At 32.6% G+C, this 144179-nt stretch overlaps 3 protein-coding genes across 9 annotated transcripts in view; 2 read left to right on the top strand and 1 right to left on the bottom strand.

Moving 5' to 3' along the window:
• The first annotated feature begins 45150 nt into the window (after positions 1-45150).
• Positions 45151-51267, top strand: LOC134713208 (apolipoprotein(a)-like). Its single transcript, XM_063574927.1, has 3 exons — positions 45151-45463; positions 49856-49900; positions 51020-51267. Exons 1-3 carry the CDS (start codon positions 45160-45162, stop codon positions 51265-51267), a joined length of 597 nt encoding a protein of 198 aa, XP_063430997.1. The 5' UTR covers positions 45151-45159.
• A 19784-nt stretch (positions 51268-71051) lies between these two features.
• On the top strand, positions 71052-133558 carry LOC134722143 (epidermal growth factor receptor substrate 15-like 1). 7 transcript variants are annotated; one of them, XR_010107975.1, is made up of 22 exons: positions 71052-71134; positions 72759-72803; positions 73265-73354; positions 74055-74198; positions 74754-74825; positions 79186-79269; positions 93143-93244; positions 95593-95808; positions 96069-96226; positions 97214-97385; positions 97929-98023; positions 113654-113825; positions 118591-118701; positions 119248-119397; positions 124553-124684; positions 125868-126018; positions 127691-127785; positions 128557-128673; positions 129544-129822; positions 130934-131532; positions 131569-131604; positions 131641-133558. XR_010107975.1 is itself a non-coding variant. In XM_063585734.1 (21 exons), the coding sequence occupies exons 1-20, from the start codon at positions 71108-71110 to the stop codon at positions 130191-130193; spliced, it is 2424 nt and encodes an 807-aa protein (XP_063441804.1). In that variant the 5' UTR covers positions 71052-71107; the 3' UTR covers positions 130194-130225; positions 130934-133558. The 7 variants fall into 7 exon arrangements, 2 of the variants coding, with proteins under 2 accessions (XP_063441804.1, XP_063441777.1); XR_010107973.1 differs by lacking the exon at positions 131569-131604 and having other exon boundaries at positions 131623-133558; XR_010107971.1 differs by having other exon boundaries at positions 131587-133558.
• Positions 133559-138514: 4956 nt separating this feature from the next.
• The window catches only part of LOC134713050 (multiple epidermal growth factor-like domains protein 10), a 13034-nt gene continuing 7369 nt past the window's right edge, over positions 138515-144179 (bottom strand). The window contains exons 6-11 of the mRNA XM_063574915.1: positions 144178-144179; positions 142142-142279; positions 141627-141761; positions 140824-140958; positions 139249-139395; positions 138515-138735 (exon numbers count right to left, since the gene is read on the bottom strand). The exon at positions 144178-144179 is cut by the window's right edge and continues 136 nt beyond it. Of these exons, the coding sequence (XP_063430985.1) occupies positions 138515-138735; positions 139249-139395; positions 140824-140958; positions 141627-141761; positions 142142-142279; positions 144178-144179 (778 nt within the window). The remainder of the gene's footprint in view (positions 138736-139248; positions 139396-140823; positions 140959-141626; positions 141762-142141; positions 142280-144177) is intronic.

Raw genomic sequence — 144179 nt, 5'->3', positions numbered from 1 at the left:
TATTTGTGGGAACGGAAAATATTTACCTTCACTTAGAATGCTTTGATCCAACAGAATTTTCGTATTTGTCCTTTTAGAATAGAAATCATTCATGGGGACTTGAATTTATTTTAATTCAACCACGGGTTTGGCCTTTATGCCAATACTCGTCCCCTCGCTGTCACATGCCATTCCCTTATTTACACTAATGACATTGTAAAAAATGTTCTAAATTTTCACGTTTTTTTTTTTGGTGATTTTTAATTGTTTAACAATTCAAGTGGAGAACAAAATATAACACAATCAAACTATACAGTCCATCCACATGGGATATCTATTTGATCTTGGAGAAAATAAATAAATAAATTAAAGCTTTTCATTTGACTTAATTTTCTATGGCTAAAACATTATTATGTTATTATATGTATTAATTTCCTTTCTTGATATAAAATATATTTAACACTTGAAAAAACATAACGACTATATTTCATTTTTCGTTATTTCACATAAAATTCAATATACTCAGGTATCAAACATTTTTTTAAATAATCGGACAAAGTCAATCGAGGTCATCATTATTTTGCGTTATACTTTTAAGAATAAAACGAAATCATCTATTTTATCCAATATTTGGTTTTTCTTCTAATCGACTGATAATATATTTGAACTATGATAATTGATATGATATTCTTATTATTTTCAGAATTACATGTTAATGTGTTTATTGACAGCTGGATGAAGCATGGAGGTATAATAACGTGAAAAGAATTTTTTATAATGTTTGTTGATGATTGTGAAAGAGCCTATCATCAATAATGTTATCTTTATTGTGAATACACACGTTATAGATTCAAGGATTGCGTACGCCAGACGCATGTTTCGTTTACTCATCACTGAGGCTCGAATAAAAAGAAAAAGAAAATGCCAAATAAAGTACGAAGTTGATGTGAAATGAGAACATTACGCACAGTGATATGCTTTAATAGATATTAGCTCTCAATACGATATCAATTCATATGAATTATTTTTGAAGTTACCTTATTGAACACTACAATTGATTTAAAAAAAATTAAATGATGATTTTTTAATATATTTATGAGATATCTTATCTTTATTCAAAAGAGAACCCTGTTTTCTTTTTTCCTTTAGCATCATATTGTTATATTGGGAGTAGTCATGACTACACAGGAACACACAGCAAAACCGTTTCTAATAGAGAATGTCAAAAATGGAACGCAGATAAACCACATACTGTCATCGATAAGCCAATAAATCCAGATGACCACTCCACAAATTACTGTCGTGCCTCGTCATTCGATGGCCTGTTATGGTGTTACACAACATACCCAAAACCGCAAGATAAATGGGAATACTGTCCGATTATTCCATGTGAGTAGTTTGAATATACATGTGTTAATATGCTTTACGATTATAAATGACTTTTTTTTTAATATCTAATGAAGTCAAATATAAACAGTATCTTATGTCTCACACAAATGATGACATTGTATGATTGCCAAAAAAATAACTAACAATTGGATAAATGTCCTGAAAGAGATCCTACCCATTTCTGAGTGACTATTCATCTTTGAATTATTGCAAAAAAAGGTAGACGATGATCGATTCTTATCCATCGATTAAAATGGCCAAATCAGGGTAACACAAAAAGATATAGGCGTTCCATTGAAATCCAAAAGTAAATAGACCAGATGCATTAACCAAGTTCAGCATTTCCTACTATGCACCACCAAACACGATAATCCATAGTCTACCAGAGTGTCACAATCCAGACCAGAACATAAATAAAATGGTAGACCACGCGATTTTACTGGTACCCAACGATCAAAGACATCAAACGCATGTCGGTTGTGAGTTGAGAAATTGACACATCCTATTCGTCAAATGTTTCGTTATGGTGACCATAGAACTATATACATGAATTATATACCAAAGTAAAACTAAACTGAAAGTACATGTAGAACATTTAAAGTCGAAGTTGAATATTAACTAACGAAATGGGAATACTGTCCGATTATTCCATGTGAGTAGTTTGAATATACATGTGTTAATATGCTTTACGATTATAAATGACTTTTTTTTAATATCTAATGAAGTCAAATATAAACAGTATCTTATGTCTCACACAAATGATGACATTGTATGATTGCCAAAAAAATAACTAACAATTGGATAAATGTCCTGAAAGAGATCCTACCCATTTCTGAGTGACTATTCATCTTTGAATTATTGCAAAAAAAGGTAGACGATGATCGATTCTTATCCATCGATTAAAATGGCCAAATCAGGGTAACACAAAAAGATATAGGCGTTCCATTGAAATCCAAAAGTAAATAGACCAGATGCATTAACCAAGTTCAGCATTTCCTACTATGCACCACCAAACACGATAATCCATAGTCTACCAGAGTGTCACAATCCAGACCAGAACATAAATTAAATGGTAGACCACGCGATTTTACTGGTACCCAACGATCAAAGACATCAAACGCATGTCGGTTGTGAGTTGAGAAATTGACACATCCTATTCGTCAAATGTTTCGTTATGGTGACCATAGAACTATATACATGAATTATATACCAAAGTAAAACTAAACTGAAAGTACATGTAGAACATTTAAAGTCGAAGTTGAATATTAACTAACGAGCAAGGCTTGAAATCATAGAAATACAACGTCACAAGTAAATCCTATCAAAATGACTTCAGCAGATAAATTAAGAATTGTGAACGGCGTAAACACGACGACGCCGCTGTAAAAGCCACAGTTTATTCTTGCCCTCCCCCATCCCCCGCGACGTTCAACGCAGGTGAAACAAAATATGAAAGGTATTGATGATGATGCAAAATTGAATAGATTGTGTCGCAGTTTTAAATAATCCACATCTGATGGACAACGCTGGGAGAATATATCACAATATTTCCAAAATGCCATCTTTTACTCTCGAAGATTGTTGGAAAGAACTTAAATCAACAGTCTTTGTGTGAGGTTGATACAGGATGTATTGACTCAAAGAAGTATATCAACCTCGGCAGCCGATATACTTCTTTCAGGTCAATATATTATTGTATTGACCTCATACAGGCAATTATTGTATCTGGAACACACGATAAGTAACAGTACCACTCACTGACAGGTATTCGGTTTTATAACATTGGCATGCCTGTTTACTAAACACAGGTTAGAGTTATGATTAAGCCATAAGTTTAACTGTTCTACGAAGTAGAGTGATGTCCCTTGTTGCTAAGGCTCGCTGAGATAGCACTCCGTTAATTTTTTTTAAATTATTAATAAAATAGAGGTAAGACGGATCGACAACTTGAAGCAATATGTAAGCGTATGAATGCTGATCGTATGAAACGCCTCCTGAGTGTTCTATAAAACGAAGGAAGTGAATCTGACCGAGATAAAGTGAATGAAAATATTCAAAACAAAGAAAAAATGGCGTCTTTTCCTGAAGTAGTTACTGGTAAAACTCAAAACAAACGAACTGAAAACAATCAATCTGAGACACCTCAAAGTAATAATACCGAAAACTTTGTAAAACCCATCTTTCTTAAATACAAAGATGTGCATGGCTCAGTAAAACCCCCAAGAACTCTCTGGCTCACAAATGTAGAGATATACCATGCCATAGGTACCAAAGTCTCTGTAGAATATATTAAAGGTATTCAACGGATCAGAGAATTGTGGCGCCTTTATATGGACAACGAGGAGGACAGACTGTCTTTGTTAGTGACAGGACTTAACCTGCGTGGCAGGCAGGTGCCACTGTACTCGCAAAATCCTCGCAATCCTGGTAGGCTTTAAGAAAATACTATTTGCATAAAGGTGAAGAATGTCCCTCTGTCCGCTGACGATGGACAAATCCACAGAGCTCTACCTCTACAAGGTTGTGACATTCAAGACCTTTTCCGAGAATATTTGAGAGTCAATGGCGAATTAACTGCTTGCCAGACTGGTGATAGAGTGGTAATTAGCAAGGTACTAGAAAAGACCATACCAAGAAATCTGCAGATAGGCAAATACATGGCTAGGGTTTTCGATGCTGGACAACCTGAGTTCAACAGAAGTATCAATTATGAAAACAATGTAAAAGCTTGTCATAAATGCTTGCAATCTGGTCAATTGATATATGAAAGTCCAAATGACTGGGTTTGTAGAACGTGCAAAGAAAGTGGGCATAAAATGATAGACTGCCCAACTGACCTTCAACGTGAACGTAAACTATGAAGACAACTCAGAGGTTGATGTTACTGAAAGTGCAGTGGTAAATCTACAGTCCATTGAAGCTCAGACAAAAGAACAAATGTCCGAAACAACGGACAAAACATCTAACATATCAAAACTTAAACCATCACAAAATAGCAATGGATCTACCAAACACAGTGATACAAGAACAGGTTAAACAAGAATTGTGCAAATATCAAATGTCAGTAACTCAGGAAATGATAAGTCACAACATTCAATTGATAAACTACAAAAAATGCAAAAAGAACAACAGCAAGAAATCATACCCACCAACACCTACTGAAAACATTGCACATAAGAAATAAAAAAAAAATAGACTATTTCATCACTTTATAGTCAAAACAACTGTTGTAACATATTTTAAAATATTGTATTTTAATGATTTACCACTGAAATGTACATTTAAAAAAAAATGTACTATAAACACGCTATTATTTGAACTTGGAATTATTTTTAATTTTGAAATTTGCTTGATTTCTTGTTATGGAGGTTTTTTTTAATAAATTCCTTGTTTATTCTGTACTGAAATGTTCTGTGCTGCGCACAACACTTTCTTTTACAAAGAAAATAGTATATTTTCAATAGAATGTACTGTGCCGCGCACAACACTATCTAACCAAAATACATTGTATGGAAAGTGTTATTAACCGCTCAAAAGTTTATAATACCAAATAAACATGGAATTTATCAAAAACATTTAAACACAAGAAATTATGCAAATTTCATAATTAAAAATAATTCCAAGTTCAAATAATAGTCTGTTTATAATGAACTGAAAATGTACATATAAGTTTACATTATTTAGAAAAGAAAAAAATAATAATAATATAAATGAAACAAAATCAAGCTCAAATACAGAGTTTAATCGAAGTAAAGATGAAATATTTAAAAATGTTGGAATGTTATTAAACAAGATATGGTGTTGAAAACGCTATTGATAAGAATAAAGTTATGCATTACTATACAAATGTTTGTATTTATAAAATGTCAATTAAAAATTTAAGAATCAAAGTTATGGTGTTACATAAATGATTTAACAGGTCAAGAATCATGATCAACCAGATTTTGCATAATCATTTGTTTAAGTATTATCATTGTATAGGAAAAAAGTCAACCAAAACTGGGTTTTCCCTATGCTATATTTAGAAACATCAAATCAGTGTGAATAAAAATCTATCGGATAACAAAAGTTATGTCATTGACCAAAAAAATAGTTTATATTTTACACTTTTTTGTTGCTTTATAAATTTCAATCAACTACATTTGGCTGTTAGTACTGCACCGATATTATTATGGACATGAGTATGTAGTTCTATTATTTTGTTATCCGCCAAATGAATATTGATTAAATTTGAAATATTCATATCTGAAATGGAAACGATAATGTACAACATTTAAGGTTTTAAAGCACGAAAATCAACATGTGAAGTTGGGATTTTATACAATTACTATAAGATTGTAGACGAGGACATACTCAAATTATATTATAAACAGATGATAACATGTACACTGTCGAGGATGTTATATATCAAGAAATTTTGTGCTTACTTGCAATACTGGTTTTTCCCAAAGCTATTTTTAGAAATATGTTATAGCAAAAAAAAAACGAAAAATACCTTTTCAACAAGAACAAGGTAGATTACATAATGTCATTTTTAAAACCTGTAACTGTATGTATGTGAAGCAGTTATTTCTTATAATGATTCTACAATGTATTTGAATATTGTTATTGTGCGTAAATATGATTTAAATATGCATGTACATCCTAAAGGCGACACTTTTTTGGACTCACTATTAGTTGATAACAAACACTAACTATATTGATAATTAAATCTTTAATATAACCAAAATTTACATTTTTTGCTACTTCGTGCAAAGTTCCAAATATTAACTTGAAAGAAATTGAAAGCTGCTGTTTCAAACATATTTGGGAAGGAAAAATGACAAAGTAAAAAGAAATACACTTATTGCCGAATACCAAAAAGGGGGGTTAAGAATGATTGATTTTGACAGTGATTTTACAGCACGGAAAGCCTCCTGGGTCTCTAAATTAACAACAACCAATATGCCGAACTAGAAGATTATTCCTAATAAATATTTTAACAATATAAGTAAAATCTTTCTTGTTTTTCACATAAATTTAGATAATATTAAATCAAAAGTTGGACTTGCAAAATTACCCGATTTTTATTTACAAGTAATTTCAAGTTGGGTTAAAACAGGAGGAGGTTCATCAACATTTTCTAATCACTTTTCTAATATTGCAAAACAGATTATTTGGGGAAATAAATATATTAAATATCGCAACAAATGCTTGTTTTTCCCCCGAGCTGGATTAAAAGTGGATTTGTTTATGTTAACGATATATTCGATCGTGAAGGAAATTTATCCGAAAGTTTTATTTAAAAAAAGTTAATTAATAAAATAAACTGGATTGCAGAGTTTAAGATGTTGAAATCCTGCATCCCAAAGAATTGGATGCATGTTTAAAAAAAAAAAACTCCTTTAAGAGTATAATCAATATACTAGTATGTAAGGTTAAATTAAGATGGCAAAATAAACAAACTGAAACAAAAGATATCAACAATAAAATACTATAAAACTTTAGTAGATAAAAAAATATACAAAGCCAATCGGTATCAACATTTGGACAAGATATTTAAAATTAGAATACATACCACAGATGTCATTTGTATACGATTTTATATTTAATATGTTAAAGGAAAATAAGCTAAAAAATTTCAGAAGGAAACTGCTTCAAATTATTATTCCTAGATGCAGCTACTATTAAAGTGGAAAATATCTGAGAACGATAAATGCATTTTTTGTACAACAAAAGAAGAAGATTATTTGCATTTCTTAATTACATGTTCATTTTTGAAAGATTTTCGAAAGAAAGTACATTATCTTTTAGCAAAAATGAATTTTCAAAACAAGATATTAGCAAAACATATAGTATTTGCATACAAAATATCAGATCAAGGGTATAACGGTTTTAATTATTTAAAATAATTTCTTGACAATTATAGGTTTTTGTATTTACAAGTCGTACTATGTATCTGAACAAAAACTGAAATTTTAAGATGTGTATGCTTGTTTATAAAGGTTTTACGAAGGTTTATGAATGAGAACAAAACGGTATCTCACAATGTATTTTTCATAAAGTTAAAAAGATTATATAAATGATGGGAAAAAATAATGTTTATGTTTTATTATATTCTGTGTATTTTCCTTGATACTCAGAAACTATTTCACAGGGATACTTTATTGAAGCTTGGACAATGAAGTAAAGTTGTAACAAGCAATTTGAAGAATAAAGAATATTTATTTGTTGTTAAAAAAAAGTTTAACTGTTTTACGATCACATCTAGAAATGGAGCAATGCTGCAAGTTGGCGCCGATATCTAATTTATCTGAAAGTTGTACGGTACTGAACCGAATATTAGTAAACATTTTTTGACTTTGCAGTTTGTATCTATATCAAGATTTCCGTTTCATTTGTATAGATTTATTTGAAAATACAATGTATGTATAATTCAAATACGGACACTGCAATTATTAATGTTAAATATGTTCATTTCAATAGGTTTTGCATGTGGAGTTTATGAGTCGCTGCCTCCTGAGCTTCCAAATACAAGATGGAATGTTTCTTTTACCCATGTTGTAGTGGTGACATTTCAGTGTTTGAATTTTACACATGGAAAGTCTGTTGAACACTGTCCAGTGTCCTCATGTGGAAGCGATGACCAGTGGTCTTCAATGTATAATACCTCCTGTACAAGTAAGAATCCGTATATTAAAGAACCTCTAGTTATCAATTCTATAAAGTAATCAAATTGATAAAGCATCGATAAAATATGATTGCGAAATATCATGTCAATATTCATCATATACATACTACCGTGAATTAGAGCTGCATCAATTTATGATGTCAAATTGAAGTGGCTTTGGTCAGGTTACACCATGTTCATCAGGTCATATACTAGTTGATTAATACATGTGCTTATATGAAATACGTCAGATTATCAACTTTAACATTTAGGGAATAAATATTCTAGCAATTTTAAATCTTCAAATTATTTCTATCAAATAAAATGAATTTTCAAGATATATGATCAGCTCATTTTACTATGAACACAAAATAAATATTATGATCTTGTTTTTATTAGGTGAAGACTGTTACACAAATAGCATTGACTACGCTGGTAAAGTACACTGCACTGTGTCTGGTATAACGTGTCAACATTGGAACACGCATTCACCTCATTCGCGTACCTACACTCCAACAGATCCGACAGATCAGGCATCTAACTATTGCAGAGATCCAGAGTCAGACAAACATGGGGTTCCATGGTGCTATACAACAGACTCAAAAGTGAGATGGGAAGAATGCCCCGTTCCAAAATGCCCAACATGAGGAATAATTTTATACAACGGGAGGTGGGGTAATAAAGATGAAAGTTGTTACTTCAGGTCTAGATTGGAGTTGTTAGGGATGCCATTTTGGAGTAATTTTTGTTGGTTTTGTGTGAGGAACGATTGACTTATTAATATCTCAATTTTGTCATATTTTTTAAAAGTAATGTAACAGTACACTTTGAACATGTCTGGAGTACAATTTTAAATATACGGTTTCTTTGATGAGTTTCTATGTAATAAGTTAATCATAACGACTCTTTTGAAAGAGATAAATAATACCAAAGCAGCGTCTTTTTAAAAAAAGAAGCGCAAAATGATTTAAAAAAGAGACAGTTTAAACTTAAAAAGTAAAAACATTAGTAAACTCTATGTACATTCTTGTAAACATACAATACATTGATTCCTAAGGGAAACAGCAAGAAATAGTTTTGCATGAGAGAGACTGCTATGAGTTTCTTATTGTATTTACTTAGAAAGTGTTTTTTTTATAGATATTTATAATGTTATACGGATTAATATTTATATCATTAGATCTTAATTTTTTTAAATGTATTTTATAGATAATTATGACATTTGTAAATAGGCTACAAAAGTACCTGTACTTATCCCGTCCTGGTTAAACATTAGAAATATATTAAAATTTAATTTGATTTGGTTAAAAATAAAATATCAACGCAATGGCTAAAAACAGACAAATAAAAGAACAAGTATAAAGTGTACTTTTATTTGTCTCAAATTTATTTTTATCATTTATCTTCATAGTTAAGTATAGTGCCATCTTTGACAAGCCTTCAACTTTTTTCGTATAAGCGAAAAATTACGATTCTGCATTCCTTCGTCGGCGTCGTCTTCGTCGTTGGCGTCGTCTTTATCGTTGTTGTCGTCTTCATCGTCGTTGTTGTCGTCGTCGGCGGTGTACACAAATATCACTCTGTGGTTAATATTTTAGAAATTTTAATAACTTTATTAAATTAACCTGATCACAAGATAGTATCCAGAAGTTAATTTTGTAAAAAAGAATTCAGGTTTTTCCGTATTTTACTTATGAATGTACTTAGTTTTCCTGCCAAGAAACATTACATTCACTTTGTGGGTAAAGTTTTTGAAATTCTAATAATTTTCTTGAGTAGCACTACAGTCAGAATTTTCTGACTCCAATCAACAGTCTTTAAAGATTAATTTCTCCAAAACTGCTCAATAAATTTTTAAAATCTTTAACTCATTTTAAAGCTGAAATATAACTCTTTCTTAGTCTATATATAAATTTATGTTTGGTTTGATTAATCTCAAAGTATAGCTCATTAATTGCCAAAAAAGTGGTCTTCCCACTTGAATGAAAATGGTAGTAAAAATTTGTTTTCATCCCTTTAATCAACCATATACAATCTCCAAAGCCGTGTCTTAGATTTTTGATAAATGCCTCCAGTAAGAAGATATATTGATTTAACTGCTGGGTGCCAAACCTCATTTCACCTTTCATCTTTGGAGACCTATAAATTCATTTAGAAACAAATTATCCAAAAACTGAGACACGGTATTGTAGAAAATACAACCTTTAATCATATATACCAAAGTCAAGCTAAAGGGGGTACCAATAAAGTTTCTATTTTAATTTTTTCCTTACAATTCTCATGAAAAATTGTTCTGAGAAATGACCTAAAAACTGAAATTCCCCCTTAGAACCCCTATAAAGTCAATATAAATACAAACATTCCACTTGGAACACCACAGGAGTGTTCTGGTACCATTACTATATCAATAGAACTACACACTTTGTGTCTTTGATGCTATAATACTGTAAATTTTGAATTATATGTGCACTGACCAACACTTACTTAGCATTTGGCGGGAGTTTGACGTCACAGATTTGACCAACATCTGTGATGTAGTAATTAAATATAGACAAAACTCCGCCTCTTTCCAGACAGTCTAAGATAAGAGAATAACATAATTGACCAGCTGCATTATTAATGTTTAACATCATTATTCTATATATATAAAGAATAATTTGAATTTGAATTTTAAAAGAGAAATAAACTTTGTCTGAAATTAGCTAGAACATTAAAAGTGTGTATCAAAAATATGTTCATAAAAAGATCAAGACCACCCTCTTCTTGAAAATACACTTTCCCACATGATTTTTTAATTAAATGGAACTGAAAATGACACTTAAACTGAAAATAAGTTAAAATGCATTAAACTGTACATGAAGAAAACCAAAGAGAAGAAATTTTTACAGTCAGAGATTTCCAAAATACTTTCCCACTCTTTTCCAGTGTTTTTTTTCATTTTTTGGTAGTTTTTTTCCCTTTAGATTTTTTCTTTTTCTCTGTTCACTTCCATGTTATATGAATATTTTTTGTTGCAAAACTATGAGATAAGACTACAATACTTATCTTGTGGTCAGGGATTAACAGCTGGACACTGGTATCAACAGATGATTGACATATTAGCCCCTCCCAATTGCCTATATATTTAGATCAATTACCATGTGCTTTTATTTACATAAGTTCATTATCAATTTACTCCCTGTTGTGATATGATTATGATTTTGGGATTTTTACAAACTGTGCAGAATAATACTTACTTCCAAATTATGTGATAAAAAAAATATCTGCAAAAAATCATTGTTAGACAGTAGTGCTACCTTAAACTATCCGGGATTTCTAATAAATTTGGACAGAATCATGTTTATGATCATTAAATAGTATCTAGAGTAAATTTCGTAAAACAATTATCCAGTTTTTCGGTATTTTACTCATTAATGGACTTGTTTTTCTGCCAGGAAACAAGACATTCACTTTATGCCTAAAGTTTTTGAAATCTTAAGAACTTACTTAAACTATCCTGGATTTCTTTGACAAAAGCTTGTTTATGATCAAACGCTAGTAACTACAAGGAAGTTTTGTTAAAATTTTGATTTTTTCCGTAATTAACTTATAAATGGACTAAGTTTTTCTTCCAGTTAACATTGCATACAGTCTGCAGTTTATTCATAAATTTGGACAGAAATTTATTTCAATCCAAAAGATAATATTTTTTTCCTTCGTTTTCGTTGAGCCAACGATTAACAGCTAAAGAAGGCGAGACAATGGGTTCCGATGAACCCTTACGATTTTTTTTCTAATCAAACATTGTGCATATCTTTTGAGCGTTTTTTTGACCAAAAAAATGTTTTTATATTTTTTGAAGAATTGGTTCATGAATTTTGCAAAAATTATCTCTCGGATATTATTTTTGAGATATTTTGTATATAAATGTATTGCTAGAATTACCCCATTGTATTCAAGAGAGTTTTTATAATATTTTCACATTGTCCAAAAGACATAAGTTTAACCAATGCATTTAAGTGCAGGAATATTTTTTAAGAACTATGTTTATTATATGTAGTCTGAAACTCAAAAACTGTATAATATATAACTGATATTTCTGACGTTTGTTATATATGTGTATGTTAACGCTATACAATTTGTAAACTGTATATTTATGCATATTATGCTAGTAAACTGTATTGTTTAAAGTTAATACAGAATAGAAACCCGTTTTATTTCTCAGGCTATGTATCAACAAGGGATTTTGATAACATAAATGGTCATTAAGATTGGACAAAATATTTGAAAAATATAATATAATAATAATTCATGGACCATTTTTTGCAAACAAATCTTCACCACCTAGACTTTAAAGGACATAAATGTCTCACTTTCATTATTCCAAAGTGAGTATGTTTCAAATTTATTCTTTTCGATTTTGGTATAAGTTTATTTTGTAATTATGTTCTTTAGATAAAAATGTCTTTCCGACAGGAGATTTTACATTTTTTTTTATGGCCTTAAAACACTTGGTTTTCAATATGTTTTCGATAAGTTTTGATTGATTATATTATAAATTAACAACCATCGAACTCATGTTAGTTTTAGCCCGTTAATACACTTTGCAATATCTACATGTAGCATTAATGCCCCCTTTTACCAACACACACACACACACACACACCTACACACACACACCAACACACACACACACACACACACACACACTTTGTTAATGATTCAGACATGATATTTCTATTTTGATAATGTTAGGCTTTTTTCCTTCAGCAGATCAATAAATTGTTCTTAAAAGTAGTTAGTGTCTTGATTGTTGTTATCTTTTCAACTGGAGTAAGCGTTTGTGTAACCATATTTCAATTATACTTTCAATTCTATAATTTTTTCTTATAGGTTTTGCCAAATAACTTATACATTTGTACCTAATAGTGTAAACCTATGTGAACCCAATTCAAATCTCCACGTTAAACAAAGGTTCATATGAAGATCTGGCTTTCAGCATATTTAGAGATGCAACCAAATATTCTGATGTATAGTCAAGTATCATCGGAGTGTCATCTGCTTATTGAAACGTCAAATGTTCTGTAGTTTAATTTTGCTCGGTGCGTTGTCTATTCCTTTTTATGTTTCTTTGTTACTCATATGACGTGGCTCTGTACTTCATCTGTACATTTTTTCATTGTGTTATTAAGCTATAGTAGATGTTTGTGTTCTTGTCTTATTTTGTTGTTAACATGTTCTAATGTTTGGTTTATATATCGTTTTGTGCTTCTTTGTTACATTTTTGTATGTTTTAATGTGATTTTACTTTTTAATGATTAAAATTATAACACAAGTTTGATTATTGTATTTTGAACATTTAAACCTATTATAAAATTGAGAAAGGAAATGGTGCATGTGTCAACAACCCAACCACAGAGTAGACAACAGCCGAAGGACACAAATGGGTCTTCAATGCAGCGAAAACTCCCGCACCCGCAGGCGCCCATCAGCCGGCCCCTATAAAATATGTATACTAGTACAGTGATAATAGACGTACTAAACTCCGAATTATACACAAGAAACTAAAATAAAAAATCACATAAGACTAACAAAGGCCAGAGGCTCCTGACTTGGGACAGGCGCAAAATTGCGACGGGGTTAAACATGTTTATGAGATCTCAACCCTCCCCCGTTACCTCTAGCCAATGTAGAAAAGTAAACGCATAACAATACGCACGTTAAAATTCAGTTCAACAGAAGTCCGAGTCTGATGTCAAAAGATGTAACAAAAGAAAATAAATAAAATGACAATAATACATAAATAACAACAGATTTCTAGCAGTTAACTGACATGCCAGTTCCAGACCTCAATTACACTGATTGAAAGATTATGTCTTCATCACATGATTATCAGGCACAATCCCTCCCGTTAAGGGCTTAGTATCATAGTATCATAAAATATATGAGAATAACATAACCCGTGTCATGCCAACAACTGCATTTTAGAAATAAATGTGTTAAGTTCCGATGCAAAGACCCTATAGAGAATTCTCGATATCTCACTTTACTAACGTCTAACATAAAGTATACGTAAGAAATCAAAATAAAGACTATATTTGAGATTGAATTATCTCCCTTTTTCCGAAATGCATTCAGCCATAATTTCGCCTTTATCTCCATATTTTCCCTTAATCTAATTAGGATATTTGAATTGAGACAACTTTAGTGGACAACGTTTATTTTCAGTTAGGGAATCATAAATACATTGGACAATTAAACAATCTTTTGTTGGTTGATACTGCACGTGTAAGTCTTTTGTGTTTGATAGAAACAAAGCGATCAAAAATCCCGGGCTTTAATATCTCAGATCGTTAAAGAGTTATTTGTTGTGAATTGTTGCAACTGTCTTTTCAAACTGATTTTACCGACTGCTGTTGCATCGCTTTGTAAACTTAGGAGAGAATTTTGAGTCGGTCAACATGTTTGTCCATCGCCATAATTTATGCTCGGTCATATTCTACTCAGTGCTTCACTGAGTTGCTGCTTATAATATTTGTGTTTGGTTTGCGCCTGTTTGCTTTCTCGTTTTAATTCCCTTTCCAAAAAAGAGATTGATTCTGGTAACTTTAAATTATTGACCATTAAATCGCAAGAAAAATAATCGTAATTAATGGAAGCAAAGGAAGGTATAAAGAGCTGATATCCAGTTTAGGATTCAATAACTGGAGACCCTGCTATACATCTGTTATACTTTGTTTAAAATGTCAAGGGTTAATGATTAAGTCAAAGTATATTATTATTATAATATTATAATTGATATAAAAAAATCTCAAAATACAAATATCATCTCACTTTGTTGACGATATCCACGATATCCACACCAGAACAAGTTGTATCTTTAATTTAAAGTTGTGTTTGACGTAAAGTTTTGTTTGGCGTATAGTTATCATAACTAGTATTTTGGTCAGATAGACCTTATAGTGAAGTCAGAATCACCATGTGTGAAATCATAAAAAAAATTAAAGATGAATATTTAAGGTTGATACAAAACTTCACGCCAACATATACATGTGTCGTATATCTTATATCAAGATAGTTCTTGTTTGTTTATTGTCGTCAGTACATAATTAAGGCAATCTGAAATTGAGCCCTGGGTCTGGACTAAAGCTCAATAATGAAGGTCATACGGTAACCAATATTTGCTTAAAAACAACATTACTCCCCCTCGTAGTTAGCTATCTGATTGTTTATACTGTTAGATATCGACCATTTATCTTTTGTGGTTAAACAAAGGATTTTTTAAAAGTTTTATTCCTTATTGCTTCATATATACTTCATCATATTGTCTGTACTAAATACAATGCCCCTCCGCACCAAATTTTTGAACAAATAAAAAGATTGTGCGTCCCTTCTATGATGTCAACATTAGAAAGAAAATTAACGGAAGATCTGAGTGGCAATCTCCTGGTTATAGTGTACCAAACATCTCTTTAAACAAGTATCTACAGTAAGGTTGAACACATAAATAACGAAGTTTTTTTGGGGGAAGAACTTCTTGCAAACACGTTTATGAAATATCGAATGAAACAAGTGTGGACACAGGCTAGCGTGGATTGTATCCAGCATATAAAGAATACCACGGTCAAACTCATAAGACCCAAACATATTCGAACTTGATCTGGATTTAATCATGGACATTTGCCAGCCAGACAATACCACCAGAAAGACAGATATACAGACAGATAAGACCATCAGACCGACAAGAACATCAGAAAGACAGACCGACATAAAAAAAAACCACCACCAGACAGACACACAAACAAGACCACCAAAGAGACACAGACAGCCAGACAAGTTAACCCTTCAGCCAGCCAGCCAGACCATACCAACAGATAGACAGAGAAGACCACTAAACAGACAGACAAACAGACAGACAGACAGACAGACAGACAGACAGACAGACAGACAGACAGACAGACAGACAGACAGACAGACAGACAGACAGACAGACAGACAGACAGACAGACAGACAGACAGACAGACGGACAAGAACACCAGATAAACTGAAAGATAGACAAGATCACCAAACATACAGACATACAAGACCACCAGACAGACAGACATGACCACCAGACAGACAGACAGACAGACAGACAGACAGACAGACAGACAGACAGACAGACAGTACTTAATATTTTATTGTTAATCTTTAAAAAATGAGTCTATCACAACTATTGGTCTCTTCACAACTGAGTCGATCCAGAGCTTTACATTTTGTGTAGAAAATGCATAATACTATATTGCAGATGGCGTAGACTACAATTCATTGACGGTTCATGTAATTATCGTCTTAACTTATATAGCTACGACTGGATTACGAACTTGACAGATAAGAATTTATTGGAAACTAGTGATACGAAGCAAGATTGTAATTTGTTTTTAAACTACAATTTCCTATAAGAAATAGTTTTCTATATGACTTTTTGTTTTATTTATATCCCCCTTTTGACGCTTTTATACCCATTTGTTGACACAATGTAAACGGATTTGATCAATGAGATTAAAACATTTGTTTCATTAAAGAGCTTAAAACATTTGTTTCATCATTAGATTTTTTTAGATAAGGTTGTACAAGTTCCGGTGAGATGAAATTAAAAAAAAAAGGCAGGACAGAAATTTTGATTTAAAAAATACAGGACATGAGTTTCGATTGAAAAAAGGCAGGATGAGCAACTGGGCAAAAAAAAACTAGGACCAAATAAAATAAAAATGCAGGACTGAAATACAACTTTAAAAAAAATGCAGGACACAATTTTTTTTTTATAGTAACCACCCCTCTAAAATCAAATGATAGCTTCCTAAAATATCAGATGTATGACATTAAGTGATGTGAATATGCCCCTTACATTGTGATGCGGCAACTGGTCTACCATGTTAGAAATACTAACCGCATCATTTAATTTCAAAAAGTTTTTCGAGAAATCATGCATTGAATTTGCGCTTCAGAATTGTGCAACATTTCGCGAAACTAAATTGAATCTGTAAGAAAAAAATACTTCATCTTATCTGTGAGAAGATATATTTAAACTTCAATGTTGGATTACGTTATACAGCCGAGGTTAGTTTCTTTATCGTCCCCGGAGTGCCGATTGGGAGTCCCAACATCTTTCTGCCTTTTTGGTTCTGAACTTCTCGGGTGGGTAGATTTGTATAGAAATAGTTCTAGGTGTTTTTTTGCTTTTTTTTTTATCTTGGGTTACAATGCAATATCACTGTCAGTTCCAGCTCAGGCCAACTCTTCACTAGAAGATGGAGTAAATTAAAGTAGTTCCGGAACAGAATCGATCAATGTTGGGAGTTATAACATTGCGAATACGAGACAGGGCTTTACGGGTTGGGTGCTTTCTATTCTGTAAAGTCCTCGTTCTCAAATTCATATATGGACTTGACTAGGATGTAAAATTGCTCATTGGCACTCACACCACATCTTTTTATTTATATTGATAGGTTAAAATTCTAATTTGGGTGCTTTCTGTGACGTTTTCAAGTTGTTTATTAAATATCGGCCTAGTGTAGTAGTGCTCATTTCACACTTTAAAGTATTGCCGCTGCTGCTGTTGCTTCATGTTGATTCATATACAAGGTGTTTCCATGTAATGCTTTTACTTCCTTTACAGCTCTTGTGCTCACTTCCTTCTTGTGTGTGTCGTTGCTGCCGCTACTTGAGGAAAGAGTGTTGTTGTTGTTGCTGCTGCTTAAAATGCTCATATTAAGATTTTTTTAATAAACTGTTTTCAATGCTCCTGCAACTTTTGTCGTTCTCATTTCACTTCCTAAGTGGTTATGCTGCTGTTGCTTCAGGGAAGAACGAACAGAGGGGATTTTTCTTTAAATTCATAAACATATAAATAAATAAAAGAAATCATTCAATGAGTTTGAATGTGATTTCCTTTATTTGATTCTAAAAAGCAGCAAATTAACAGCAACATCATAACTATCCCTAAGCAACAGCAACATACAATGAGCATAAGAGCAAGCTATAAAGGGCCCCAAAATGACAATTGTATCACAATTCAAACAGGAAAACCAACGGTCTAATCTATTAACCGAAACGAGAAACATTTATCAAACATATCAAACAAACGACAAGCACTGTTCCTGAATTAAATTCCTGACTTAGGAATATATGCAGCGGATTTGAACGTTTTAACAGGCGCCAACCTTCCCCTAAACCTGATACAGCAGTATATTAACACTTCAAACAGAAAAGACGCACTATAAAATATTAATTGAAAAAGGCTTTACTCAGACTATAAAAAAATGAATGTAATAAATATGAAATCGTGTGTACCAGTGTATGACTAAAATTTCCTGAAATTTACTTTACATATGTTGTAATGGCTCTTGCTATTTCTACATGAAAGAGAATAAACTTTCAGAAAGCAAAACACATAAATTTGCAGCCATCAGCTACAATTCCTTTTATCTGTTTTGACTCCTTATAATTTTAAAATCTTGATTTATTTCCTTGCATAAACTTCAAAGTTTGTTCGATTTTTGTAGTATGCGCTGCAACGCATTAAAAAAAAGGAATTGATGACTGAGGACTCTACAAAGATCTTCTACTAATCTAAATAAGTGTGCATATGTTGATAAATAACATTGCGCATTAACATAACAACTGTAAAGATACAAATGTCGTCTTCACCGAAAACTTTAATAAATCAATTTGGAAAAAAAGGTATCAAATATGACAACTTAAATTAAAAGATACTGATATATTTCATTTTATCTATAAAAATCCTATGTGTTAGCTTACTGTCAAAAAAAATATGAATCTGTAAAAACAATCACGGGCTTACCATCTTACGTATGCAAAGTCAGTGATTGATACATGTACGTTTTCACCTGTTTAACGGTCTAAAAATGATTTGGGGAAAAGAAAGACAATCCAAATTAATAATGTTCACTTACATATGTATAATGTTTTTGAAATGACGCTTGGAAGGTATAAATAACATGACGTTTACGCTTCCTACGTACAAATACCATTGTTAAGTAACATTTAACGTATAAAGTAGATACTTATGTCGCTTGTGTTGTTTTCTCTAATAAGTGAATCAATATTATAGCCAAAATATACAATCTTTAATGATGTGACGACAGTATCGTAACTATATCCCTTTTAAATAAGTCTATTTTAAGGTTTTGTTAGTTTCCGAGGTGAAAACTGACTTTTTTTTGCTTTATAAAAAATATTTTCATAAAAAATTGGATGTGAAATATGTCTGTTTGTTTTGTTCACGCATCGCTGCAAATGTTGTCAATATAATGGAATTTGATGAGACTGTCATACAAGAGGAGCGAAAAATACCAAAAGGACATTCAAACTGATAGATTGAAAATTAACTGACAATGCCATGGCTAAAAATGAAAATGACAAACAGACAAATAATAATACACTAACATAGAATAGAAAACTAAAGACTAAGCAACACTTACTCCACCAAAAACTGGGGTAGATCTCAGTACATCGGAAGGGTAAGCAGATTCTGCTTCACATGTGGCACCCGTGATTTTGGTCATTTTATCACAAACCCGGTAATAATCTAACTCGGTAGGTCACATTCATAAGAAGGGAAGTGGATTGTTGTTTAGATGTAAGGAACATATCCGATATCATATGTGAAACGGTTATTCCATAGCGGTCAACCAACTCGTGATGGTGTTCGTAAGATTTACGAAGGGATGATTTCAACTTAACCATTTGGAACTCTTGGTGTAATACTAGTAGATGTCTTGTGAGCAGCAATCCTCTATCAAGGAAATCATGATATGAAATACAAGCACCGGAATATCGTATGACTTGGGAGATATATACTCTGTATGCAGGCGCTGTAGGATTGTTGTTAAATAATAAGTTCACTATTGGAAAGCTGAAATCATCTCTTTTGTCGTTAAGTTTTATTTCAATCGACATTTATTTTTCATTTCTAGATGTAAGTCAAGATATAAGGCCGACTTTACTGTATTTGTAGTACCCTTTATCACTAGTTCGACGGGATAGATTCGTTCAAACATAGTCACCAAATTGTGTATTATTTAGTGAAAGAACATCGTCTTTATAACGGAACGTACAGGATTTGATTGATTGATTGTTGGTTGCTTAACATCCAGTGGCAAATATTTCATGCATATTCAGGACGAGAACAAGTTCACAATAAACACACTAGGTAGGTTGATACAAAAGAGGTCATCTGGGATGATGGTCGGGGAAATTTGGACTGCCACTGGAAAATGAGGGTATATTGGATAGGGACAGAAATTTTGCCTTGCAGCAGGCCACCTACAGACCCCTCAAAAAGTTGTTGCAAGGGTCCTTAACGTGCAAAAAGCGTGGCACTCTCTTTACACGAGGCATCGGATTTAACGTCCCCCTTCTGACGGGACGTGACTGCGAACTTGATACATCCCGCACAGCCAAACGGACGCCCCACTTCGGCAAGCGTTTTACTGCCGGTCGGGAGAAGACCAAGTGACCATATTGCTATACCCCAGTCACCCTTGGGGTGTTGGAACGTAAAGGACATTGCTAACTTCTTATCTTTCTTTCTAAGAAATGCCATGACTTAACATCTCTCCTAATCCCAATTGTATTTGAACATTAACACTTGTATGGGTTTATTGTGTATACCATGAATTCTCATTTATAAAGATATCTACTTGTTTGGCTTTATAACTATTTTGATATGAGCGTCACTGATGAGTCTTATGTAGACGGAACGCGCGTTGGGAGTACTAAATAATAATTCTGGTACTTTTGATAATTATTTAAAGCAGAACAATAAACATCTAGACTAGAAAACATGATATTGTAATCGTGTTAACATTCGGAACTTCCTTTTAAATATACGACTAACAATTGCACTTTGGAAACAAATTAAAACATGGTATGATTTAGTCAAAATATGAGAGAGATTCTTCGGAAATAATTTCTCAGAAAAAAATGTAAAGTTTTGAAAATAAAAAAAATCGAACATTTGATAAAATCTTGGAGGGTTTCAACAAAAGCTGTCGTATTATTTACAAAACTATCCAAAAGATATTAAAAGTATTGAAATGACCCTGTAATGTCTGACCTCCTTTCCTTGTCTACCTGAATTTCAATTAGTTTCTAATTGCATCAAAATTGCTGAGCAATATTTCAGATTATAAGATAAACAAGAAAAAATCAATTATTGATAAAAACAAATTATTTTTGTGATGAAGATAAACTAATCTGCTCTAGTTCAAATTGTTTATACAGAAATATTTCTATTTTATATAAATTATTGTCACAATGAGATAATGTCCAGCAAATACCTGAAATCAATGTCGAAACTTTGATCTGTATTAAGTTTCAGTACAACAGAATCAAACAAAAAGATATAAGAGATATAGTAAGATGTGATGTAAGTGTCAATGAAACAACTCTCCATCCAAATAACGAATTTATTAAAGTAAACCACCGAACACTAAGCCACAAAGGGCCCCAAAATTACTAGTGCAAAACCACTCAAACAGGAAAACCAACGGTCCAATTCATATAAATATAATGTATAGTTTAATTTCGTGAAAATGAGAATTAATTGTTAATACCGGTATATAGCTTTTACTTACAACAGATTCGGATATAGGTATAATATCTGAATTTATTTCAAAGACATGATTCATTTAAAATAAATAAAAGAGACCTGCATATTTTAAATTAACGTTTTATGCTCAAAGCATGTTGGTGTTTGTGCATATTTTGTGCATGTAGACGAGAGCGACCTACGTATATACATGTACAGTATTCTGGCAATATTTTTATTTAGACTAAAAACATAATATTCAGCTTGTCTTCTTTTCATGTACCAACATGTTCGAGCACGTGTCATTCAAAATTTTGTAGTGAAAATAAGCTATGATTTTGCAGCTGTAATACTTATCAAAACATTAAACTCTGGTAGTATTTTGGAAGTACACCTATCTGTAGTAGGATAGGGTTCTATTTCCCACCGGGGTGTTTTGTTTACTTCTTAAGAATGCTCATAACTCTTATAATAATTTTTTTAATATATTTTGTTTCAAGTATGCTTGCATATATAATAAATAACACAACCGTATGTACAAATATCAAGGAATATTTTTTATTTTAAATTGGCATCTTGATTGGACAAACGACTAACATCTCATTTAAATTTAAGAATACTACATTTTGTAATTTGCATCATTTGCTTTTTTTTAATTTCTTGTTTATTACGTTATAGTCCCTAACACTGAAGAGTAAATTTTATGTTTGAAACATTAAAGAAAATATTGCTAGGTTGTTGACTCATTGCTGAATACCATAACCTCACGATTTTCTAGGTTTATCATTAAAATGTTTAATTTACAATCAACTTATGATTGTATTTTCCCATCTATGAAATATTTTTGCATTTTATGGTTTTTACTTTTCAATTTCTTCTTTGCTAGGCAGCTCTTTAAATCTGGACTTTTTTGGCAGGTGGTTCTTGGTTTAAACTGTTAGCAGTTAAGTCTTTATCAATCTGGGATAATTCCTCATCTGACTGTGACTGTTCATTATTTTCAAAATTGAATATGGTGTTCTTTGTCAAATTTGAGAAAACTGAACTAACTCTGGTATCACATATCTCGTGTCTGAAAACCCATTTTGTTCCTCCATCAGCCATAGATTGTATTATGTATTGCCTAACACCATTTTGTTCCATGAAGTGGTCTGTTATTTTATAAGATGTCCCTTTATAATCTACTCTGAGTCCAATTTTCAACGGCGATACTGTGTATTTATTCATTTTGACAGCAGACGATGAGTCATCGAATATGTGAATTTACATGGGAGGTTTGCTAAATGGACGGAACAGCCATAAAAACGATACCGGTTGCAGCTATTTGCAGGCATTTTCATATAAATATGGTTTAAAAAAACTTCTAGAGGGCAATTATATAATGTTTTATGTCAATAACTTAGAGATTTTATGTAAGCAGTTAAAACATATATATGAACTTTATGAAGATAAAAATGAAAACAACGAGAATGCAAATAGTCAGTTTATGCGCATGTGTCAAACATATTTTTTGTGCTGATTAGTACACAACTTTGTTTACAAAGCGTAATAGGGACGTCATATTAGAATTCAGAATTAACATAATACTAAGTTCTAACCAAATCAAATTATAATATACTTCTAATGTTCATCCATGCCAGAGGGTGATCTGACATTGACGCACCAAGTCAGAATGGGATAACTGTTTTACATCCCAGCTGTTTTAGATTAGACAAAAACATTAACAATTCATAAAATCAAACTTAGAACGCCACAGCACCATCCTAAAATACTTTTAATCTTATTATATAACATATATCCTTTATGACCCCCAAACACAATGCTTAAATATAAAACCATGTCAAATAAAGGCAACAGTAGTATACCGCTGTTCAAAACTCATAAATCCATGGACAAAAAACAAAATCGGGGCAACAAACCAAAACTGAGGGAAACGCATTAAATATAAGAGGAGAACAACGACACAACACCGAAACGCAACAGCACACAGAAACGGACCAAGCAACAGAAGATACACCACGAGAATAACAAATATAACATCAAAACCAAATACATGAATATGGGATAGACAAGTACCGTGCCACGTCTTATCTCAAAAATAAGAGAAAACAGAAACGAGCAATATTATAACAATGGCCATCTTCCTGACTTGGTACAGGACACTTTTAAAGGGGAATAAAAGTGGTGGGTTGAACCTGGTTTTAAGGCATGCCAAACCTCGCACTTTAATGGCACAGTTAAATATAACATTGAAATGAAAACAAAAAATAACAGGACTACAATACAAATAAAAAGCAGAACATATTAGTTAAAGAAAAGCATGATTAATAGATAACAAAAAGCATCAGGTTTAAAATTCAATACGCCAAAAACGCGTCTAGTCCACACGAGACTCACCAGTGACGAAAAAAATACAAAATTGTACAGCACTGAAGATCAAAAGTTGAAAAGGTTTTGCCAAATACGGCATTGTTTGTATGCCCAGGATAAGAACATTCATATTATATAAAACAATTCACACTATTGCAAACAGTAAATTTTAACAAATGAATATGAAAGAGATATACATAATGAAACCCCACTGGCAAATCGGCCCACACTTAATCGCCACTTAAGAAAAATCGTCCGACACTTGGTTACCAACTCGCCCAACTTATGAAAAGGGTAAAATCCCGTTGGACAAGCAGTCTGACAACTCGACTTATCTATAGAAGGGTTAAAATCACACTGATTAAAGGTTTGCATACTCGCCCCACTTCTGAATAGATCTTGCTTTCTTAAAACATGTTAAATTTCTCAGAGTTGTTATCCAGTCGTCCTGGTTGAAGAGTACGTTTCGTTGGTTGATATGCTAAAGGTCTTAGGTTCGAATTCCAGTATGGCCTATGTTTTTTTTTCTGCATAAATTTTGAAAGTGTGTCTTTTCTCAATAAAAATTTCTATTTTTATTTTGGATTAAGCATTCTCGCTAAAATGTTACAAAAGAAAGGAAAGCATGCAAACTAAAAAAAAAAAGCTGTGGTGATCTGGTAGGGATGATCTGGCTCAGATAATCCCTGTTAGAACAATGGAGCTGGGATGTAACACGTGATATCGCGGGTGTGTTCTAGAAACATATATAAATTTAAGCTAAGCTTACAATTTTTGCTTAGGCGGAGTGATGTTTTCAGTGTCGGGGTTCATATTGGTATTGGCTTAGACGTCTAGAGTTAAGTTTCTTTTGGTAATTTAAGATATGTAATATGATTGCTGTCTGCGTAGTCAATGAAAGTGATTTCTCCTCATTATTTGGTTCTTTACTTAAAATAAGTATACGTGTATTTTATCAATATTTATTTCAATAAGTTTCTTTTATAACCAAGTAAAAGATTAGCATTTCTCCTGAAAAAATTGACATCTTAACGGTTAAATACTGAGATATCAGCATGACTCATATGGTCTCTGCTATGAAACAAAACTTAAATATGCTAACTGTTATCAAGAAGTGAAGCAAATGATACCAAAGTGACATTCAAACCTCATGTCGGCAATAAACTGTTATAAAGTCAAGGCAAACAAAAGAAGAAAAAGATTAACATACAAAACCCAACAAGGAAAGCTAAAGACTGAACAACACGAACCCCATAAACATTTATTGTGTTGGTCATATCAGTACAAACCTGTTAATACGAATTCCGGTATATGCGATGTAAAACGGACGACATAGTGGTTGCATTAAATATTTTGAATAGGTAAGCAATTGTTTGATAAACGGACCGTTAAATTCCACTTGTTCTGTTTATTAAGTGATTCTAAATCTTGAATAAAGGTATAAAGAAACGATCAAAATAAACAGACATTATACAACTATTGAAATATTCTTTTTTAAACGTTTTATTTGGATGACAAAAGGACATATATACCCACATTAAAGGTAGTATAATTATATACTAGTATATATTAATTACATGGTGTCTGATTGTCAATGAGTAAAATTATACACCCGAGACAAAAAACGACGTAGATGATAGCAACTATATGTCGATGTACGGCCTTCAACAATGAACAAATCAATACCTCTTAGCTAGCTTTTAAAGTCTACGACAAAATTATATATATAAATGGAAAAGATTAAATGAGATAACTCAAGCATACATTATAACAAAGAAATAAAATGGCACTTAAATCATCTAAATGAAGGTCTTACTACATGTTTCATTAAAACAAGCAATTCATAAAAGAAATTTAAACTCAATAAAATGAGGTCAAGTGCAACATAATCATGTCATGATCTTATTTTTTATATCTTTGTTATAATGTATGCTTGAGTTATCTCATTTAATCTTTTCCATTTATAAAATTAATGCTGTCATATCATAAAATTTTGAAATATTACAATGTTTCCAATAGTTACTAATAGTTTTTTAATAAATAATTTGTGTTTTTACCTGACCATTAATGTTTTAAAAATTGCTCCAAACAATACATTACTCAACATAGACACTAACAATTCATATGGAAAGAACTTCAAATAAGTTTGATAATCACATAATCAGCAAACACTCCCCAGACAAAACACATACCATTCAACCATTATTAGATTCTTCTTCAATATAATATTCGATGTCTTGGATGACATCTGCTGTAAGTATTCTGACAAGTGATTGAACTTCTACGCTTTACCTATTTTGAATGACATGACCTTAAAACAAAATTGAAAATATTGATTAAAATACTTATTCAGTTGCTTTAAAGCGGTTGTGCAACATACTAGACATTTGCGGAAACTAGGTCTTCACCTAGGATTACACCTTAGACTTACGATTACAGTTAAAAAAACAAAGGGTGATCTCAAAATGACAAAAACAATAAAAAAAATAAAGATACATAGTAAAATGATTTTTTTATTATGAAAATAAGTCTTTACGGCGGCCAACGAAGGCAGCACTTATGGTCACAACAGATGTTAATCGTGGTCTTGAATGTCTCCACAAAGTCCCCATAATATTATATTATTTCAATTCTCCGATGTGTTCTACCTTAACTCTATAGTGGGCTATCAGTCTTTTTATATTTCTACATTTTCTCTGCATATTCCGGGGTTTCCTAACAATTTGCTGTCTAGTATAAGCTGTCAGTACTGGATGTCTGTTTGGATAAACTTTGTCGCCCAGCAGAAATAGCTCATCCGGGAAAGGTAGTTGTTGTTCAATATTCAAATATTACGATGGTTCCACTATGTTTCTAATGGTTATTTAATAAATAATTTGTGTTTTAACCTGCCAGTTATGTTTTAATAGTTGCTCCCAAACAATACATTACTCAAAATAGACACTAACAGTTCTTATGGAGAGAACTTCAAATAAGTTTGATAATCACATAATCAGCAAACAATCCCTAGACAAAACACATACAGTTCAACCATTAATAGATTCTTTTTCAATATGATATTCGATGTCACTTTTGATTGGATGACATCTGCTGTCAGCATTCTGACAAGTGGTTGAACTTCTACGCTTTACCTATTTTGAATGACATGACCATCTAACAAAGTTGAAAATATTGATTGATATACTTATTCAGTTGCTATATAGCGGTTTTTGCAGCATATTATTCACTCACCAAGACCATCATTTAGAATGTATGTTGTGTTTTTTTTTGTTTAAAAAACAGTTTTGACACATCAACATAAAATGAACAAAGTTGAGACTATTATCATAGTTTATGTCTGTATGAGAGTTATATTTGCCTATTCTCTAAAGGAGGACCATTGCATACAATGGAAGAAATATAAGTTTCACAGTAACACAAGGGCAATAGGGTACGATAACTCCCGTTCGGTAACGCATTGCACAATGAAATGCTTTGCAACACCTGCATGTGTTGCAGCGAAATTTAACACAACAAATGGAGATTGTGAATTTCACCAAGTATATAACGTAGATACACCAATTATGATTGTGGCTGAAAACAGTAGTGTTGTCGTTGTAAAAAGTGGTAAGTTGATAAAAACTATTTTGATATTTTTAGTTTAGTATTCAATATGAAGTATCAAATATCTACATTAGCTCATAGATGCACTATATCATAGGAAGATCAGAAATACCATGCGTTAAATTTTTGTATTAGAAAAATATAAAAAGTACCAAATTTAAAGGTAAATTAGAAAAGGAAAAAGGAAATAAAAACTGACAGTATCAAATTTTCTCAGCCCACGTAAACAAAACCAGCTGTAACTGCATGAACTGTTTTTGGATTGGTTATTTTTTTTGCATGCTTAACTTTTTTATACACAACCTTATTTCATTCGAATCAAGTTTAAACAAGTACTATTGCACATATTGCACATTCATCTACAATCATAAATTGGTATACTAAACAACAAAAGAAAGGATGTACAAGTTTAAACTCCAATTTGATATACAATTTTATAAAAGGAAACACAGTAAAATTGTCCAATGAAAAATATCCATTTACAAAGCAAATGCACATGATAACAATAATGTGTCCCTAGTACACGGAAAACCCATCTGCACTTCCATTTTCTATGTTCAGTAGACAGTGAAAATTGGGTAAAAACTCTAATTGGGCATTGCAATTGGAAAGATCATATCAGAGGGAACATGTGTACTAAGTTGCAAGTTGATTTGACTTCAATTCATTAAAAACTAACACAACCAAAAGTGTTTACCTGATGCGGGACAGACGGACGGAATAACAGACGAACGAACGAACGAACGGACGCTCAGACCAGAAAACATAATGCCAATAAATGGGGCATAGGAAATCTGACCAAATTGAATATTTAGAAAATACCGATTGATGGAACACCGGGGTCAAGTTTGTTTTTGCGGAAAATGATGAAAAAAAGTCGACATTTCATTTCCTAGGTGAGAATTAAATATTAAAAAATCTGAGAATGCATTCAAAAATTTTAAGCACACCATGTTTAAACAAATATTTCAAAGTTTTAATATCGATTTTTGTATTTCTAGTAAAAGTTAACTTTTTTTGAAATCACAAAAATAAAAAAAAATTAGCGCGTTCTTGCCTACAATCCTTGATTTTGATAAGGAAATTACACTCTGTAAACCAATTTGACAATATTTAGCTTGGTACAATGTATCAAATTTCATTAAAAAAAATTGGTTGTCCTGTGTCATTTCTTTTGTTTACTAGTATATCTCTTTTCTGTTTTCATTTTCACATAACAAAATAAATGCTAACAATGAGAACAATCAGATGTAGAACTGTCAGCTTTATAAAAATTGTAATTACAAATATATATATAATTATAAATATGCAATTACAATGGCAGAATAATTCAAAAACGAATATAATTCCATTCATTAAAATAAATAGGAATGCACATCTGGTGCAGAAAATATTGCATAAATACATGAAACTGTTTTTTTTTGTTGCTACCACTGAGTCGTTACTTCTCCAGATACACTGTAACTTCTCCAGGCTACCAGGTGTAGAATCATATAATCTGGTTCTTGCACGAAAACACGGATACTGTTGAATTGAAATACATTTGGCTGTTAAACAGTTTTGGAAATTATCCTGATATGAAGATATATCTACCTCATAGAAAGCTATGATTGCTTGTCCATAGATATAGGAAGATGTGATGTGAGTGCCAATGAGACAACTCTCCATCCAAATAACAATTTAAAAAGTAAACCATGTCCATAACTTTCAATATTGTTGTTTTGACATTGTTAATTTTGTGTCGCCTTATTGAGTTACGCCATCAAAAAGAGATTTACATTATTACCAAATTCAGACTCTTCTGGAATATCAAAATTTTAAACTTATTGCCTTTTGTTAGCTATTATTGTGTTTCTTTGTCAATTGTATTCTCCTATTTATTTATATTGTAGTCCTGTAATGTTGTGTTGTCATTTTAATGTTATATTGCACATGGCCATTATAGAGGAAGGTTTGGCATGCCACAAAACCAGGTTCAACCAACCATTTTTTCCTTTAAAAATGTCTAGTACCAGTTAGGAATATGGCCATTGTTATATAATAGTTCGTTCCTGTGTGTGTTACATTTTAACGTTGTGTTTCCGTTTTGTCGTTTGTTTTTTCTTATTTTTTAGTATGAATTCACTTGACTATAAAAATGTCAAGGTACTTATCTATCCCAAATTCATGTATTTGGTTTTGATGTTATATTTGTTATTCTCATAGGATTTTGTCTAATGATTAGTCCAATTCTCTTATATTTAATGCGTTTCCCTCAGTTTTAGTGTGTTACCCCGATTTTGTTTTTTGTCCATTGATTTATGAGTTTTGAACAGCGGTATACTACTGTTGCCTTTATTCTTCATCATGTCCATGCCTACCCTATTCGCCAGCTGACGTTGATAGTTGATAGGAAACTCGATTCTATGCGTTCATACAAAACACTAAAATAATGAAAAAAAAGTATAGTTGATCAGTTGCCAGATCATAGATATTACAAAATATTCACATATAACTCTGTTGTTGCGAATATACTTATAAGACATAGACGTAAACCTATCATTTAAATTCATCCAAACCTATCCTAATACGTAATGGTAAAGAGTTTAAGAATGTCATTAATTCAGTTTGCTCCGTTCTTTTACGCCAACTTAATAGTGCGTTTATTTATGGGAACGGAAAATATTAACCTTCATCTAGATTGTTTCGATCCAAAAGAATTGCCGTATTTGTCTTTTTAGAATAGAAATAATTTATGGTTGGCTTGAATTTATTCTAATTTAACCACGGGTTTGCCCTTTATGCCAAGATTTATCCCCTTGCTGTCACATAACATTCCCTTATTTACACTGATGACATTGTACAACTGTTCTAAATTTTGTTTAACAATTCAAGTGGAGAACAAAATGAAACACAATAACACTTTATAATCCATCCATTTGGGATATATATTTGACTGCAGTATCTATGACTAAAACAAAACAATATTATTTTACGTATTAACTTTCTTTCTTTATAACATTTACTTTAGAGTATATTTAATAATTGAAAAAAACATAACGACTATATTTCATTCTTTATTATTTCACATAAAATTCAATATACTCAGGTATCAAACATTTTTTTCAAGTAATCGGAAAAAGCCAATTTGGTCGTCATTATTTTGAGTTATATTTCTAAGAATAAAACGAGTACATTTATTTTATCGAATATTTGTTTATTCTTCTAATCGACTGATAATTCTTTTCAGAATTATATGTTGAATCTTTGAATGACTGCTGGATGAAGCATGCAGGTATGATAAAGTAAAAAGAAATTTAATAGGACATTTGTTGATAAATGGATTCAAGGATTGTGTAGGCCGGACACGAGTTTTGTCTACAAAAGACTCATCATTGACGCAAAAAAAAGTGCAAAAGGAACGAAGTTGGAGAGCAATGAGAAAATAATGCACAACAATATACTAGTACTTCATGCAATATTTGCTTTCAATAAGATATCAATTCATATGAATTATCTGTATCAGTACCGTTGCTTATTAAATCAGTTGTCTTATTCAACACTACGATTAATTTCAGTGTTAATCATACACACTCCCGTGAATTAGAGCTGCATAAACTTATGATGTCATATCAAAGTGGCTTTGGTCATGGTTACACCACGTCCATAAGGTTGTCTACTAGTTGATTAAAACATGTGCTTATATGAAATACGTCAGATTATCAACTTTTACATATAGTTTTAATAAATGAAATAAATTCACCTAAAATATTCTTGCTATTTTAAATCTTCAAATTATTTCTATCAAATAAAATGAATTTTCAAGATATATAATCAGATCAATTTAATATGAACACAAAAAAATAATATCATCTTGTTTATATTAGGTGACGACTGTTTCACACAAAGCACTGACTACGCCGGGAAAGGAAACTGTACTGTGTCTGGTATAACGTGTCAACATTGGAACACGCATTCACCTCATTCGCTTACGTACACTCCAACAGATCCGACAGATAAGGCATCTAACTTTTGCAGAGATCCATCATCGAATGGTCATCCATGGTGCTATACAACAGACGAAAATGTGAGATGGGAATACTGCCCCGTTCCACGCTGCCCAGAATGAGGAAAAATTTTATAAAGCTCGGGGAAAATACTAAAATTGAAAGTTGATACTTTAAGTCTAGATTGGAGTTGTAAGGGATGTCATTTTGTCGTAATTTTTGTTGGTTTCGTGTGAGGAATGATTGAATTATTGATGTCTTAATTTTGTCATATATTTAAATAAAACAAGTGTGGACACAAATGAGTGTGGATAGTATGTATGGATGTTTGACAGTGTCTTATGACAAAATGAGTTCTATGTTTTTCCTATATGGTGTCATTAACTATGTTGCCCGATGACAAACAATCTATGCATTATGAGTGTTATTTTTTAATTTGTTTATGCCCCCAACTACGATAGTAGAGGGGCATTATGTTTTTTGGTCTGTGGGTCCGTTCGTTCGTTTGTCCTGCTTTAGGTTAAAGTTTTTGATCAAGGTAGTTTTTGATGAAGCTGAAGTCCAATCAACTTGAAACTTAGTACACATGTTCATTATGATATGATCTTTTTAATTTTAAAGCCAAATTAGACTTTTGACCCCAATTTAACGGTCCATTGAACATAGCAAATGAAAGTGGGAGTTTCAGGTTAAAATTTTTGATCAAGGTAGTTTTTGATGAAGCTGAAGTCCAATCAACTTGAAACATAGTACACTTGTTGCATATGATATGATCTTTATAATTTCAAATCCAAATTAGACTTTTGACCCCAATTTCACGGTCCATTGAACACAGTAAATGAAAGTGGGAGTTTCAGGTTAAAGTTTTTGGTCAAGGTAGTTTTTGATGAAATTGAAGTCATATCATCTTGAAACTTAGTACACGTGTTCCCTAAAGTATAATCCTCCTTATTTTAATGCCAATTACATTTTTACCCTATTTCACTGTCCATGGAACATGGATAATGATTGAGTGGGGCATCCGTGTACTTTGGACACATTCTTGTATTTTTTTATGTTCAAGACGGGCACAGAGGAGACAGTAATTACATTAGTTACCAAATGATTATGATAGAATATGTTCTACATCTTTGATTTTGGATACATTTTGTAGCTAGGAGAGCAACACATAATAGGTTCTTTTTTCACATTGTTTTTTTTCTTAATGGGAGATGATATCTAGTTTTAAGAACATGATATAAGGAACCTGTAATTTAGTGGTTGTCGTTTGTTTATGTGTTACATATTAGTTTTTTGTTTATTTTTTCAATAAAAATAAGGCCATTAGTTTTCTTGCTTGAATTGTTTTACATTGTCATTTTATGGCATTTTATAGCTGATTATGCGGTATTGGCTTTGCTCATTGTTTATGGCCGTCAAATGACCTGTAGTTGTTAATTTCTTTGTCGATTTGGTCTCTTGTGGAGAATTGTCTCGTTGGCAATCATACAGGTACCAGCTCTTTTTTATATGTATTTGCTTAATATTGGTATTTGGTATGGTTCTATTTATATTACTGTGTGGTGGATCGTCAGTATCATTAGTGAAAATTTAGTGTTAAAATGTCAAATTGTTCCTCAGATTAGAATACATTTATTGGTTTTTAATAATGACAATGCCTGACATGATGCTTGGGGATAGACGATCTAGGAAATAAACGTATGTGCTGATTTATATCTCCTCCAAAGCTGGTTGAAGCAAAGAAAATTATTTTGACCAATATGAAAATGATTTCACCAAAAGGTTCAAAAACTCATAACTACTCTAAAAGTAATCTGATAGAATTTCAAGCATTTTAAGCCAACATTATCAACATCTACTAATTAGTCTTAATATGTCTACATGTCTAACCAGATGCTCCGCAGGGCGCAGCCACGACCGCAGAGGTTGAACCCTGAACGGTTGGGGCAAGTATGGATACAACATTCAAGCTGGATTCAGCTCTAAATTTGGATTGTGATTAAATAGTTGACACAGCATAGGTTTCTGACATAGAATGAATGTGGTCTAATGAACTTATAATTTTTTGTTTTGCCTTTGAGCAATTCACTATGCTGTTGAATATTAGTCCTCTCAAAAAAATGTTTGAAAAATTTTCTTTTTATTTATGAAATTTCAAATGAGAAAAATTGACCCCCCCCCCCAAAAAAAATTTTTTTTTTTCTTTCTCACTCTATCCTTTATTCCAAAACCGATCCCAATTCAAATTTCTAATGGAGTTTGCAACAATAATCACTCATATAAATTCATCATAAAATATCAAAATGTAAAAAAAGTGCTTATTTTCACTGAATGGTAAAGATTGTTTTAATCTATCAGTTGGTAGTAAAAGTGAATATACATTGTATATTGTATAAAACATTGATTTAAGTTGATTCAACTACTATTCTGGACAAAGAAAGATAACTCCAATTGAAATTTCTTGCTATTGCACAATATTGTGCAATTAGATATTTCTTGCTATTGCGCAATACTGTGCAATTGAAAATACTTGCTTTTTCACAATACTGTGCAATTGAAGATTTCTTGCTATTGCGCAATACTGTGCAATTGAAAATTTCTTGCTATTGCACAATACTGTGCAATTGAAGATTTCTTGTTATTGCTGAGTACTGTGCAATTGAAAATTTCTTGCTATTGCACAATACTTAATATAATAATTTTAGATCCTGATTTGGACCAACTTGAAAACTGGGCCCATAATCAAAAATTTAAGTACATGTTTGGATTCAGCATATCAAAGAACCGTACGTCAGTGTCTATTTACCATTGCCACTAAATAAGATTCCATATTTACAACCAATGAGAATCAAATATCCCTCTAATAGACTTAGCATTGAAATCCCAGTTTTCTAAAATGGTAGTTATGTGGAACCTAGTCTTAAGAACTAAAAAAATTGAAACAATCAATATATCTCTCAAATATTTGAAATGCATGTACATTTAATAATATTAATTCTCCAAAATTCACTATATTTTTCCTTTTTTGGTTTTCTGTTGGAGACTGTATATTGACCTCTATGTAGCCTTTTCAACTTATAAACGGGGTACATTTCCATAGAATTAAACTTTTCTGAAAGAATTGATTCCATGTATTTTCAATAAACAATAAATATTGAAGTCTATAACAGGCATCTAGGAACAGGCTCAACATTATTTCTATATATGTATTAATATATACCAAAATGTGGACAAACCTACATTAAATATTCTACTTCAACGACTTTAATTAGTGGAGTAGATCCAATTAAAAAGTCACAATGGTTAAATACTCCAATGGCAGTCTTTCCTGCTAAAATCTTGCTGTGTAGAAAGTGATATACCATTTTTGGGTCTATATACTGTCCTTTAAATTTAGGTCATTTTTACACGGCAAAATATAAAAAAAATGTAAACTATGATCTGGAAATTGAGTTCTTTTTCGCAAAATAATCCCACTAAAACTGAACTTTAAATGCAAAAGACCCCTAAATGGCTAACAGATATTGTTGTAGGGAAAAGTCCAGGATTATCCATGTTATTAAAGAATTCATGAAATTTACACCGATTCTGTCAGATGAATTGATTAGAATGAGATAATTTATATAGACATAAAGGTTTTTTCCAACAGTTGTGGTGTACATTAAATCAGTTGTATTTTATAGTTGACATATTTATGTCTATACATTTAAACATGTATGTATGTACGTGTACTAAGATCATTGGCTTTTCAATGCATTGATATTTTTCAATACCGATTATCTATTTATTTTTCTATTGTTGGTATTTTTCAGCTTCCTATAGCAGTTTTAACATAACATGAACGCAAGCTTGATATGGTGTCCTCACACATTTTGACGTGGCGGCAAAAATTTTGGTTGAAATATGTGGCCTCTTCTCATCGGTTATTGTGCTATTAAGAATGCATTCTGGCGTCACAATTTCATTTGAAAAGGCATGCAAAGTACAAATTCAAATGACATACTAAAAAACATATGATCTGACCATATACATGTACATGTATGAGGGTAATAATGGGGTACCTTATTGTACAGAATGAAGATATTGCCAAATGAATATAACGGTAATTTTAAGACATGACATGTACACTTTTTTCAGATGATAAAAAAGTCAGCTGAATTTAACAAATCACGCTATTTGGTTTCCAAAAATAACAGTAATGATATTATTTGAAACATCTGTCAAATCACAGCGAGTTAAATTTAAACTAATTTCAAGCTAACGGTAGCCGAGAATGACTGTTTGACGCCTGACAGTATACCACCCTCATGTATGTACATGTTTATGTAAAGCAAAATTATATCCAGGTGAAATTTGATCCGGAGGTAAAGATTGTCACAGAAGTTTCTGTTATTTTTTTATCCGGAGGAAAAAAATTCCCTGGGATATTTTTTCATTTGCCGTGAAATTCTATCTGGGTAGTTAACTTATTGAATCATTATTAGAAAAAAACTTATCCTTTAAAAATACTATGAAATAATAATAGTGTATTTGAAATAAAGCGAAATTGTTAAAAAAAAATGTCTTATAATGGGAAAAAATTCACAAATTATCCTTGATAAAAATTCCTGAAATATTCAAGTACTCAATATCATCCTTTTAAAAAGAAAATTATCATGAAACATAGGGAAGAAAACCAGAAGTAATTTCAAAGATCATAATTGTGAAAATAATATCATGATTAAATAAGGTTAGTGAAATACATGTAAAACTAAAAGTGAGTTGTTTTCAGATCTCAGTACAAATATAAATTTAAAAGTAAGGTAGAAATATAGTTGCATTACTACTGTTAACAGTAATAGAAGAATTTGATTATGATGATATTTTTAACTAATAAATAGTTTTGTCTGGGGACAGAGATGTAGTTGTTGATTGTATGCTGCTCTTGAGCTGATATTGAACCTAGGGCTGATAATATATGTGATATGAAAAATGACATGTAATAATCTGATAATATCAGCCAATACTGTAAATAGACTAAAAGTATGACTTTTGAGCAAATTTAAAGGGAAATGACACGAAAGGGGCCAAATAGTGTTCAAGGGGAGAAAATGCTGTTTAAATTAGTATGCAGGTTTTAAATATAGAGGGAAGTTGAGTCCTCTTTTAGGTTGAAGTTAATTGACGATTTTTCGTAAGCGTGAAAGTCAAATTATTGTGTCGTGAAAACAGGAAATGAGGTTTTGCTGGACCCGGGATATGAGAAAAAATGAAAATTGCTGATGTCCAAAGTGTAAGCGGGATACGGGAATCTGACAAAACAGTAAATGGGATCTGGGATCGGAACCCCCCAATGAGACCCCCTTATGTAATTTTACCTTCTAATTCTATAAAAAAAAAAAAACACAACTCAGAACTATGTCTAATTCACTTTGACTACTGATATGCAAACCTAGAAATATATCATATAATAGCGATTGAAAGATTCATAACACTTTGAAAAGATAATTCAGACACGTATTACGCCGTGAGCATGTTAATTTGTTTACAAATAATAATGTCACGTGATCGTGCATTGACCTCAAGTTGCATCGCCCTTACAATTCACTAAAACATGACCATTTTTATGCAAACATGCAACGTGAATGTGATTGGTTATTAAATTATACAGAAATAATGCATGTTCAGATTAAGAATAAATTAGTTCATCAAATAGATGCGATTTTCACTTTTGACACGAAAAGGTCGAGTTGACATTTCTGTCATCGGAGATAATATTGAGATGAATGGGATAAAACGGACCGTCAAAGAGGTCTAGAGAAGCACATCAGTAGAACCTTAACATTAATAAATAATACTTACCAAAATTTCTCTAATTAAAAAATTATATAACTGAAATTCCACAAAGATAACGGTAAATAATTTTGTTGATGGTGATGATGCTGGTAAAAGTGGCGCGAAATAATATTCTTACTCCTATCGCATTACGTAAAAAAAATGTATAAAATTGAATTTGACTGAAGTTCAGCATAAAAAAACGTGAATTTGCAAAAGCCTGGTAAAATATTAATGATAAAGTGTGTATAAATTTTCGTAAACGAAATTACCCGTATACTTCACTAGGAATTACATTTGAGCGCAAGGAGATCTTTATTTGTGAAATGGTTTATTATCGACCCGTTGAAATCAGGGTCAACGGATTTTTTGCGTTGCGTTTGTATAGTGAGACTTTCACACTATACAAATCCTTGATTGAGGCAGAGACATGTCTCTGATTGAGGCCATCTATTTTTATTGCGGGTTCCACATATTTAAATCGAAATTAAAGAAAAAATGGAATGTTGTTAGCAGAATCAAAACAGAAATGATGAACATTGCAACATTTTCAGCAAAATATAAATAGGATGGAGGATCTGTGTATTCACATTATTTGTAAAACTCTCCTTATTCATGTGAAGCGTGTGCTTTACATCGAGGCTTGCTATGCTTATCATTGACGCCACAGTATTTCAACCAATCAGACAATGTTTATTTTGGGCATTAAACCTTTTTTGACTCAGATTTTGGAATATTTTGATCGAAATTATAGAAAAATGGAATGTTGGTAGTACAGATAAAATGGAAAATGATGAATACTTTTAGCTAAAGATATTTATGATGGGGGTTCTGTGTAGTCACATTATTTGCACAACTCTCCTTACTGATGCCATATTTTGGAATTTCCGTGACCTAAATGGTTCGCGAAAATTAATATTTTTATATATAGTATAGTAACAAAACATTTTGAACACGTCTGGCGTACAATTTTTAAGTCCGTTTTCTTTGATGAGTTTATATGTAATAAGTTAATCATAACGACTCTTATGATGAATAAAACACCAATGCAAGGTCTTCAAAAAACAATTAGCACAAAATGATTTAAAAAGAGACAGTTTAAACTTGAAAAGTAAAAACATTAGTAATTTCGTTAAACATTCTTGTAAACATACAATAAATTGATTTCTAAGAGAAAAAGCAAGAAATAGTTTTGCAACTAATGTTAACATGAGAGAGATTGATATAAGCTGCTTGTTGTACCTACGTAGAAGCTATTTTATTTAATAAATATTCATAATGTTTTACAGATTAATATTTACATCATTAATCATTATATTTTTCATCATATTTTATAAATAAGTATGACATGTTTTAATAGGATACAAAAAATACCCGTACCCAGATTGATTATGAGTAATATTTTGGATCAAAAGAAATATTGATATTCTTTTATCCTGTTTAGTCTTTATTTTTCTATGTTGTATCTTGTGTATTATTATTTTTCTGTTTGTCTTTTTCTTTGTAAGCCATGTGGTTGTCAGTTTAATTTCGTTGTATTAGTTTGGGTGTCCTTCTGGTTTCTTTAGTCGCTCTTTTGTTGTGTAAAATACATTCCACTTTTTTCCAATCAAATTTATTTTGATCATTTATCTCCAAAGTTAAGTATAGAGCCATTTTTGTCGAGCCTTCAACTTTTGTCGTAAAAGGGATACATAGCGATCAGAAGTCGAAGTCGTTTGCGTCTTCGTCGTTGGCGTCATCTTCGTCGTCGTTGTCGTTGTCGTCGTCGGCGGTGTCCACAAATGTTCACTCTGTGGTTAATGTTTTTGAAATTTTTAAAAATTTATTAAATTAACCTTATCACAAGATGGTATCCAGAAGTTAATTTTGTAAAAAAAAAAAGAATTCCGGTTTTCTGTATTTTACTTAAAAATGGACTTAGTTTTCCTGCCAAGGTACATTACATTCACTCTGTGTTTAATTTTTTTGAAATTTCAATAACTTTCTTAAACTATCCTGGATTTATACCAAACTTGGACAAAAGCTTGTTTATGATCAAAAGCTAGTAACTAAAAGGAAATTTTGTTAAAATTTTGTACCTGTTGTTTTCGTATTTTACTTATAAATGAACTAAGTTTTTCTTGCAGTTAACATTGAATACAGTCTGCAGTTTATTAGATTCATAAACTTGGACAGAAAATTCTTACAATCAAAATATAGCATCAAGAGGAATATTTTTTTTTTTTTTTTTTTTTTTTATAAGTTTGATTTGTAATTATGTTCTTTATATACAAATGTCTTTCCGACAGTAGTTTTTACATTTTTTATGGCCTTAAAATACGTGGCTTTCAATATGTTTTCGATTAGCTTTTGATGATTGTATTTTAACTTAACAACTCATGCTAGGTTTAGCCCGTTAATAAATTAACAAGTTGACAAATATCTATATGTAGCATTTTTGCCACCACCTATCCCCAAGACCCACACTCACACACACAATATTTTAATGTTCCGGACATAATATTTCTATTTTAATCTTGATAGGCTTGTTTTCCAAAGCAGATTAATAAATTGTTCTAAAAAGTAATAAGTTTCTTGATTGTTTTTATCTTTTCAACTGGAGTAAGTGTTTGTGTAGACCAGATTTTAATTATACTTTCAATTCTTTCATTTTTTCATAATACTTTTGCCAAATAGTTTATACATTTGTACCTAGTAGTGTAAACATACACGAACCCCATCCCAATCTACTCGTTAAAGACTTTGTGTCTTGACTATGTTTTTGAATCAATCCGAACTACCTTCTTCCTGTCCAAATTCATATGAAGATCAGACATTGCAGCGCATTTAGAAATGCAACAAGATATTCTGGTGTATAGTCAATTTTTATCGGAGTGTCATCTGCATATTGAAACGTCAACTGTTCTGTAATTTAATTTTTCCATGTCCTTTGTCTTTTTATGTTTATTGTGTTACTTATATGACGTGGCTCTGTACTTATACATCCTGTTATTGTACTATAGAAAATTTGTGTATTCTTGTCTTAATTTTTTGTTAATATGTTCTAATGTTTAGTTTATACCTTTATGTGTTTCTTTGTTACATATTTGTATGTTTTTAATATTAAAATTATAACACAATTTTGACCACTGTATTATGAACATTTTTACCTATTATGTCTGTTTGTTTTGTTCACGCATTGTTGCCAATGTTGTCAATATAATGGAATTGGATGCTACTGTCATACAAGAGGGGCGAAAGATACCAAAATGACATTCAAACTCATAGATTAAAAAAAATACAACGACATGGCTAAAAATGAAAATGACAAACAGACAAATAATAGTACACTGGCACAAAATAGAAAACTGAGCCGTGGTGTAGTGGTTAGTGCATCGGACTACTAACACAAAGGTTCCTGGTTCGATTCCCGTTTGGGATAAAAATTTCAGGAACTCGATGTTCGGCTCTCCCTTGACACCATTTGCGATTATGGTCTTGAGGAAACGATGATAGTCCGTCGGACGAGGACGATAAATGGCTGACCCGTGTTAAGAGAGAGCCACATCTCTTGCACGTTAAAGACACCCTTGTAGATTTCGAAAAAGAGTAGGGTAATGCCGCTACAAGTCAGCACTCGCACCCGCAAAGTGGAGAGGGATTAATATAAGTTGCAAAACTTGTTTCCCAATCCACTATAAATAAATATGTTTAAACTAAAATAGAAAACTAAAGAGTAAGCAACACAATCCCCACCAAAAACTGGAGGTGATCTCAGATACCTCGGAAGTGTAAGCAGATTCTGCTTCACATGTGCCACCCGTCGTGCTGGTCATATTATTACAAACCCGGTTTTAATCTTATTCGGTAGGTCACATTTATGAAAAGGGAAGGATATTGTAGTTACGATATAAGATATATTTCCGATATCATCTGCGAAACGGTCATTCCATAACGCTCAGCCAACTCGTGAAGGCGTCAACAAAATAAACGAATGGGATAATTTCAACTTCACCATTTGGAACTCTTGATTTAATAGCTTCCTCGTGAGCAGCAGTCATCTATCAAGGAAATCATGATAGAACATACAATCGTACCAATTGGGAGATATATACTTCGTATGCAGGCGCTGCTGGAATATTGCTACATTGTCAATTTCTAGACGTAAGTCAATATCAGTAAAAGATGATATAGGTTAAAATAGATATTTCATATATATGGATAATTTGTTGCAGTATCGTCAATAATACCAGAGTTTTTGTTCAACTTGCTATCAACCTCACTTGACTTCGTCTCGTAAGGGTTTCAACAAAAGCTATCGTATTATTTACAAAACGCAACAAAACTATCCAAAAAGTAAAATCACAAAAATACTGAACTCTGAGGAAAATCAATTAGGAAAGTCCATAATCACATGGCAAAATCAAATAACAAAACGCATCAAAAACGAATGGACAAGAACTGTCATATTCCTGACTTGGTACAGGCATTTTAAAATGTAGAAAATGGTGGATTAAACCTCGTTCTATAGCGCTAACCCTCTCACTTTAATAACAGTCTCATCAAATTCCGTTATATTTACATGATGCGTTAAATAAACAGTCACAATTAATGAAATAGTCAAAATATGGGCACATCAGTCATCATCGTATAACAATTTTAGAAGGGGACAATTTAACCGAACACAAAAAGATAAGAAAGTATTAAAATGATCCTGCAATGTCTGACCTCCTTTCCTTGTCTACCTGAATTTCAATTTGTTTCTTAAAGCATCGAAATTGCTGAACAATATTTGAGATCATAATTTAAACAAGAAAAATTCAATTATTGATAAAAAAAAAAATGATTACTGTGATGCAGAGTAACATATCCGCTTTAGTTTCAATTGTTTATACAGAAATATTGTGGCCAATGGGAGATCAGTCTATTTAATATAAATTATTGTAAAAATTGTCTCAATAATATAATGTCCAGCAAATACCTGAAATCAATGTCGAAACCTTTGATCTGTATTAGGTCAATCAAATTTCTGCTGGTTTGCTTAATTAAATTCAATACAAAAGGATTAAACACAAAGAAATAATGTATAGTTAATTTTGTGACAATGGGAATTACTTGTTTGTAGAGATATATAGTTTAACTTACACCAGCGTCAGATGTTTGCGTTTCAGTAAAATCAATTAATTCATTCTATCATACGAAGATGGTTTTTATCTATTGTTCATGCTATGTAATATTTCTATTTTGTCAGGTTTTGTTTTACAAAAACAATGACTATTACTAAGAATACAAATAGATAGTTGAAAAAAACTCTTTCTATACACAATTTAAGCTTCATTCATGACGAACAACCACAATTATATATAAATTAAAGCTAAGCTTACAATTTTTACTTCGACGGAGTGATGTTTTCATTGTCGGCGTTCACATTGGTAGTGGCCTAGACGTCTACAATTAAGTTTCTTTTGAAAATTAAGATATGTAATATAATTTTTTTGAATTCATTTTGTTGTATATAGTTTTTATAAAATGAAACTAAAACTCTTTTTATATATTGACAAAAGAATGCCTTTCGAAATATATTCAACCGACTTAAATTATAAAAATTGGTTGTTTGTTGCCGTCTGCGTAGTAAATACAAGTATTTTCTACTCATTATTTCGTACTTAACTTAAAATAAGTATACGTGTATTTTTTCAAGATTTATTGTAAAGATTTTTTCTTTATATTACCGAGAAATAAATGAGCATTTCTCCACAAAACACTACATCTTATCAATGAAATACTGAGGTACAAAAATGACTCAAATGGGCTCTGCTATGAAATAAAACCTAAATATGCTAACTGTTATCAAGAAAAGAATCAAATGAAACAAAAGGGACATTCAAACTCATATCGAAACAAGAGGTACAAGAGATACAAACGGGAAAGTCAAACTCATTGATAAAAATTAAACTGACAACTCCATGGCTAAAAATAAAAAGACAAACAGACAAATGAAAGTACAGAAGAAAAAATATTGAAAACTAAAAACTAAGCACTACGAACCCCACTAAAACCTGGGGAGATCTCAGTTGCTCCAGAATGGTAAGCAGATCCTCCTCTACTTTTGGCACCCATAGTGTTGCTTAGGTAGCACTCCACAGTTAGATGTGTAGTTTGGCCCCTGTGAATTTTTCAAATACGAGAGCTAGTGTGCAATAAAATATATATTACTCAGCTATCCAATAGGATAGCTGAGTATTAAAATTGCCTTCGTATTGGGTTTATATGAGCATCAATATTATGTAATGTATATAATATAGGCTGTTTTCTGTATGACAGTCCGTATTTGCATGTTCATACCATACATTGGTCCGGCAATTATTGTAATGTTTTTTTTGGTACTTTTTATCGCACGAGATTTTACGAAAAAAAGAGGCAAAATATTTTTTTATTTGGTCATAAGGAAGGATATTGTAGTTACGACATAGGAATCGAAAACTTTACTGAAATAATTTATTTTCAAAATGAAGGAAAAACAATTAAAACAAAGACACGAAAATAAAATCCTTAAATCCGATCTAATAACAGAAATATGTTTAAACTTAAACAAAACTAATAATCTGTCCCACTAAATATAAAAAAAAAATATGTGGTATGATTGCCAATGAGACAACTGTCCACAAGAGACCATAACACTATCTTACCAAAGTGTCATTTTGGTGTGCGGTACAACTTTTATAAGTTTAACTTTGAGTTTGAATGTCCCTTTGGTAATTTTCGCCCCTCTTTTGTAAAAAACTTATTTTTTATTAGAGTGCTTCTAAAGAGTTTTTTAAAGACCAAATGAACGTCTTCCATAAAAAAAGTATATTTAAGCTTGGTATTTTGTATCTTTTTTTTTAGCACCAAAGATAGAGGTAGTATTGCAATTTTGCCCTTAATTAACGACACATTACGAATTTTTGGGATACTATAATATCAGGGGTAATTCATACTTGCTCTTACCTTGGCGAAACATGTTTTCGTGGTTGCTTTTTTTATTATTCGGAAAAGAAGAAAACTTTAACTCCATCAATGCATATGTTCCCTTTTGATCTTGATATGATAATGACTTATTTTTTTTCAAGGACTTATTTTTAAAACACTTATAGACTCATCTCGTATGATGATTTCAGCAACATCTTCTAAATGTTTATCAAATATTTCTATTGAACTCAATTCGAAAATATATAAAACGACGGAAAAAATTATTCTCAAACTATTTTCGAATATCAGTAATTTTTATTCTTTTTGAAATTTGTACTTTTCTATTTGTGTTCCAATTTTGTGTGCAGCATGAAACAGATAAACGTTCCAAACAAATCTCGTTTTTCCATTGCATAATGTCATAAAATTTTCAGTGATTTTTGGAAAAAATAAATCTATAATAAACTTTATTTAAATGGAACAGTAAACTTGGAGCTGTTTATATCAACAGTTGTCGTTAAAATCTGTAAAGTCGACGGCTTACTCAATTTAAATTAATGATCGCGGTAGAACAAAAAAACTCCGTCATCCAATTTGACAGTTTAATTGTTGGACAATGGTTTGAGTTAATAAACACGGTCCTAGTCAGTAGCATTTGGTTCAATTTTATTCTCGTTATAATGGCTTATTCTATAAATTGATTAAATTTAATGGATATTAACAAAATATAAAGACAGACATAATATAAGACCAATTAGAAATATTGATAGATAAACTTTTTAGTTGGTTGTAAAGCAGATTTGCAGAATAACTTAAAACTTACGTAGGACGTTTCTTAACAGCACTGATAACTCAACATAAAATGAACAAAGTTGAGACGATAAATATATTTTTTGTTTGTGTCAGAGTGTTATTTGCCGTTTCTACGAGAGATGACTATTATACAGAATGGAAGGGATATAAGTTTTACAGAAATACAACACCAATTGGACACGATACTTCTTTCTCGGTAATGCGTTGCTCGATGAAATGCCTCGTAACATCTGCATGTGTTGCAGCAAAGTTTGACGTAACAAAAGCGGACTGTGAATTACACCAAATATCGAACGTACATTCACCAATTATGGTGGTAACTGAAAACAGCAGTGTAGTCATTGTAAAGAGTGGTAAGTCATTAAAATCTTTAAATCAGCAAGGATGTAACGTCTTTAAAATTATCTCTCCACTAAAACAGCTTAGTTTTGCAATTGTAAAAAAAAGAGCCATTGTAATGTTTACACACTGCATATTTATCTCTTGTAAACCGACAAATTTATACACATAGAACCATAACTATCATTGCGCAAGGATCTGCTTACCCTTCCGGAGCACCTGAGATCCCTGGTTTTTTGTGGGGTTCGTGTTGTTTATTCTTTAGTTTTCTATGTTGTGTCATGTGTACTATTGTTTTTCTGTTTGTCTTTTTCATTTTTAGCCATGGCGTTGTCAGTTTGTTTTAGATTTACGAGTTTGACTGTCCCTTTGGTATCTTTCGTCCCTCTTTTATATTCTAAATGACAAATTTATCAACTAAATACATAAACTATCGAGTATCATTTAATGTATTCTTCTGCATAGAGTAAATATTTATTGTTTTATTAGTTTTCAGTTGGAATTTTCGAAAGTGCAAAAACATTTAAAAACATTGTAGTTAAATACTTTATGGAAGGGCATACTAAACATTTTAGGACGTTGACGACTAATAACCTTAGATAACACACACAATAAAATGTATTTTTTTTGTCTTTTGTCAAGTACTTTTAGAAAAAAAATGTTATGCGAACACATCTTCCCTGTTGTAGAAGAAGAAGGAAACACTACTATTTTTTTTCAAATTGTCTTCCTTTATTTCAATAATGATATATTGATACTATATATTTTCAAGTCAACGAATCTTTCGTTTTGTGAAATATGTTTGTCTTGCTATTCAGAGGATGAGCACAAATGTGGATGATACATAATCTATGTATATAAATGGAGGGGGGGGGAATAATAATATTTTAAAACATTTATCAATAGTTATCAGTTATTGATGCTTATAAAATATATAACTTCTTGGTTCTTCTTTTTTTCCAAACGTTATTGATTCGAGAGTATATATACTAATTAAATCACTAATGAAAAGTTTCATTTTACGGAATTACACATACGGTGTAATCTACTCAGCTATCAAATATTTTCATTTTTTACGATTTCAAAGCCGTTATGGCTAGTCACAGTGTAGATACTATTCTGTACGCTATCCGGAAGTCGCGATTTTCGAAGCGAGGATTTCAAACAGAACGGTTTTGTTTTGGTGTTTTTCTCATCATTTGTTTACTCCTACATCTATAAAGTGCTTTCCACATCTTAAATGTATGTATAGCATCATAAATATGAGTAACTGTAACAAAAACATGCAGTAGAATATAAAATATACGTGTGCATCATAGAAAAAAGTGAAATCGATGGCAAATTTTGCTCTCGAAGTACAAAGCAAATAATCTTTTATTGCAAATATTTGCATCAGTTTACAGTTAAATATATACTGTTTCAATATTCTTACCGTATTTAAGTAGAATGTTCGTATTTCAAATAAAAAATATGCTTTCCTTGAGGATCCCAAAATAAATTACTTTACGATCAGTCTAAAACTGACTGTATTCTAGAAGCAATTTCGGATTTTTTGTCTGTATGACCAGTCGTGATTTTGAAGGAAAAAAACAACGACAAATTGAAGGTATATACGTGTCTATGTGATATTATGATTATGTCCATGGAATTATAACGTGTTATTTCTTTCATCAGACAATACAAATATATTTTTGATGATTTTTGTAGACGGCAAAATAATTATATTTGTGTTCCGTCAGTCTTATTTAAAATTAAATGCCTAAAAAGCAATACATGATTCGCTTGTGGACTTTGTATTAGTGTGTCGTTGCAGTTATCTGTTTAACTATAAAGTAAAAACACAAAAATACCGAACTCCGAGGAAAATTCAAAAAGGAAAGTCCAAAATCAAAAGGCAAAATCAAAAGTCCAAACACATCAAACGAATGGATAACAACTGTCATATTCCTGACTTGGTACATTTAAGACTATTTACACCGTCTGCAAATGACCAATTGGTGATAACTTACATCAAGCTTGTCTCTTTTAAAATGACAAAAAAATAGATAGAGAAAGTTTTATTTAGGAATAGAGGAAAGAATTAACGAAATTATACCCCGCCACTTCTATAGTCCATGTTTTGGAAAAAAATAAACCACCAAAAAACTAAATTATAGGTGCACAAGGACATCATTTAATAACGAATATAAGGACGTTTTATTAATATATGTTTTGAAAGTTGCGTATAGTAAATGGGTACCACCCAATAAGGTAGTGGAAAAGTCCTTATCATGGAAATAGAAAACTGCTGAATTTTAAAAAAATCAAAATAAGAGGTGCACAATTGAATTAAATGATAAGGAATCTGAAAAAGATTCATTAAGTTATGACAAATGTCTGAAGGAAGTTGTGGATATAAAGTAGGTACTTCCAATATAAGGTTATGACAAAGTCCGTATTCTAGATATAGAAACATCAAAAATATGTTTACCAAAAATTCGAAATAGAAGGACCATAATAAATTAATTGATTAAAAATGGAGCAATTTTAGAAAAGTTTAACAATTGTATTTGAAATTTTTAATAAAAGTCGAAATACATTCCTTTTTTTTTTTATATAAATAAGGCCGTTAATTTTCTCGTTTGAGTTGTTTTACATTGTCATTTTTGGGCCTTTTATAGCTGACTTTGTGGTATTGGGCTTTGCTCATTGTTGAAGGCCATATGGTGAACTATATTTGTTAATGTATGTGTCAATTTGGTCTCTTGTGGACGGTTGTCTCATTTGCAATCATATCGCAACTTCTTTTTTATATTATCATTTATGATACGGAATCCGAGAAAAAAATAATTAATAATTATACCAGTGACGGATTCTAGAAAATTGGGATCCGGCGGTTTGAAACTCTTTTTTAACTTTCAATGCATTTGTATGGAAACAAATATTTGGAATCCTCTTTTCTCCTGGATTGGACCCCTCTCTATTTAAAAATGTCTGGAAATCCCAATGTATATTAAGTGTATTACGAGGAGATGCGCTTACAAAACCGGCGAAACATGTTGTACCGGTCTATCGGACGAATGGAAAAACGGACGTCATTATCACTATAAACCACCGCTTTTCAAAGTGGTGTACAATTGAGTGTGAAAGAGACAGATCTACATTCAAAACAAAATGAAGGAACTGTGATCAATTATAGGTTACTGTACGGATCAGTACGGCCTCGAATGTTTGTAAATACATGCATTTTTATATAACAATTAATCTGTGTGTTTGTACAATTTTATATACAACAATATAAAAAAGAAGATGTGGTATGATTGCCAATGAGACAATTATCCACAAAAGACCAAAATGATACAAACATTAACAACTATAGGTCACCGTACGGCCTTCAACTATGAGCGAGCAAAGCCCATACCGTATAGTCAGCTATAAACAAACATTCTTCCTATTTTAGCAACATTTAAACATCCTTATACTTAATGTAGTAGGTCGAGTTCGCCCTATCAAGCTAAAACATGTTTTATAAGTTTTTAGGATGTTAATTTATTGAAATGTATTTGTGTTATTTAGAAAAATACCACCTTTTAATGTGTCGTATAGAATTTTTGAAATCACCACTAGAATACAGTGAAATAAAGACTGATCATACAGTTTAAAAATATACAAGCGAGACTGATCGTACAGTGAGAAATTCAAACAAGTGTAAATTTCTTATTTCTGGCTTCAAAGATCTGGTTGAAACTTTTACCCTCACTTGAAATCTACTTCATTTAGTTAACTAAGTCTGGTTCATACATTAATTTGTACACTAAGAGGGTAAAAAGATTGTTTTTATGTTCACCGACTGATTTTCCATAGTGATGCTCTTGAAAATCTCTTGATTAAGGCAAAGATACGAATAATGAATGTGCTGAATTTATTTCTAAACCATTTGAGAATATTGATGTCAGCTGATTTAGTCATTAAGCAATATTCAGATGATCAACTTACCGTTAATTTAGTGTATCCATCAAATTTAAAATGTAAAATTTAAAAGTTCTCGCTTCGAAAATCGCGACTTCCGGATAGCGTACAGAATAGTATCTACACTGTGCTAGTGATTATTTTTATTTATTTGTCCCAGAAAAATAAATCGAGTTCTTCTAAAAGAAGGACGAAAGATACCAGAGGGACGGTCAAACTCATAAATCGAAAATAAACTGGCATGGCTTAAAATGAAAAGTACAAACAGACAAACAATAGTACATTTTACACAATATGGAAAACTAAAGAATAAACAACATGAACCCCACCAAAAACTAGGGGTGATATCAGGTGCTCTGGAAGGGTGAGCAGATCATGTTCCACATGTGCGCCCGTAATCTAATATATTGTTAATATAATTGTGAACTATGATTATAATTATTATGATTATTTTTCAGAATTACATACTGAGGACTTAAGTGGCAGCTGGAACAAGTATGGAGGTATATTACATTAGAAAGAAATTTAATAAGATGTGTGGTGGTAAATTGCATTTGAGATAAATGCAAAATAAGTCGTTTTTATCATTAACTTTATATATCAATAACTTCTTTATTGTAAATAATTTATCAATTTACATGTAATTTAAGAACGGTTAAACTCTAAGAACTTCTAAGGTGTTTTAAAAATGCAGTACAAAACACAATGATAATATTTTTATAATGCCAGAAATATGTCTAAATTTTGAGGAATAGGGAAGTCTTACATACTTAAACGGGAACTAAACAGTGACAAAATTCGCTTTTATATTTCCTACTTGATTTTGCTTATATCGTCAAAAAAAGACATTTATGTTCTATGTACATTTAATATAAATTGATAGCGGATTTGAACAACATATATATCAGGAAATTTATGAGCCATCAAACACCCTGAAAAGATATCGGGTCGACAATAAAATTCGATGCTATATATCTGCAAATCAGTACTCACATCATACACCACTCATGCCGTCTACAAATTCTGTTCTTTCTTGGAATTTTACAAAACTACCTAAATTATGGTCGCTAACTTTCTATTTAGAGAGAAAAAAAAATCTTGAAAAAAAGTTATATGAAGCTAAATAAAATTCTCTATCCATGCTAAGTTTTAAATTTTTATAAAGTAACATGTTACTGTTTTCAATATATATAGATGTAACAAGATGCGTATGAGTGTCAATGCAACTCTGCCTCCAAGTCATAATTTGTAAAATAAAACTTTATAGGTCCAACTTCGTAGTCAAATCCATGACGGTTCGTAAATAATTGTTCCGCAAAGTTAAATAAAATTCGATGCTCTATATCTCCAAATCAGTACTCACTATAGAAAAATAGAAAAAAAATACATTTTTTTACTTTGTTATGCCCCACCTAGGATAGTAGAGGGGCATTATGTGTTCTGGTCTATGCATCCGTTCGTTCGTTCGTCCATGCGTCCGTCCGTCCGTTGCCAAATTTGAGTTTAACACCAATTTCACATTCCACTGAACATAGAAAATGATAGTGCAAGTGGGGCATCCGTGTACTGGGGACACATTCTTGTTTTTATCTTTATTCTCATAAGCTTATCTCTTCATATAGCACCAGATTGTTATATTGGAAGTAGCTATAACTACACAGGAAACTACAGCAAAACTGTTTCCAACAGAGATTGTCAAGGATGGAGCCAAAATTACCCACATACCGTCAACGATAAGCCAATAAATCAAGATGACCACTCCACAAATTACTGTCGTGCCACGTCATTCGATGGCCTGTTATGGTGTTACACAACAGACCCAAACATATCCTATCGATGGGAATACTGTCCGATTATTCCATGTGAGTAGTTTGAATATATTTATTTCAAGAGTGAGGTGAAAGATAGATACTCGTCATTAGTCAACAACCAACTGGAAAGTTAGATACGACCCAGATAAACTTTAAACAAACTTCATCTCAAAAGCTACCAATTCCACACTGAAATTAAATCTTTGGGTTTTGTTTGTATTGGTATTACTTGTCCGTAACTTCGAGTACCCTCAGATCTTTAGTTCATGACTTTATTATCTTTAAGGATGTATAACTGCCACGTCCGATCTGTGTTTTGTAATATTGATATGTTTATCTTATCTGCTTTGAATCGATCTGATGTTTTAAGCCCTTTTCAACGGATTTTGATAGTTTCTCCTAATGTTGTGATGCAAAACTATTGTCTACGGTTAGGGAATCGTTGAAAGCTCACACACCTGTTTAACCCTAAACTAACTTTATATACCTGTCCGAATTCAGGAGCCTGTAGTTAAAAGGTTGTCGTCATTGTTACATTTCTGTTATATTTGTTTTTCGTAAATTGTTTTGTTATGAATTTAGGCCTATAATTTTATTTTATTTTAACAATGTCATGGCGTTTTAAATACCGGTATGCTAAATGATTATTAATGACTTTGATTTTTGTTTGTTAATGCAGTTAACTATATCACAGTTGTTTTTAATCGTTTTGAATTATTCCAAACTATAATACTGTATTATTACCAATAGGTGAGTCAGGAACCTGATTAGTGGGTGTCGTATGTTGGTGTGGTTGATAAGTGTTTCTCGATCTTTTGTCGTTTTTTTTTTGTATAGATGAGACCTTTGTGTTTCCTGTTTGAATTGTTTTACAAAAGTCAATTTGAAGCCCTTTAAAAATATAGCTTGTTGTTTAGTGAGAACCAGGGCACCGTGTTGCAAGTCTTTATGAGCTATAATTGTTCACTTTTTACACAATTTGACTTGGATGAATATAAAAAAAAAAGAGATGTGGTATGATTGCCAATGAAACAACTCTACACAAGAGACCAAAATGACACAGAAGTTTGTCTCATTGCAACATATACAATATCTTCTTATTTTTGTTTGTTAACTGCTAAATGGAAAAGATTTCAATGTCAATATATATGACAACCGGTCTGCAGGTTTTCACTTTTAAAAGTACGTTGAGCCTCTTACACAAATGATTTATGTGAACATTTGTAATGGTTTGAAAACAAGTTATTGCATTCATAGTGAATTCAATGAACTGCAGGTATAGTTTTGATGACCGTGACTTCTATAGTTGAGTTTTATTGAAATTTTCTGATAAATGTACACTCTAATTTAAATTATAAATGTTTTACTCCTCGAAGCGTCTTGATTGACAAATACAAATTGTTGTTGATGTTGTAATTGCATCGAACAGATGTGTTGCATATTTAAAATTCAGAAAATTTTCTCTTTGATACGGTATAATTATTATTGGACAATTTGTTGAATGATATATATTCTTTGCTACTGATTTGTATAAAAACTATGGAATGGTCAGAAATGTGAAAGTGCTTATTGTGAAATTTATTCTTAATATTAACATACTAGTATATAGTGAGCATTCATTCTTTCGTAATTTCTTTGTCGTTTTTTTATCGACATAAATAAGAATGAATATTCAATACCGTACACAATATTAAACGAAGTACAAGTAAGATCTTCATCGAAACCGTATCTGAAACGTGTATTGTAAAATTTGGTGATCGAATTACTGAAAACAAGTATCAGTTTGGATTTTAACACACGTTTTGAAGAAAAGTAAAATCATAACAAAACGGAACTCCGAGGAAAATTCAAAAAGGAAAGTCCCTAATCCAATGAAAAAATCAGAAGCTCAAACACATCAAACGAATCAATAACAACTGTCATGCTCCTGGCTTGGTACAGGCATTAATGTAGAAAATGGTGGATTAAATCTAGTTTTAAAGTTAGCTAAACCTCTCACTTGTATGACAGTCGCACATAAACTAAAACTAAACTTTAAGGACATTTTGTATTACAAATTAAACTTAAGTCAGAACAACGGTCTTTTAAGGTCATAATTAAAACCGTTAAATGTTTCTCGGTCCCATAATGACAATGTTGACAAAGAAACGTTCGATACCTGTACAGAATCAAAATTACTACTGAATGTGTATAAAGTTTTGAAATAAGTGTAGACTACATTCACTTTCAGACTTTAACGGTGTTTTTCTTACAATTCAGTTTGTATCTATATCTCAATTTCTGTTACATATTATTAAGATTCATTTGAAATCATGAATAATTTAAAGTCAGACACTGAAATTATAATTGTTGAATATGTTTATTTCAATAGGTTTTGCATGTAGTGTTTTGGAGTCGCCGCCTCCTGAACTTCCTAATACAACTTGGGTCGTTTCATTTACCCATGTTGTAGTGGTAACACTTCAGTGTTTGGATGTGACACTAGGAAATTCTGTTGAACACTGCCCAGTGTCCTCATGTAGAAGCAATGACCAGTGGTCAACGATGTATAATATCTCATGTACAAGTTAGTACCAGAATTGAAAGCACACTAAGTTGTTACGTTTAACAATATTTATTAAGTTATATAATAAAATTGAGAATGGAAATTGGAAATGTGTCAAAGAGTCAACAACCCGACCAAAGAGCACACAACAACCAAAGGCCACCAATGGGTTGTCAATGTAGCGACAAACTCCTGCACCCTAAACAAAAGTGTGTAATAGTTCAGTGATAATGGACATCATACTAAACTCCAAAATATACAAAAGAAACTAAAATTAAAAATCATAGAACACTATTAAACACCAGAGGCTCCTGACTTGGAGCAGACGCAAAAAAGCGAGGGATTTAAACATGTTTTTTTGAAATATCAACACACCTCTCATACCTCTAGCCAATGTAGGAAAAAACAAACACACAACAATACGCAAAGTAAAACACAGTTCAAAAGAAGTCCGAGTCCGATGTCAGAATAGGTAACAAAAGAAAATAAACAAAATAACAATGATGCATACATTAACAAAGGAATTCTAGCAGTTACTGATATGCCAGTCCTCAATTGAACTGATTTAAAGATTATATGAATATCAAGTACAATCCCTTCTGATAGGGGTTGAGTATTATACCATGATAAAATATACGAGAAGAACATAACCCGTATCATTCCAACAACTGGTTTTAAAATAAATGTGTTTATTTCCGATACAAAAACCCTATGAATGTATCAATTTTAAAGCAAAAATATGCAATATTAAATGACCTGACAAAATTAACGTAAATATATCCCTTGTAAGGTGAATGCCAATATTTTGTGCTTTATAAAGAATATTACAATAAAAAAATTATGTGAAATATCTGAACGTATACGATGTCTGCATGTTACATTATATTTACGAATGTTGTACCGATCATGAAATTTACTTAATGTTTTGACTAATTTGTGATATCGAAACCCCTGTTATCATGAATATTATTTAGAAGTTTGTTTTAATATCACATCGATTACATGTTATATAGATTTCCATCATATACACACAACCGCCAAATAGAGCTGATAAAGATTTACGATGTCAAATCGCAGTGGCTTTAATTATATAACCTCTTTCTTTTATATATTTGTAGATTATCGTTGATCATCTCAACAAGATTGATTTTCTCGATTGAGTCGGGAGGCCGAAAGCGAGAAAAGTATTCGAGTTGAGATGACCAGTGATAATCTGTTTATCGCTATTTTACCTATGAAGACGTTGTCAATTTCGTGTCAATTTTATTAGCGACGCCACGTGCCTCCTTAGTTTCTAGCAATAATTTTCAAAAAAAGGATCAAACGAAAAATGCACAAAATAGCGAAAATACTAGTAATTTATTAAAACATATGTCTATATGAAATACAAATACGCCAGATTATCAACTTTAAAATATAAGGAATACTGTGGCTTCATTAATATTCGTTGGATACCAATTTTCGTGGATTTCGTGGGAGCTGGGACACCACGAATTTAAATGTTCAACGAAATACAAATTTTCCAAAGGAAAGCACGCAAACTTTTCCAAAACAACAAATTCAAATATCCTGGAATATGTGAGTTTTTCGCAATCCACGAAAATTGGTACCCACGAAAAAAAATGAATTCACAGTATACAAAATATATTCAACAAAATAGTTCTAAAACTTCAAATCATTTCTCATGGTTCTAACAAAAAAAAACATTTTTTTTTATCAAGTTTAACTGTAATAAGTAATGTTATGACAAAAAGTTGAGCTGCATAAAAATGTTGATGTCAAATCGAAATGGCTTCAGTTTGGTTGCATCATACTTTTATATATTAGTCGATACAAATTTGATGCTAGCATATAAAATAAAATCATTTCAAACTATCAACTCTATGATGTAGTGAATTAAAAGTGCTATATTCGACAAAATATTTGAATTTTAAATCGTCAAATTACTTCTATCGAACAAAAGAATTTTCAGGAGAGATTATAAGCTGATTTTGATATGAACACAGACTAAATATTATCATCTTGTTTATATCAGACGAAGACTGTTACACGGAAAACGAAGAATACAAAGGAAAAGTATACTGCACTGTGTCTGGTATAACGTGTCAACAATGGAACAAGGATACACCTCACACGTCTAACTACCGTCCCACAGATCCGAATGATTTGGCATCTAACTATTGCAGAGATCCATCATTGTCTGGTCGTCCGTGGTGCTATACAACAGACCCAGATTTAAGATGGGAATTCTGTCCCGTTCCACGTTGCTCATAATAAGGAATATTTACTAGTATATAAACCTGAAGAAAAATACTGAATTTTAATTAATACTTTATCTTTATATTGTGTTTGGAAGTGATACATAATGTTCTTGTTATTTTTATTGTTTTGTGTGAGAGTCAATTGCATGCTATCTTATTGTTGTATATATAAAAGTTGGTATTTTATTAATCTCCTAGAGTGACTTGGGATGAAACTAGTGTCACTTGGTCTTCTTCAGAACGGTGGTAAAATGTTTGCCAAAAGGAGGCGTCCGCATTGTTGAGTGTGATGTACAAGTTTGCAGCCACGTTCAGTCAGAAAAGTGTCATTCAGTCAGAAGCCTCGAGTAAAGAGAGTGTCATGCTCTTTGTACGTTCTGTTTAATTATGGAAAGTTTTTAAGTTGGTTTGAAAATGTATTTTGAATAATTATCATATTATCATATACTAGTAATGGCTGGCAAAGATATATTTTAAGTGTCTCTTTAAATGTTAGGATTAATGTAACTGTAATTTATATTTACTATTGCAGGTTATTTTAACTGTTAGGTATGTTTTTGTTCAATAAGGAATAGAATTCAATAGTGGGTAGGTCACTCTAACTGTAAAAAGTAACATCCCGAAAATATTTAACTCAGATGACAATTCAAAACGCAACGGAGTGGCGAAAGTAACAGAGGGACAGTCATACTCATAGATAGAAAATAAACTGACAACTCCATGGCTAAAATTTAAAAAAAAAACAGACAACTAATATTTTATACCGTACACAATATTTAAAGAAATACAATTATAATAACATAAAAAAAGACTAAGCAACACGAACCCAACCAAACACTGGGAATGATCTCAGGTGCTCCGGAAGGGTAAGCAGATCCTGCTTCAAGTCTCCAATCAACATACTTGGGTGTTTTGTAATTGTAATCGTTAATCAGCTAAAAATCTGATTACAGGTAATTTAATTTAATCAATTACTTTTCAAAATGCTATGTTATCCTGATTACATTTTGATTACATTCTGATTACAATGAAAAATCTTGAACTGTGTTTATGGTCAATAAACGAACCATTTTGTTATTCTTATTTAATAAATATTTAACAAGTTAAGATAGTTTGGTTTACTTTATCAAGCATGTTTATTGATTTGTATACTTTAGTAAAAAAAAAATATTACAATATTAAAAAGTCATCATTAGCATAAGAAAGCCGTAGTAAAAGATAATGTAAATTTATTGAATATATCATTTGATCAAACATACCACTTGGTGTAAATTACCAATTAACAGAATTGACGAACAGACGCCATTGATGCCTTGATTTGTATTTCAGTACAACAAATAACAAACACTGATTTTGTTTGAATATTGAATTGTCATGGCAACATTTAATCAAAATTCATTCATAAAACAACAACAACTGTTATAACAACAGTACACAACCAAAATATTTGTCAATCAATAAAATGTTGATGACGATTGAACTAATCATTGTATCACAGCTGGGCGATCCAAAGCTAGTGTACTGAAGGGCGGTCCATTCAGCAATATTTCAGAATTAGCAGCTGGGCTATCCATAGTCTGCATAAAATGTAGTAAATTTTGCCAAAATTATCAATCGGACTTTAGTACAGAATGATAATCCGCCACAAAATTTACCCATGACAATTCAGTTATCTCCAATTCTACGATCAACTTACAACAACATTTAAACAATCAAAATAATAAAAGATATTACGAATTGAACATTTATGTAACAACCAAATTTCATAAAATACATGTATTTAATCCATTAGATTATGAACTGTTTATTTTAAATTAAAGATGATCGTGGGGAAATACAACACAATGTGGATACTTTATGAATGTTTCTAGTGCTGACTGAATTTGATTCAAGAAAATATCATTTCCAAGAAATGATAAATGTACTCCATCGTCAGAATATAGCGCTGGATGACGATCGTCAAAATCTGGATATTTGATAACGTATCCTCCATGTTTGAGTATATAAGATCTCACTCCCCTATTTATTCTCTTTCTTGTAACTTCCATGGCATGGTCATCACTTGAGTAACGCCATGATCGCCTGGGAAGAATGCTTGACCATATAAGAGAACAATTTGGGAGCATGCGAGACAGAATTGCTATTGTGAATTTAACATGATATAGCAGAGCACCACATGGTACATTTCCTATGTCATTCCCACCACAATGCAATATCAACGCATGTGGAATTTTGTTGCATAAATTAATGATGCTGTTAACTGTGCCAACAACATCGTCCCATTTCATACCAGATTTGCCTGCCCATCGCAAAAAAACAATTATTATTTTTTAAAAGACCTAAATTACTATCTGAAGGTCTGTTCTCCGAGTGATCACGAGCACTGCATCTATACTATTAAACGAGAAGACCTCATTCTCTTCCTTCCACAAGAAATCAATCATCATGCCTCTGTGTCCTAAAGGTAACGTGCATAGTCGCATTTGTCATCCATTCTTATGATTATTCAGATTGAGTTATTTTGGGAGAAAAACGACAAAAAAAGGAGTCCGGAAATGATTCCGTCATCAGACTGACTTTTAGACATAGATAAGACTTCCTGTTTGAAACATGCACAAATACAACCAATCGTATGATAGATAACAAAAAAGAAAAATAGATAAGCCAATCAGAGCGTTCTCCATATCATGGTGTTTAGATCGCAAGAACCACAACTATTATACCTCCTTAGAGAGGACAATTATTTTTCGCATTTATCTACATGTAAACTACGATTATACTTCTTTAATATATAGAGAATCTCTGTATTCTGTCTACTGGTTTTTTTTTTTAAATGTTTACTATTCAAGGGGTCATACCAGTTGCATTTATATTAAAATAAGTAAAACATGTGACACAAGTACAACCAATCGTAGAGCGTTCTCCATATCATGGTGTTTAGATCGCAAAAATCACAACTATTATATCCCTTAGAGAGGACAAATATTTTTCGTATTAATATCTACATGATAACTACGATTATACTACTTAAATATATAGAGACTCTCTGTATTCTGTGAGGGAATTTCTATATATAATTTATTGTTAGAAGGGAAAATAGTGATTTGGCAAAAATGAAAGTAAGGTAGAGATTAGAGGGATGCAGGACCATTTTCGGGGCGTCGGGATCGGGTGTTTTTAAGCTCGGGATTTGGGGATTGATCCTTATGGGATCCGGGAATATATTTTTCGATTTCGGGATTTCTTTAAATTCTGCATCTCGGGATTTCATGGTTTTAAGCCCGGGAATTCGGGATCAGGACCCCTCCGATCGACAACCCCTCAAATTAGCCTTAGTCGGTATTAGTCATTTATACATGATTCAAATCCTACCATTGGCATGTTAATAAGGCTCTAAAAAATTAGTGATGGATTGTCATAGAAGCATATTTTTTAGACTAATAATAGTCTATATATAAGCAGTTACATTTATTTCACGTTTGAAACGGTGCAAATTTTTATTTTAATTTGACTTTTACCAAAAGAAGCATTGTAGCAAAGTAGAAGAATAATTGTGGTCGTAGGCCAGAAACACGAATATAATTGAATTTAACAGAAAGGAAACAAATATCGGACTTTGGAAAAAGGGAGATACCTTTTATGCAATTCTCAAAACATAATATCTTTTCGCGGGTGTGTTCTAGTATTATTGAAGAACCAATAATCCATATTTCATTACTAAGACAAGCTGAAATTATAAGTTATTTGGTTAGCTCAATTCTTATATAACGTTCGAAGGATGCAGATTTCCAACGACCTAAAGTCATAATTTCTTCATCAGTATGACCGTTCATAGCAAAATGTGTAGCTGCTCCTATTCGAAATGAATGCGTGTTGTACTCATTTGGATTACAATCAATAAATTTCATGGTTTTGCATAGTACACTAGAAAATTGATATCGTGTTACACCAGTTTTGTTAAAATGACAAAAAAATGGTCCATTGTTTTGGTGTCTGATTGAAATAAAGTTTAATAACAATCTCACCGGGCAAATATCTACTTGATTAAAACTTTCAACTGTTAATGTTGTAGATAAACCTTTTTGGTCTGTTTTCGAAAAGGGAAAAAGCAAGAATATTTGATACATCATATCGCTTCAGATTCTATCATTTTTTTTTATAGCAAAGCTACAGGTTGACTTTATAACATAAAAAACATCAAAGTACTAAAAGATGAAATATATGGGTAAAATGAAATACCTATGTAAGAATCACAAAATTAGAGTAGGTTTGTTCGAATAGCTATTTTGTTTTTTCTTAAAGTACTTAAGGACGGTCTTTTAGGTTGAATGATGAAAATGCATATCTTCGAACAAAACAATACAATTTTTTGGCTTCCATTTCTATGATTGCGCTTTATATTTGCCATCCTGTGATGTTTTAAAGTTTAGTGTCCTTAACCTCAAACATAACGCCCAATAAAATTTAAGTATGATGTATACAAGATGAAGCCCCGCCCATCTTAATTGCCATGGTTGAGCAAACATTGATACAAACAAAGCAAGCAAGCCAAATAAAGATTTGTCTTGCTAGCATTAATGTAAAAGCTGTAATTGCAATTTCCAATTGAGTATATATAGCTGTAGGCCAATATATATGATAACAGATTAATCAAACATGAGAAAATTTATCTAATTAGCACAAACTAAATTAAAAGTTGAACAAATATCTTGTCTAAAATAAGGAAATGTTTGTATGTACTTGGACTGGACATGATAAATGCTTATAATATTTGTATTTTGTTTACAATTTGATTAAACAATTATTTAAAAAAAACATCTGGTAACTTTATTTCATCCATATTTTAACTTCCAAAAACTGCATCTTGAAATACATATAGAATCTGGAAGAGGTCAGAAGAAAAAGAACAAACTCTTTATAAAGCCATATTCAATTGAAGTCAAATTAATTCAGAGATCAATGATAATAAAGTCTAATGCGTGTCACAATGTTCAGGTATGTCTGTAGTGAACTTTTGAGGTTAATCAAATAGATGAAGTTTGAAGTTATTATTTTAAATATATAAAACAAAATCCTTTTTAAAAAGAACTATAGTTATATTTAAAAACGTAAATTCATTCACATTATTCAAAATGATTTTTTTTTTCAACTCATTGTAATCAGATGTAATCGTGAATACTTTGCCAATGTAATCATTAATTTAATCAGACACTTTCAGAAATGATGTTATCATTAATTTAATTTAATCGTACAAATGACAAAGTAATTGTAATTTAATCAGTTACATTGAAAGAAATCAGACTCATCTCTGCTAATCAAATGGCATAATCAAAAACTCAAACACATCAAACCAATGGATAACAACTGTCATATTCCTTACTTGGTATGGCAATTTTTTTATGTAGAAAATGATGGATTAAACCCAGTTTTATAACCAGCTAAACCTCTCATTTGTATTACAGTCATATCAAATTCCATTCTGTTGACAACGATTTGTGAACAAAACAAACAGACATAATAGGTAAAAATGTCAAAGATAGGAATACAGCAGTCGACATTGTTTTATACTGCAACTACTTGTGTTTATTTTCTAAATAAAGTAATAAAGCTAGATTTTGTGTAATGTTAAGTTCATCATAGATCCCTTTTTCTAAATTAGATGATCATTAATGCTTTTTAACTTTGTATTTGTTTAGCTTTCTGATTATTTTGATCTGACTATCACTGGTGGTTCATATGTAGACGAAACGCGCGTCTGGTGTATTAAATTATAATTTGGTACCTGTGATAACTATTTGTTCAAAAATCAATAGAAATATAAAGGAAAACCTTTGACTGTTAAAGGATACTATCCAAACGTCTGATGATTATAATAAACGAAACTGTTACAGTTTATTGAAGGAATAAACTCTTTTTCGTTCTCATCTATTACTCAGGGAAGGATCTAAATATAGCTAATGATAATATACTGAATGTCAGCAAATTGTGCCCCTCTTCTTGCCCACTTGTTTCTTTATTATTATCAGTCTGACTTCTAACTTGAACTTCTTAGGAAGAAGGATAAGAAGTTAGCAATATCCTTTAACGCATCTATCCCATCGAACTAGAGATAAAGGATACTTCAGATACAGTTAAGTCGGCATCATATCTTGACTTACATCTAGAAATTGACAATAAGGGTCGGTTGCAAACAAAACTTTACAATAAAAGAGATGATTTCAGCTTTCCAATTGTGAACTTTCCATTTCTAAGTAGCAACATTCCAGCAGCATCTGCATACGGGATACATATCTCCCAATTGATACGATATTCCTGTGCTTAGATAGATATAGGAAGATGTGGTGTGAGTGCCAATGAGACACTTCTGTGCATGCATTTCCCATCATGATTTTCTGATTGAGGGTTGCTGCTTAGAAGGAAGCTATTGAACCAAGAGTTCCAAATGGTGAAGTTGAAATCATCCCTTCGTAAATTTTACGGACGCAATAACGAATTGGTTGACCGTTATTGAATAACCGTTTCACAAATGATATCGGATATGTTCCTTACGTCGTAACTACAATCCCGTCCCTTTCATGAATGTGACCTACCAAATTATACTAGTTATCGGATTTGTTATCACTTAAGCAACACAATGGGTGACACATGTGGAGCAGGATGTGCGTGCCTTCCAGGAGCATCCCTAGTTTATGGTTGGGTTCATGTTGCTTATTCTTTAGTTTTCTATGTTGTGCCATGTGAACTATAATTGTTTGTCTGTTTGTCTTTTTCATTTTTAGCTTTGGTGTTGTCAGTTTGCTGTTATAATGCTTTTAAATTAAACAAAAGAGCCATAAGTGCTACTGCTAGCCTCATATGCCAAAGTTCATATCCTCGAACACGTCTGGAATAGACCATTTCACATTTGGGCAACAACATACAATTAATTGTCAAATGTTTGCACAGCATATTGTTGACCAGCACGTTTTGACATATCTAAACATTGTTTCATAGTCGTAAATACTATTGCCATGTTGAGGCTTGGCATCTATAACCGGAGCATAGGCTGCAGACGAAATGTCAGATTTAGCCTTTTGTAGGAACCGGTCCAAAATAAAACAATTTGTTCAGTGCTTTCTGCAGAAAAAGGAACCGAATCTAATTTTTGTGCCGAAAGAAGTCACAGAAATGCCAAAGACAGGACAGATAGATCTCGGTTTTCGATGAAACAAGACACAATTTTCACATAAAAATTAGAATAACGAGAAGATCCATACCGCTGTGTTGGCTTTTCGAAAGGTAAACATGCCATAAGATTAGTATTCGAATCACTTAACGTGAAAGATCTTTCAAGTCCCCGTTAATCCTTTATGGAGCTCGTGTGGGCATATGCTGAAAAACAACTCTAGCCATTGAGTGAAATGTATGTTTACCATCGATTGTTTCAGCATTTAATGTTATTTATTAAAAATACTGAATTGGAACGGCTTCGAAATTTACAAATGTTGTAACCGCTTGATTAAAATAATACAGAGTGTGCTTTCGCTAAACTGGTATGAGTAAAAATGGACAAAATTTAGAAAAAAAATAAGAAATTCTAGTTTTACATTATGAACAAACAATTCAACTCTGTATCAAATGCTAAATCATATGTCAAAAGGCAAAACTAAATTAAATTTTTGAAATTTGAAAAAAATTAATATGTCTTATTTCTTTTCATTTTATAAAAAAAATGCACCGCAGGAAACGTCTACGACAGGGGAAAAAGTTATCATAAGGTTATGCCTGTCCAATAAAGTCGTAAAATAAGCACCTTTTTCTTGATTTGTCACTCCACTATATATCTTGTTGATAGTAAACTGATTATCCTTAACGCCAAGATGTATATACTGGTATTTACAAGTTTAAATTGAAATCAACATTCAAACCTATGATTGCGATGAATAAAAACCACAATTTTTATATGTGTGCATGTAAGACAATTTCGTTTTAGAGGGGTCTAAATACAGCTCTTACAACATTTTCCAAAAGGCTAAATAACTCAAAAAACATATTTCAACAAAAAGCATATTTCAACAAAAAGCATTTGATTAACAGGTCTAACAACTGATGGTCTTAAACCCTGCTAACTGTCATTGAGGATTGTCAAATGAATTGATCACAATATGTAGCGAAGTGGTTCATTATATTTATTTAATACAAATAGAATACAGTAAACTTGCGGCAAAGATTGTAAACCACAAACGTGATTTGCATAATTGTGTGTACACCACAATTAGGATTTCGGCAGTTAATCTCTCTTCAGTGATGTTAGCATGGTTAAGGATCGAAAAGTATTTGGAAGGCCATATAATTTAACGAGTACATCTAACAAGTGACAACTCTTTTATAGATCCATTGGATCACCAGTGAAGGGATACACGGCTCTAAACACATATTATATTCATAATTACTCTAAAGATCAGCAAAACAATGTTAAATCTGCATGCAAATTTGTTCTTCCCTCGACGGGAAGCGCACTCATGCCATTTGTATATCGAGACATCACCGTCTGCATTATAGATCAATCGACAACATAGACTGAACTAACAATTCAGCTTTCGGTGGCTTAGTGTTACATTTCCTCGTTAGTAGAATCTAGAGTTGTAACACAGTATAGTAAATTAAGATTGACGATTGAATTGATTGCAGATAACCTTAAACATATCGAAGAGGATTGTGATATACAATCCCAGAAATACCATCTCACATAGAAAATGTAGAATCACAAAAATACTGAACTCCGATGAAAATTCAAAAAAGAAAAGTCCGTCATCAAGTGGCAAAATCAAAAACTCATAAACTTTAAACGAGTGGATTACGACAATCATAATACAAATAGAAAAATATATTCTAATTATCATTAAGAATCCCTACCAAGGAGGAGGATGTGTGGTTCAGAATTAGGAATGACTGTCAGAACTTAAACCAATATTGAAAGTGACTTCGGGCAGGTGCAAAACAAATGCAGCGGGTCTTCAGGCATAGCCAAGGAAGAAGTTAGATATTGCAAAATAGACAGACTCACTAAAAAATATCAATTGAAATGGCTTATCTCAAACACAGACATATCAACAAATATAACTTAACATACAATGAACGAATATAAACATTTTTTTCTTCTAATATACTTGCTATTTTTAGAAAAGATTATGTACGTGAGTATATATGGTATCAATTATATGGTTTAACATTGCCATTAAAGCGGGAGGTTTGGCATGCCACAAAACCAGGTTAAACCCACTTTTTTCATAAAATGTCCTGTACCAAGTCAGGAAGATGGCCATTATTGTGTCATAGTTCGTTTCTGTATGTTACCTTTTAATGTTGTGTGTCTGTTGTGTCGTAGTTCTCACAGATTTTATGCGTTTCCCTCAGTTTAAGTTTATAACCCGGAATTGTTTTTTTTTCAATCGATTTATGAATCTCGTACAGCGGTATACTACTGTTGCATTTATTTAAGTATTTACTTTGAGAATATTTAAGTTATTAACTCACTTCCTGGCTGGTAATTTATATAATATAAACCGAATCTTATTATTGCTGATAATGTTCTTACACTTAGGATTTTACATAATTATATAACTTCGGAGAGTGAAATGTAAAGGGTTCACATACACATAAATAGACCCTTCATTTATTGGAAGGTTTATAGTTATTACAACTACAGCACATTTTAAAATATGGTTCAAGTTCTAACTGTTATTTGTAATTCCTATCCCCCTTACGTCATCCTTTTTTCCTTAGTAGAGGTTCTAAAGAATAATCAGAATATATTTTTCTAAATTTTTTTATCGAATGGAAAACCAGATAAAGCAATGATATAAGAGAGTATATCCAAACACTTAAAGTCTTTGAGGATATGTTTTACATTTACTACACTGAAAATGCTCTTGGATGTTCAAATTATTAGATCCACAAAATCATTCATCATGGAAAGTTTTTCTGCTTACTAATACAAATAGTTTTGGGACACAACAGTTTACTATTTAACTCAAGATAGATTACTTAATTTAGCTAAGCAATTCAATCCCTTTAGGCATGATATCCTGCTAAATTTTTCCATGTTGCAAAATAAGTTAATAGTGGAAATCCTAACTGATATATTTTTTTAAAGGTAAATAACAAAAATACTGAACTACGAGGAAAATTTAAAACGGAAAGTCCCCAATCAAATGGCAAAATGTTATGATAAAACACATTAAAGAAAAGGACAACAACTGTCATATTCCTGACTTGGTATAGGCATTCACAAATGTAGAAATTGGTGAATTGAACTTGGTTTTATAGCGCTAACAAGTATGACAGTCGCATCAAATTCCATATGGCTAAACCCAAGGACCAAAGAGATAACAAGTGATTTTAAAAATAAAATAAATTGAAAATTGTTTATTCTTTATTAATGATCTGGTGTCATACATTATTCTCATTTGAAGAATTTAGAAAAAAAATATGATACATTGTTTGATGTGTTTGAGTCTTTGAGTATTATGCCTTTACACAAGGGACTTTTAACAATAAAAATTTTGTTGACTTTCATTGATAACAAAATTCAAATTAAATGTGAAAGTATGAGAGAAGGAAGTTCTTCATTTGAATATATTGAAAATTAATTGGTAGATGAAGTTGAAAAGAAGACAAAATCCTTTAATCTTTCTACACATTCTTTTTGGAAGATAATAAAGTATTAGCTCTATATTATCTTTATAAATGAGAAAGAAGAAAAAATATGCAAATTGATGATTGGAGTAATATTAACGCAGGCCATTTATCGGAGTCAGAAATTTGTTTTTACAAAACTTCCGTTTGAAGATTCTACCATGTATTCATATTTATCTTAATGAAAATTAAAACTGAACAATGTAGCTTTTATATACGAGATGATGAAATATAAGTGCGAATAAAACAACTCGCCATCCAAGTCATAATTTGAAAACGTTAACCATTATAGGTCAACGTACTGACTTCAACACGGAGCCTTTGTTCAGAAATCAGAGTAAAAGAAATTATGGGGAATGTAATTTTGTACAAAATTTCTGGTTATCCAAGATATATTGAATTAGAAATTATGACAATTTCTCTCGTCCATAGTTTATCCCAAAAGGAGTCATTTATCAACCACACAATCGGGTGGGATAGAATATATGAAATATTGGGATCAAATACTACTCCTGTTAAAGTTAAAAATACTAGTTAGTCTAGTAGATTATAAGAGGTGGTAATTGTGATAGCAGCATCTAACTAACAAAATTAACTGTGATAAATCGTATTTTATCTGTATCGACTCTATCAATCTAACAAATAAAACAAAATCACAAAATTACTATTCAACACGGAGATCGAGTGTCCTATCAAATGGTAAAATCAAAAGCTCAAACACATCAAACGAATGGACAAGTGTTTCTTATTCTTTTATAATTTGTGTCTAATGCTGTATACGTTGTTTGTTATTTCACATGTTTCATCTTAAAAAATACAAAATAAACTCACATGAATGTCGATTGGTTTGTTTTTGCAGTATAGATTTTTAAAATTGACAACAACAAAGGCAGTAGTAGAATACCGCTGTTTAATAGTCATGAATCTATTTAACTAAAACAAATCGGGTGTCACACACTAAAACTGCGGAAAAAATCAACTATTTCAGAGGGAGGAAAAATAACCATCAGAAACACTGAATTTAATCGTGACGTCATTTTCTGATTTCAAACAAATAACTATTTTTTCAAAAAATTACCTATATAGAGTTGGAATCGAGTTGTCCTTTTTGTCATTTATTGTGTCGAACACGATTGTTAACAAAAGGTCGCATTAAAAATTGAAAAAGTTACACATAAAACAATGCCCCGTCTACGCCAAAATGAGAGAGAACGCGCTATTAGGATGTTGGCAGCAGGAATGACTCAGGTGCAGGTTGCAAATCATTTTAATGTCTCTAGAATGACTATTGCAAGGCTTCAGACTCGTCTTAGAGATACTGGCACGACAAATGATGGCCCCCGTAGTGGAAGGCCACGTGAAACGACGTTACGTCAAGACAGACATATCCGCATCATTCATCTCCGGAATCGATTTGTAAACGCGTCACAAACTGCACGACAAACCCACGGAAGACATAACAATATAATTTCTGCTCAAACCGTTCGTAACCGATTGCGCCAAGTTGGTCTAAGATCGTCTTAGAGCTCGTCGTCCATTGAAGGGACCTATCCTTACGCAGCGTCACAGGATGGCCAGACACGGGTACGGATTCGATGGAATAGGCAAACATGGAGACAGGTTCTTTTTACCGATGAATCTAAATTCAACTTGAAATTTAGCGACGGCAGAGCCAGGGTCTACCGGAGACGCAATGAACGATTTTCTGATGCGTGCGTGCAGGAAACAGATCGGTTTGGTGGTGGCGGAATCATGATATAGGGCGGAATTACATACCAGATACGCACCGAGCTCAAAATCATCGTTTGTAACCTTACTGCCACAAGGTAAAGGGACGAAATTCTGGCTCCAGTTGTTCTCCGTTTCTCCGAAGACATTGTTTTAATCACGTTTTTCAGCAGGATAACGCCCGTTGTCACGTGCAAGGCACACATGTGGATAATAACAATATTCATGTGTTGCTTTGGCCGGCAATGTCTCCAGATTTATCACCAATTGAACATCTTCGGGACGGCGAACTTGGACGACGTACCAGAAATAGCCAAAATCCACAGGAAACGTTAGCCCAGCTCCGAACAGCACTTTTCAGGGAATGGAACAACATCCCTCAAGATTTTATTCGACGTCTTATTGAGTCCATGCGACGGAGGTGTCAGGCGGTCATAAATGCAAGAGGTGGTCATACATGTTAACCCGAATTCTGTACTCGTCCTGTTAAAATTTTCCGAAAATGTGCAATATTGTTTTCAATAAAAAAAAAAAACCTTGTTATTGTTCTCTTCAAAATCATGTTAGCTAACTATTCCATCAAATTTTGTTAACATTTTTTGGTATAAAAAATTTAAATGATCTTATAAGCATGTAACGTTTCTTTTTTTGCCTAGTATATATATTATTTCATTGCAACAAATGGATGTTCAATACGTTGATTTTGGTTTTTTTCTTATTATAAATTCTTAAAAGTTATTTGCAATTTGACTGAAATATGGTTTTGAACGATTGTAATGTGTCATATATATATATGTCTATCTTTTTTTTAAATAAGCTTAATTTTATTTGGAGTGTAACTTGTAAAAAGTCTTTGCATTAACATTACATGTAGCTCAGTAAGGAGAACCTCGGGCCTCTACTCCCTAAATCCGCCCGGCACTGTGAATCACAATTACTATGCTTTGTTGGATTATAGTCTGTCTCAGACTCGACTTTCGAAACTTTGATTTATTCCTTTTTAATGTCTGACATTAAATAATTTAATTTTGGACGAAACACGTTCTCTGATTGGCTGAAACACTTTTTGATTGCCGACAAAAAGTGTTTCAGCCAATCAGAGAACGCGTTTCGTCCAAAATTGATAAGAAAAAAAAATCAACGTATTGAACACTCCATTTGTTGCAATGAAATAATATATATTTTAACATGTATAATTGAAATTATTTCTGTACTAAGTATATAGAAACTTGAGTCCTTGGAGAAGACGTTACTAAATTGTAAAACATGTGTCTGATCCTTTTGTCATTTTGAACAATAAAATATGTTTAAACTACTTGAGTCCCTGTCTTACGCTGTTAAGCCTGTTATTCAGTGTGCAGCACATTTAGGTTATTGTTTAATAGATAGAAAATAAAGTACAAGAGATTGACAAAACAAAACTGTTCTGATCCAATCAATCTGTCTTCTTGTTAAGATTTATCAGAGACATATAATGAGGGCCCTCATGGGGTTTTTGATTATGTGATTACTTGGCCGTTTTTTTAATGATTATTAAGCCAAATATTTCATGATTATTTGATTACCTAGGACTGTATTTTTAGTTTATGATTATTTGATTACTAAAGATAAGCAAATATTTAATGATTATGTGATTATATTGGCAAAAAAATGGTGATTATGTGATTACTAGGACCCCCCATGAGGGGCCTCTATAATGATTGTATTTTATGTCTCTAGATTTACAGTTTACTAGGAACACAATGTACAGTTCTCACTGCCTCAAACAAGAAAAATATCATCAAACACGACTAAATCCTTCACGGCCACACTCCAGAATATGTCTCCTCCGCAAAATATCTTGGAGTAATTAACACTGCAATCAGACTTAAAATGGACACAGCATACAAACAACATCATTGGTTATGCTAATAAAAGCCTAGGCTTTCTAAAAAGAAATCTGAAATCATCTATTACAAACATTAAGTCTCAGGCATATCTAGCACTTGTCCGTCCTAAACTAGAATATGCTTGTTCGGTTTGGAACCCTCATACTGCTGATCAATGCAATAAGCTTGAGATGGTTCAACGTCGGGCTGCTATATATGCCTGTAATCGTTATCACAACACCAGTATCGTTACAGACATGCTCAATACTTTAAATTGGCATACCTTACAACAACGCAGACTTAAAACTAAACTTATAATGTTGTATAAAATTGTTCACCATATTGTCGCTGTACCATTAACATTACTCATACCAACAGACAATAGAACCCGACAACTTCATCCACAAACTTACAGACACCTACTTACAGTTAAAGATTGTTACAAATATTCATTTTTTTCCGTATACTATTACACAATGGAATGTACTACCTCCAAAGGTAGTCCTTTCTCCCACTTTAAATATTTTTAGGGAACAGTTGACACCTATTGTTCTCTACATTATAAAACAGTAAACCTAGTAGTTATGTAAACGGTTTTAACCACATGTCATGTTAGTATTTTTTTTATTTTTTTGGCACTGTTATCTGGAAAATATTTATTTATTATTATCCTACGCATGCGCAGTAGTTAGTAATCATCAAAAATCTGATGGATAACTGGAGACCATATTAGAAGAAGAATTAACCCGGAAATTCCAGTTGGACCGATACTGATTTTTTACATTAAAATTAGACAGCACACAAACATTTCCGGTTAAGGATGTCAAATTTTCCTCCACTTCCACAGGTTTGAAACTCTTTTATTAATTAAAAGGCGATACTTTTCGCCATTTTGCACACTTTTTCGGTAATAATTAAGCAAATCTAATTAAAATTTATTTCAATGGCAGAGTCGTTTATCATATTTTGCACTAGACAATTGACCTCAAGTACACGCAAATTAAAACTCCTTCTGGGCGTTAGATATTTGTTCTTTATTCTTATTGTGTATTTGACATTTCCTGAAGAAAGTTTGATTGTTGAATAATCTTACAAAAACAAACTTAGCTGCTATACATTATATCCAAACATACAACAGTTTTTTTTCCCTGATACTATGTTCTTCAGTTCAAGTAGTTGGATTGTTTCGTCCTCATAGCCTTGAGTGCAGAGTTCGACTCATAACCGAGAAGAAGAAGAATAAGTTAAAATAAATCTTTACTCTATATTTGTTTTTTTTCTCAAAAATGTAAGCCAAACAATGTTAGATGAGCAAATTTGTGTTCTTCCTAGGCTTTAGCAGGATTTGAATGAATCTACGAATGTTCTCCCTTGAGCCTGTTCCCACATATATCTGTAATTCAAAGAACATGTTTAATTAATTATATGGCTTCACTTGACAGTTTGGCTGTCAAACATACTAGTAGGCCTAATCAACGATTTTTACCTCAGACTAACTGCCGTTGGCGTTGTGTAATAAAAACTTTGTCTACAGACTACATAAAAATAATAGAAATACATTTTGGGTTACTTTGTATTACATGTATCTGGTTTTTAAGTTACTTTCCTTTAAAAAATGTCAATTATTGAAAGAATTCAAATATAAATTGAACAAATAATCATATAAGGATGGTAATTAAATGATTTAAAACGTCTTAGGACAAATAAGAAAATATCAATTTTGAAAATGACTTGAGGAATCTATAATTCTTTTTAAGGCTTAAATTGAAATATATATATTAAGTATGACCTAATATGGTCAAACAACCTACTGTGCAAGGGCGGTAGAGCCAGTCAAGGACGTTAAAAATTACCATTTGTGTTGTGGGCAAACATGTTATTAGGTTGAATGGGTCTGAGACTAATTTGAACCCCTACATCTGAGACATTGTACAGAGTGGTAACACTGCTTCCTGCACCCGTGACCTTTTAACTAATATATATGGGTATATAAAAATACAGCTGTCTATGTCGAGTATTGCCTTTCCTTGCAGGCTTTATGTAAGCTTTTAACACAGATCATGCATGACATGAGATACATTGTATAGTGGCAAGTACTGCCAGAGTGTATACCTTGCAGATAAGCTGGGTTTTTTTGACTGTCCAAAGGATGCTCACCATGTTACATGTATCACATCAAATTTTAATTTTTTACATTCATACATTTTTATTCATGTTTTTATTTCTTACTTGTAAATTAAAAGGTAAAAAGTATATAAACATGATAAACACATTACAAAAACTTATGTAGGTTTGCGAGGTGAATATAATGGTTCAGAAGACAAAGTTCTTGATGCTAAATGAGCAATACAGGCTCTTTTGAAACCTCCAGTTCTCTGTGTACATTTTAGAAAAAAAATCTTTGATGTACATGTAACACAATTTTTAGTTTGAATTTCATTTATTGATACTGTGTATTTTTTTAATTTCAGATTGCTGGTAACCATGCATTAGTTTATGAGGCATATTATAATCAGGTATTGTTAAATATTTGGCCACTAAATTCGACACAATTACCATGATTACTAAAGCATATATAGAACTCTCACACATGCATTTAAAAAAAAAGTTATATGTTGAGATAAAAATTAAATATGTTTTTGTTCAGCATACACGTACATTTTCCTACAAATTGGAATATCAGATTATAAAAAGGGAAGCACCTACCTCAGTTTCTAACAATCATAAGTTTTCCTTGAGATCTCAAAATTTTCTATCATTCTAACAAAAAACTGTCAAGTTATTTTGTATTATCAGTCATACAAAAATGAATAACATACTTTTTTAAGCTCAGGATGATGATTCCTAAATAGCATGGTAATAATGTTGATGGGTTTATCTAACCATGTTTTGATTTTATTTGAATTGCCATATTCTTACAAAGACTGGCAATACAAAAGTATATTTCTAAATGGTTATATTATTTATGTATTTATAGGCTGATCCAAAAGGAACAGGAAGCATAGGAGCATTAGATGCAGCAAACTTTTTAAAGAAATCAGGACTCAGAGATTCAGTTTTGGGACAGGTATTGTAATGTTTATGTAATGAATATTCTTTCATACATCAAACTCAATACATGTATAATTATACTGTATTTTGGTATACAAGTTAGCTGGTTCGTCCTATATATATATATATATATAAAAGTATTTTCTGCAGCAATAACAGAGATGACAACTCTATTGCATAATTTGCATTTCAGTGTACCTTGATTAATAGAGATATAAAGGAACTGCTATGAATTACAATTTAAACAAAATATATCATTATTGATTTATCTAAATAGCTAACCCGAAAATGGCTAATTTTCTTTCCATATGAAGCACTGATGATGCTTTCAAAATTATTTGTCAGATGTTCTAAAAAAAGTTTTTCCAATACATGCATGACATGTATTTAAATATGAATAGGAAGAAAGCTGTCTGACCCATCCTATTTCTTACTTTGACCAACTGAGGAATTTAAATGGTCAAACTATATGAAAATATAAAAAATCAGGTCATTGCTTATGCAGATTGTGAAGTTACAACTCACTCTTGTGTCCTTTTAAATTGCATACATTTAAAAATATGGGAACCTGATGTTCAATAAACAATTTAGCCTTTAAAGTGGACAATGGACATGCAATTAGTTTAACATTTGTAAAGCTGGTTTGAAAAGAATTAATTGTCAATCAATTAATGAAGGTTATTTCATGCACAAGAATGCTTTTTATACTTTTGTAGATATGGGACTTGTCAGATCCAACAGGAAAAGGATACTTAGAGAAACCAGGATTTTATGTTGCTTTAAAGCTGGTGGCATTATCACAGAGCAACCAGGACTTAAATTTACAGAATCTAATCATTGATGCACCACAACCTAATGTTGTATGTTTAAAATTACTCATTTAAGTTTGAATTTCCATCATTAATAGATACAGTACTAGTTGACATTAGAAATTGTAAAAGGAATCACCAAAATTATTTGATGGTACAACAGTCCACACCAACTGCCTCAGGGGTGCCTAACCATTTTTAAAAGGGTTGGTTCCCAACTGCTGAAAAAGGTGGGTTCCAGCCATTATGTCCCCGTTCAAATGCATTGATCGACCAAAAAAATGGGGGATTTTTTTATCGTGAGTGGGTACTATTTTTTTTAGATTTCTGTAATATTGTTTGTTTTTTTGTATTTGAATAAATGGTTTTGCTAGTCTCATACAAGCCTACAGAAAATGTGTACTACCTCAAACTTTTAAATTTTTGATTCATCTATACCCATGAAAAATTAATCATTGAAAATTAATATGAATAAAATCCACAGTATTGTAACTACTACTTATTCAGTTATTCCAATTCAGTCAATCTTTTTCAATATTAGAATACATAATATAAACATGCAAACAGTAATGACAGTAGCTGGTATTTAGTGATTTACATTTTCAGGGACCAGTTGATTTGACTCCAAAGCATGAGCCAGCTGTACAGAATGCCACCAGTGTACCATGGAAAGTTTCGGTTAGTATTTCTATTTATCATTTTTTATTAGGGATGTCAAAAGATCTGAAATTTAATACTCAGATACTTGGTCATGATACTCGAGTACTCGCGATCTCGGATGAATCTTAAACGTCTATTGAAAAATTCAGATTTTAGGTGGGTTTTTGTTATCACCTTTCTTAAACATGTTAACGAAAGACAAACGTATTACAAACATAGCTTGCTCCTCTGGTTTTTGTTTTAACAATAACCTATCATAAAAGCAATTTTTGTTTGTGTACGTGTTCAAGAACACAATTCCAATTAAATCAAGAATATTTGCATGAAAAGTCCAACAATTTGAAAATTAAGTAGACAATATATGTATCATCTGTTCCTGTGGAGATAGTAATTGTTATAATACGACTTGTCTATAAATTTGTTTACAACAATATTGGATTTCAAATTTAACTTGTACCTGTACTTTTTGTGTTTTTATCGTTGTCTAATTTTTGTCTTTTTTTAACCATGGCGTTGTCAGTTATTTTCAATTTTTGGGTTTGAATGTCACTCTCGTATCTTTGCCAATGTTTGAATTGTAAATTAAACCATTATAGTTAAGTTTGAAAAACAGAGTAATTTAATTAATTTAAATGTACATCTCATACCAATTACGATTACATAAAAGTCTTGATTAACAAACAAAGGTAAGTTTTTATGGCTTGTGATAAGTTAATTATTAATCCCGGACAGTGTTAATCCGTATACAAACACCGTTATCAATGTCTCTAATCAGTTGCGTATGGTTTACCGCAGGTCAGTTTGTTCTTGTTTAGAAATATGATCTGGTCTACAATTTCAGATGAAAGACTGTTTGCCTTTCTATTTTTGTTACAAGTTGTGCACATGAAAACATTCCCTCGTAAGCCTAAAGGACGTTGCTGGTACCACTAGTAATCTCATGATAAAGTTAAACATATGTATGTTGTTAATAGATCTTATTTAGTATTACGAAGGGGATATTTCAACAGAACTTAAGTGAGTGGAAATTTGAAGAGAAATACATGTACAGTACAGGTAGGGACTTATTTTTATGGAAGCCTTAATCCGTCTAGATGTCAGACTGGTCGGACAGTTGTCCCAGAGTAATAAACACCTGCTGTGCAATATCCAAGTGGAAGGTCGTAAATCAATCTGTACCAGCTTGATTAGAATTAAATTTTACCTGTACAGATATATTTGTATTTATGGAGAATAGATAAATGTAAAATATTGTTTTGTATTCAAAGAGAAAGAATTGAAATTAAAATTAAATATAAGAATTTAAATTAAAAATTAAATATTTAGAATTAAAAATAAAATTAAATATCATGAATGTGGGATTTTTTTTTTTATAATTGGAAATGAAATAAAGACGATTTCTAACAATATATTGTGTTGCCAATTATTATAATAGTTTTGTGCCAATAAACTATTTTTTATTTGCATTTGTATTTGTAAACCGTAAATATTTCATCTAATTCAAAATAATAAGCCTAATAACAACCAAGACTGTTTTCAATCGAAGTTTAAATCAAATTGTTGAGACATCAATTCCGTAAATTATACGAGTTTTCATTGATGGTTATATTATTTCCCCCTTTTAACGTCCTGTTCCTTTATATGTTATTATAAGAAACACAATTTTAAGTATAAGGCCAACATATCGTATTTATAAAATATGTATAGGCATTGTTTATAAAGTTATTTTCCTTTTGAAACAACTTTCCCCGTCGGAGCCTCTACATCAATTCACACCTGTCAATCATTTCTCGCAAGTAAAACATTTTGGTCAGACAGATCACTCGTGCTTTCTATTTTGACATATTTCCCGTTTATCTCTTTAAATACATTATTTATAACGCCGTGATCATATTTCAATTCCTATTTTTTATTTAACAACAAATTGTTGACATTCGAGATATTGCCTTTCTATTTTCATGTCTCGACTCTTTTATGAAAATCGCCGGAGTTTTTATTATAATTATATTTTACGAATTGATACACGAAAATCAAAATTTAATCCCTTTTATAGTTTATTGAATAAATGCATATTTATACCCCAATGGGGTTAAAGGCTAATCGTACTAGTCATGATCAGCTGTCTTTACTTTTTCGTCGTACTTCTAGTCATTCTATAGCTCGCGCAGTCCGTAAGAATTTTTAAATCGATGTTGTATTATTTCTGAAGTTTAAAGGAGTTCCCAAAAGTAGAATATTTAAATGGAAATCCAGGAAATGACTGATAAAAATAAAACAAAAAATAGTTAAAGAAGACTAAATCTTGTTTTGATTTTACATGTATGTAAATCGATTAAATTTCTATTCTGGTCAATCGATCAAGAGCCTCAAAACTAACGCACAATACTGTCAATCATTCCACATCAAATTTAATCATGAATGGATTTTCCCACGGTAGATCAGTAAGGTCACCTAAGTTTACTGTTACGACATTTCCCGCCATATAAAAATCTCAAGCAGTGGACAAAATCGATCTTTAACATCTTTTATTAGCATTCAATAATATTGTTAGTGGAGTCAAGTTAAAGTTCAACCACGTGCACACGCTGTTTATCACTAATATGTGCATCATGGAATTATCTTTTCACGGCAATTTTTTCTTAACAAATTGCTGTTAAAAATATATAACATACAAGTTTCCTTTTTTACATGGATTGTGCGTAAATTAATATTACGCAATTAATTTAAGTTCGGGATTTCGGGATTAACACTTTCGGGATCTGGGAATTCTTTTTTTCGCGATGTCGGGATTTTGATTTATTTAAATTCGGGACCTTGGGACTTCGTGTTTTTAAGCCCGGGATTTCGAGATCTGGACCCTATTTACCCCCTACCCCCAAATGCAGATCAATTATATAAATTTAGCATAATGAACAAACACGGAAATCTTAAAATAAACTTTATTATGTCCAGGAAGAATCAATATCTTCTTCTAGTGTTATTATTTGCGTTCTATTTTATTGATACATCTCCAACTTTGAAGTTTCGGACAATAAATTGTTTACAGTAAAAAGTAAAAACTACAAAGAATCAGCAAGCTACTAAATAATATACAAGTATTGCTCACTGTAATTATTTTTTTTATCTCGGAACTGACCCAACACAGACTGAATATTAAATACATATTATAGAAATATTTTGCATGTGGCCGCGTCAAACTAACCCTGGAGACAGCATTCTGCTAATGGATTGACGAGTAAAACAAAAATAAGTTAACCGTAAGCTTCCAGAAATAGAGTACATGTAAAAATATTTATGTTTGAAATTTTATGCAAACAAATAAGAAACAGATACACAAATAAACAAAAAATAAACAACAAAGAACATAGAATAAAAATAATTTTGAGGAACAAATTAGAAAATAAATAGCAGTTGAAATATAAAAACCATAATTAAAAAAAATAGGCTATTTTTATTAAAACAAAGTTTTCTCCAGTACTTCACCTGTAAAAATATTTTATGTCAAAAACGATGTAATCAATAAAGTGACTGAGAGGTTAAAATTACAGGTAACCCGATTCTGAAATCAGTGAACCGTAATCCTAGCAGCACGGATTAAGATGAAAGGATAAATATATTGCCAATCACACCTGGGTTTGTTGTTTATTGACCATACTACCTACCATAAAAATGTCCGATTATTCATATCCGACTAGACGGATTAAGACATCCATAAAAATAAGTCCCTACCCGTACTGTATCTGAAGATGTATAACAAGCAAACGAGTATCCGAGTACTAAAACTGTAATCGAGTACTCGGTCTTTTGATCGAGTACCCGAGTACTCGGGTACTCGTTGCCATCCCTATTTTTTTATCAAAATCAAATTGAACAAATTTAATACCAGTATATATAAATTACAATTGAACATTTTATCATTTAAATTTTAAACAAGATAAAGAAATGATGTTAAATTCTAGAAATGATAAATATTGAATAAATATTTTAGAACTATAGTATGAGTTAACAACTATATGATGTCTATAAGATAAAGTTTGTGAGAAAAGAATGTCAGTTATATTGCAAGAACATTATTGACAAAAAAAATGAAAATGTACACGAATTGAGTTTATGTACATAACTGTAATGTAATTAACAAATTTGATTAGTGAAGAAGAAACAACAATCTATAAATATTAGTATTCAGTAATGAACACATATTATTTTCATTTTTTCGTTTTGAAATGTTGGTCAAACTTGAATGCACAATGGAAATTGATTAGTGAACAGTATAAATGTGGTTTTTTTTCATTAATTTCTTTGTAGACTGCAAATGTCCTAATAATGCAGTTCAAAAATATTAGAATGAAAAGTTTTATGTTTTTTTTTTATTTTAAAGGCTGTAGAGAAAACCAAGTATGATCAGTTGTTTGATAGCTTGGTTCCTGTTAATGGACTATTGTCAGGGGACAAAGTTAGACCCGTAAGTATTCACAGAGACTTTGCTCACTGTTTGTGGTCTGTTGTCAGGGGACAAAGTTAGACCCGTAAGTATTCACAGAGACTTAGCTCACTGTTTATAGACTATTGTCAGGAGATAAAGTTAGACCCGTAAGTATTCACAGAGACTTAGCTCACTGTTAATGGACAAAGTTAGACCCGTAAGTATTCACAGAGACTTAGCTCACTGTTAATGGACAAAGTTAGACCCGTAAGTATTCACAGAGACTTAGCTCACTGTTTATGGTCTGTTTTCAGGGGAGAAAGTTAGACCCGTAAGTATTCACAGAGACTTAGCTCACTGTTTATAGACTATTGTCAGGGGACAAAGTTAGACCTGTAAGTATTCACAGAGACTTTGCTCAATGTTTGTGGTCTGTTGTCAGGAGACAAAGTTAGACCTGTAAGTATTCACAGAGACTTAGCTCACTGTTTATGGACTATTGTCAGGAGACAAAGTTAGACCTGTAAGTATTCACAGAGCTCACTGTTAATGGACAAAGTTAGACCTGTAAGTATTCACAGAGACTTAGCTCACTGTTTGTGGTCTGTTGTCAGGAGACAAAGTTAGACCTGTAAGTATTCACAGAGACTTAGCTCACTGTTTATGGACTATTTTCAGGAGACAAAGTTAGACCTGTAAGTATTCACAGAGCTCACTGTTAATGGACAAAGTTAGACCTGTAAGTATTCACAGAGACTTAGCTCACTGTTTGTGGTCTGTTGTCAGGAGACAAAGTTAGACCTGTAAGTATTCACAGAGACTTAGCTCACTGTTTATGGACTATTGTCAGGAGACAAAGTTAGACCTGTAAGTATTCACAGAGCTCACTGTTAAGGGACAAAGTTAGACCTGTAAGTATTCACAGAGACTAAGCTCACTGTTAATGGACTATTGTCAGGGGACAAAGTTAGACCTGTATGTATTCACAGAGACTTTGCTCACTGTTTGTGGTCTGTTGTCAGGAGACAAAGTTAGACCCGTAAGTATTCACAGAGACTTAGCTCACTGTTTGTGGTCTGTTGTCAGGAGACAAAGTTAGACCTGTAAGTATTCACAGAGACTTAGCTCACTGTTTGTGGTCTGTTGTCAGGAGACAAAGTTAGACCTGTAAGTATTCACAGAGACTTAGCTCACTGTTAATGGTCTGTTGTCAGAAGACAAAGTTAGGCCCGTAAGTATTCACAGAGACTTAGCTCACTGTTAATGGTCTGTTGTCAGAAGACAAAGTTAGGCCCGTAAGTATTCACAGAGACTTGGCTCACTGTTTATGGTCTATTGTCAGGAGATAAAGTTAGACCCGTAAGTATTCACAGAGACTTAGCTCACTGTTTATGGTCTGTTGTCAGGAGATTAAGTTAGACCCAAAAGTATTCAGAGACTTAGCTCACTGTTAATGGACTATTGTCAAGGATAAAGTTAGACCTGTAAGTATTCACAGAGACTTAGCTCACTGTTAATGGTCTGTTGTCAGAAGACAAAGTTAGGCCCGTAAGTATTCACAGAGACTTAGCTCACTGTTTATGGTCTGTTGTCAGAAGACAAAGTTAGGCCCGTAAGTATTCACAGAGACTTAGCTCACTGTTTATGGTCTGTTGTCAGGAGATAAAGTTAGACCCAAAAGTATTCACAGAGACTTAGCTCACTGTTTATGGTCTGTTGTCAGGAGATAAAGTTAGACCCAAAAGTATTCACAGAGACTTAGCTCACTGTTTATGGTCTGTTGTCAGGAGATAAAGTTAGACCCAAAAGTATTCACAGAGACTTAGCTCACTGTTTATGGTCTGTTGTCAGGAGATAAAGTTAGACCCGTAAGTATTCACAGAGACTTAGCTCACTGTTTATGGACTATTGTCAGGAGACAAAGTTAGACCCAAAAGTATTCACAGAGACTTAGCTCACTGTTTATGGTCTGTTGTCAGAAGACAAAGTTAGGCCCGTAAGTATTCACAGAGACTTTGCTCACTGTTTATGGTCTGTTGTCAGGAGATAAAGTTAGACCCAAAAGTATTCACAGAGACTTAGCTCACTGTTTATGGTCTGTTGTCAGGAGACAAAGTTAGACCCGTAAGTATTCACAGAGACTTAGCTCACTGTTTATGGTCTGTTTTCAGGGGACAAAGTTAGACCCGTAAGTATTCACAGAGACTAAGCTCACTGTTTATAGACTATTGTCAGGGGACAAAGTTAGACCTGTAAGTATTCACAGAGACTTTGCTCAATGTTTGTGGTCTGTTGTCAGGAGACAAAGTTAGACCTGTAAGTATTCACAGAGACTTAGCTCACTGTTTATGGACTATTGTCAGGAGACAAAGTTAGACCTGTAAGTATTCACAGAGCTCACTGTTAATGGACAAAGTTAGACCTGTAAGTATTCACAGAGACTTAGCTCACTGTTAATGGACTATTGTCAAGGATAAAGTTAGACCTGTAAGTATTCACAGAGACTTAGCTCACTGTTAATGGTCTGTTGTCAGAAGACAAAGTTAGGCCCGTAAGTATTCACAGAGACTTAGCTCACTGTTTATGGTCTGTTGTCAGAAGACAAAGTTAGGCCCGTAAGTATTCACAGAGACTTAGCTCACTGTTTATGGTCTGTTGTCAGGAGATAAAGTTAGACCCAAAAGTATTCACAGAGACTTAGCTCACTGTTTATGGTCTGTTGTCAGGAGATAAAGTTAGACCCAAAAGTATTCACAGAGACTTAGCTCACTGTTTATGGTCTGTTGTCAGGAGATAAAGTTAGACCCAAAAGTATTCACAGAGACTTAGCTCACTGTTTATGGTCTGTTGTCAGGAGATAAAGTTAGACCCGTAAGTATTCACAGAGACTTAGCTCACTGTTTATGGACTATTGTCAGGAGACAAAGTTAGACCCAAAAGTATTCACAGAGACTTAGCTCACTGTTTATGGTCTGTTGTCAGAAGACAAAGTTAGGCCCGTAAGTATTCACAGAGACTTTGCTCACTGTTTATGGTCTGTTGTCAGGAGATAAAGTTAGACCCAAAAGTATTCACAGAGACTTAGCTCACTGTTTATGGTCTGTTGTCAGGAGACAAAGTTAGACCCGTAAGTATTCACAGAGACTTAGCTCACTGTTTATGGTCTGTTTTCAGGGGACAAAGTTAGACCCGTAAGTATTCACAGAGACTTAGCTCACTGTTTATAGACTATTGTCAGGGGACAAAGTTAGACCTGTAAGTATTCACAGAGACTTTGCTCAATGTTTGTGGTCTGTTGTCAGGAGACAAAGTTAGACCTGTAAGTATTCACAGAGACTTAGCTCACTGTTTATGGACTATTGTCAGGAGACAAAGTTAGACCTGTAAGTATTCACAGAGCTCACTGTTAATGGACAAAGTTAGACCTGTAAGTATTCACAGAGACTTAGCTCACTGTTTGTGGTCTGTTGTCAGGAGACAAAGTTAGACCCGTAAGTATTCACAGAGACTTAGCTCACTGTTTATGGTCTGTTTTCAGGGGACAAAGTTAGACCCGTAAGTATTCACAGAGACTTAGCTCACTGTTTATAGACTATTGTCAGGGGACAAAGTTAGACCTGTAAGTATTCACAGAGACTTTGCTCAATGTTTGTGGTCTGTTGTCAGGAGACAAAGTTAGACCTGTAAGTATTCACAGAGCTCACTGTTAATGGACAAAGTTAGACCTGTAAGTATTCACAGAGACTTAGCTCACTGTTTGTGGTCTGTTGTCAGGAGACAAAGTTAGACCTGTAAGTATTCACAGAGACTTAGCTCACTGTTTATGGACTATTGTCAGGAGACAAAGTTAGACCTGTAAGTATTCACAGAGCTCACTGTTAAGGGACAAAGTTAGACCTGTAAGTATTCACAGAGACTTAGCTCACTGTTAATGGACTATTGTCAGGGGACAAAGTTAGACCTGTTAGTATTCACAGAGACTTTGCTCACTGTTTGTGGTCTGTTGTCAGGAGATAAAGTTAGACCCGTAAGTATTCACAGAGACTTAGCTCACTGTTAATGGTCTGTTGTCAGAAGACAAAGTTAGGCCCGTAAGTATTCACAGAGACTTAGCTCACTGTTTATGGTCTGTTGTCAGAAGACAAAGTTAGGCCCGTAAGTATTCACAGAGACTTTGCTCACTGTTTATGGTCTGTTGTCAGGAGATAAAATTAGACCCAAAAGTATTCACAGAGACTTAGCTCACTGTTTATGGTCTGTTGTCAGGAGACAAAGTTAGACCCGTAAGTATTCACAGAGACTTAGCTCACTGTTTATGGTCTGTTTTCAGGGGACAAAGTTAGACCCGTAAGTATTCACAGAGACTTAGCTCACTGTTTATAGACTATTGTCAGGGGACAAAGTTAGACCTGTAAGTATTCACAGAGACTTTGCTCAATGTTTGTGGTCTGTTGTCAGGAGACAAAGTTAGACCTGTAAGTATTCACAGAGACTTAGCTCACTGTTTATGGACTATTGTCAGGAGACAAAGTTAGACCTGTAAGTATTCACAGAGCTCACTGTTAATGGACAAAGTTAGACCTGTAAGTATTCACAGAGACTTAGCTCACTGTTTGTGGTCTGTTGTCAGGAGACAAAGTTAGACCTGTAAGTATTCACAGAGACTTAGCTCACTGTTTATGGACTATTGTCAGGAGACAAAGTTAGACCTGTAAGTATTCACAGAGCTCACTGTTAAGGGACAAAGTTAGACCTGTAAGTATTCACAGAGACTTGGCTCACTGTTAATGGACTATTGTCAGGGGACAAAGTTAGACCTGTTAGTATTCACAGAGACTTTGCTCACTGTTTGTGGTCTGTTGTCAGGAGACAAAGTTAGACCCGTAAGTATTCACAGAGACTTAGCTCACTGTTTATGGACTATTGTCAGGAGACAAAGTTAGACCCAAAAGTATTCACAGAGACTTAGCTCACTGTTTATGGTCTGTTGTCAGAAGACAAAGTTAGGCCCGTAAGTATTCACAGAGACTTTGCTCACTGTTTATGGTCTGTTGTCAGGAGATAAAGTTAGACCCAAAAGTATTCACAGAGACTTAGCTCACTGTTTATGGTCTGTTGTCAGGAGACAAAGTTAGACCCGTAAGTATTCACAGAGACTTAGCTCACTGTTTATGGTCTGTTTTCAGGGGACAAAGTTAGACCCGTAAGTATTCACAGAGACTTAGCTCACTGTTTATAGACTATTGTCAGGGGACAAAGTTAGACCTGTAAGTATTCACAGAGACTTTGCTCAATGTTTGTGGTCTGTTGTCAGGAGACAAAGTTAGACCTGTAAGTATTCACAGAGCTCACTGTTAATGGACAAAGTTAGACCTGTAAGTATTCACAGAGACTTAGCTCACTGTTTGTGGTCTGTTGTCAGGAGACAAAGTTAGACCTGTAAGTATTCACAGAGACTTAGCTCACTGTTTATGGACTATTGTCAGGAGACAAAGTTAGACCTGTAAGTATTCACAGAGCTCACTGTTAAGGGACAAAGTTAGACCTGTAAGTATTCACAGAGACTTAGCTCACTGTTAATGGACTATTGTCAGGGGACAAAGTTAGACCTGTTAGTATTCACAGAGACTTTGCTCACTGTTTGTGGTCTGTTGTCAGGAGATAAAGTTAGACCCGTAAGTATTCACAGAGACTTAGCTCACTGTTAATGGTCTGTTGTCAGAAGACAAAGTTAGGCCCGTAAGTATTCACAGAGACTTAGCTCACTGTTTATGGTCTGTTGTCAGAAGACAAAGTTAGGCCCGTAAGTATTCACAGAGACTTTGCTCACTGTTTATGGTCTGTTGTCAGGAGATAAAATTAGACCCAAAAGTATTCACAGAGACTTAGCTCACTGTTTATGGTCTGTTGTCAGGAGACAAAGTTAGACCCGTAAGTATTCACAGAGACTTAGCTCACTGTTTATGGTCTGTTTTCAGGGGACAAAGTTAGACCCGTAAGTATTCACAGAGACTTAGCTCACTGTTTATAGACTATTGTCAGGGGACAAAGTTAGACCTGTAAGTATTCACAGAGACTTTGCTCAATGTTTGTGGTCTGTTGTCAGGAGACAAAGTTAGACCTGTAAGTATTCACAGAGACTTAGCTCACTGTTTATGGACTATTGTCAGGAGACAAAGTTAGACCTGTAAGTATTCACAGAGCTCACTGTTAATGGACAAAGTTAGACCTGTAAGTATTCACAGAGACTTAGCTCACTGTTTGTGGTCTGTTGTCAGGAGACAAAGTTAGACCTGTAAGTATTCACAGAGACTTAGCTCACTGTTTATGGACTATTGTCAGGAGACAAAGTTAGACCTGTAAGTATTCACAGAGCTCACTGTTAAGGGACAAAGTTAGACCTGTAAGTATTCACAGAGACTTGGCTCACTGTTAATGGACTATTGTCAGGGGACAAAGTTAGACCTGTTAGTATTCACAGAGACTTTGCTCACTGTTTGTGGTCTGTTGTCAGGAGACAAAGTTAGACCCGTAAGTATTCACAGAGACTTAGCTCACTGTTTATGGACTATTGTCAGGAGACAAAGTTAGACCCAAAAGTATTCACAGAGACTTAGCTCACTGTTTATGGTCTGTTGTCAGAAGACAAAGTTAGGCCCGTAAGTATTCACAGAGACTTTGCTCACTGTTTATGGTCTGTTGTCAGGAGATAAAGTTAGACCCAAAAGTATTCACAGAGACTTAGCTCACTGTTTATGGTCTGTTGTCAGGAGACAAAGTTAGACCCGTAAGTATTCACAGAGACTTAGCTCACTGTTTATGGTCTGTTTTCAGGGGAAAAAGTTAGACCCGTAAGTATTCACAGAGACTTAGCTCACTGTTTATAGACTATTGTCAGGGGACAAAGTTAGACCTGTAAGTATTCACAGAGACTTTGCTCAATGTTTGTGGTCTGTTGTCAGGAGACAAAGTTAGACCTGTAAGTATTCACAGAGACTTAGCTCACTGTTTATGGACTATTGTCAGGAGACAAAGTTAGACCTGTAAGTATTCACAGAGCTCACTGTTAATGGACAAAGTTAGACCTGTAAGTATTCACAGAGACTTAGCTCACTGTTTGTGGTCTGTTGTCAGGAGACAAAGTTAGACCTGTAAGTATTCACAGAGACTTAGCTCACTGTTTATGGACTATTGTCAGGAGACAAAGTTAGACCTGTAAGTATTCACAGAGCTCACTGTTAAGGGACAAAGTTAGACCTGTAAGTATTCACAGAGACTTAGCTCACTGTTAATGGACTATTGTCAGGGGACAAAGTTAGACCTGTTAGTATTCACAGAGACTTTGCTCACTGTTTGTGGTCTGTTGTCAGGAGATTAAGTTAGACCCGTAAGTATTCACAGAGACTTAGCTCACTGTTAATGGTCTGTTGTCAGAAGACAAAGTTAGGCCCGTAAGTATTCACAGAGACTTAGCTCACTGTTAATGGTCTGTTGTCAGAAGACAAAGTTAGGCCCGTAAGTATTCACAGAGACTTTGCTCACTGTTTATGGTCTATTGTCAGGAGATAAAGTTAGACCCGTAAGTATTCACAGAGACTTAGCTCACTGTTTATGGTCTGTTGTCAGGAGATTAAGTTAGACCCAAAAGTATTCAGAGACTTAGCTCACTGTTAATGGACTATTGTCAAGGATAAAGTTAGACCTGTAAGTATTCACAGAGACTTAGCTCACTGTTAATGGTCTGTTGTCAGAAGACAAAGTTAGGCCCGTAAGTATTCACAGAGACTTAGCTCACTGTTTATGGTTTGTTGTCAGAAGACAAAGTTAGGCCCGTAAGTATTCACAGAGACTTTGCTCACTGTTTATGGTCTATTGTCAGGAGATAAAGTTAGACCCGTAAGTATTCACAGAGACTTAGCTCACTGTTTATGGTCTGTTGTCAGGAGATAAAGTTAGACCCAAAAGTATTCACAGAGACTTAGCTCACTGTTTATGGTCTGTTGTCAGGAGACAAAGTTAGACCCGTAAGTATTCACAGAGACTTAGCTCACTGTTTATGGTCTGTTTTCAGGGGACAAAGTTAGACCCGTAAGTATTCACAGAGACTTAGCTCACTGTTTATAGACTATTGTCAGGGGACAAAGTTAGACCTGTAAGTATTCACAGAGACTTTGCTCAATGTTTGTGGTCTGTTGTCAGGAGACAAAGTTAGACCTGTAAGTATTCACAGAGACTTAGCTCACTGTTTATGGACTATTGTCAGGAGACAAAGTTAGACCTGTAAGTATTCACAGAGCTCACTGTTAATGGACAAAGTTAGACCTGTAAGTATTCACAGAGACTTAGCTCACTGTTTGTGGTCTGTTGTCAGGAGACAAAGTTAGACCTGTAAGTATTCACAGAGACTTAGCTCACTGTTTATGGACTATTGTCAGGAGACAAAGTTAGACCTGTAAGTATTCACAGAGCTCACTGTTAAGGGACAAAGTTAGACCTGTAAGTATTCACAGAGACTTGGCTCACTGTTAATGGACTATTGTCAGGGGACAAAGTTAGACCTGTTAGTATTCACAGAGACTTTGCTCACTGTTTGTGGTCTGTTGTCAGGAGACAAAGTTAGACCCGTAAGTATTCACAGAGACTTAGCTCACTGTTTATGGACTATTGTCAGGAGACAAAGTTAGACCCAAAAGTATTCACAGAGACTTAGCTCACTGTTTATGGTCTGTTGTCAGAAGACAAAGTTAGGCCCGTAAGTATTCACAGAGACTTTGCTCACTGTTTATGGTCTGTTGTCAGGAGATAAAGTTAGACCCAAAAGTATTCACAGAGACTTAGCTCACTGTTTATGGTCTGTTGTCAGGAGACAAAGTTAGACCCGTAAGTATTCACAGAGACTTAGCTCACTGTTTATGGTCTGTTTTCAGGGGACAAAGTTAGACCCGTAAGTATTCACAGAGACTTAGCTCACTGTTTATAGACTATTGTCAGGGGACAAAGTTAGACCTGTAAGTATTCACAGAGACTTTGCTCAATGTTTGTGGTCTGTTGTCAGGAGACAAAGTTAGACCTGTAAGTATTCACAGAGCTCACTGTTAATGGACAAAGTTAGACCTGTAAGTATTCACAGAGACTTAGCTCACTGTTTGTGGTCTGTTGTCAGGAGACAAAGTTAGACCTGTAAGTATTCACAGAGACTTAGCTCACTGTTTATGGACTATTGTCAGGAGACAAAGTTAGACCTGTAAGTATTCACAGAGCTCACTGTTAAGGGACAAAGTTAGACCTGTAAGTATTCACAGAGACTTAGCTCACTGTTAATGGACTATTGTCAGGGGACAAAGTTAGACCTGTTAGTATTCACAGAGACTTTGCTCACTGTTTGTGGTCTGTTGTCAGGAGATAAAGTTAGACCCGTAAGTATTCACAGAGACTTAGCTCACTGTTAATGGTCTGTTGTCAGAAGACAAAGTTAGGCCCGTAAGTATTCACAGAGACTTAGCTCACTGTTTATGGTCTGTTGTCAGAAGACAAAGTTAGGCCCGTAAGTATTCACAGAGACTTTGCTCACTGTTTATGGTCTGTTGTCAGGAGATAAAATTAGACCCAAAAGTATTCACAGAGACTTAGCTCACTGTTTATGGTCTGTTGTCAGGAGACAAAGTTAGACCCGTAAGTATTCACAGAGACTTAGCTCACTGTTTATGGTCTGTTTTCAGGGGACAAAGTTAGACCCGTAAGTATTCACAGAGACTTAGCTCACTGTTTATAGACTATTGTCAGGGGACAAAGTTAGACCTGTAAGTATTCACAGAGACTTTGCTCAATGTTTGTGGTCTGTTGTCAGGAGACAAAGTTAGACCTGTAAGTATTCACAGAGACTTAGCTCACTGTTTATGGACTATTGTCAGGAGACAAAGTTAGACCTGTAAGTATTCACAGAGCTCACTGTTAATGGACAAAGTTAGACCTGTAAGTATTCACAGAGACTTAGCTCACTGTTTGTGGTCTGTTGTCAGGAGACAAAGTTAGACCTGTAAGTATTCACAGAGACTTAGCTCACTGTTTATGGACTATTGTCAGGAGACAAAGTTAGACCTGTAAGTATTCACAGAGCTCACTGTTAAGGGACAAAGTTAGACCTGTAAGTATTCACAGAGACTTGGCTCACTGTTAATGGACTATTGTCAGGGGACAAAGTTAGACCTGTTAGTATTCACAGAGACTTTGCTCACTGTTTGTGGTCTGTTGTCAGGAGACAAAGTTAGACCCGTAAGTATTCACAGAGACTTAGCTCACTGTTTATGGACTATTGTCAGGAGACAAAGTTAGACCCAAAAGTATTCACAGAGACTTAGCTCACTGTTTATGGTCTGTTGTCAGAAGACAAAGTTAGGCCCGTAAGTATTCACAGAGACTTTGCTCACTGTTTATGGTCTGTTGTCAGGAGATAAAGTTAGACCCAAAAGTATTCACAGAGACTTAGCTCACTGTTTATGGTCTGTTGTCAGGAGACAAAGTTAGACCCGTAAGTATTCACAGAGACTTAGCTCACTGTTTATGGTCTGTTTTCAGGGGAAAAAGTTAGACCCGTAAGTATTCACAGAGACTTAGCTCACTGTTTATAGACTATTGTCAGGGGACAAAGTTAGACCTGTAAGTATTCACAGAGACTTTGCTCAATGTTTGTGGTCTGTTGTCAGGAGACAAAGTTAGACCTGTAAGTATTCACAGAGACTTAGCTCACTGTTTATGGACTATTGTCAGGAGACAAAGTTAGACCTGTAAGTATTCACAGAGCTCACTGTTAATGGACAAAGTTAGACCTGTAAGTATTCACAGAGACTTAGCTCACTGTTTGTGGTCTGTTGTCAGGAGACAAAGTTAGACCTGTAAGTATTCACAGAGACTTAGCTCACTGTTTATGGACTATTGTCAGGAGACAAAGTTAGACCTGTAAGTATTCACAGAGCTCACTGTTAAGGGACAAAGTTAGACCTGTAAGTATTCACAGAGACTTAGCTCACTGTTAATGGACTATTGTCAGGGGACAAAGTTAGACCTGTTAGTATTCACAGAGACTTTGCTCACTGTTTGTGGTCTGTTGTCAGGAGATTAAGTTAGACCCGTAAGTATTCACAGAGACTTAGCTCACTGTTAATGGTCTGTTGTCAGAAGACAAAGTTAGGCCCGTAAGTATTCACAGAGACTTAGCTCACTGTTAATGGTCTGTTGTCAGAAGACAAAGTTAGGCCCGTAAGTATTCACAGAGACTTTGCTCACTGTTTATGGTCTATTGTCAGGAGATAAAGTTAGACCCGTAAGTATTCACAGAGACTTAGCTCACTGTTTATGGTCTGTTGTCAGGAGATTAAGTTAGACCCAAAAGTATTCAGAGACTTAGCTCACTGTTAATGGACTATTGTCAAGGATAAAGTTAGACCTGTAAGTATTCACAGAGACTTAGCTCACTGTTAATGGTCTGTTGTCAGAAGACAAAGTTAGGCCCGTAAGTATTCACAGAGACTTAGCTCACTGTTTATGGTTTGTTGTCAGAAGACAAAGTTAGGCCCGTAAGTATTCACAGAGACTTTGCTCACTGTTTATGGTCTATTGTCAGGAGATAAAGTTAGACCCGTAAGTATTCACAGAGACTTAGCTCACTGTTTATGGTCTGTTGTCAGGAGATAAAGTTAGACCCAAAAGTATTCACAGAGACTTAGCTCACTGTTTATGGTCTGTTGTCAGGAGACAAAGTTAGACCCGTAAGTATTCACAGAGACTTAGCTCACTGTTTATGGTCTGTTTTCAGGGGACAAAGTTAGACCCGTAAGTATTCACAGAGACTTAGCTCACTGTTTATAGACTATTGTCAGGGGACAAAGTTAGACCTGTAAGTATTCACAGAGACTTTGCTCAATGTTTGTGGTCTGTTGTCAGGAGACAAAGTTAGACCTGTAAGTATTCACAGAGACTTAGCTCACTGTTTATGGACTATTGTCAGGAGACAAAGTTAGACCTGTAAGTATTCACAGAGCTCACTGTTAATGGACAAAGTTAGACCTGTAAGTATTCACAGAGACTTAGCTCACTGTTTGTGGTCTGTTGTCAGGAGACAAAGTTAGACCTGTAAGTATTCACAGAGACTTAGCTCACTGTTTATGGACTATTGTCAGGAGACAAAGTTAGACCTGTAAGTATTCACAGAGCTCACTGTTAATGGACAAAGTTAGACCTATAAGTATTCACAGAGACTTAGCTCACTGTTTATGGTCTGTTGTCAGGAGACAAAGTTAGACCTGTAAGTATTCACAGAGACTTAGCTCACTGTTTATGGACTATTGTCAGGAGACAAAGTTAGACCTGTAAGTATTCACAGAGCTCACTGTTAATGGACAAAGTTAGACCTGTAAGTATTCACAGAGACTTAGCTCACTGTTTGTGGTCTGTTGTCAGGAGACAAAGTTAGACCTGTAAGTATTCACAGAGACTTAGCTCACTGTTTATGGACTATTGTCAGGAGACAAAGTTAGACCTGTAAGAATTCACAGAGCTTACTGTTAATGGACAAAGTTAGACCTGTAAGTATTCACAGAGACTTAGCTCACTGTTAATGGACTATTGTCAGGGGACAAAGTTAGACCTGTTAGTATTCACAGAGACTTTGCTCACTGTTTGTGGTCTGTTGTCAGGAGACAAAGTTAGACCCGTAAGTATTCACAGAGACTTAGCTCACTGATAATGGTCTGTTGTCAGAAGACAAAGTTAGGCCCGTAAGTATTCACAGAGACTTAGCTCACTGTTAATGGTCTGTTGTCAGAAGACAAAGTTAGGCCTGTAAGTATTCACAGAGACTTAGCTCACTGTTTATGGTCTGTTGTCAGGAGATAAAGTTAGACCCATAAGTATTCACAGAGACTTAGCTCACTGTTTATGGTCTGTTGTCAGGAGATAAAGTTAGACCTGTAAGTATTCACAGAGACTTAGCTCACTGTTTATGGTCTGTTGTCAGGAGATAAAGTTAGACCCGTAAGTATTCACAGAGACTTAGCTCACTGTTTATGGTCTGTTGTCAGGAGATTAAGTTAGACCCAAAAGTATTCAGAGACTTAGCTCACTGTTAATGGACTATTGTCAAGGATAAAGTTAGACCTGTAAGTATTCACAGAGACTTAGCTCACTGTTAATGGTCTGTTGTCAGAAGACAAAGTTAGGCCCGTAAGTATTCACAGAGACTTAGCTCACTGTTTATGGTCTGTTGTCAGAAGACAAAGTTAGGCCCGTAAGTATTCACAGAGACTTTGCTCACTGTTTATGGTCTATTGTCAGGAGATAAAGTTAGACCCGTAAGAATTCACAGAGACTTAGCTCACTGTTTATGGTCTGTTGTCAGGAGATAAAGTTAGACCCAAAAGTATTCACAGAGACTTAGCTCACTGTTTATGGTCTGTTGTCAGGAGATAAAGTTAGACCCAAAAGTATTCACAGAGCTCACTGTTTATGGTCTGTTGTCAGGAGACAAAGTTAGACCCGTAAGTATTCACAGAGACTTAGCTCACTGCTAATGAACAAAGTTAGACCTGTAGGTATTTAGAGACTTAAAAATTACTGTGTATGGACTGTTGTTATTAGACAAAAGTTAGACTTTAAAATTATTAATATTTGATCAGTTTGAAGCAGTTAACTTCATAAGTTTTCTTGTATTAGCATTATTCAGAGTATTGTCTTTTAAAACAAAACAAAAGTATCCTAATTAGCATAAATTAAACAAATATGTTTGAAAATTTGCAATTAAATGTACTTCTACAATATTAATGATACTTGTGTATTATAAATGCTTGTAAACTTTTAATGTATATAGAGAAACTTTTTTTGGAATTTTGTAGACTTGCATATTATTATTCTATTTTAGATGCTAATGAATTCCAAGTTACCCGTAGATGTTTTAAAGAATATCTGGGAGTTAAGTGATGTAGACAAAGATGGCTACCTTGACAGAGATGAATTTTGTGTGGTAAGAAGCATACATATAAGACAAAACAAATGTTTTTAAAACACTATTTTAAAACTACGAAAAACATGATAACACCATTGTCTTTCAAATGCCTAAAGAGGGTAAATATGCAAAAAGCATTTCTTACAAACCTAAATTACAAAGTGGTTTTTAACCGGATTCTTGTGACAATAATGTTGGTTATTGATTTGGGGATATACGGTGGTCGGGCGGGCGTCAACCAAATGTTTTCGTGCATTTACTCATGAATTACTCAACTAAACCTTTTAAAATTTTAATATGTTGTTACTGACAACAAAATAAAGGTCAAGTTCAATAATGATGATTTTGACTCTTACCGTTCAGGAGTTACTGTTCTTGAAAGTTTAAAAAATGTTGTGTCCGTGCATTTACTCATGAACCATTCAACCAAACCTTTTTAAATTTTAATATGTTGTTACTGACAACAAAATGAAGGTCAAGTTCAATAATGACGATTTTGACTTTTACTGTTCAGGACTTACGGTTCTTGAAAGTTTAAAAAATGTTGTGTCTGTGCATTTACTCATGAACTGTTCAATTAAACCTTTTAAAATGTTAATATGTTGTTACTGACAACAAAATGAAGGTCAAGTTCAAAAAAGACGATTTTGACTTTTACCTTTCAGGAGTTACGGTTCTTGAAAGTTTAAAAAAATGTTGTGTCTGTGCATTTACTCATGAGCCATTCAACCAAAGCTTTTAAAATGTTAATATGTTGTTACTGACAACAAAATGACGATTTTGACTTTTACCGTTCAGGAGTTATGGTTCTTTGAAGATTGAAAAATGGCATTCCATTCATGTTGTTGCATTTACTCATGAACCATTCAACCTAAGCATTTCAAATTTTAATATGTTGATACTGATGACAAAATTGAGGTCAAATTTGATATTGACAATTTTCACTTTCGCCGTTCATCAGTTATGGTTCTTGTGATATTGGCAGGACACGAATAAATGGTAATAAATCCGGTTAGCTGTCGTTGTGACAGCCTCTTGTTCATTTTCAATTCACTGTTTCTGTGGTCTCTATTGGTAGTGTTATCATGGAATATAATTTCCTTCACAATAAAAGTTCCAAAAGGAAAAAAATGTAGTGGAATATTATTTCCACAGGAATAAATATTACAGTATATGTTCCTAACGGAATAAATAGTATAGACTAGTTGTTCCAACAGGAATAGGTATTCTGACATTGTTTATATCAAAGTTTCCAGTGGAGCTTCATACCCTTATCCAGGGGTGGTTCGGACGACCCCCCCCCCTTGAAAATACTGTTAAAGTCAATGTTCTGTTTGAATTGTGACTTTTAAAGTCGAGTTTGTGAGTCCAACGACCCCCCCCCCCCTTAGAAATTCCTGGCTTTGTAAGGTAGAACAAATATATGTTGACAGTGTGCTTGTCTCAATGCTTGGTGTTGTGGGTTCAAACCCTGAACGGGTCAAACCAAAGACTTTAAAATTGGTATTTGCTGCTTCCCCACATAGCACACGTCATCATGGAGTAATAGCAAAGATAAAGAGTAAAATTAATGTATCAGGGGTAGATTGATGTTTCTTCCTGCATACTAATACATTAAGAACTAGCATGTTAAAAATGCAGCTCAACATATCAGTGTTGTACAATTAAGGGTTAATATTCATATTGCATTAACATGTTTTCATCTTAAATAAGCATTACGTTCATGGCTAGAGGTTAAACTGCTATCTACCATCATAATGTTCAATTCTTTTTTTATGCCCCATTTATGGGCATTATGTTTTCTGGTCTCTTCGTTCGTCTCACTTCAGGTTTAAGTTTTTGGTCGAGGTAGTTTTTGATGAAGTTGAAGTCCAATCAATTTGAAACAGTAAAGATGTTCCCTTTGATATGATCTTTCTAATTTTAATGCCGAATTAGAGATTTTATCCCATTTTCATGGTCCACTGAACATTGAAAATGATAGTGCAGATGGGGCATCCGTGTACTTGGGACACATTCTTGTTAGTAATGTTTAAATGCTTAAACCAGGTAATCACAAGTTTAATCAATCTTTATGTTTTTTTGGGGGTATTTTGATATTGAAAGGTACTGTTATAATGATGTGTAGAGAATGATTTTATAAGGATGTGTAGAGAATGATGTTATAATGATGTGTAGATAATGTGCTGTTATAGATGTGTTAAATTCAGCATTAAACATGACTTTAAAACCTCATGAATGTTGTCTGCCAATAAGAATGATTGACTTCTAAGGAAACAAATGTATATTAATATAAGAGAACATATGTTAAACTTGATGTTTATGAGAATATATTGTATCAACCAATGATGTTGTTTTTTTTGCAGTCAATGCATCTAGTGTACAGAGCTATAGAAAAAGAACCTGTTCCTTCAATATTACCAATAGCCCTTATACCTCCCTCAAAAAGAAAGCATAATCCAGTACCAGGTGGTGTTCAAGTTCTACCAGGGGTAATACCTACATTACCAGGATCTGTTCCTGTTCTCCCAGGCGTGATGGGTGGGAGGTCGACACCAACAATGAGGTCAGATTCTCCCTCGGTAAGAACTGCTGATGTATAGTCTCATTTTCCTTCTGAATTTTCTTTTTGTATTACTTGTACTTGAATATAATTGATTTATGTTTGCCAAATTATTTTAATGAAGATTAACTGTTTCTAACCAAATTCAGCACAAAGAAGTGCATGTAAATATATAGCTATGGAAACTAAGAAAAATTTGTAAAAACTTGTAAAAAGCTGCAAAATATGAGTAGATGTTCTACAAGAAAACTAAAAATTGCCAATGATTTTTTTATACAGATGAGTGGACAGTGGGTTGTAAACGCTGCTGACAAAAATCGATTTGATGCCATGTTTAAAACAGCTGATTTAGATATGGATGGTTATGTAACAGGACAAGAAACCAGAGATATATTTGTTCAGAGTGGAGTTCCAAATAATGTCCTTGCTCATATATGGTAAGGCAAAATGATTTGAGATGTCAACTTCCCAGTTTTTCAGTCTTTCACATGGACAAGATGGGAATACTGTAAATTCAGAAATTATTGAGATGTTTTTATTTTTGCAAAAATGCGACAGGTTTATATTCACAATAATTTAAACTTGCATTTTAATTTTTTTTTATGCCCCAACTAGGAAAATGTAGAGGGGCATTATATATGTTTTCTGGTCTGTGCGTCCATACATTCGTCTGTTTGTCCATTTGTTCGTTCGTCTGTCCAGTTTCAGGTAAAAGTTTTTGGTCGAGGAAGTTTTTGTTGAAGCTGAAGTCCAATCAATCTGAAACTTAATATATTTGTTCCTTATGATATAATCATTCTCATTTTAATGTCAAATTAGAGTAGCTAGTTCTGACCCCAATTTCACGGTCCACTGAACATTGAAAAATGATGAAGTTCGAGTGGGGCATCTGTGTAATGAAAACACATTCTTGTTTTAATATGAATCAAACAGGATGTTTCTGAATATTGCAAAAATTACAATCACATTTGAGGCTAAAATGACAAATTGCAATAATAAATGCATGCAATAATTTCTGAATTTACAATATATGATAATACATGTAGATACAAATTTATGATTTTGATTAGAATTATCTCTTGTAGTGAATATATGTATACCAAATTTTTTTGTCATATACACCTTTTAAAAATGTTCATAAAATATCAAGAAAATATGGAGAAAAGTATATTTCAGACTTGCATGGGAATAGTTCTAATTCATAATTTATTTCATCCTAGAGTTGTCTCCCATTACCAGAATTATGAATATTTAAATACTTATCTGTATAAGGTTTAAAATGCAGATAAGAATTAATTTTTATTGATTATGATTACTTTATGTGTTTAAAATCATGCTTTGTCACTTCACTTGGGTATAGACATTTTAAATAAAGAGTTATTTAAAATATATTTTGATGGCATAATTATTTTTATTTTTTTCAGGTCTTTATGTGATATTAAAGGTTTAGGAAAATTAAATTCTGAACAGTTTGCTTTAGCAATGTACCTAATTAATCTGAAAATGAAAGGTGTAGATCCACCAACACAGTTAACACCTGAGATGATCCCTCCTTCCATGAGAAGTGGTACAGATACTGCAGCCTTTGGCATCACAGTATGTATCTTAACATAATTTTTTCTTTTCTATTTTAATATAATTTTACATGTAACACCTCTTTTGATTGGTTGATATTTGCAGTCTATTCAACTGTGCCAACAGGAGTCATTTGTAACAATGTTGTGCAGTTTCAATTGACTTTCCAAGGTCTTAAAATGTTTTCGTTTAAAAAAATTTCCAGTATTGAATAAGTAAAAGATAACAATTCTAGTGAAATCTTTCCAAATACAGTACTGTTATTCATTAGCTCCTGCTCTTTTTAGTTGAAGGCAATCACAAATTTAGTTTCAAAGTCTGATCACACTAAATCCTGTATTTAGCATTTGTGAACACCATAAACATTTAGTATTTATATGATTTACCTATTTTGGCATATTTTCAGAAGCAGTTGGGCAGATATACAGATTTTTAGAAATTCATAAGTGGAATATTATTATACATTGTCATTGCTTCAAACCTTTAACCCGTGTACGTGATTCTTACTTATGTCAGTTTTTCAGAAATAGGGAATTGACTTAATTGTTATGTTTTTATTTGTAGGATGCTACCAATGCAGGCCCATTTAGTCATGTGGCTGATTTCTCTGCTATCAAAGAATTGGATATAATTCAAAAAGATATTGAAGATATGAAAAGGTAATTGATTACTATTATTAAAAAAGTTATATTCTCTTAATTTATTTGTCCGCTATTTAAATCTTTGACTCTGTAGAATAAAAAAGACATGTATTAGGGAAAATCATCAAATACAAATTTAAGCAAATCTTCTTGATCCTCAGTCATGTGATGATGCATATAATCCATTACTTTATTGGAGGGATCACACTGAGCTACACCCAAACTTTCAAAACTTGCAAGAATAAATCTCACCATTCCTGGTACCTCAGCTCATTTAATAGTTTTTCCGACGTAGTCGGTATAGTTTCGGTAAGTGCGCTTTGAACTTAAGGATGCTTAACTATGGCAACAGAATATGCATGCTCGAAAATCCTTTCTGTGATTGGACAAAATGCTGTCATGGTGGGTGATTTGGTTGTGTTTGAAATTAATTATATCATGATGGAAAGCAAGTGATAAACTATAAATATTTGAACTAGATCTTAAAAAAATTTATATTTTTATTAGAATAATTGTTTCTCCAATAGCTCTTTTGCATCCATGACAGCTGTTTATACGGGACAATTATCTAATTTTTAATGTGAACTTTGTTGTATGAACGTACATGACTTTAAGGACGCACCTATGCATGTGAGATTTCCGCAGGATTTAATTAAAGAGGTCCTGCATCATTGTGCTTCTGAAGGTTATCGAAATGATAGTTTCAAACATATACTCAAATTTAAATAAGTCGGATATCTTTGTTAAAGAAAGCTCTTATTTAGTGTCTTTGGGGAAATTCTTTAGGTCAAATAGATGCAGACCAAATGGCACTGGAAAAAAATATAGATAAAAGTATTTGTATTCAGGAATTACAGATCAATGCAAAATCATTAACGATAGATAAATATGAAAAAGTTGAAAACTCAAAGATTGATTAAATAATTGTTTGTTTAATGCTTTAAGGGGCACTAGCTGTCAAATTCATGGTCGTCGATTTTACTCAAATTCTCATATTTTATTTATAACAATGTAAAACATTTATCCAAACTATCAAAAGTGTAAAATAAACAGTTTACAGAGCATAGGGTCATTAATATATAGTTTCGTTTCGTGTGTATTTTAGTCTTCTTATTAAATATTGAGTTGTCCTCAAATGACCATATAAGTGATGCAGACATATCGAGTTGACCTCAGATGACCATATAAGCGATTTAAACATATATATACTTACTAATTAAATATAGAGTTGACCTCATATGACCATATAAGCGATGTAAACATATCGAGTTGACCTCAGATGACCATATAAGCCATGTAAACATATATATACAAATGATTAGATATAAATAGATTAAGTCACTTGCAAGTGAATAATTCATTATCAATATTATTTAGTTTAATTTGACAAAATTGAACCATTTTGCTGCTTAAAGCGAATTATTGTTTCACCATTTCACTTCTATTATTGATTGAGCAAAAAAAAATCACACTTAAGGTTTTTAAACATCTCGTAGCTAGTGCTCCTTTAACCTCAAGTAAAAAAATATTAAATGCATATTGATATTGAGATTAGAAGATATCCTGCTTTATAGTAGACCTATATGCTGAGACTGATAATTTAAAAATGGTAGAGTAAATGTTTTAATGAGGGGGGAAAGCAAAATGTACACGAAGTAAAAGATGATGAATGCTGTAATGTTCATGAATACAACTCAAATGATTATTCTGTTAAGATTCACTGACTCATTCAGGAGGGTGAGCAGGTAATAAGTTCAGAAAAAAGGTATTTCAAGACTATATCTAAAATTGAAAAATTATATTTTACTTTTTCCACTTGTGGGGTTTTACTCACTAAAAAAAGTTTTTTCACCAGTTTTTCAGACAGTAACTCAAGAATGAATGCATTCACCAACTTTTCAGTTAATTAAAATTAAAGAGTGGAAATAGGGAATGTATCAAAGAGACAACAACCAGAAAAAACAACAGCAGAAGGTCACCAACAGGTATTCAATGTTTGTATCTACTGCAGTGTTCTCCCCAGGCCGTTTTAGCTCTGCTATTTTCAGCACTATCCCAATTTCCCAATGTAATATTGCACTGACAGCAGCGCTATCCAACGCAAGCGCGTCGCTATATGTTTTTCATAATTTTTTTAATTTCCTGCTTATTTTTCACTTTGGATCATATGATCGACTGGTTTACTATTTCTGAATGAATTATTTCCGTTGTATTAAGTAACTCGCGGAACCAGTCCAATAAATTTTACAAAATGGTGTCTAAGAAAGATCAAATTAAACAAAGATTACAACATTGACATCTATTTTTTTTAAGAATATGTAGAGGCATATATGGATGAAATCAATTGCCTGCATTTCCCGACCACACTCACAAACTTCTTTCACAAACTTTGAACAAATGATGATTTTAAAAACGATCAAACACAGGTTGTTCTTTTTGTTTTTGTTACAATGAATTTTCCGGGTTTAGTATCCATAGGAACCCCAAAATTGAACAAGTCTTTGAAGTATTCATTATCACCAGTTATAACTAATAATTGTTGAGTCAGTAATTCTACAGTAATGAATTTTACTATTTGAAAACAATTGAGAGGATATGTATGATCAGAAAAAACAAACCCCAAGCTGATACTAGACTTCAGAAATTCACTTTCTCGATGTCCAGCTTGGATGAAGCCATTTGAATATTATAAAACAATAAGGTCAGAAAAATGAGAAATCATTGTGCTAAAAAATGTCAATTTCTGTCAAACATCATAAGGTTAACCGGACACTGCTACAGCGGGTTACAAAACCAAACACAGAAGCTGATAATGACTTTATTGTTGGTCCCACAAATCTACAACATCACCTGTTAGTGCTTAGAAATCTCCACATAGGGCATAGGCAGTCTGGTATATACCCATGGAAGAAAAAAAAATTCTTCTATACCCATACAATAACATTAACGAACATAGGGATAACTTCCATGAGCATGATGAGGACATTATTACAAGAGAAAACATCAATAGCATAATATAAGAAAAACACATAACAAATCAATTACAAAACAAACCATGCGCCAGGACGCAGCTACCGGTACTGAGAATTGTCGAAAATTACGAGCTTACCACAGCGATATCCAAAAATCCTGGGGAGAACACTGTTAAATTGACATGAGCATCAAATTTTATAAATTTTAGATGTAATGTTTCCGAGTTACAAGGTTTTTTAATCACAAAAAAAAGGTGGATTTCCAGTTTTCAGACAATAACTCGAAAATGCTTTCAGCAGTTCTCATTAAACTTTAGTGAATTCTTTATTTATATTGATGAAAGCTATCTGAGGTAACTTAACTTTTCCTGACTTGACATAGTAGTACATTAATATGAATACTTTATATATCTATCATTACATTTCCACTTTAAAATTTTGGAAACTATCATTTTTCTTAAAAAAATTTTTTTTTGTTTTTTACACTTTATCTCAAGTTCAGGTTTTGGTTTGCATATTTTTTACATTTCTCACTTGATGTTACCCTTCATTATCACAAAACTTTCATACAGTTGTTACCTAGTGTCATATGATCATAATCACTACTCTTTTAGCAAAGGATTTTAAAATTATTTTCTACAAGTAACTTCTACAGAAGGTGAGACCCACTGTGGCAGTTTCACTTATTTCTTTCAACAGACTGCACAATTATTTGATAGGAGTAGATTAAAATTTTTAGCATAGTAATCTGATCATAAACCATCAAAGTTATAACTGTATTTTAATGAATACATGAACATCATTTTTATACGACCGCAAAATTTGAAAAATTTGTCGTCGTATATTGCTATCACGTTGGCGTCGTCGTCTGCGGCGTCGTCGTCGTCGTCCGAATACTTTTAGTTTTCGCACTCTAACTTTAGTAAAAGTGAATAGAAATCTATGAAATTTTAACACAAGGTTTATGACCACAAAAGGAAGGTTGGTATTGATTTTGGGAGTTTTGGTCCCAACATTTTAGGAATTAGGGGCCAAAAAGGGCCCAAATAAGCATTTTCTTGGTTTTCGCACCATAACTTTAGTTTAAGTTAATAGAAATCTATGAAATTTTGACACAAGGTTTATGACCACAAAAGAAAGGTTGGGATTGATTTTGGGAGTTTTGGTTTCAACAGTTTAGGAATTAGGGGCCAAAAAAGGGCCCAAATAAGCATTATTCTTGGTTTTCGCACAATAACTTTAGTTTAAGTAAATAGAAATCAATGAAATTTAAGCACAAGGTTTATGACCATAAAAGGAAGGTTGGTATAGATTTTGGGAGTTTTGGTCCCAACAGAATAAGGGGCCCAAAGGGGCCAAAATTAAACTTTGTTTGATTTCATCAAAATTGAATAATTGGGGTTCTTTGATATGCCGAATCTTACTGTGTATGTAGATTCTTAACTTTTGGTCCCGTTTTCAAATTGGTCTACATTAAGGTCCAAAGGGTCCAAAATTAAACTTAGTTTGATTTTGACAAAAAATGAATCGGTTGGGTTCTTTTATATGCTGAATCTAAAAATGTACTTAGATTCTTGATTATTGGCCCAGTTTTCAAGTTGGTCCAAATCGGGGTCCAAAATTAAACTTTGTTTGATTTCATCAAAAATTGAATAAATGGGGTTCTTTGATATGCCAAATCTAACTGTGTATGTAGATTCTTCATTTTTGGTCCTGTTTTCAAATTGGTCTACATTAAAGTCCAAAGGGTCCAAAATTAAACTTAGTTTGATTTTAACTAAAATTGAAATCTTGGGGTTCTTTGATATGCTGAATCCAAACATGTACTTAGATTTTTGATTATGGGCCCAGTTTTCAAGTTGGTCCAAATCAGGATCTAAAATTATTATATTAAGTATTGTACAATAGCAAGTCTTTTCAATTGCACAGTATTGCGCAATGGCAAGAAATATCTAATTGCACAATATTGTGAAATAGCAAATTTTTTTTTTAATTAGAGTTATCTTTCTTTGCCCAGAATAGTAAGCAAGAAATATCTAATTGCACAATATTGTGCAATAGCAAGAATTTTTTTTAATTGGAGTTATCTTTCTTTGTCCAGAATCAACTTAAATCTTTGTTTTATACAATATACAATGTATATTCACTTTTTACTACCAACTGATAAATTAAATTAATCTTTACCATTCAGTGATAACAAGCAGTTTTTTTACATCTTAATATTTTATGATGTATTTAAATTAGAAGTTATTGTTGCAAACTCCATTAGAAATTTTAATTGAGATTAGTTTTGGAATAAGGGAAAGGGGGATGTGATTAAAAAAATTGGGTTCAATTTTTCTCATTTGAAATTTCATAAATAAAAAGAAAATTTCTTCAAACATTTTTTTGAGAGGATTAATATTCAACAGCATAGTGAATTGCTCTAAGAGAAAACAAAAATTTTAAGTTCATTAGAACACATTCAATCTGTGTCAGAAACCTATGCTGTGTCAACTATTTAATCACAATCCAAATTAAGAGCTGAATCCAGCTTGAATGTTGTGTCCATACTTGCCCCAACCGTTCAGGGTTCAACCTTTGCGGTCGTATAAAGCTACGCCCTGCGGAGCATCTGGTTGTAGTTATGACTGGGGTAGACAAAAAATAGAAGTATTGTCAACAAGGAAAAGTTGTTAAGAATATTTAAGCATGTAAAATAAATGTTCGTTTAAATCTAGAGAATCTTTTATCTTTCCCATGAGTTAAGCCTTTTTAGCTCACCTGGCCCAAAGGGCCAAGTGAGCTTTTCTCATCACTTGGCGTCCGGCGTTAACTTTTACAAAAATCTCCTACTCTGAAACTACTAAGCCAAATTTAACCAAACTTGGCCACAATCATCATTGGGGTATCTAGTTTAAAAATTGTGTCCTGTGACCCCGCCAATTAACCAAGATGGCCGCCATGGCTATAAATAGAACATAGGGGTAAAATGCAGTTTTTGGCTTATAACTCAAAAACCAAAGGATTTAGAGCAAATCTGACAAAGGGTAATATTGTTAAACAGGTTAAGATCTATCTGCCCTAAAATTTTCAGATGAATCTGACATTCCGTTGTTAGGTTGCTGCCCCTGAATTGGTAATTTTAAGGAAATTCTGTTGTTTTTGGTTATTATCTTGAATATTATTTTAGATAGAGATAAACTGTAAACAGCGATAATGTTCAGCAAAGTAAGATCTACAAATAAGTCAACATGACCAAAATGGTCAGTTGACCACTTTAGGAGTTATTGCCCTTTATAGTCAATTTTTAACCATTTTTCGTAAATCTTAGTAATCTTTTAGAAAAATCTTCTCCTCTGAAACTGCTGGGTCAAATTATTTGAAACTTGGCCACAATCATCATTGGGGTATCTTGTTTAAAAAATTTGTCCGGTGACCCGGCACACCAACCAAGATGGCTACCATGTCTAAAAACACAACATAGGGGTAAAATGCAGTTTTTGGCTTATAACTCAAAAACCAAAGCATTTAGAGCAAATCTGACAGGGTGTAAAATTGTTTATCAGGTGAAGATCTATCTGCCCTGAAATTTTCAGATGAATTGGACAACCTGTTTTTGGGTTGCTGCCCCTGAATTGGTAATTTTAAGGAAATTTTGCTGATTTTGGTTATTATATTGAATATTATTATAGATATAGGTAAACTGTAAACAGCAATAATGTTCAGCAAAGTAAGATGTACAACTAAGTCAACATGACCGAAATGATCAATTGACCCCTGTAGGAGTTATTGACCTTTGTAGTCAATTTTCAATCTGCTTCCTTTGTTTATTATTCACATAGACCAAGGTGAGCAACACAGGCTCTTTAGAGCCTCTAGTTTCAACTTATTTTTATAGTTCGTTCTTATGTTGTACTGTTATACCACTGTCCCAGGTTAGGGGAAGGGTTGGGATCCCGCTTACATGTTTAACCCAGCCACATTTTTAGCTCACCTGGCCCGAAGGGCCAAGTGAGCTTTTCCCATCACTTTGCGTCCGTCGTCCGTCGTCCGTCGTCCGTCGTCGTTGTTAACTTTTACAAAAATCTTCTCCTCTGAAACTACTGGGCCAAATTGAACCAAACTTGGCCACAATCATCATTGGGGTATCTAGTTTAAAAAATGTGTGGCGGGACCCGGTCAACTAACCAAGATGGCCGCCACGGCTAAAAATAGAACATAGGGGTAAAATGCAGTTTTTGGCTTATAACTCAAAAACCAAAGCATTTAGAGGAAATCTGACATGGGGTATAAATGTTTATCAGGTCAAGATCTATCTGCCCTGAAATTTTCAGATGAATCGGTCAACCCGTTGTTGGGTTGCTGCCCCTGAATTGGTAATTTTGTGGAAATTTTGCAGTTTTTGGTTATTATCTTGAATATTATTATAGATAGAGATAAACTGTAAACAGCAATAATGTTTAGTAAAGTAGGATTTACAAATAAGTCAACATGACCGAAATGGTCAGTTGACCCGTTTAATAGGAGTTATTGCCCTTTATAGTCAATTTTTAACCATTTTTCGTAAATCTTAGTTATCTTTTACAAAAATCTTCTCCTCTGAAACTACTGGGCCAAATTGAACCAAACTTGGCCACAATCATCATTGGGGTATCTAGTTTAAAAAATGTGTGGCGGGACCCGGTCAACCAACCAAGATGGCTGCCACGGCTAAAAATAGAACATAGGGGTAAAATGCAGTTTTTGGCTTATAACTCAAAAACCAAAGCATTTAGAGGAAATCTGACATGGGGTAAAAATGTTTATCAGGTCAAGATCTATCTGCCCTGAAATTTTCAGATGAATCGGTCAACCCGTTGTTGGGTTGCTGCCCCTGAATTGGTAATTTTGTGGAAATTTTGCAGTTTTTGGTTATTATCTTGAATATTATTATAGATAGAGATAAACTGTAAACAGCAATAATGTTTAGTAAAGTAGGATTTACAAATAAGTCAACATGACCGAAATGGTCAGTTGACCCGTTTAATAGGAGTTATTGCCCTTTATAGTCAATTTTTAACCATTTTTCGTAAATCTTAGTTATCTTTTACAAAAATCTTCTCCTCTGAAACTACTGGGCCAAATTGAACCAAACTTGGCCACAATCATCATTGGGGTATCTAGTTTAAAAAATGTGTGGCGTGACCCGGTCAACCAACCAAGATGGCCGCCACCGCTAAAAATAGAACATAGGGGTAAACTGCAGTTTTTGGCTTATAACTCAAAAACCAAAGCATTTAGAGGAAATCTGACATGGGGTAAAAATATTTATCAGGTCAAGATCTATCTTCCCTGAAATTTTCAGATGAATCGGTCAACCCGTTGTTGGGTTGCTGCCCCTGAATTGGTAATTTTGTGGAAATTTTGCAGTTTTTGGTTATTATCTTGAATACTATTATAGATAGAGATAAACTGTAAACAGCAATAATGTTTAGTAAAGTAGGATTTACAAATAAGTCAACATGACCGAAATGGTCAGTTGACCCGTTTAGGAGTTATTGCCCTTTATAGTCAATTTTTAACCATTTTTCGTAAATCTTAGTTATCTTTTACAAAAATCTTCTCCTCTGAAACTACTGGGCCAAATTAATCCAGACTTGGCAATCATCATCTTTGGGGTATCTTGTTTTAAAAATGTGTCCAGTGACCCGACTATCAAATCAAGATGGCCGCCACAGCTAAAAATAGAACATAGGGGTAAAATGCAGTTTTTGGCTTATAACTCAAAAACCAAAGCATTTAGAGCAAATCCAACACGGGGTAAAACATTAATCAGATCAAGATCTATCTGCCCTATAATTTCAGATGAATCTGACAACCCATTGTTGGGTTGCTGCCCCTGAATCGGTAATTTTAAGGAAATTTTGCTGTTTTTGGTTATTATCTTAAATTTGATTATAGATAGAGATAAACTGTAAACAGCAATTATGTTCAGCAAAGTAAGATTTACAAATAAGTCAACATGACCGAAATTGTCAATTGACCCCCTAAGGAGTTATTGTCCTTTATAGTCAATTTTTAACAATTTTCATAAAATTTGTAAATTTTTATTAACATTTTCCACTGAAACTACTGGGCCAAGTTCATTATAGATAGAGATAAATGTAAGCAGCAAGACTAGTAAAGTAAGATTTACAAACACATCACCATCACCAAAACACAATTTTGTCATGAATCCATCTGCTTCCTTTGTTTAATATTCACATAGACCAAGGTGAGCGACACAGGCTCTTTGGAGCCTCTAGTTTATGTATGTGCCTGTCCCAAGTCAGGAACCTGTAATTCAGTGGTTGTCGTTTGTTTATGTGTTACATATTTTTTTTCATTCATTTTTTTTTACATAAATAAGGCTGTTAGTGTTCTCGTTTACATTGTCTTATTAGGGCCTTTTATAGCTGTCTATGCGGTATGGGCTTTGCTCATTGTTGAAGGCCGTACGGTGACCTATAGTTGTTAATATTTGTGTGATTTAGGTCTTTTTGTGGGTAGTTGTCTCATTGGCAATCATACCACATCATCTTTTTTATATGTTTTGATTAACACATTTAATTTTACCTTTCCTATTAATCCTATGTTTATATTTGACTGTTAATGACCTTTTTTTTATGCTTTTAATTGACAACAAAATATAAAAATGAGAGCCTGGTCTAATGTTGAGTTGGGGATATAGAGTTGTTTATTCGATACTGGATAACTCAACTCTTCCGGACTAGACATATAAGGAGAATGTGTTGATTGCTTTAGGTATCACATCTGTACTTCAGTTCTAAATCATTGGTATAGGATATTTGCATATAAATTCTGATTATAAAGGGACATAATTATCTCAGTTCTATTTATAGATAAGGGGAATTTTAACTTTTAAACATCTGGTATACATGTACTTAGTATTTTTATCATAGATTATCTGAATTGGTGACCGTAATGAATACAGAAACATTATTTCATTGCAGTTTAACTGTAACATATTACAGAAAAAGAAAGACAACATTTATTTAAAAAAAAAGAATATTTAAGCATGTAAAATAAATGTTTATTTAAATCTAAAGAATATTTTATCTTTCCCATGGGCTATGCATCAATCATACATTTAAACAAGTTTCTTTTTATATGTGTTTTTTATTCACTATGTCATACTTAAAAACAAAAAGTGCTTTATGTATCACATCTTTACTTTAGTTTTAAATCATTGGTATAGGATATTTGCATATAAATTCTGATTATAAAGGGACATAGTTCTCTCTGTCTTATTTTTAGAGAAGGGGAATTTAATTTTTAAACATCTGGTATACATGTACTTCTTTTAAAATTTTCCATTTTCTATTTTTTGCAAAATGTCCTATAGGAACAAGGAAAAGTTGGTGAAGAATTTTTCACAATTTCTAAAAGGCCTTCTCAAATAAGGCCCCTTTTGTGAAATTATTTATTTACCTCTTTGTTAATTATCTGATTGTAGTTCACTGTTGAATGGTTATATAATTGTTTAAGACTTAAAGTCCCCAATTGTTCCCTCCTTTGAGTTAGTTAAGTTTGTTGTTTTCTATTTGTAAAATATTTTGGGGAAGCCCCTTACCTAAAGATAGAAAAGTGTAGTAAAGCAACAGAATTATTTCCCTTTGAAAAAATGAAATATGCAAATATATCAAACCAACAAAGTGAAGTTTACATAAAATGTTAGATATATATAGTATTCAGATTATGTTAAATGTATGACAGGTCCGGAAGAGTTGGGTTACCTAAACCCAAGATATCTCTACACAATACTCCCAACTCTTAAATTGACCTGTCCATTTTTGTTTCATGTTTTTTTTTTGTCCTTATCCCCAGTGAATTTAGGTCTTAAGTCTCAAAATGTTGTTTTTTTTATCTTCTTACCTGCTCGTCCTTCTAAATCAGTGAATTTCAACAAAATTTTCACAAAGTTGCTATTACCTATGTGATAACAGGTTGTACTATAATTTTTTTTTAAAAGAATACATATATATATATATATATATATATATAGGCCTAAAAAATAATTTTCACATGTGCAGATATATATAGTCATTAAATAAAATAGTAAAAAAGTTAAGTTAACAGTTCCATTCTATCGATTTCATCCTTCCATTGGAACTTTTTAGGATAACTGATGTAGTGTCACTATAGGCGACGTCGTTAAGGAGGTTTATGATGTTCCGCCATTGTTCGTTATAAACATTTAGGTTTTTATGCCTCACCTACGAAAGTAGAGGGGCATTATGTTTTCTGGTCTGTGGCTCCCTTAGTTTGTTTGTCCGTCCATCCATCCGTTCGTTTGTCTGCAGGTTAAAGTTTTTGGTCAAGGTAGTTTTTGATGAAGCTGAAGTCCAATCAACTAGAAACTTATTACACTTGTTGCTTATGATATGATCTTTCTAATTTTAAAACCAAATTAGACTTTTGACCCTAAATTCACTGTCAACTGAACAATGAAAATTAAAATGGGAGTTTCAGGTTAAAGTTTTTGGTTAAGGTAGTTTTTGATGAAGCTGAAGTCCAATCAACTTGAAACTTAGTACACTTGCTGCTTATGATATGATCTTTATAATTTTTAAGCCAAATTAGACTTTTGACCCAATTTCACGGTGCATTAAACATGGAAAATGATAGTGCCAGTGGGGCATCCGTGTACTTTGGACACATTCTTGTTTAAATTGATTTTAATAGATGAAATAGAAGGGTTGTTTTTTTTTTAAAGCAAGTGTGGTAGATTTATCTTTTCAAACAGGAATAGAATAAAGATTTGAGTATTGTTATTTGATCATAGATCATCTGAAGTGGTGACTGTAAAGAATACAGGAGCATTATTTTATTGCAGTTATATATTACAGAAAAAGAAAGACAACACTTTTTTTTTTAAAAGAATATTTTAAGCATGTAGTGTTTATGTAAATCTAAAGAATATTTTATTCTTCCCATTGGGATGCTTCATTCATGCTATTGAGTGAGGTTCTTTTAATTTTAATTCACTAAATCACACTTTAAAACAAAAAATAGGAGTCAGGTCAAATAGGTGAGTTGGGGATATAGCGTTGATTATTTGATATTGGGTAACCCATCTCGTCCGGACCAGACATATAAGGAGTGTGTGTTGAGTGCTTTATATATATCTCATTTCTACTTAGTTTTAAATCATTGGTATAGGATATTTGCATATTGATTCTGTATGTAAAGGGACATAACTCTACTACTTCTATTTTTAGATAAGGGGAATTTCAACTTTTAAACAGCTGATATAAATAGATTTGGGATTTTCCATTTATCAATGTTTATGTCAATGTCTCACAGGAACTCGAACTGTGAAAAACTTGATAAATAGATTTTTTTGGAACATTTTCCATATTAAAAGCATTTTTGATAAGGTTGATTTCACCAAGCAATTAAATCTATTAACTCATTGTTGGTTTAATACTATATTTGATTATTGGCAGGTTAAAGTATTGTTTAAGTCCCCAATTGTTTCCTTCTTAGTAAGTATGTAGTAAGTCCTTGACCTTAGAATAGATAATCAATTTATCAGCAAAATTATTTCCCTTTGAAAAAATTAAATATGCAAATATATCTTACCAAGAAAGAAAAGTTGACATGAAATGTTAGATATATATAGTATTCAGATTATTATATATATATGTTAGGTCCGGAAGAGTTGGGTTACCCAAAAGTAACTCTATACACACTACAAACTTCCAACTCACAATTTGACCTATCCTTTTACTTTTAAAGAATTTCTTCTTTTTTTTTGGTCCTTATCTCCAGTGTTGGATAAAAAGACTTGGAATTGCTTTTTCTGAACTTCTTATAATTACCTACTAACCCTCCTTAATCAGTCAGAGTTGAAATTAGGAGATAACTGTATTGTATTTTAAGCTCCGACGGCATCAATTGGGGATTTGATGGTCCCAAATTAAGTTTACTGGCGACGCGTTATTTGCACCAGAAGGACTGTTAGTTACCTAACAAAGTTGAGAATTGCCTTGTCCTTGAAAAAGTTGACAAGATATTTTTTTTCAAATAAGAACAAATTAAATGCACTCTGTTTAGACTCTGAAAATATGTTAAAATTAAAATTTGTGATTTTGTGTCTATATAAGATTTCATGGGGATTTAATTTTGTGGTTTCCAGTAAATATTAATGATAAACAATATTCTATCATAAAAATATGAACAATTTTTTTCTCCATAGGCGGTTATGGTTACGTTTTCTTCTTTAGCTCAGTCCATATTGTAAACTTGGATATGTATTGTGGCTCTTTTTGAAGCTAAGACATTTTCACATATGTGGTTAAATTTTCAGGGTAGAAAGAGAGATTAATTTCCATAAACAAGTATTATCAGAAATTCCTTTTGAAATGCGACTCTATTTGCTGAAAAATCCCTTTTTTTCACAAAAAGTTCTTTTGAATTTATTACCATGATTAAATTTAATACACTGGTTTTTCAGTGTGCGCCACATGTTTGGTGTTATTCCTTCATAGACAGAATAAATATTACAGTTGTTCCTTAAATGAATACAATATATTATTGCAGTTATTACAATAATAGAAAGACAAAATTTATTTATCAATAGAATATTCAAGCATGCAATGGTTTTTGTAAATCTAAAGAATTTTTTGTTTCTTCCCATGGCTATATGTCTAATCATACTTATAAGCTAGCTTCCTTTTATTTGTGTTTTAGTTCACTATATCACATTTAAAAAAATGTGAGCCTGGTCGAATGGTGAGTTGGGAATATAGTGTTGTTTATTTGATATTGGGTAAACCAACTCTTCCGGACCTGACATACAAGGAGTTTGTGTTGAATGCTATATATACTTCATCTTTACTTTAGTTTTAAATCATTGGTATTGGATATTTGCATATACATTCTGTTTGTAAAGGGACATAATTCTCCAACTTCTATTTTTAGATAAGGGGAATTTTAACTTTCAAATTGATATAGATAGATAAAGGATTTTTCATTTATCAATATTTATTGAATTGTTACCCAGGAACTTGAAACAAGAAAAAATAAAATTCACAGTTTCCATATTAAATGCATTATTGATAAGGTTGCTTTCACCAAACCTTTTTTTTTTTACTCATTGCTGATTTAACCAACTATAATTCATTGTTGACATGTTACAATATTGTTTAAATCCCCAATTGGTTCCTTCTTTGTAAGTATGCAGAAAGCCCCTGATCTAAAAATAGATAAGTGTAGTATCAGCAAAATTATTTCCCTTTGAAAAATGAAATATGCAAATTTATCAAACCAACAATGTAAAGTTGAGATGAATGATAGATATATAAAGTATTAAGAGTAATACATTTGTATGTTAGGTCCGGAAGAGTTGGGTTACCTAAGATATCTCTATACATACTCCCAGCTCACTATTTGACCTATCCTTTTGTTTAACATAATTTAGTGTTTCTTCTTTTATTACCCTTTGGGTCAGTAAATTTTGGTATATAGTCCAGAAATGTCTTTTTCTGAACTTTTTACCTGCTAACTCTCTTAAATAGGTCAATGATTTCAATAAAACATTTTAGTGTTGTAAGTACCTCACAGCATTTTGTAATTATGATTGTGGATACATTGTACATTTTGCTATTTCCCTTTTATTAAAAAGAATTTACTTATTTATTCATTTACTATATTTTTTCAACATATGGTAGAAAGAGTTAGGGTTACAAATGTGATGGACAGCAACCCTACAACACTAATGTCTGTGCATTTGTTGTTTTTCTCTGTTTTTCTGTAAGATTCTTTAATTCACAATTGATTTGAGTCATATTTGTATCACATTTTAAAAGGAATTCTATATTTGGTTTATGCAAAATTTGCAATGGAAATGAATTAGCAAAAATAAAACCTTGTATTTAAAATTAAATAGCAATATTTCAATTCAACTAAGTCTGAATTGACAATAACAAATCTGGTATTTTTGTCCATTGTAATTATTAAACTATCACAATAATAAAGGCACACACATTTCTAAATTCACAACATAAAAGAGATTAGGTTGGCTCCCTCCTAAAAATATACAGTACTGGTAAACCTTCAAAATTGTCAAATAAAGGACAGGTACTATTCAAGAAAGAGATTGACCCAAAAATACCAATGATTTTAAAGGGTTATGTCCCTTATCCAAGATTTGACATATTGTTAAATAAGGGACAGGTAAAAATCCCTTAGAGGGATTTATCCTTACATACCAGTGATTTGACAAGTTATATATCTTACCCTAGACTGATGTGTTGTCAAATAAGGGACGTCACAGGTACCAGTCTAGAAAGAGATTTACCCAAACATACTATTTTACAGAGTTAAGTCCCTTACACGATACTGATGTGTGGTTAAATAATGTACAGGTATAAATCTAGAAAGAGATTGACCCATCATACCAGTGATTTTACAGACTTGTGTCTCTAACTCAATACTGACGTTTTGTTTTATAGCTATTTAAAATATCTAGTTATAATGATGGAGTTCCTACACATTTATCATATCTATCTTTAGGGAGAAGTTAAACATTTATCATATCTATCTTCAGGGAGAAGTTAAACATTTATCATATCTATCTTCAGGGAGAAGTTAAACATTTATCATATCTATCTTCAGGGAGAAGTTAAACATTTATCATTTCTATCTTCAGGGAGAAGTTAAACTTAGAAAGAGATGACCTACAGACTGAGGCTGATATAAAGATAAGTAATGGAGAAGTTCAGATGTTACAGAAAGAATTAGACAGTATTACGGCAACATTATGTCAGCTAGAAAATCAAAAGAAAGATGCTCAGAAATGTCTTGATGAATTAGATGAAAAGGTCTGTCTTTTATACTTAGGCAAACTTTGCTTTCATAAGATTGTTATTAATGAGCATATGCTAAAGCATTACATATGAAGTTTTGCTTTTATAAGATTGTTAATTAGCATATGCTAAACTGTTTGCACATGAACTTTCTGATCATTAAAACTTATTTTGTGCTTCCTTTCAAAATATTCAGAACTTATTCACAGTCATATACAATCCTTATAAGTTTATGAAACAAGCCACGGATATAGAGTCTCATGCATTTGTATTACAAAGCAACAAGTGCAGATCTAAAGTTATATAAAATATTCAAGTGAGAACTATGAATGTAGAACTGACTCCGTCTCAGATGCAATCATACCACATCTTCTTATTTTATCAAGAAACAAAAGAGATCAGCATTATACACCTTGTTGCTATTTATCTGCCGTTACTGGACATCACAAAAGATCATGTAAAATATTAAGGTCAATATAGAAAAAATCTGACGCCACTATGGAAAAGTGATTGTTATATGACAGATTTCCAAATAGGGATAAGGTGTTTTCATTTATAATTTTGTCATTATGAAGCCACATTTGAATTAGTCCAACACATATATGCCACTTTTTAACTTCATTTCAGTGAATTTTACAACAATTTAAAATCAATTACAAACGAAAGTGAACCAACGCCTGGTGAATCTGTAGTACGGTAAACCATAAAGTGGATTCCTCGGGTATGCAGGGTCATTATGATAAAAAACATAAAATGTAGAGAGTCTCATAACAACAACACTTTAGGGACAGCTGCAGAAATTTATTGATCAAAATTATTCGTTGCCTAGGGCACTGTCATCAGGATAAAAACAAAACATAAAATACTTCCGCATGATTTTAAGCTTGATAAGTCAGCTGAAGAAGGATTAAATGCCTAATGTAACATATTAAAAATGTCTTTTATTTTTCACAAGGTGGGTTTTCATACCCGTAGCCAGGGGGTGTTCGGGGGATTGGGACAACCCCACCCCCCCCCACTCCCACCCCACCCCCTTGAAAACAAATAATCATTGTTAAAGTCAATGTTCTGTTTTCGAATTGTGACTGTTAAAGTCGAGTTTGTGAGTCCAATGAACCCCCCTTTGAAAATTCCTGGCTATGGGCCTGGTTTTGGGTCAATTCTGAGTTTGATTGGGAGACAGGAAACATACACATCTTATTTTCCCTCACAGAAAGAACTTGAACAAAATCTTTTAGTGGGCTTGCAGTTTTGCATAGGATTCTATTTATCTTTTCAAATAACTGCTTATTGATGTAATCAGGTATGATATCAGTGTCCTGCTCAATATATGAATATATGATTTTTATACGACCGCAAATTTTGAAAAAAATTTCGTCGTATATTACTATCACGTTGGCGTCGTTGTCGTCCAAATACTTTTAGTTTTCGCACTCTAACTTTAGTAAAAGTGAATAGAAATCTATGAAATTTTAACACAAGGTTTATGTCCATAAAAGGAAGGTTGGTATTGATTTTGGGAGTTTTGGTCCCAACATTTTAGGAATTAGGGGCCAAAAAGGGCCCAAATAAGCATTTTCTTGGTTTTCGCACCATAACTTTAGTTTAAGTTAATAGAAATCTATGAAATTTTGACACAAGGTTTATGACCACAAAAGAAAGGTTGGGATTGATTTTGGGAGTTTTGGTTTCAACAGTTTAGGAATAAGGGGCCATTAAAGGGCCCAAATAAGCATTTTTCTTGGTTTTCACACAATAACTTTAGTTTAAGTAAATAGAAATCAATGAAATTTAAACACAATGTTTATGACCACAAAAGAAAGGTTGGTATTGATTTTGGGAGATTCGGACCCAACAGTTTAGGAATAAGGGGCCAAAAAGGGGCCCAAATAAGCATTTTTCTTGGTTTTTGCACCATAACGTTAGTATAAGTAAATAGAAATCTATGAAATTTAAACACAAGGTTTATGACCATGAAAGGAAGGTTGGTATTGATTTTGGGAGTTTGGTCCCAACAGTTTAGGGGAAAAGGGGCCCAAAGGGTCCAAAATTAAACTTTGTTTGATTTCATCAAAATTGAATAATTGGGGGGTCTTTGATATGCCGAATCTAACTGTATATGTAGATTCTCAACTTTTAGTCCCGTTTTCAAATTGGTCTACATTAAGGTCCAAAGGGTCCAAAATTAAACTTAGTTTGATTTTTTGACAAAAAATGAATCGGTTGGGTTTTTTGATATGTTGAATCTAAAAATGTACTTAGATTCTTGATTATTGGCCCAGTTTTCAAGTTGGTCCAAATCGGGGTCCAAAATTAAACTTTGTTTGATTTCATCAAAAATTGAATCTTGGGGTTCTTTGATATGCCAAATCTAACTGTGTATGTAGATTCTTCATTTTTGGTCCTGTTTTCAAATTGGTCTACATTAAAGTCCAAAGGGTCCAAAATTAAACTAAGTTTGATTTTAAAAAAAAATGAATTCTTGGGCCTCTTTGATATGCTGAATCTAAACATGTACTTAGATTTTTGATTATGGGCCCAGTTTTCAAGTTGGTCCAAATCAGGATCTAAAATTATTATATTAAGTATTGTGCAATAGCAAGTCTTTTCAATTGCACAGTATTGTGCAATGGCAAGAAATATCTAATTGCAAAATATTGTGAAATATTGTGAAATAGCAAAATTTTTTTTAATTGGAGTTATTTCTTTGTCCAGAATCAACTTAAATCTTTGTTATATACAATATACAATGTATATACACTTTTTACTACCAACTGATAAATTTAAATAATCTTTACCATTCAGTGATAAGGCCACACCAATTTGATTCCTTGTTCGACGGACCCGCCCGCACCTATTTTTTTCAAAACAGATTTTTTTTATTTTTATCATATTCCCGCACCGTTTTTTTTTTGTAAATATTATATAAAGATCTCAACATTTGTTTTTTTAAAATCACAGTCTAGCCTTTATACACATGTATAACGATTTTAAACCTATAAGCACCCCACAACACTGTAAATATCTGCGATAATATTTGTTTCAGCATGAATCCAAACGGGAGTGCTCCGATATAAATAGAAATATCAGTACAGAACAAAACGTTGGTTTCTTTCCCCCTAACTTATATTCCCTATAAAAAAAAGTTCGTTATTAAAATAAAGTACAAAGAACTTCTGAAGGATTTGCCTTTAACTGCAATTATAATGTATGGTGACGGTCATACCCGCTGCAGGTTTGTGCACCTGTCCTGGTTGATTCAGAGACCTGTCGTTCAGCAGTTATCGTTTGTTGATGTGGTTCATTGGTATTTCCCCGTTTGGAAATATAATTTAGATCGTTGGTTTTCCTGTTCGAATTGTGTACAATACTAAGTCGTGGTCCCTATAGCTTGTTGGTTGGTCTTGATCAAAGCACTGTGTAAAAGGCCGTACTTTGACCTATGTTTGTTATTATCAGGTTGGGACCATCCCTCCCTCAGACAAGGGCCTTGAAGGGGTCATTTTACCATGTTTACTGTTCAGTCTGTGCAAGTGTTGTAGAAAAGAAAATAGAAATTCTAAGGATGTGTACAAAACTTCTATACAAAACCTTTGACAACTTAGAAATTTTTACTCAAAAAGAGGAGAAATACATTATATTTTAAACAACTTTTCTAAAAGAGGGATGGGTCCACTTGACTTATTTTGAATAATATTAAACTGTTAAAGTAATTGTGTTAACATGGTTAAAGTCCAGGAGTGTAACAAAATTCTTGGACATGTTTTGACCATTTAAACCCAAATGTTATAGTTCTTTGGGAAAATAAAAGCCCTTTTGTATTTTAAGTGTTTTTACAAAAAAAATATATAACTTTAATATTTTGACCCCTCATAAAAGGGATATTCATAACATTAAGGGGTTGTTCTGAACCTGATTATGACTTGGATGGAGAATTGTCTCATTGTCAGTCACACATACATAGACCAGATTTAATTAATCAATTATTTCTTGTTGAACAGGGAAAAAATACTTCATAAATTAAAGAAATGTGAAGGTACAAGTGATAAATCAAGTTTTAATATAGTCAAAACCTACTATTTTATGTTTACATAAAAAAAAATATAATCGCTCGCCTTTACTTTTTAAGCTTCGCCTCAAAAATTTGCAAATTTAATATTTTTTTATTAAAATTTTCAAATCGCTCGCTCGCCCCAATTTTTGGAGTCCAAAAATCCGTAGAACAAGAAATTAAATTGGTGTGGCCTAACAAGCAGTTTTTTTACATCTTAATATTTTATGATGTATTTCAATGAGTAGTTATTGTTGCAAACTCCATTAGAATATTTTAATTGAGATTAGTTTTGGAATAAGGGAAAGGGGGATGTGTTTAAAAAATTGGGTTCAATTTTTTTCATTTGAAATTTCATAAATAAAAAGAAAATTTCTTCAAACATTTTTTTGACAGGATTTATATTCAACAGCATAGTGAATTGCTCTAAGAGAAAACAAAAATTTTAAGTTCATTAGAACACATTCATTCTGTATCAGAAACCTATGCTGTGTCAACTATTTAATCACAATCCAAATTTAGAGCTGAATCCAGCTTGAATGTTGTGTCCACACTTGCCCCAACCGTTCAGGGTTCAACCTCTGCGGTCGTATAAAGCTACGCCCTGCGGAGCATCTGGTTTATTAATAAAAAAAATCAGATATTTATATTTTGACCATTGTAATTAAAATTTGCTATATAAACAGGTGTTCGTTATTTATAATTTGAGAATAAGTGTTTCAATTTCAGAAATCAGATTTAATGGCAAATGTATCAGATATGAAGGAAAAATGTGAAAAAGAAGAAAAAGAAATATTTAATCTAAAATCACAGATTGACAATCAAGATCTTTTCGTGAAGGTATTTATATTTAGATTTGAGTTACTTCCCTTTTAATGTACTAAAATATACTTAAATTGAAATAACTACATTTACAGACAATTTATTTAACAACCTTATATTTTGACATTGTAAGCAAAATGAAAACTTAAAGATAAAGAAACAATATAGAAACATAACTCATGGAAGGATTTTCTCACCTGTTTAAATACATTTGAAATGGGCAGAAAATTTCCATATATTGTGTTTGTTATTATGCTCCAACTGCTTGTCAGTTTTTAGGTACTGAATAACATACAACCATTGAATAAATAACACATAGCCGAGATGATTATAAAAAAAAATTGTTACCCATGAAAAAAACCGTTGTCAACCGTATCCTTGTACAAAAGGTACAAGTTTATATGTACATCTTTATTCAGTATATCAAAGCATTGATTAGAGTAAACTAAGATTGATTCTTAAAGATAGATAAGAGAAAAGAATTAAAAAACATAGGATGTCTTTTATTCGTTTTTACAAATGTTGAATTATGTAATTTATTCTAAAATGAACTCTTTCTTTTAGAATCAAGAAGAAGAACTTAATAAATTAAAAATAGAATTAAATTCCTTAAGAGATGAAGAAAAGAAATTAGAACAAAATATTGATGGTGGAAAACAACAGATAGCATTGTTTGCTAAATCAAAACAGGAAATACAACAGCAAGTTAATCAGGTAAGGGAAACAATCTGAAATACAACAGCAAGTCATTTAGTCAAGGGAGACAATACAAAATACAACAAAAAGTTAATCAGGTAAGGGAAACAATCTGAAATACAACAGCAAGTCATTTAGTCAAGGGAGACAATACAAAATACAACAAAAAGTTAATCAGGTAAGGGAAACAATCTGAAATACAACAGCAAGTCATTTAGTCAAGGGAGACAATACAAAATACAACAAAAAGTTAATCAGGTAAGGGAAACAATCTGAAATACAACAGCAAGTCATTTAGTCAAGGGAGACAATACAAAATACAACAAAAAGTTAATCAGGTAAGGGAAACAATCTGAAATACAACAGCAAGTCATTTAGTCAAGGGAGACAATACAAAATACAACAAAAAGTTAATCAGGTAAGGGAAACAATCTGAAATACAACAGCAAGTCATTTAGGCAAGGGAGACAATACAAAATACAACATAAAGTTAATCAGGTAAGGGAAACAATCTGAAATACAACAGCATGTCATTTAGGCAAGGGAGACAATACAAAACACAACAAAAAAGTTAATCAGGTAAGGGAAACAATCTGAAATACAACAGCAAGTCATTTAGGCAAGAGAGACAATACAAAATACATCAAAAAGTTAATCAGGTAAGGGAAACAATCTGAAATACAACAGCATGTCATTTAGGCAAGGGAGACAATACAAAATACAACAAAAAGTTAATCAGGTAAGGGAAACAATCTGAAATACAACAGCATGTCATTTAGGCAAGGGAGACAATACAAAACACAACAAAAAAGTTAATCAGGAATATGAGACAATTTGAAATACAACTGTCTTACAGCAAGTCATTTCCGTATAGAAGACAATTGAAATACAAAAAAAAGTTAATCAGGTATAGGGACAATCTGAAATACAACAGCAAGTTAACCAGGTAAGGGAGATCATCTGAAATACAACAACAAGTTAACCGGGTAAGGGAGATCATCTGAAATACAACAATAAGTTAACCAGGTAAGAGAGATCATCTGAAATACAACAATAAGTTAACCAGGTAAGGGAGATCATCTGAAATACAGCAGCACGTTAACCAGGTAAGAGAGATCATCTGAAATACAACAATAAGTTAACCAGGTAAGGGAGACAACCTGAAATACAACAGCAAGTTAACCAGGTAAGGGAGATCATCTGAAATACAACAACAAGTTAACCAGGTAAGGGAGATCATCTGAAATACAACATCAAGTTAACCAGGTAAGAGAGATCATCTGAAATACAACAACAAGTTAACCAGGTAAGAGAGATCATCTGAAATACAACAGCAAGTTAACTAGGTAAGAGAGATCATCTGAAATACAACAAGTTAACCAGGTAAGGGAGATCATCTGAAATACAACAACAAGTTAACCAGGTAAGGGAGATCATCTGAAATACAACAGCAAGTTAACCAGGTAAGAGAGACCATCTGAAATACAACAAGTTAACCGGTAAAGGGAAACAATCTGAAATACAACAGCAAGTCATTAAGGCAAGGGAGACAATACAAAATACAACAAAAAGTTGATCCGGAATAGGAGACAATTTGAAATACAGCAGTCTTACATCAAGTCATTTCCATATAGAAGACAATTGAAATACAAAAAAAAGTTAATCAGGTATAGAAAAAATCTGAAATACAACAGCAAGTTAACCAGGTAAGGGAGATCATCTGAAATACAACAACAAGTTAACAAGGTAAGGGAGATCATCTGAAATACAACAGCAAGTTAACCAGGTAAGGGAGATCATCTGAAATACAACAAGTTAACCAGGTAAGGGAGATAATCTGAAATACAATATCAAATTAACCAGGTATGGAAGATAATCTGAAATACAATATCAAGTTAACCAGGTAAGGGAGATCATCTGAAATACAACAGCAAGTTAACCAGATAAGGGAGATCATCTGAAATACAACAAGTTAACCAGGTAAGGGAGATCATCTGAAATACAACAGCAAGTTAACCAGGTAAGGGAGATAATCTGAAATACAATATCAAATTAGCCAGGTATAGGGACAATCTGAAATACAACATCAAGTTAACCAGGTAAGAGAGATCATCTGAAATACAACAAGTTAACCAGGTAAGGGAGATAATCTGAAATACAACAAGTTAACTAGGTAAGGGAGATAATCTGAAATACAACAAGTTAACCAGGTAAGGGAGATCATCTGAAATACAACATCAAGTTAACCAGGTAAGGGAGATCATCTGAAATACAACATCAAGTTAACCAGGTGAGGGAGATCATCTAAAATACAACAGCAAGTTAACCAGGTAAGGAAAATCATCTGAAATACAACAACAAGTTAACCAGGTAAGGGAGATAATCTGAAATACAATATCAAATTAACCAGGTATGGAAGATAATCTGAAATACAATATCAAGTTAACCAGGTAAGGGAGATCATCTGAAATACAACAGCAAGTTAACCAGGTAAGGGAGATCATCTGAAATACAACAAGTTAACCAGGTAAGGGAGATCATCTGAAATACAACAGCAAGTTAACCAGGTAAGGGAGATAATCTGAAATACAATATCAAATTAACCAGGTATAGGGACAATCTGAAATACAACATCAAGTTAACCAGGTAAGAGAGATCATCTGAAATACAACAAGTTAACCAGGTAAGGGAGATAATCTGAAATACAACAAGTTAACCAGGTAAGGGAGATAATCTGAAATACAACAAGTTAACCAGGTAAGGGAGATTATCTGAAATACAACAGCAAGTTAACCAGGTAAGGGAGATCATATGAAATACAACAGCAAGTTAACCAGGTAAGAGAGATCATCTGAAATACAAAAAGTTAACCAGGTAAGGGAGATCATATGAAATACAACAGCAAGTTAACCAGGTAAGGGAGATCATATGAAATACAACAAGTTAACCAGGTAAGGGAGATAATCCGAAATACAAAAAGTTAACCAGGTAAGGGAGATAATCTGAAATACAACAGCAAGTTAACCAGGTAAGGGAGATAATCTGAAATACAACAAGTCAACCAGGTAAGGGAGATAATCTGAAATACAACAGCAAGTTAACCAGGTAAGGGAGATAATCGGAAATACAACAACAAGTTAACCAGGTAAGGGAGATCATCTGAAATACAACAGCAAGTTAACCAGGTAAGGGAGATAATCTGAAATACAATATCAAATTAACCATGTATAGGGACAATCTGAAATACAAAATCAAGTTAACCAGGTAAGGGAGATCATCTGAAAAACAACAACAAGTTAACCAGGTAAGGGAGATAATCTGAAATACAATATCAAATTAACCAGGTAAGGGAGATAATCTGAAATACAATATCAAGTTAACCAGGTATTAAAGGGAGATCATCTGAAATACAACAACAAGTTAACCAGGTAAGGGAGATCATCTGAAATCAAAACAGGATATACAACAGATTGGCAGTACTTGTTCCTGTAAATATACATATTCCTTTGACAAGCCATTACGGAGTAAACAGTTGTTTATACTAGATACGCTGTTATCAGCTAGAAAAAATTTCACTGGCTATTAAATTAAACAGTAAGTTTTTATCAAATTTGAAAACCATGTCAAAAATTGTCTACAAATGATAGTCAGACGAATATTTGAATTACAGTGTTAAGACAAATATAGAAAGATGGATTTGCTTTGTATATGCTGTATCATTATTTTCAACCTAACTTTACTATAAATGTATAAGCATTTATACAAAATTTAGAATGGACTTTAAAATTCATTATGTATAAATCAAAATGTTTAAATGTGAAAAATTCATTATAATATTGGATAACCGTTCCAAATACCAAAATAGGATACTTTGATCAGCTCATATTTTTGGGAACAATCAGCTAAACATTTTATCCATAATCAAGCGTGACCAAAGTCATTTAGGTAAGGGAGATAATCTAAAACCAAGACAAAGATATATACAACAAATGTGATATACCACAGCAAGGTTGTTCAGGATACATAATACCTAGTCAACCAAAATGTTGTATTGATGTTATAAGTGTTAAATTATAAAATGATATTTTGGTACATTTGTATAATAATTAGTGCATCCAGTGTTTTCCATTTGGCATTTAAGCTGGGTGTGCCGACCACCTTCTTTTGAAAGCCGATCACCTTTTGATTTTAGGAGGTGGTCAGCTTTTTTTTTAAATTCCGGATTTTTTTCAGTTCTGTACAGTCAAAATTTGAATACTAATCGCGCCTAGCTGATTTGTTTTCATTTACAAAAATGGCGTCCAATCGTCAAATTTCATTGTTATCATTTATCAATCGGGGAAATAGAAAGGCAGATGACGATGATGATAAAGAAAATACCAGACCAAATAAGTTAAATAAAATTGATAGTAATGTTGAAGTTGTGGAATTGAACAAAAATCTACCAAACAACAGAAAAGACACGCAAGTGAAGACAAATATGAGCAAGACTTCAAATGGCTTAAAGTCACAGAGGAAGAATACTACTGTTCTGTGGGCCAAAAAAAAATCAAATCAAAGAATATTTGACAATTAATATGACAACTTCTATTTATGTTTGTTCAACTCCATTAAATGTGAATATTATACTAATCTTTATTTTTGTGACCCCCGCCTGCACCCACATACACAGTAAATAAAAAAAAAACGGTTGGACAAATAAAAAAAAAACACCCAGTTGCAAGTTTTTTTTTTAAAACACCCACCTTACCTTAGTGAAAAAAGGAAAACACTGGTATCTAATTACCATTTTAAACTATTTTTTTAAATAGTTGCATTCAATTTTTCCACACTAAGGGCATGGCAGGAATTTTGTAAATACCATTACTCAATTAAAAGTTTACTCTGTATAGCAATGACAATCCCTTTGAAAAAAATATCTTTGTTTTTATTTCAGTCTGATTAAATCCAGTCCGCAATATTCACAAGTAGTTATAGTTTGCTTTTTGATAGTGGGGAATGGTTTAATCAGACTTTCTGTTTTTAAAAAACATTTGTGAACTAAAAATGTGAATACCAAGCGAGAGATATGTCATGAATTGGTCTTGAAATTAAGCAGCTCAAGTTAGATGTTAAGAAGAAAAGGGGTTATAAGACAGCAAGTTATATCGTTTATTTTTTTGTTTTTAATCAGGAAAAAATAAAAGTACAACATTTAGAAGATAAACTTAGAGGAGCCCAAACAGGATCACGAGGTGTTAATGGTGAAGTGTCAGGAATATTTGCTTCACAGATTACAGATGATAACATGAGTACACAAGCTACAGTAAGTTTTCATTATATTGCCTGATATATGATATAGAAATGTAAGAAGATGTGGTATGTCAGTCTGCACCAAAAAACGTTTTCATCTACTAGTCTGAAAACTAAATATCAAAACTTGTCCCTATATGATTAAAAAAAAAATTGGAAAATTTCACTTGTCCAAAGCAATATTTACTTGTGTTGGGCATGGTACTATTGGCTAACAGTGCAGACTGGTATGATTGCCAATGAGACAACTTATCACCAGAGACAAAATAAGATAGAAAATTACCAACTAAATGTCACCCTACAGCCTGTAACAATGAGCAAAAATCATACAGCAAAAGTCTTTCCCTACATGGGATGGCATGGTTGGTATAAGTTTTATCTAGTGCTAAACAAATCAAGCTTGATCAACTGTTAGAAGGTTATACATCCTAACAAATCTAGCTCTTTTCACAAAAAATCTTAAGTGTAAAATTAATCTTAAGATAAAAATATTTAGTTGAACAGTTAATGAATATTTTAGACTTAAGATAAATTTTACTCTTAAGATTTTTTGTGAAAAGGGATACTGACCTGTATCTGATTTTGCATGTGAAATAATTTTGGAACCACCAGTCAATTCTTCATTTTAGTCATTCAATTATTATTTACAAAGTTACATATAACCTTTTCTGCTTCATACATGTGAATTCAATATCTTGACCAGTGAAACCAAATATATCCTTGTATATGATAGCAAAGACAAGTCACTTCATATTCAAAAACTAAAACAAATTAAAAAAACAACAACATTTACTTAAAAGATGAAGTGTAATTCAAGTTCTAATAGGGCTCTCCACGGTTAGTTAAGCCATATTGGATAGAGGGCAGATTGTTTTGAAAGAGGTAGACATAGTACGAAAGTGTGAGAAATCCTATGCATGTTTCTAAGCAACTGCTCTGTTTTAACGATCTGTTCCCATATTTTTCACACCATTTTTACCTCCATTATGAAAATCTGCTCCTTATCCAATATGGCTGAACTAACCGTGAAGAGCCCTATTAAAATGAGTGTCTGATTTAATAGAAATTATTGAACAAATACAGTGCATTTATTCTTAGTTTAAATTTCTGCTTTATTTTTTGTCTACTGGTTCCAATATTATATTTTAATCAGCCATCAGCAGTAGTTCTGGACTTAGTCTTTGTATTTATTTTAGCTTGGAAGTCCCCATAGTACCATAAGTAGTTTTAGTGCAGCATCAGGATTAGAGGATTTCAAAGACGATCCATTTAAACACAAAGATCCTTTTGGTGGAGGAAGTGCAGGCCAGGCCGATCCATTCCAAAGTGAAGATCCATTTAAAGAAAGTGAGTGATCAGGCACATATTTTTGAACAGCATAAAAAAAATATATTAAAATTATTGCAATTAAGCAAGAGATTTAATATTTTGTTTAGAATAAGAAAGTTTTTGGGAAGAAAGGAAAATTGATGAAATTGAAGGGTGTGTAGAGGGTATGACACACAAAAAATTGTAACCATTAGTTAATAGAATAGAAATGACAAGCATACTTTTTTATGCAGAAAAAAATCACTTCAGCAAAAAATATTGAAATTAATTTAAAATTCTATATTGAAGAATATGGTATAAGTAATATCAACTTACTAGGTAAGACAAATGATAGGGTGATGGAAATATAAATGTGAAAATGTGAGATGTTAAAAGTTTTGGTGCCTGGTGTAATAATGTTTTCCCTTTTTTGTTACCCCCTTTTTAAGCTCACCTGGGTGTAACAGTCAATCCCATCTTATAGTTACTTCCCTTGAATGACAATTTTCATTTTTACCCATTTTTGTCGAGCCTTCGACTTTAGTCGAAAAAGCGAGACTAAGCGATCCTACTTTACGTCTTCGGCGGCAGCGGCGGCGTCCACAAATATTCACTCTGTGGTTAAAGTTTTTTAAATTTAAATAACTTTCTTAAACTATACTGGATTTCTACCAAACTTGGACAGAAGCTTGTTGATGATCATAAGATAGTATCCAGAAGTAAATTTTGTAAAAATAAAATTCCATTTATTCCGTATTTTACTTATAAATGGACTTAGATTTTTCTGCGGGGAAACATTATATTCACTCTGTGGTTAAAGTTTTTAGAATTTTAATAACTTTCTTAAACTATACTGGGTTTGTACCAAACTTGGATAGAAGCTTGTTTATGATCATAAGATGGTATCCAGACTAAATTTTGTAAAAGAAATAAATCCATTTTTTCCGTATTTTACTTTTAAATGGACTTAGTTTTTCTGTGGGGACACATTACATTCACTCTGTGGTTAAAGTTTTTAGAATTTTATTGACTTTCTTAAACTATACTGGGTTTGTACCAAACTTGGACAGAAGCTTATTTATGATCATAAGATATTATCCAGAAGTACATTTTGTAAAAAGATAACTCCATTTTTTCTGTATTTTACTTTTAAATGGACTTAGATTTTCTTCCAGTTAACATTACATACAGTCTGCAGTTAAAGTTTTCAAAACATTTATTAGATTCATTAACTATCCTAGATTTTTACCAAACTTGGACAGAAGCTTCTTACAATCAAAAGATAGTATCAAGAGGAATATTTTTATTGATTTTTACCTCATTGTTGTTGAGCCTGCGATTTAAAGCAAAAGTAGGCGAGACACTGGGTTCTGCGGAACCCTTACAAATTTTTGTTTTTATTTTTTTCAGAAAGTATAGTTGATAGAAAGAAATTTTAAAAAGAAAAATATATAGTTAGACATTATCTTCAAAAATAATCACATACCTTAACTTTAAAAGTTGACACTTTATAGGAGTTATTGCTTTTGAAACTTGAAATTAATGGGAAACAATTTGAAATATTTGAATTTTTTGGCACCAATTTCATGCAAAACGCCTCATGAGCCCTACTGCTTAGATAGTACTTTTTAAATGCAAACATATTACAATTTTTTAATTATGTTTTTTACTATTCAGAAGCACAACTTACACATCTCTATCTATTTTTTAGGTGATCCATTTAAAGGAAATGGATTTTCTTCAGATCCATTTGGAGCTGAAGATCCTTTTAAAAGTTCATTTGGTGATACTTCAACTTCCAGTAAGGTAAATATAGGTTTATGAATTAAAAAAAAAGTTTTATCTTATTTTATTTTTGGTCAGCAAACACAGACAATATATTTATAAAAGAAAAAGGTAATCAAAATATTGCTTTTAGACTTCTTCAGCTGACACAGAGAAATTATAACGGGGGTCTCATTGGGAGTTACGATCCCTGATCCTGCTTACTGTTTTGTTAGATTCCCGTATCCTGCTAACACTTTGTGTGTAAGCAATTCTCATTTTTTTGTCTTTTCCTGGGTCCCGCAAGACCTCATTTCACGACACAATAATTTGACTTTCACGTTTCACGCTTACCAAAAATCATCAATCCCGCATCACGCTTAGACCCTAATAAGACCCACCATATAAGTTATGGTTTAGGATGAAAGATTTATAGCAACACTTAATTACAGCTAATGCATGAAGGTGCACTTTCATAATTTATCTTTTTAATTGAATCACTTTATTTAACCATAATTACAAATTCAGTTCAACATGTGTTATGTCTAATTAAAAAAAGGAAAAACCATATTTGACTTATTTACATTATATTTTTGCTAAAAAAAGTTGTTCACTGGTTATCAAGTCACTCACATAGATTAGCTTGTTTACTGTTATAATCAAGGATATTTTGGATTTAGGATAGCTTTTCTCAACATCAATTGCAGAGGTCAGGCTCTGTTGAGTTTTTTTTTTTCTCATTTCCAATTTTAAAACTTGTGTTATCATTTTAGAAATGCTTTCATATTTGTGGTAATATTTTATCTTTGTCAGAGTGATCCATTTGGTAATGCGGACCCATTTAGCGGTTCTTTTTCATCAACATCATCTTCAAGTAGTAAAAAAGCTAATGATTCTTTTGATCCATTTGGAGGAAGTGGTAAACCATCAGTAAGTTTTAGTTAACATATTAAATGCCATAGTAATTTTTCTATGTTTCCAAAACTATGGTTGCCCTTATTTGCAGTGCCTTTTGTAAAAAATCACTCAGCACTTCTATGTGGTCCAACAAGTCAAGCTTCCCTTAAATGATTTCAAAAATGTATATACACATTGTCAATACCTAATTCTAGGAAAGAAGGTCAATATTAATTTGGGCAAATTTGAACAATTTTTGTTAATTTCTTGTAGAAACATTCTTTTTGTGCTTGAATTATATTCCAATTTAATCTACAGATACAATTAACCATTCAAAGTTGATTCCAGTAGTGAAAAAATCTTAAAACTTACAATTTGTTACAAATACAATACATGTACAAGGTTAAAGAGTTTTAACTTGTGTATAGATATAGGAAGATGTGGTGTGAGTGCCAATGAGACAACTCTCCATCCAAATAACAATTTATAAAAGTAAACCATTATAGGTTAATGTACGGCCTTCAACACAGAGCCATGGCTCACACTGAACAACAAGCTATAAAGGGCCCCAAAATTTCTAGTGTAAAACCATTCAAATGGTAAAACCAGCGGTCTAATCTATATAAAAAAACGAGAAACGAGAACACATATAAATTACATAAACAAACGACAACTTCTGTACTTCAGATTTCTGACTTAGGACAGGTGCAAACATAATATGAATAAGATAGCTTATGAAAATCTGTTTTGCTACAAAGTCTTTACAGTTTGAGATAAAGCTTTATTAAGGTAAATGAAATCAGTTGTGATAGAATAATCCAATCTTAAAATAAATCGATTTGAAATTTAATTGTGAACAGATGACTTATTTAACTCATAATTTCTGTTTTCTGTTATTTTTAGAAACCAGGCTCACTGTTTGCAGATGCTGATCCATTTGCTCCTAAGTCATCATCCCCATCTAAAAAAAGTTCCCCATCACCTGCTTCATCATCCAAAGATAAAAAGAAACCACCCCCACGACCTGCACCTCCCAGAGGAACTAGTCCTAATCCAATTAAAGCAGCGTCTGCTGCATGGAATGATCCATTTGCCGGGTCCGATCCATTTTCTGGATCAGCGGCACCAAAGGCATCAGGAAATGATGCATTTGCTAATTTTGCTGATTTTAGTCCTGGAAAAGTAAGTACAAAAAATAATCAGGATGTCTGCATATTTGCTTCTTGCTAATGGATAATGGGGCTAAATAAGGATAAAGTAAAAGCAAAATTAGTTTTCAAGTAAGTACCAGATTTACTGAAGCAACATATTCAGAATTGGAATGAGTGTTGTTATCACACATTAGACACAACTGAATTTAAATTCCAAAAAAGAAGTATTGATACGTTTATGAGTTTGACTTCACTGTCTCTTTGGTATCTTTCGCCCCTCTTTTACTGTATGTAGTAAGAAACAATATTTGTTTAATACAGACGTTTCAATTTTAAATTCAATTGTCAAATCACATTCAAGGCTTGCTAAGTTTTTTTTATCTCTTAAAGGAGGAAGTCTAAAGTATTGTACAAAATGCAGTGGTAGAATTAAGGTAACAGTTGTTAACCAAATTCAAATTTCATTATCCCATACGAATATATAAACCAAAAAATAAAGAAGTAGCACTATAACCATATAAGGATATGACATGAACTCCAAACACATTAAGACCAGTCTTCCTGCTATGCATGCAATTCCAGCCATATGAATCCACATTCATCCAATATGTTATGTTATGTTTCTCCTATGTATTTGACAATATAATTATATTAGCAAATTTCGATGTTCTTTTCTGATTATCTGCAAAAAAATATGTTCTATCTGTGACATTATCAGACAATGTCACCTTTGTTCAATAATACAATAAATTACAATAATAAATTAAGAAAACAGAAGAAATTTGATGTCATATTCCAATGCTGATCATGACCAATGTAAATCTGAGAATAATCATAACATAAATTGATTATAAAAAAGTATTCACAATTTTCAAATGGCAAAGAATAGGAAAAAACAGACTAGATAAAACCTCATGTATTATATATAAGGTCGCAAATTCACATACAATTCAATTCTACAAAGGTTACTGCCTAAGAGAGATGGGGATTTTGCTGCTTAAAAGTATTCACATTGTAAAAATTGACAAATTTTATTGAAAAGTGTTACTTATAATGATGAGAAACTAAAAGATATTTATGTAGTGCAATAATGATATATTTGATACTGTATTTTAATCTTAATTTCTTAATTTGTTTTTCAGTTCGATGATACAAATGCTTGGGGAAGCTGAAATCTGTATCTTATCATAAGTGGACCAATTATTACCCACCCGTGCTGCCACATGTGCAATATTGATTATTAATTGTTGTATACGAGGTTAGGATGTGTGTTGTTTTTGTTATCAGTGAGCTTGTTTACATTTCAACCAGTACATTTCAACAACAAGTGTTGATTTCGTGCCAATACCAAAAACAGTAATTATCAGTTGTTGATTATATGATATATCCAAAATATTCATAAAGAAATTAAAGTGACAGTGACAAAGACCGTTTGAACTTTCAGTGAAGAACGAAGCAAAGCTTTTATACAACCAAAATATTTGTTTTCTTGCACAGCTTTTTTGAAACCAAACATGTTGTATACCATTTTTTGTAGAGATGTTGTGTATTAATGTGCCAAACTGTTCATTATGCAAATGTTTTAAAAATACCATAAATAATTACTAAAAGTCATAGAAAGTTACGGGTTTTTACCCTATAAGTAATATATAAAACATTGTGTTCAATTGAATTATAAATCTTTTATTATACTATGTATATCATATGTGTAGTCAGTTGATTCCAGATAATTAAATTCAAGGTTATATCTTAATTTAAGGTTATATCTTCATTCAAGGTTATATCTTAATTCAAGGTTATATCTTAATTCAAGGTTATATTTTAATTCAAGGTTATATCTTAATTCAAGGTTATATACTCAGCACAGGTCAAGTCAATGATAAATTGGCTTTTAATTGGATATTAATCGACTTTAATATCCAGTATAACTGGTACCTTAAAATGATAATACTTTCCACCCTTTTGTATGGATATCATATTAATATGAGATGTTTTTGCATTTGTCAAAATAAATTACTGTTAATCTTTTATCAGTAATTGACAAAAATGAAAATATATATCATTTTCCTCTTGTTTGATAATGATGAAAATGACTGACGAATCTGTTACATTAATTATAATGTAGTCTTGGAAGTATCAATGTATTAGGTGTATTATTGTCTTTAGATGTAGTAAGAACATTGTAATGTTGTTTACACCCTGGTTATTTCAAATACATGTGTTGTCATGACAATTAGAAAACAAATGTAGGAAGTTTTTAAATTAGTCGTGTGACTTAGTATCTTGTTGTTAGACACTAGAAATGGGGGACTGGGGAGCACAACTCATTAACTATTTTTCATCCAAATTTTTGTATAATCTCATGAAGATGATACTCACCTATTCCTTGTGTATTTGCACATAGCAATCTTATACAAATTCCTTTGATATAACTCTTCATCTTTAGGTATTTGGTATGTTGTTTAAGTTTGTCTCATATCCATTTATTGACATAGTATTTTCATTTATTACTAAATTAGCTGTTATATATGACAGTTCAGCCATAAAAGAGATATAATTTGAATGGAATTTTTATTTGGGATATCCTAAAAATTGTTCATATAGAAAAGTGAAGTCCATGATACTGTGAAATGAAGACTCTGTAAACAAATTCTCTGAAATCTGTTCTCAGATTTTGCTTATAAGTGATGTAAAATGGAAAATCCCCATATGCGGTCAACAGAAAATTTGTCAAGTTCAGGAACTGAATATTTGAGAGTGACCTACACTTAAATATAAGAGATGCTGGATGAAATGGCCAACCTTGTTTAAAGTAATGGCTAAATGACAAAATGTTTGCAATATTTATCCAGTTTGATAATGGCATATAAAACAAGTTATAAGGATCACAAAGATTCATTGAACATTTTCTTTAAAACCGTATACTTAACCAGAGTTTTATGGTTAATTGGGAAAAAAGACGACCTCAAAATGTGTTTTTGTGTTTTGTGTCTTTATGTCTGCCTTACCTCTCCTGTAGCTCAAATTAACCTAATTTCATGAATGCGGTGAAAAAGTTTCAAACAGAGCATGATCTTTCAGTTCTTATAATTGATGTTTTCAATATAATGACAACCAAGTAGAATACAACACTCTCATATAAAGTATTTGACAGTTTTGAGTATTATGACATGTTTATATTTTTGTTTATTTTCAGAAATTTTAATGCTTCAATTATTTCAAACATTAACAGTTCTGAAATCCCAGTGCATCACACTTTCTTTTCCTGAATATTTCTTTTGTTTTTTATTCAGTTAACAAATCTGGTCAATAATTTTTATTATAAGCGATGTCTTGCTGATCAAATTTTCATTATATTTTTAATTTATTAAACAATCAATATCATACCAACAGTCATATTTTATAAGTTTTAATTTTACCAGTGTTAAACAATGAAATAGAGTTGTTTCTTTTGATCTTAAGCTTATATAGATATATGGACATATACACACATACTAGTTTCCTGTTTTATTGAAAGATGTTATTCCATAATGGCTGTGTCACGTTTGATTGCGTTGAAACACATAAATATTCATTATTCATTGTCATAACTTCTGTTTTATAAGTTGAGATTTTTTTTATTTACATGAGAGCTGTGCTTTCATTCATGAACTATTTTATTGTGATATCTGTATTCCAGTTTTATCTTAGGTTCTCATTTTAATAAATGTACATCCTAGTATGAACTTCATTTGTAAATATTAGCAATAAATTATATCAATCATTAATGTATTCTTTTATCATCTCTTTAATTTCTTCTAGCACTCTGGCTTCCTCAACCAATAAAAACTGACTGCCAACAAAAAGCACAATAGTGTTGTAGTGGCCTTAAACACCAACAATCAATCTTTTCTTATCTTACATTATAAGTTTAGAAACAGTGAAATATACAAGGTATGTGTACAAAGGATTGTTGCTTTCAAAACTTTGATTGAAATCATATTATATACCTATTGTCTTTAATTCGATAAAAACAGTGTCAGCACTCTTAATTTAAAAATATCTTTGAATTCAAAATTATGACATTTCATATGATTTTAAACTACATCTTGTCAGTTTCTCCATAGAAGAGTAAGAAACATGTAGATTGAAGGTCATGTTCAAAAAATTTGTTTAACATAGCCCTTAGGTTTTTTGTTTAACATAGCCCTTAGGTTTTTCAATAACACATTTAAAAATGTGAAAGCAAAAATTTCATTGGCTCATGTAAAAATTTTCAGAAAAAAAAATTGAATGGATCATTGTCAAATCCTGGTAAGCAAATATGGATACATAATATTAATCTCTATTTAATCGAATCAGATTATTTAAAATTTAGACTCATTTTCATATATAAGTATTACAAGACTCTACTCTTACAGAATACGAACATAGATATAGGAAGATGTGGTGTGAGTGCCAATGAGACAACTCTCCATCCAAATAACAATTTTAAAAAAGTAACTCATTATAGGTAGATGTACGGCCTTGAATACAGAGCCTTGGCTCAAACTGAACAACAAGATATAAAGGGCCCGAAAATTACTAGTGTTAAACCATTCAAACGGGAAAACCAACGGTATAATCTACCCGGTATATAAAAAAACGAGAAACGAGAAACACGTATAAATTACATAAACAAACGACAACTATTGTATACTTATTCATAAGTACATTGTATATGTCTGTAAATAAAAGTTATTTCAATTACATGTTAACAAAACTTTGAATTTTTCGAAAAACTAAGGATTTTTTATCCAAGGCATAGATTACCTTAGCCGTTTTTGGCACAACTTTTTGGAATTTTGGATCCTCAATGCTCTTCAACTTTGTACTTGTTTGGCTTCATAAATATTTTGATATGGGCGTCACTGATGAGTCTTATGTAGACAATATGCGTCTGGCATACTTAATTATAATCCTGGTACCTTTGATAGCTATTTAGCAAATATAGTGATATATGCAGCAGTTTTCTAGGAAAATCATGTAAATGGAAAGGACCACTTATACTGTTTATGATATAGTATGCTCTTTAGTTTATCATTGAAGACTTTTTTCCAGTCCTTGATAAAGATGAAGAATAGCAATAGCATTTTGTTTTTGATACATATTTTGGCTATTTCTAAGTATTTTATGACGTTGTTGAGTCGTGAATATTAACCTTGTAATTTTTCTTTTCAAATTTGAGATTAAGAAGTAGTAAACAGTAAGCAGGAGATATTCCTAGATGTTCACAATTTTCAGTAGTTTCCACTTACACTTTGTACATTTTGGTGATTTATGGCCATTATACCATTACCAATGTTTGATTTTGGCTGACATTGATAGATGAAAACTCTATTCAAGGTTTTTGCACACAGGTTAAATCCAACATTTTAAGGCTCTACCAAGTCAGGAATATGGCAGTTATCTAAAAGTTTGTTTCTATGTTTAAGTTTAATTGTCGTTTCCTTTTTTGCTTGTGTTCTGTTGATTTCGTTGCTCTTCAACTTTGTATTTGTTTGGCTTTTTAACTATTTTGATCTGAGCGTCACTGATGAGTCTTATGTAGACGAAACGCGCGTCTGGCGTATAAAATTATAATCCTGGTACTTTTGATAACTATTTTCCTCTGTTAGGTGATGAGTTTCCCTCGGTCTTAGTTTGTAACCCGGATTTGTTTTCTCTCAATCGATTTATGACTTAAAGAGCGGTATACTATACTGGTGTCTTTATTCCATATTTCTCTACCATTCAATAAGAAGATCAATATTAATTTTACTAATTTTCCCAATAGAGTTCTCACTGAGAGAAGTTTTTTTTGCTGTTGTTTGAGTCCCCTGTTGAACCTGTAACAGAGGGTAAACTTATTTTATTGGTTGTGGTTTCTGTAATTGCATAAGCTTTAACAGAATGTGGAGTCAACTCTCAAACCTAGAATCTTCTAGGGCATAAAGCACAAATAAAAATAGAAGCCTGTAATGTTCGAACCATGTATGAAACATCAAAGATGCACAGGTCATCGAAGAAATGCAGCTCTACATGTTGAACATTATTAGCGTGAGCGAATGTTATTTGTCTGTTTCGGGAAAGACTAGAACAAAAAGTCGAACCATTATCCTACGTTCCGGACATAAAGACAGTCATATTGGTGGTGAAGCAATAATTACAAGCAAAGAAATGGCGGAAACATTATTAGAATGAGAACCATTCAGTGAAAGATAAATAACAGCAAAAAATAATGTAAGACTGTTCATGCAGTGTTACGCACCAATAAACGATGCTGAAGATAATCCAGATGGTGTTTTTTACGAACAACTGAAGACTGCCATTGCTATAAAAGTTCCTCATCGCGACATGCTGGTAATAATGGGAGATCTTAATGCAAAAGTAGGATCAGACAAAACTTATACGGAAAAAGTCCTTCGAAGACATACGGAAAATTATATTGAGAACGTGCTATCGGTCTTTGTCTTTGCAATAAATTGGTGATAGGAGGGATCATCTTTCCTCATAAAAAAACATCTATAAACTAACAAGGAAATCACCGGATAGAAGGACAGTAAACAAGATTGCCCACATATTCGTGAATAACAAGTAGTAAGTTAGATCATATGGACGAGTATTAAAGTGTGCAGACGTAAACAATGTTGACTATCTAGTGAAACCCCCGTCATTTTAAGCTTTAAAAGGCACCAACTGAAAACCAGAAAGGAAAGTCACTATACACAATGTGGATGAAGTCACCAAATTTGAAGAAATCATTTTGCTCAGAAATGAAAAATCGGTTTAGTGTGATAGACAACTCTGATGATGTAGAAAGCACTTTACAAGAGCAGTGGGATAACATCAGATATATTAATGTAAAGACTGCAGAAAAGATAGTTCATCACACAATTTAAAAAAATTGAAACTAAAAAACAAAAAAACAGTCAATATGTTAAAAGACTACCTACAATTAACATACAAACATAAGACAAGGAAGTTAAAATAAGAGCTAAAAAGTTGAAATGGTATCTGCAGGACTTGCATAACAGGCAGAAAAGGCCACTATTCTCGCATATTGAATACAGTTTACAAAATCAACAAACAGTTTCTTGGAACATAAAATACCCAGACAGCATTTGTAAACGACGACAAAATGACAAAGCATTGAGAAAAGAACGGGAACAAGCAGAAAGATGGGTCCGACATTTCCTAGAGGCATTAAACTGCCATGAGCTTCATGTCATAGCTATAATACCCTGAACCACCAAAATAAACAACCCACGCAGAACCACCGACTATAGAAGAAGTAAGAAATGCCACTTACTCATTGAAAACAGGCTAGGCACAATGCATGGCTTCCATCCAACCAGAGGTTTAAAGGCAGTATTTTAGATATTCCATCAAAATTACTTCACAATCTTTTCTTGTCATATAGAAAGAAGGGGACATACCATTAGACTGAAGCAAAGGCCTCATTTTGAAATGATTAAATAATGGAAATTTATGCAAATGTGGCAAGTGGAGAGGAATGACATTACTTTCATAATACAAAATACCATATGCAAATATATCAAACCAACAAAGTGAAGTCGAAACGAAGGTTAGATTTATAAAGTATTCAGATTGTTACATCTGTATGTTAGGTCTGGAAGGGTTGGATTACCTAAGATATTTTGTATTGTCATCCATCCTGAGTTATTGACCATTAACTAGATATAAGGCAAACAACATCAGACAAGAGAAGGGTGTCTATTGGGCCATGATTAACCAGCCAGTAGACATGGCTTATTACATAGCCATATTATCAAAAAGAAGCGAACACCTCCAAGAGAAGATTAACATACTAAACTATGCAAAGCAAACTGGTCTGAATGTTTATGCCAAGAAAACCAATGTAATGTCAATAAACACCAGAAAACAACATAAACTACCATCAGTTATTCGCAAGTGGACAGTGTTCAAGACTTCCCTTGACATGTTATAAGCATCATAAGTGAAGACAATAGGGAAAGAAAGGATATAAATGCAAGACTAGATAATGCATGTGCAAAATTTGCAAGACTTCATACAATCTTGAAGTCACTGATGAGTAGTTTGTAGACGAAACGCGAGTCTAGCACAAATATAAAATTCCAATCCTGGTATCTATGATGAGTTTATTTACACATGAGGCCAGACCTAGTGCATAACTTAGGACAGAGAGAAATGGAGGCAGTTTGTTGTGGCCTTGTTTCCCACTAAAGTTGAAGTAAGTATTCAGTAAAAATACACATTATACCGGTATCACTGTCATTCAGAAAGAGATACCCATCGTGTAACTGACATTCAATAAGAGATTATGTTGGTATTGGTTGCTTGTAATAGTTGTATATAATAAGTGTATCATATACATCTATCACTACTAATCAGTAGAGGATTATGTTGGTTGCCATAGTTGAACAGTGCATCCTCGTCTTTACATTACTACTACTCAGTGGAGAATTATATTGGCTGGGATAGTTAATTATTGTATCTAACTTTTATATGTGTTGTTTGTGATATTTGATAGTGCATCTTATCTACTTATACCGGTATCACCGCCAATCAATAAAATATTATGTTGGTTGTGATAGCTAATAAGTGTATTTTATGCATTATGTCACCACCTATCAGTAAAATCTTCTATGATAAAATGTGTGCTATAACTGGAATCAAAAGAATCATCACGAATCATAACAGAAAGTTTAGATGTTGCTTTATTAACTTCGAAGTTCTCCATTACAGTTCAAATGTCTAGTCTCTTCCAATCTGATGTCTTTATCGTGTACTACCAGCTGTCTGTCGTATTTAGAAATATCTTCTCTTCTCCAGTTTGAAACTAGACAAAATATTAGACATACCATTACGGATATCACTACAGTTACACTAACACCAAGAAATACTTGCAACGTGTTTGTGGTTTCTTCTTCGAATGCAGGTGCTGTAAACAAAAAAGATAGGTTAATGACAAGAGAAATGCATGATGGTCTGCCTTTTTTTACCAGCACAATGGATACAAAACATATAAAATATAAATGAAAAATATGTCCATGGAACACAGATGATACCCGCGCTTGCATATATTGTAACATAGACATCTAAAGAAATGTTAAAGTGATGCTTCCCAAATAAGTATAAGTTTCATAATATTTGGTTGAAGCAAACTGAAATTAGAGAACGGAAACTTATTTTGGGACGTACAAACTGACAATGGTTTAACTTAAAACCATTTCTGTCGTTTCGTGGCATAACAGAAAGGTCGGTTACATTTCAGTTAGACAACATCAAGCATTCAAAAAATATTTTAAATTATTTACTTTATAAATTTATGCAAATTTTCTATAAGCCTTTGTCACCATGTTCACGAAGCCTAAACAGTGACTACCTTAACAATATAACTTTACTATATATATATAATGATGGTATGTAATAATTGTAACGCTTTAAAATATACCTGCAGATATCAATGGTATACAATTTTCTCCTGAAAATCCATCCATACACCCATGAAGACATCTCCCATTAGTAGCATTGCATACAGCTCCTTTACATTTTTTGCACACCTCTGTACAATTCATTCCAAACATTCCACTAGGACATTCTATTGAAAATAATGTTTTGTTCAAATAACCACCGTGTGCATGTTGGCTAACAAAAGGAGGATGTTACTTTAATATTGTATAAACTGAAATCTGCTTTTCAATCAGAGATTACAATTTCTGTAATACAATGTAGTCGTCAATTATATACAGGGTTGGATAAATTTGAAAATCATTGGAACTTCTATGTTGCATTGAAACTATAGCAAAAATTTCAAAAAATCAAAATATTCCAATCTTGATTCTCAGTACTTTCGTATTCCAAATATAAATGATTTAAAACTATGATTGCTTCCATGGTGTCCTTGGTTTATTAAGTTACGCTAAACATACCAAACAGTCTGTTAATTTGAAACTACCTCAGGACCAAGCTTTATCTGTGTCCTCCTTCAGTGACTGATTAAAAGATTTAAATTGTGATCTACCAGTGAATATTATCGACACAGCGTAATAAGAACATTTGACAGAATCCTATGGGGAAACATGTTTCTAGGTTTTCTTGAAAGTCATTTATACAGTCCTATATAATATATTCAGTGACTAAAACGGTGATATAAATTTAGAAACTGTGCCATAATCAAGAAATATAATTTAAAGTAAGATCCAATTGGAAACATAGGCATACAGTTGTTAAGTATAGGCATAATTGGTGATGTGACGTTCCTTCCAACTGTTTGTTTAATTTTGATATCCGCATGACATAAAGCACTGCAAAAATTGGAGTTACTATAGTTATGCCTGGAGGGTGACTTAATTATGAATTTCTGAAATACTAAGGCTTTTCTACCCGAGGAATAGATTACCTTAGCTGTATTTTGCTTTGGCAAAACATTTACGAATATTTGGTCGTCAATGCTCTTCAACATCGTACTCTATTTGGCCTTTTAATATTTTTTATCCGAGCGTCACTGATGAGTAATGTATAGATGAAACGCGCGTCTGGCGTTAATATAAAACATCAATCCTGGTATCTATGATGGGTTTATTGATAATACTTACTTTTTATCTATTGGAATCTGATCTGATTTCACACAGAACTCTCTTATCAAGTTTTCCCCGCTAATTAATTAATTGCGGTATTAGTATGATTGAATGGTGCTATGCATAGGCATCAGCAACCAAGTCATTTTGCGGAGAATCTAATTACAGGTACTTAAAAATAAGACGTATATGTCAGGGGGTCCAGGCTTCAGATAACCTCGATGTCCTCTGCTTCAGGAGCATCTGCAATTCCCCGGTTGGATTCTTTTACTAAATTTTTAGTTTTCCATTTTTAGTTGTGTGTACTGGGTTTTTTTTTCTTTTGGTCTCTTTTTATCCCATTACGTTGTAATTTTTTTTCTCTCAGACTTGTGGCTTTGGAATTCTCTTTGCTATCTTTCTTACTAGTAAACTAAAACATGGGCTTCTCCCTTTATATGTTTATTTACCGTCCAAGCATTTATCACCTGTCCACCCCGGTGCACACCCAGTACCACATCTTCCATTGACTAGACCACAACCTTTCTTTCGGCAGTGTCCACATAATTCACCACACCTTAAACCCCATCTACCAGGAGAACATTCTATAGAAAAGTATACAAGGTTGTCACAATTTTTTAATTCATCTTAAGAAAAACTGGGCATTTGAATCTGAAACGATTTTAATTTCGATTTCCTCTTTTAGTTGATGTGTTTCCCTCAATTTTAGTTTGTTACCCGGATTTTTTTTCACAATCGATTAATGACTTTCGAACTGCGGTATACTACTGTTGCCTTTATTGAATTCATTGAATAAAATGGTTCTCAACTAGGCCTCCATCGTTTCTTAGATGTGAATGTGCTAGCTGTGCAGTTATTCATACTGCTGTTTATCTGCCTTTACCCAAGTTTTAGTGGAGTTCGTTTTCTTTAATCTTCGTTATGGTACATTGAACTATTGATATTTTTTTTCTGTTTTTATTTTTTCAGTGTTTTCTCTGTTCTTTTAAGTTTTCTAACTGTGTCATGCTTTAATACATCATTTTAATAATTTGTGATAGTCAGATAGCTCGATTGTACAAAAAGATGACTAAGACTGTAGTCATTTATATATAAATTTTGTAATACTATAGTGTGAAATTTTGCAAAATCACTGTACTGTAAAAAATATGTAAGTATTTAAGATATTTGCATGCTCAAATATAATAAATAATAATTGTCATCATATAAGTGTAAACAACTAATATTGCTCTAACTAAACATATGCCGATACCTGTATCACATCTGTCCCCTTGTAACCCAGGCTTACACCCAGATGTACATTCTCCAGTCTGTTTGTCACATGACCCGTCAAAACAGTTCCCACACGGCTGCAAACAATCTTTACCAAAATGAGTCGTATTGCATTCTGAAATTCCATTTAAATATTTGAAATTAATTTTATGTTAGTATACCTACAGATGTCTTTTGCCTATTCGGGTCGTTGGTTTGTTGTCTAATTTACGTTGAACCACATATTTTGTCGAATGTCTGACCGTTTTAAAAGTATATGTCCATTTCAATAGGATTAAATCTGTTCAATATAAGAAATGGACAGTAATTTAAAACTATCAAATTATTGTACAAAACATTCATAGGTAGTCGATTCACAATAAGCAGAGCTCTAAAATTAAACTGTATACTTTATAGACAGTAAATTTAAACCAAAAAATAAGGAACTATTGTTCATAGCAGTTTCATTAGTTAATGGCAAATTATGTAGTTCTACGATTAAACTGTACATCATACTTTCCATACAGGTTTTTCCATTCCACCCAGCCTGGCATCCATTAGGACAACTTCCATTGGCATGATGGCACATTAAGTTATCGCTGCAGTGCCCACATCTGCTATTACACTTATATCCATAAAAACCCGTCTTGCACTCTGGAATTAGTAAATTAAAAAAAAAATACAATAAAAAAATTTGAAGGGTTCCGCGGAACCCAGTGTCTCGCCTACTTTTGCTGTAAATCCCAGGCTTAACAACAATGAGGAAAAAAATCAATAAAAATATTCCTCTTGATACTATCTTATGATTGTAAGAAGCTTCTGTCCAAGTTTGGTTAATATCTAGGATAGTTGATGAATCTAATAAATGTTTTGAAAACTTTAACTGCAGACTGTATTTAATGTTAACTGGAAGTCCATTTAAAAGTAAAATACAGAAAAAAAATGAAGTTATCTTTTTACAAAATTTACTTCTGGATACTATCTTATGAACATAAATAAGCTTCTGTCCAAGTTTGGTACAAACCCAGGATAATTTAAGAAAGTTATTAAAATTTTAAAAACTTTAACCACAGAGTGAATGTAATGTTTCCACGCAGAAAAACTAATTCCATTTAAAAGTAAAATACGGGAAAAAATATTTTTTTTTTTTACAAAATTTACTTCTGGATACTATCTTATGATCATAAACAAGCTTCTGTCCAAGTTTGGTACAAACCCAGGATAGTTTAAGAAAGTTATTAAAATTCTAAACACTTTAACCACCGAGTGAATGTTATGTTTCCCCGCAGATAAAACTATGTCCATTTATAAGTAAAATACGGAAAAAATGGAATTTTATTGTTACAAAATTTACTTCTGGATACTATCTTGTGATCATAAACAAGCTTCTGTCCAAGTTTGGTAGAAATCCAGTATAGTTTAAGAAAGTTATTAAAATTTCAAATACTTTAACCACAGAGTGAATATTTGTGGACGCCGCCGCCGCCGACGACGACGACGACGGAATGTAGGATCGCTTAGTCTCGCTTTTTCTACTTAAGTCCAAGGCTCGACAAAAATCAATTTAATGTTATAATATAAATATATTAAGTGTCCAGAACAACAACATAACAATGTAAGAGTAGATCAGATTCTTTACTTCCTTTAAACAAATATGGAAGACGTACATAAACCAACATCATCTACTGAAGTACAGGCTCCTGAATTGGGATTAAAAATTTAAAGTGGTGATGGAGGTTAATCATTTTAGCGCTTAACCCTCTCCTTATCTAGCATTAGAGTAACAGATCTATAGAAGAGCCATGTGTAAAATCTGATAAAAACAGCTTTGCTTATTAGCTTTACAAGAATACAAAAATTATATAGCACAATGTACCAATCTTACAATACTTGCAATTACAAATAGTATGCATACACGTGGCAATATGTAAACACGACATAAACAGTCTGATAAAACCCTTTAATTTATCTTCTGCAGTGCCAATATAAAGTATAAATTATTGACAAAATAAGTCTCTTACTTGTTTTAATTAGGGTCCATCAACATTTCGATGACCTTTATTCCGAAACAGACATACATGTTTACCAGGAGAAAATAAACAACTTAAAACATCTGATTCTAGTAAATATGTATTCATTTCCCTACAGAAGACAGTTTAATATGGTTTGAAGCAATACACTTTTCAAAAGGACCATTTGATTAAACAATTTGGTCTATACCTGCTTTGAGTTCATGAGGATTCCGATTTATTTATACAGATATCAAAAGATGTGGTATGAGTGCCAACGAGACAAATCTCCACCCAGGCCACAATTTAAAACTAAACCATTATAGGTACGGCCTTATGTGCCCATGTTTTACCGAGTCATATTCGAACTGACATCTCCATGCTACTTTCATGCTTTACATTATTATTGCCATGAGCTGACGATTCTTACTTTACCTCTATGACATGTTTTTCCTTTACCTCTATGACATGTTCTTACTTTTGTTCTTACTTTACCTCTATGACATGTTCTTACTTTACCTCTATGACATGTTCTTACTTTACCT

This window comes from Mytilus trossulus, chromosome 1 (assembly GCF_036588685.1).
Source record: "Mytilus trossulus isolate FHL-02 chromosome 1, PNRI_Mtr1.1.1.hap1, whole genome shotgun sequence".
NCBI classification, from domain to species: Eukaryota; Metazoa; Mollusca; class Bivalvia; order Mytilida; family Mytilidae; genus Mytilus; species Mytilus trossulus.
The sequence above is the reverse complement of the archived record's forward strand: the minus strand, read 5'-3'. Positions and strand labels throughout refer to the sequence as shown.

Bases quoted from the DNA above. Each gene is read 5' to 3' on its own strand.
- LOC134713208 (XM_063574927.1), top strand. From the start codon at position 45,160: ATGAACAAAGTTGAGACGATAAATATATTTTTTGTTTGTGTCAGAGTG. The intron at 45,464-49,855 runs GTAAGTCATTAA...ATTATTTTTCAG, and splicing joins TGTAGTCATTGTAAAGAGTG to AATTACATACTGAGGACTTA. The intron at 49,901-51,019 runs GTATATTACATT...CTCTTCATATAG, and splicing joins CAGCTGGAACAAGTATGGAG to CACCAGATTGTTATATTGGA.
- LOC134722143 (XM_063585707.1), top strand. From the start codon at position 71,108: ATGTCAAATTTTCCTCCACTTCCACAG. The intron at 72,804-73,264 runs GTATTGTTAAAT...ATGTATTTATAG, and splicing joins ATGAGGCATATTATAATCAG to GCTGATCCAAAAGGAACAGG. The intron at 97,386-97,928 runs GTATGTATCTTA...TTTTATTTGTAG, and splicing joins CTGCAGCCTTTGGCATCACA to GATGCTACCAATGCAGGCCC.